The following is a 144,179-nucleotide window of genomic DNA, read 5'->3' as shown; positions in this document are numbered from 1 at the left end:
TGATTATAAGCCTTCGAGATATTAACTAATAAAAATAACAGCTACATTCATCTATATAAATTTTAAAATTTTCTGTAAAAAATTTGAAAAGCATAGACAAACAACGAACCCTTCCTCAAATATCTAAAATCAGTGTACCCTATCGGACTGTGGTCACAAAGACCATTTTATCGAGGTCTCTTGAAATGTAAAGCATTTCTCTTTAGTAGTGCTATTTGAATACTGGTGATAGACGAGTGGAGGGCTCAGAGATACTGGTCTAGGTTCAATGTATTTGTCTTTAGGCCGTGTACGTACCTGAGACAGGAAATTAGGTTTCGGTGTTTGAATGTGGTGCGCCACGTATCTATTGAACGGCTGTATGCGTCAGGTATCAAATATTAGACTTTATTCTTTAGATTTCAACCAGATCTATTAAATAATTTGTTAAGTAATGAAAGCTGTTGGTGATAATTTATATGTTGCAAATATTCACCTTTTTTATAAATAAAAATAATTACAAAATTAATAAAAAGAAAATTAAAACAAATTTAAAAAGTTTAGTCCCTGTGGCGTCTCTGTATTGCGATATTTATTAGTTGAGCGAGGAAAGCACCAGCTCTGGGGGCACCGGTACTATCTACCTGGCGCCAACTTAAATCTTTAATTAGCGCCTGTGCACTTGAACCCCACGGCCCAAGAGTCTCAACTCCAAAGGGAACAAAATCGAAGTTGGAGGAAGAACTGAGCTGTATAATTAATGTTTAGCATAATATTTATTATTATTATGTATGTATAATATTTGATTGTTATGATTACTTATAAACAAAATCCCTTTCACGTCACGTCACGTCACATTTATTGCGATTAATTTGATCATGTTTTTAATTGAGTAAAATCGATTGTTTTTTAGGAACAGTAATTCCATTGTCTGTTTTTACAAACTTTATTATTAGTGCAACCATCGTATACTTTGTGGCTCATCATTTTATAGAACATTAACCCTTTTATAGTCTGTGACTGTATCCAGGGTAATTAAAAAAAATCACTAATTTCATCAAATGTATGCTCCATACAATTTTATATAAAGGTTAAGAATATTGTAAATACTTTATAATGATGAGCGTTGAGCGGGAATTTTTACCCCTAAGGAATTGTCGCTTGTTGCACTACAGCATACAGCCATTCTCTATATATTCGGTCATCGTCTTTTCATACACAGTGGTTTTCCCGAGATAAGCGCAGACGCTAACAGAAACCAATGGAATGTTTGATGTGATAGAAAGGGGTCGGTTTGAGCTATACGTAAACACAATAATTTCCTCACATATATTTAATTATTAAAAATCGAGTTGATTTCTTGTTTTTGATGTTTTTTACAGCTTTTGACGTTATTTATATTGAAGTCTAAATATGCATATATTTTATCCGCATTATTGTAAGAAAATGTCAAAGATCGTCGTGTCAGCCTGTTACGTCCACAGCTGGACATAGGCCTTTCCCTTAATTTCCAGTACGACTGCTTCCGCGCTTTGTAACCGCCTTCCACCCACCCTCATCAGGTCATCTCTGTCCTTCCAACGCTTCGCCGACTGGTCCTCCGCCTACAAAGGTACACATGCCTTTGCACAAAAAATACTTAAAAAAAATCTAATACCATTTTAATTTTTCACGCCTCTGAAATAATTTCTTAATTATAACTACTTAGTCTTATTAATATCTTACCGACAACACCCGTAATATGTTTCCAGTATTGTCTTCCTTTGACGGCTTCCGTGAGTCAGCATTAATATTGTTCTGATGTGTTATTCAGTGTAATTAATAGGTGCTAAATGATTTCATAATTTCACGCATTTTAGGAAATCATTAAGATTAAAAAAGCCTTATGGCAGTGTGTCTATGGGCGGTGATACCAGCCTCTTACCCCAATCATTTATTAAAAATTCAGGTTTTTTTTTAATAGTTCGATTGAAGTATGGTTTTCATAAAAATAATGTTTTTGAAGTTATACTTCTTTAGGCGCGTTATGAAAAATTGATGAGAGTGAAATTATACGATGCGCGCGCACCGTGACGCAAAATTAACAGAATGAAGTTGCCCACGGAAGATGCTACGGCATTGGATATAATTTAAATACAACATTCGAATAATAATAGAATGTATGTTACACTTAATGTAATAGAGTATTAATAAATATTTATTTATTTTTACTCGGTCACAGGTCACAGTCACAGACTATAAAAGGGGCTTATATATTATATAATGATCAGCCACAGAGTATATGATGGTTGCACAAAGAATAATATTTGTAAAAACAGACAGTTAAATTACTGTTGCAAAACAAGTGAATTTAATTAAAATCATCAATAATCATATTTAATCAAATCTTCATGTCTGTTAATGTTCTAATACAAATGGTTTTTAATTATTTTTAACTTATTGGAAGAGTTAATGACATCTTAAACTGGCAACACTTTAGTATAGGTTTTTTTCGATAAATGACACCCTGCACTCATGCTTTGCCACGATCTATAATCTCTATAGAATTTTAAATATGGAATTATAGCTAGTGATGTCCACATCAGCGTGAAGTGACGCTCGTCGACAATCAGTGTCTCCGCGGGGCGTCCCACGTGGCTACCGCGTACCGGGGCGCGCATCGACGCGAGAAAGTCGAATGATTGACAACCAACTATATTCGTTCTGAAATCAACTTTATTGCAATAGCTACAAAATCTAAAATTCATCGTTTAAGGTAAATGTTTTGAACACAGACGGATAGAGATCCTGAGTTTTCCGCTAATTATGATGCTAATATGGTTTCATTGCACACGCTCAGTGATTTTTAATTTAAGAGGCTCATCTCGACCAACAGATTTTAAAGCTTGCTTAATTCAAATAAATTATATCGTATTAAGAATTTTATTACCAAATTATAATATTTATAAAAGTCATACAAGCAACGAGACAGGTTTCATAAGAACAGGTCCGTTTGTCGATCAGACAGTGCATTAATGATATGACAAAATCAAAGCACAATGCCATTGTTTCGATTACTAGGCGGTACACAGTAGATACAGAGTGCTCAATCATTCATAGCAACGTCTACATGAAGTGGAACAAAAGTATTTGCAAGTAATGCACCTAATAAACTAACTGATTACTATTTTCCTTTCACAAAGCGAAATAATCTACAAGAATAGAAGGGGCCAAAGAATGCTATTAACGGTACAATAATAGGATATAAAAGCCTGCCGATACAACAGGAGCAATCGAGATAATTCTAATTACACACAGTTCTATTCGTTGTAGTCGATCGATTCTGTAGCATTATGCATAGCGACGGGCGGTCTCGATTGTGACTGGCGCATCACTACCGAGCGGTGCGCGCTAAAATTCAAATGTCATCGTTCCAATTCGAAATTCAATTAGGTGTAATTAATGCACGGAACCGGAGGTGTTTGAAAACAATGATGGCGGCTGCTCAAAGTGCTCGCCCGGAATGCAACTCACGATTTTTTCTTTCTTTTTTTGATTTGTTTCAATGATTGCGAACGGAATATTACTAATAATATTATCACATTAAATAAGTAACATTGTTATTTTTAAAAGTAGATAATATATAGAATAGAAAAACCTTCATTATTTAGTTAACAATGTCGTAATAATTAACTATTTCAAATGTTAACTATATACTATATAGCGTTATCCACTTTCGCTTTAAAAACGCTCTCATGGATACTAGTGAGATTGCAGTTAGTCGTTTGTTCTTTACAACCGTCGATATAAGGTATCTATTGTTTCGTAATTAATTTTTATTTTTTTATTAATTACGCCTAACTTAAGACTAATGAGTAATTTAAAACTAACCTAATTAACTAAAAAGGATTCTAAGAAAGTGTCCTAACACTACTTACAGTCTCTATTAAGGGAATACACTCTGTTCTTATGTTATATCTTGTTGGATAAATTAGATTATTTTTTTAAAGTTGTCAAAAATTCTTAAATATAGAAGCTATATTTGAATCTCCCGGAAGAACATACGTTTTATCAGTTCCTAGCAATAAAATATATAAACAAGAAAACTATTACTGTTACGCAACAAATATTGGAAACAATGTTTCATTGTGTAAAACAAAAGACACACACATTACACGACACGATATTGTTTAGACAGAAATAGGATATCTGAAGGAAAGACTGAATTTCAAAATAATATTAATTCTTCATAAAAGCAGTAAATGACGAACTTGTATTTAAAAGAAACATTTTGTTATTTTCTTTTGCGGGTATTTGCAATCAGCCCTAAGGCTATGGGCGAATCTGTTCTGTAGTGCTTTCATGTGGAGTGGCATCCCATTGGAAGCATCAACTCATATGCTGCCTAGAGCTACTTCCGGTCTTCTAGCTCTAGAATAGGGTGACGTTTTAGTCGACTCACATACTGTTCTATGGTGAGTTGGCGAGCCAGTTCGTTCGGGTGAAAGATTAACCCCTGATTTTCTCCCTTCCTAAAATTAAACTAGTTACTTAAGGTACCAGGGCATCTGAGGTATGTCAGACTAACTATGTATAACACAAAGTTTGTAAACAATATCTTACCACCCTTCTAATATTGAAATAACAATATTTGTTTAAATTTCCATTTATAACCCGTTTATAAATGATGACTTCGATACGATTTAACGAAGAAATTATCGTACGGTTTAAAATCAAAGTAGCCAGTAGCCAAAGTAAGCATACGTAATTAGTTCGTGGGCGACTTATTATGCCTGACAATGTGAGGGCGGGGCCTCAGCATCCGTCGGTGTTCAGGTGTTAGAACCATTGTTCGAACGTTTTTTTGGTCAATATTATAATGAAAACAACGTTTGAGTGGGTTAAAGCCTCCTGAGTCGCTCTTTGTTTTAAACTGCATTCCAAGCGTGAATAAGAAAAATCATACATTTTTCGCAAAAGCTTTTCTACAATGGTATCTGAACTTTGTAGGTAACAAGTAAGGTTATCCAAGAACCATTGTTGGTCGAATTAAAAAAAATATAAGTATGTGGGTAGGTAAATAAACTGCGAAAGCGAACACAATTTTGTAAAAAGTCCACCTATTAAAAGAATCTTAATTATGCGGCGTACTTGAAGTCAGCGATGACAGATCCCATAGAAGTGAGAAATCGATATGAAAAAGGCTTGTTCCGCACAACGGGTCGCAAGCAAACATTCACGCTTCTGAATCGCTTAAGCCCTCAAAGACGGCTTTAGGTACAAAGCATCTCAGCGTTCAACATCACACCTACCTTGAAAGTGCCTTATTAACAGCTATGTAGTGTGGCTTATCAAGCCCAAAGGCTTTTTTGAAAAACTTCAAAGGTTGCTGGGAAATGTTTTGAGCCGGGTTTTCGCCTTTTTTCAATGGCAATTAGTTAGCGTTTCTGCCGACGCCTGCTCTTACGCGTTATGCAATTATGCTGTCGAGTAGTTGGGACCACGATCTGTGTTACTTAGAGGTGGCAAATACTATTTAGGGATTTCAAGCAAAACTTTATGTCGCTTGTAACAAGGACTCAAAAAAGGTTGTTGCACCACTAGTTGTAGTTATAAATATGGCACGCAGAGAGGTATAAAAATGTAAGATAAATATTTAATTTAGATAAAGCTATCTCTAAGCTTATTAAAAATACAAATTTGTTACTTAATTAAGATTTTTTTTAATTCTAGAAAAACATCTAGATTTATAACAATGTCACAACTAGCAAATATTGAGGTCACATATTACATGAACAAAATTTTGGTATTTTTCTTTAATTTAATTTATATTCCTAATTATATTAGTTAAAATCGAATTGTATTATACAATTTCATCGGTCGTCGAGGAGGAATACGAAATTCCACCCGTATCTTGCCGTCCATAGGTTCCGCAACTGAGCGTTTCTAAAGGCAGTTTTGCTGCCTATATGTGAATTCTAGAAATCTGCAAACTGAAGTATTTTCGAACCAATTCGACTTATGGTCCTTTTAGAAAAGATCGAACTAATTCTTAAAAGGCCGGCAACGCACTCGCGACTGTATCACTTAACATCAGGGGTGCCTCCTACCCGTTTGCCCCCTGTTCTATAAAAAAATATGTAATAAAAAGTCGTCCGAGAAAAAGCAATACAAATTACTCCATCAGAACATCCAATTCCATGTTTCGTAGCTACCTGTTATGAGTGAGGGTGTCTTAAACTAAAAATATTGATATAGAGGTCGTGTTAATTAAGCTTTTCACTCATTTAATTTTTTACTCAGTTGACTTTAACCTTTGGTTAGTGCCAATTTATTCAGCAATTAATTAGCAATCGCCGGTTAGATCGTCCAAGCGGCAGAGTATTGTGGCCGATTTCAATGTTATGAAATTAGTCTACACCTGGACGGTTACAACATTGAACCATTTTGATTAAGTATTAAACGCTGACTATACACATTTTAAGCGTTAAAATATTGTGGTGTATCGTTGCGAGAAAGACAAAAATATACACCGATTGAAACTGTATGTACGTAGGGTATTGAAACTTATTACTTGATGTATTATATATAACATAGAAAGAAATATTTGATAATTAAAAACATTTTATTGGACTAATTTTGCCTAAGTTATTGAATGTTAGTTATAACACAGGCTCCGGCTCGAAGGACCAAAATCCACGGTCCCTGGTTCATTGCGGTAGTTTAAATATTAGAGGATTTTTTTACTATATATTAACGACTCGCGTACAACAATAGAATAAATGAGAAATAATGAAATGTTAATTGCTATGCAATGTATGAATTCAATAAAACTGTTGACGAGAGTGCCTGTGTCGGGCTATACTCTCGGGGCGTAACTCCGACGATTTAGGAAATCGCCACGCTTATAATAACTAAGAAAGCCTGAGCAAAATGTACAGCCTTGGCTCGTATAGTGGAACTAAATAAAAAGAACTGTTTATTATTAATTATTTGTGGTATGAATACTGTTTGTTTGACTTATTATTTAAGGCGGGTCTACCCACCTTCTGTAGATACTGACCAAAAACAATTATTCATTCGCCGGGAATCGAACCTAACGTCCAGCTATAACGTATTGAATAACATAAGCTCGATAAACTGAATCAAGGCGATAGTCTGATGCAGAATTGATAACTTTTCTGAAATTTCCACGTAACCATCGATTTTGCTACCAGTACGCGAAAATATGAAAGTTAAAATATAACTCTTCAAATTAATTGCTAGTAAAATGAAACAATTTATACTCACACTAACTCAGTTGAAACTTGCAATAATTAATACGTTTTTAAATATACAATCGAATCTCATTATTAGGAAGTTGAAGGTGTTTAAATATGTTTCGGATGACTCTGTCCAGCGTCTGATCTCATGATGATATCGTCGAGTCGACTTCCAGACGTCCAGAGCGCATATGCTATAAATCTTGCGTACATGGCAAGTCAAGGAGTTATTATAACATTATTGTTTAAACATAAAACCATTTTGCAATTTGAACCCACACTAGCAACATTCCTGTATGAAAGGTATCTTTATAGAACAAACTAGCAGACCGGCCAAGCGTTGCTGTGGCTAAGGTTTTAGTTATATTACATAGTAGTAACCTATTCAAGGGAAAGGGTAGGAGAACACCAGTCATGGGGACCACTATGCTTTTTTGGTGGTAATGCCATTAAATTGTAGCTTATTTGAAACGTTGGTACCTTCAACACAGCGCCATCTATTAGAATTATGACTATCAAATAATAAACAAATATTTTGCAATAAAATAATATTGCGGGTATAAATTGAGATGTAAGCTATCCTATCTTTTAAGTTAGATCAAACTGCACACGGTATGCAAATTTGATTGAAATCGGAAATCGGTAGTTTAGGAGTCCATAACGGACCAACAACGTGACACGTAATTTATATATCTATCTATATATATCTTTATATATATATAATGAAAATGGTCTTCGTTTGAGGCTCAATCACGCCTAAACCACTGATCGTATCGACATGAAACTACCACCATTCGATGCGAAATTTTTCCTAGATGGAAATGGGGATGGTTTATGGCTATTTATTTATTAAATTCCAACGTTCCTTCATTTTTTTATTGCTGTTTTACTTTTATGAAAATTTATCCATACGGACTTCACCGCGGAAGCATTCGGGGAGGCTTCCTAGAACCTCTAAACGTCAACATCTGTTAAAAACTCGATTTTCGAAATATGTCAATTTTCTTAGCGGGAAGTTAAAAAGAAGAATAATAAAAATATGAAAAAAAATAAAATAATGAAACATAAAATTTATTTTAATTCGTCCAGCAAAGCGGGCGCGAAACGGCTAGTATTAAGATATAACGATAGAGAATTAGTATATATTTTCTATTTGATAAGATCTAAAGTCATGGTAACAACTAGAATTAGAGGCTCTCGAAAAAATAACAGATTTAAATGATACTTACAATTTAAGTGAGCATAAATGGTACCAAAAAAATACCGCAAAGTATTATGATATCAAAAGAGAATCTCCAAAACCTTGTCAACACCTACAAAGTAATTAAAACACCAAAAGGTTTACATCAATTAAGTCTTTATGGAACAACGCCCCTAAAGTCCTCATTAAAATTGTACAAACTAACCATGAACTAATCGGTAAAGCACAAAATACATTGAAACAGTATTCAATTCTAATTAATTTTATTCATCTCGCAGCTTTCAGGCAATTATGGTAGCTTTGTCGATGGCTTAAGGGACAGTATTGTGTAATTCAATTTAGCTATGTATGATGGAATATGGATATTATGGAAGTTGATAGCTGTTTATAGCTAGAGCAGGAGACTCACCTTATGTTAAGTAAAATGAATCAGTGGCGTTACAACCTCTTTAGATCTTGGCCTCAGATTTCTGAATCTGTTTCATGCTGAAGCGCCAAAAGGCACACCGAACTTAGGGATCTCTTGTAACCCTACGTTTAGGAATAAAAGGTTATTATTATATTATTATTATTTCCGTGTCCATAACATGATTTCGAAATTATGATTCATGTGTCCTGTTGAACTTGTATATATTATATACATTCTCCTATCTCCTTAAATTTTACTTTACTTTTAAAGTACTTTATAAGGCCATGTTATAACATAATGTAATATGATTTTTGAAACAAAGTGTTAAATTAAATAATTTCCTTTTAAATAAGCTTTGTGTGAGACAATAAAACATTTGAAGTCATAATTGAGTCCTTTTAGGGAATCATTACAAACTCTTATATAAGTTATAATCCTTGATAAACAAAGCATTATTTGAAAGCAAACACTTCAAACAGAGACGAAATTTTGTTTTAAACTTGCGTAATAACGAGTAAGAAGTAACAAACAAATAAATGGAAAAGTTTCATAAAAAAGTTTAAATATTACACAATGCAATGATTACATTTTTCGCGAATATTGAAAGGTGAAGAAACCTTATGACTTTTAAAATACCCAATTTTATTAACTTTCTTAAAAATTTCAGATATTTTATTAATTGTAGGTATTACACAAAAGTGAGATGAATATACATGGATTATTTCTGGGTCCATAGAACATCAGACTAGTCAGAACTAGTGGGTCCATAGAAAATGCAGACATCATGTAGGTACATACGTTGAATGTTAAATTTGTTGTTGTCAAAGTTGTCAAACACAGCTCGAGACGAGAAGGACTTTTTTTACTTATAAGAAGGTAAAAAAGAAAGAAGAAGGTAAAATCAGTCTGTTTTAAAAGATCCGTATATTTATGATATTTGTTTCTTTGATATCTTCCTCAGTTTTTTTAGGAATAAGTTGTACAAGATCTGAGTTAAATTTAACTCGATTTATTGTTATGGTTTAATCTATATAATTAATTTTAAGTTCTTATGATATTAGATTTATTTTAGGTTTTTAAAGTCAAGTTATGAGAGGAATCTGGCGGATCTTATAGGTACCCAGATGGTGACACAAATCGTCGCGCCTCATAGGCTCAAAGCAGTTTGGAGACAAACCTGTAATTCTAGTAGTGCCTTAATGCACAGCGAGAGAAACCGGTAAAAACCACTTCACGCTGTCATCAGTGCATTAGATAGTACAAAAGCAAAAACGTCTCCAGATTTGAATGCTGGTGAGCCTGCCTTTTCTGATGCGCCTTCGATTCAAATTTAAATTCAAAATCATTTATGTAACGCAATGTGAAACTTATGAACATCAGAAAAGAAATATATATGCTACTAATTTTACATTTGCTGCCAGTTCTCAAATCAAGGGCGTAGAACGATCGAGAACTGGCAATAAACTCTCCGCCACTCTTTTTAATCGCCAAGTTTTTTGTTTTACGAAATATTTGTAACAACACCATGTTCCACATGACATCTTAAGTAATTAATAATAATAGAAAAGTGTAGTGCCGGTACCCTTGTAATGTATTCGCTATATTGTGACAGAGCAAGCTTACCATGAAGCTTTATTAGCATTTTTGATTTAATTAACGACTTGTGTTAAAGAGGGAGTTACTTATTTTAAAGAGTAGTGCTACTGGTATTTATAAACTATAAATTCCAAGATTCTTAGATTTAATTAAAGTTTTAATGATACTGTGATTGCAGACATGTTCGGTGTTAGTAACTAATTACACAATATGCATAATTTAAAATGATTATAATGAGCATGTCATTTCACAGCCTCTCTCAACAATGCCTTCAAAATACCATGTCAACGAAAAACATTTTGTACGACAAGATTAACGGATAACTTAGAGGTTAAATTCGATTTCATAATGCTCAATTCACTAAATTTATTTTAAAAACATGAATAGACACATCATTTGGCATTTCGCAGCGTGAGTAAGCTACTAGAAATGAGCTATACTTTCAAGTTTATAAACCTCTATAGAACACCAATGATTTATGACTGCGCGGACACAACAAAAACGAATGAATGGGAGATGTAAACGAATGTTACAATACTTGTAATTGTTTAGACAATGGATATATCACAATAATGTACTAACTAACATTGACGAAGTTATCGATAATGAAGCATAAAATACAGTTGACTTCATCATTGTCTTTGACATATTCAAATTTATTACTAATGGACGCGTTGTCATCCTTCACCGTCAAAGACGCCGCCAAGTTAATTTCTATGACAGCTTAACAATTGACATTTAAGGAGAAAGGACATTCTATAGTTCCTAATACTATTATTCTAACTGTTGTCTTAAAAACAAAATCTATTGAATTTCATACGGTCACGCGTTTATGACCCGGCCATATTTATATTATTTCTACCATTGTGTCCGCACAATGGCTGTTTGTGGACATTTTTAATTGTTTAACTGTAGTTTTGTAAAAGTATAACGCAATGCCAAATGATAATGGTCCGTAGGTTAGAGCCAAAAATAATATTTTGTGTTTCTGAGTCACGCTGTTTCGGAACCACACTAATGATGCGCTTTGAAACTGAAGGTGCTATTTGGTTCTTAGATAAATACAATACTTGCAAGTTACTTAGAAGCCATAACTGAATCGAGAAACCGACCGTTAAGTTGGACATTGACAAGTTTATTAACAGTATTTGCCGCCAAGGGTTTACTTTATTAAAAATCATCATAGTATTGTCTTTGATTTACATAACCTTTACACATTTAAAGAAAAAACTTTTTAACTGGATTGAAGTTATGTATTATTATAAATTTACAACTATTTAACATTATTTTTAATTTATCCGACGTTTCGCGTGCTTTACAGCGTGTGTGGTCACGGTGACTGAAGACAAAAGATGTTGGATGTCAAAAAGTACCACAGCTGTAGAGAAAGTTGCCTTATCTGTATTTATTTCCCCGGAGTTGGTATCGACTAAAAGATGGAGGGTTTTGGCAAAAATGGCTCACGGTGTCCTCTATTTTCGCGGATTGTTTTTCTTGAGATTTTATTTTGGATATTGTTGTTGCGAATTTAACATTCCCTCGTATGGTGAAGGAAAATGATGGAAGGATGTTTGCTTGCCTTAGACCCAAAAAGGCGACGGCGTGTGTCAGGAAACAGGAAGCTCATGATCATGAAACTCATTCAATTAAACAGTTTGTAGCGCCACAGATTTTTTTAATTTGATAGGAACGTATCTAAAATAATAAATCATTAAGAAAATAGACTTTAGTTATTGCTTATAGAAGCTGAAACTAATAAGTGACTATATTTGTCCAATGTCTTCGACTGACGTAACCAAGAATGGTTTAAAAAAACTATTATAGAACTTCAATTAGTATTGAGACGCCTCCCGAAGCAGTTGATACCCCAATCAAAACTTGGGAAAAGTTCGATGAGTCGATTTTAAACCGAGATCGGAAAATAAAAAACAATCAATTAGGAAAACTGTCAACGACAGGCGAGGGAGACCTTCGGAGGGATTGGAACGGTTCAAGATCTGATTAGAGAGAAATTATGCTCAAGTATTGTAAAGAGATTGTCAAAGATGAGTACAAATATGACAGGGATTACGTAATGCATACATATTGTTTGTTGGGCTTAAAAGTACTTTTTAGGTGGGATGCTTTTACGTTACTTGCAATTTAACTATATCGGCAGTTAGATCTAATTAATGCTTTCCAAAAAAGTATTAGTGTGGAAAAAACTGTCGTACAACGGGCTGTTGTACACACAGTTTCTGGGAACATTTTGACGCAAATAACACTTTGACATTGCCAACACCTCGATGTTGCCGTACCTACCTAATAATGCGGCTGTCTAAAATCCTAATTAATGCAAAAGCCACTTCATTTTTCGCGTATCTTTCTGTCAAAATGTGCATACGCAGAGAGAAGAGAGAGATGAGATTACTTTAAAATCGGTTTTGTAAATCAACATATTATTACGCTCTTTCTCTTTAATCGGCAGCTCATGTCTGAAGGTCGTGTTCAGCAAGAAAGCGTCTGGAGCGGACTATCTGTTTTCACCGGTTTCGGTCCAGCGCGTCTCTTATGACATGTACGTTTTGAGGACGATGAGTCTTTCACTTGATCGATCCTGCTGTATTTTAATGGATGATAAAAGATGCCTTGATTGTAAATCGAGGGTAGTTTTGCTAGTTGTTTTCAATGTTTCAGATACCAATCACAAACTTAATAAAGCCAACAAAACATTAGATCTGGATTCACACCCTAATCTTTAGAGCTAATTGCACAAAAAGCGCCCTCGGTTTGTTACAAAACAAACATACAAACACAAAAGACAGATTAGGGAAGATCCTGATCGTATTTAAGATAAATATATCTTGCTAAGTGTACGGCCGGCTTTAGATCGACTGATAAGGGGCAGCTGTGACGTCATTGATACGGAAGGTAATCCTCCTTTTTTTGAAGGCGGATTGAATTGAACGTTTGGTGGTTTTGTTAACAATACTGAATGTAAACGTTTATACTGTTCTTTTGATAATTAGTTAAAACTAAACTACTAAAGCTACCGTTAAACATTAACTGTGCTTTTTTTTATATATTTAAGTAATGCTTCTATATATTTGACTGACTACGCTAGACGCAATATGCAGGCAGACAATAAATTAAATAGGCTGCTTAATATCTACCCTCTCACCGTCCACTGAACTGGTTTCTGAAGTCTGAACACACCTTACCCAGAGTTGGAGATGCTCCTGAGATCTAACTGAAATGTGTAACTAAATACACATTTCTCTCCCTCACTCACATGCTCCCACACACTTACGCGTGTTGTAAAGTTTAAAAAAAGTGTTATGGAATTTACTATTAAGTGTCTTATGGAAGAGTCCCACCTGACACAGGTATTTTTAACTTAATAGAGTTCCCAAACTTTACACATTATTTATTTATACGTTCGAACACAATGTGTATACCTAAAAAGTACAAGAAAATATGACATCACAAACTTAACACACGTACACATACTTACACATCAATTACATTAGAATATATGCCTATATTCTAATGTAATCTATCAAAAGAAAAAAATAAACAAACAACCAAAAAATAAAAATAAAATAAAACAAAAAATAATAACTAAAAATTAAATTGAATGATAACTAAAACTAAAAAGATAAAAAAATAACAATAATAATTATAATGAATATTTTTATTATTTATTCATTACGTCTGTATACTGTAAATGCAGTTACATTACTTAGTTTTCTTAGATTTTCTATAGTATAATAAACTTTTGGAAAACACAAGTTTTAATTTACACAAACAGAACTGTGAGTATGAATATTATAAATGGCCCGTGCTATTTTACATTCAAAGGTGAGTACATATTTTTCATAAGTCCTTTAATATGCCATGTGTGCCACAAAAAATGACCCAATTTATATCATAATGTCCGAACAATAAATTCAAACGTTTTATTATAGAAGTTCAACAATACGTAGAGGATTAAGCTCTACCTTCGTCGCTTAATTGCTGACAATGGGCGGCCATTTTGGATTATAATGTTCGATATTTAAAATTTACACGAGGTATTAATGTATGGCAAGCAACTTCAATAGAAAAATAGTACACACTACTTATGGCAAATTTATGTTTATATATGTAAAAATACAGAATTGTACGCTTGGTTATCACTCTCTTCATCGTCGGTAGCTCATGTCTGAGAGTCGTGGTCAGCAAGGAAACATGTGGAGCAGAGCTGTTTCCACCAGCTTCTATCCAGTGGCTCTCTTGTCCTCAGTTTCGGGGACAATGAGTCTTTCACTTGATTGGTCCATCTGGTTGGTGAAAGGCCACGTGATGTTTTGCCTTCTGTGTTACCAACCACGTCGGCTTCTCCAAGTTCTCATCGCCTCTGCGCATTCTCATAAGGCCGAAATATGACATATGTAGTTCGTTGTCGGCATGTAGACAGGCGAGTCTGTATGCGCTGTTGGGTCATTCGCCTTTTTATCTCGGGGTCAGTACGGACTTCGTTAAGTATATATGTATATCACACACACAGTAAAAGAAAATAAAAATATTATAAATTATATTTTGTAGCGCCATCTACAATCTGCGCTAACAAATCAATGCGATGTCGTAACCTGAAACTCGCTATCGAAGTATTTCTCGCTAAGGATATAAAGAACTTCTTGATCTAAGCCACTAGATGAGCTGTCAAGGCCCTAAAGGCCAACAGCGAGATCCCTTTCAAAAAAAAAAAAAGACACTAGGTCCTTCTGGCCGTGGATCTGATCTGACAGTGGATAGATTGGTAGGAGGATCCTCCGTTTAGGTTGGAGGAACAGTACAACTTCCTTTGAACAAATTTCTTTAGATTTGCATAGTAACACATACAAACAGCGCACACAATACATTAGTGAAAATATAAAAAATATTAATCAATGATTCTTAAATAACTTCTTTCGTATAAAACCATATTCGAAAGTCTTAAACATACTCATCCCCCTCTCGCATCACCTCTCTCTCACTCACCTTTGTATTTTTAGTTATTATGATCGCACACACGTTGTGAGATTATCCAACATGAATACAAAATGGGTATTATGTACAGCTGTAACAAACAATGGAGCGTTCGCGAATCGACTGGCTTTTAATAAGTTGTAAATCGTATTGATGCTGCATTAATTTGCGTTTTCATCGTTTGTATTTATAGATATTGGATAATATCTGTGAACAAAAGACTCAGTGTTAAGTCCGTCTCTCGTTCGTCAAAAATGTATTCGATTGTGACATTCGGGAGTTCTAGTTCGCGCTAAGTTTTTTCTATCTTCCCCTGTGTGAGCAGCGTAGTAAAAAGAAGAGAGAATAATAATTTAACAATTGCAATGAATGTACTAAATATAATTAAAAATTAGTTTTTGAAGTGAAACTTCTTTATCGGGGTTGGAAAAAAATTTAGTGTAACATTTTTTCGTTACGCGTCACATTTTTCCGTTACGTGCCATCTTTTGAAGTGAAACTTCTTTATCGACGTATGGGAGAAATTTTGTAGCAGGTTACGCGCCATGTTGCTTTTTGAAGTCAAACTTCTTTATCGGCGTTGGAAAAAAATTTACACACATTTGTCACATTTTTCGGTTACGCGCCATCTTTTTCTTGTCCCTACCACGGTTGATCCGAAGAGATTCGAAGCCATTAGTAACAAAAATATATAATAACGATAACAATGATAGTAATACTAATAATTCTATTACAATTAATGAAATTCTGTAATAATCTTAGTAGGTACTACATAGTAGTACAGTAATAAGTTAAAAGGAAATAATTGTATTTGTATTCATGTCTATGATAATAAAAGCCTTTTGTTAAACTTTATCTAATTTAACTTTATTTAACCAATTTCTGTAAAGTTGCATATAGTAGATCATTTTTCGAAAAATAAGGTCATAAGTTTCACTTCTTACGTGTGTAACACCTAGTACACGCACACATTTTTTTTTAATTTTTATCAATAATAGCAGTGTTGGCCTAGTGGCTTCTGCGTCCGACTCTGATGTCGTAGGGTGGACCAATGGACTGTTCTGTCTATGTGCGCATGTAACACGTATGGTTAAGGAAAACATCGTGAGGAAATTTTAGCTTAGACGCAAAAAGAAAGCGTGTGTCAGGCACAAAGCTGATTACCTACTTACCTATTAGTAAAAGAAAACACGAAACAGATATCTGAAGACAAAACTAAGTGTAGCGCCATTGGGATTTTACCACAAAGAGCTTCACGTGTAACAAATTGACTTGATAATGTTCTTTTTTATAAATAAAGACTAGACACTTGATTAGTAAATTTGCGTTGGTGGCTTTTAGAGTCCTTTTTAGCGGCGAAAGTATTTTATTCGTCTATTTATGTATTGTATTGTAAATTGTCTCACAATCAATGTATACACGTACTGTTCCCTTTCTCTCAGAACCATAAAACCATACAATAGCAAATTAAACGTTAACCCGCACAAATATATAAAAAATATACGCTCATCCATAAATCATAGTTGACAAGACTTTTTTAAATAAAATTCAAACCAATATCACCCTTTCAAGCCTTAAAATAAGGTGTGTTTTACCAGTTATGTTTAAAATAAGGTTGTCAAAATACCGCCCCGTCGTTCGGCATCTGGTTTAGTGAAAATTATGGGACATGGGGAAACAATAGAAAAAAGCTTCATTCGCTAATGGATATTTTCAAATATTAATTTGGGGTACTTGAAACACGATGTGGCAACCCTAAATACTAATTTTAATGAGCGGATAATGTGAGATTTTGTTGCAGTTATTGTGTTAACATTATCATTTAATCATGATTATATAAACTGTGGTATAAATTGAACTTCATCATGAAAATGTTTATCATTATAAAACAATGGAAATATTTAAGAATTTAAATTGTTTTTTGTAATGTGCCCTTCAAAAATAGCCTTCTGGCGATGTGAGTAACCATGGGTCTCACTTAACATCAGGTCCTCCTGATACATAAAAAAAACTTCTTGTTAGTAAAGTAATATAATATTATTGTAATGAATATCCACTCGGTGGACTGAGAAATTTTGACCAATTTGTGTTCTAATCAAATAAATGTATGTATTTTTTATATATAAATAATAACAATCGCGCTTTTACATTAATTATATGTTTAATCTAAATCTATCAAATGCATTTAATATAATTTTTATAGAATTATCTAGTTTCAAGATTTTTTTTACTTTTAAAGGTTCCTAGCAACGCAAGCTAGGGGTGCAAAATCAGCGACTAGGGTGAAGTGTCATTGTCTAACCCCATTCAACTTTCTAATTTATTAACTAAAGGGTTTGTGTCGTAAAATATTGTATTATTCTTAACGACGTTTCGGCCTACGTGATAACAATTACTGTCTTATAAATATAATTTTTAAACTACCAGCATACTTTGAGCTCTGTAATCGAACTAATTCCTCGTTTACGAACCTTCATAAACTGGTCGGAGTCAAGTGCTTCTTGTAATAAATTTTTATGTACTGTTAAAGGTTGTAGTGAGACAAAAGAACCTGTTTTCTTCAATTAGAAATGATTTAATGTAATGGGAATCGTGATTTTAAACAGTGTTGCCAGAACAATAAATTTTATAACGTTTTATATTTTTTGTGGTTACTCCGAGGTGGGATCAAAGGTTGCTAAAAATTTAAACAGATAGCTAAACTGTATATAGAATAAATATAGATAAATTATATAACCTAATACTAGAGTTCAATATCTTCCACTAGAGCCTTCGGGCCAGCCTGTCCGAGGTTAGACTGGTCGACGATTCTCCCTAGACCGGTGGAATTCTACACTTTCTGCAAGCATCAACTATGAAATTTCTTCTAGGATTCTTTAGCTGTACAGTAACCATGGAATATCTAAACATGTACTGAGATATACACTTAGACAAAATACAAAGCCAAAACAGATTACAATGTAAGATAACAGAAAACATAAGTACCTACATCAATAGACAAAAAAGAAAACTGAAATTAAACCCTAAACAAACGACAATTAATACTTAATATTTATTAATAGAAAAACTAAATTGTTAAACAAAGTCAAAGTCTTCCCTTCAAGTATTTCCTCACATCCTCTTTGGTAAGATGGAAAATATCAACATCACAACATAATGTGTCTCATAGCTTAAACCTTAAATATTCACGAATCACGCAGATTCGTGTTCGTACGAGGCATATGGAACAACAATTAAATAAATAAGTGGCGCTACAACTTTTTTAGGTCTGGGCCTTAGATTTCTGTATCCGATTCATGATCATTTGTAAATCTAATAAGCAAGTAGGTGATCAGTCTCCTGTGCCTACACACGTCGTCGACGGTCTAAAGCGAGTCGGTTTCCTCACGATGTTTTCTTTCATCGTTCAAGCGATTGTTAAATGCGCACATAGAAATGAAGTCCATTGGTGCACAGCTGGGGATCGAACCTACGACCTCAGGGATGAGAGTCGCACGCTGAAGGCACTAGGCCAACACTGCTCATAACAACATCTAACACGCTTAAAAAAATCGTTAAAATAACTTCAATAAATAAAACTCACACAATAGTACGAATCGACCTACCCCTTCAAGGAATAACAATATATAACTTTTCCGCAGTGAATGGATGTCGGGAAGTTTGGTAAACTAAATTTTACTTGGTATTCAAATGCGGTGTATTATAAGAGGGGAAAACATTATCGAAATCGCGACAGCTCTCCACGGAGGCCGTGTGTTGATTCTATCAAAAATCTACTTGAAATGGTAGCAGTTATTGTTAGGACAACGGATTTGATACCGATGTTTTGACATTAGAACCGTAAGCAAGTAGAAAAATATATGAAAAATACTATCAAAACTACTACTATTAATAAAATACAGCTTACACATTTTTAGTTCATAATTCTTACATAGTAATAACAATTAAAAATTGATAAAATATTGAAAATCAAAACAAATTTAAAAAGTTTGGTCCCTAATACTTATTCGTTGAGCGAGGAAAGCACCAGCTCTAGGGTCACCGGTACCGGTGATAAAGATTTGAGTTTGAGTACCTACTATCTACCAGGCCTCAACTTAAACCTTTAATTAGCGCCAAGAGTCTCGACTCCACTTGGAATAAAGAAGTTTATTATTTTTCGCCTGCTCTGCGGCCGGCTTTTAATAATTCTTCATTCATAAATATTTACTTACGAACAATGTCATTAGAACTATTATCAACATTTACTGAATCGAAATCTATTTTGCAATTGTTTGTCTTTGACTATTGCATTTGTCTGTGACGATTATATTCATAAATGCATAATTTATATGAAAGATTTCCTTAGTAAAAGTCTAAATATTTCAACAAATGCGTAATCATTAACAGGAATATCGGTTTATAAGCCCTGAACGTTCTCGTCTTGAAAAAGGTCAGGATACAGGTCTCAGGGTGGTTGTGGGGATATTTTTTATGTCGATAAATATTGAGCTCGTGGACATTTACATTTGGCGAATTTAATTGAATAATCAACCTTTTTCTGGTGACAAGGTAATGTAAACATTATAGTTTTACTTTAAACTTTCCGTTTAAATAACTCAATATTAAATAATTAAAACACAAAATTACCTATCTAAAATGCAATATGGTTTTTTTCTAAATACTGAGAAAAAAAGTCCCAAAAGAAATGTTATTAAAAACCTGCATTTGATGAGATTTGAAAATAGATTATTATATATAAATTGTATTTATAATGACAGTCCAAAATGTTCTAGTTATAACTAGTCGCTTTGTGACAATACAAATGTAGAAAACAAGACATTCCAAGAACAATTAGGCACAGTGGACAGGCACAAAGACGAGAATTTATTGTACACCACAAATGTTTCACGCACAATATACTTAAAACACTAAAATTTACAATACAAAACCCTTATTCAATGCCTTTACCGGCCCGAGTTCCCGCTAAACTCTCCCGAAGCGCCCGCAGTGTCACCAAATGCGTGAAATTATCCAACAATACACGGTAATGATCCTTCACGGTTCAAAAATAAAAATAAATACATGAAACATCGCCACAAACTTAAAGTGGACTTCGTCACACCATTCTGAACCTTAATCGTTCCTGTTAGCTGTATGTGCAGCATTAAATCGAGTGCACCAAATAATTTCCGAGTAACAAACTTGTTTAACCAGTCAGTAAATATTTTTTATGAGCTGTGACAGAAATATAAGAGTACCAAAATCGGCATTGGAAAGGAAACACCTTTACCGGAACCGTGGGGGGCTTAGTGTCTGGTTGTTTAAATTTTTGGGATATGCTCAAATTCGTGCATTGTATAAAAATCTTACCTATTATCACATACAAAAGGATTGCTTCTGCTAAGTTGCATTGTTAATAAAAAGCGTAAAAGTGCGGGCGTGCTTGCGGGCGCAATTTTTGGACACGCATTATTCCTTTGTTACATTATTGGCACTTTTGTTAAAAACAAAGCGTTGTAATTCTCTTAAAACTAACGGAATGGTTTTCTGACAATTGAAAGAATGGACGTTTAGCGTTTTATTTACAGTCCTGTTGGTGTTTTGTTTGTGGTACGAAGTGTGATTTATGTTTGATCATAAATCCAGCTATTTTAAATAGAATCGCATGCATATCGCAGGCTTAACGTCGTCGTGTTGAGATTAGAATAATTATGCACGTAAATGCATATTTATGCGCTGGTTAAACATCATTTGATGTACTCCTACGAGTTCAATGAACATAAGCTATCACCGTGCTCGACAGGATTTTAATATTTAATTCAATTATGAAGTATTCTTGTTAAATAAATCATGACGGTGGTATCTTATACGAGAATGATCGTTCGAAGGATTGCTCCTAGTAGCTGTAGATTGAAATTGTATTGTATTTATGTGAGTGCCATTTAAAAGAAATTTCACCCACACAACTTACAATCAATTAAATTGAAAGGCATCTAACATAGGCTTAGTCTAAATAATACATCAGAGGCGGTAAAAGTACAGAGGAATTCAAAATGTCCATCCAAATACCTGAATGAAACACATGACGGTATAAATAAAAAACACCTAAATATTAATCAATAGAATCCCGGCGACGTCCCGTCTGCCCCGACCGCTCTGGAATGCGGTCCTATCAGGTACCAAGCTCGTATCACGACGTCTCTTCGATACTATCTACATCGATGGTATTGTATAAGAAAACTTAAATCGTTTATAGAGTAGGCCGCAATGTATGGCGAGGGTGTTCCTAATATCAGCTATAAGGATTTTAATATACTTATTTGAATATCAGTAAAATGCAATTGTGATTCAAGATTCGGAGGTTTTAAACGAATGTTGGAATTTGTTTTGATGTAACATATATGAGAGATGGAAATTAGATTTTTAATTGAAGTCGATTTAACGCAATAAAACAGTTATAACTAATTTAAAGTCAATATTCGTTTGCAAAATCGTATTAGCATAAGTTAATATTCATGAATTGAATAATCAAGTCGCAAATCATCACTTTCATGTAGACTAAACTAATAACTATGATAATTTAATTATTTAGTTATAAAGTAATGTGTCTTGCATTAATTATCTTATAATTCATAAATAAATTATAAATCGAATTCTAGGCGTCAGTTTTTCCGTTTTGATTTAATTTTTAATCAAAAATATCTTATACACTAATATTGTTGCGTTCGAAGTTCGAGTGAGTTTATCCCAAAATAAACAGTCCGCAATAACATTACCTTCATAGCTTAGTTGGTCATTCATATACCTTATAATTTGAAGAGGTATTAACTCCAAGTCAAAGAATGCGTGCTTACCTATTTACAAAAATTATGCAACGCAGAAATTTATCAGTCCTATATCTTATATGTTCATAAGTGTATCAATTGAAAAATTCTTTAACACTTATGTAAACACATTACTTTGGATTAGGCACAGTTGGCTTGACAGTTACTAAGAAAACAATTTTATGCTTACTTCTTTACACAGAATAGGCTGTGATCATCCCACACACTGCACTCAAATGTCATTATTAAAGTACTATAATATAACAATCGTATTCATTAAGATTAAAAATTAAAATAGCTTCTCTGACTTTTATAATAAGAGTCACTGAACTGGAAGTCAACGGTATAAATGTTTGTGTATTAAAATATATTTTTAAGCGTCTTTGTCGTTTGATCACCATTCAAAGAGTTACAATGAACCATCGAATGCCTATAACACATAGATTTATATAACATCCTGTCACGGAAAGAAATGCTTCCAATTATTTGAGTCGGTGTCGATTGTGAGTCGGGCTTTATTGTGACAATTGCATTTAAGTGCTGCATTCATACTGAAAATATTAAAGGCAGTGATGGCCTAGTGCCTTCAGCGTGCGACTCTCACGACTGATGTCGTAGGTTCGATCCCCGGCTGTGGATTATTGGACTTTCTAAACGCGTACCTACTTAATATTCGCTAGAACGGTGAAGGAAATAATCGTGAGGAAACCGGCTAGCCTTAGTCAAGTCAACTGCGCTTGTTGGGAACAGGATCATGAAACAGATGATTTGAAATAGATTTTTTGAAAAATAAACCAATTTCCGTTTCTGTTCGAAGACAATATTATTAATTTACTGATTTGTCTAGTGGTTGGTATCTTAGGTACATATTCAAAGTTTAATGTTTGGCTAAATATCTATAAGAACTTTTCATTTTAAATAGACATAAAGAAACCTCAAATTCTTCGCTCTTATTGTCTTCTTTTAACATGTAAGAATGGTGAAATTTCAAACACAATAACAACGCTATATCGAAAAAGATTCATACAAAGCGTGATATTTCACGCCGGTCATCAGATAATAGTAAATTACTCAAAAAGCCGAGATAACATCGTTCGGGCAAAGTTTGTCAATAAAGCTTAGTGGGCATTGTCTTGCTTTGCTATCGAAACATCTCACGACTCGTGAAATTTAAAGAGATCTATATAGATGTATTTTTTTATATTGAAGTATTTTTTAGTAATATGTTGTCCACGTGTATGCGTAACATAAAAAAAAGGGTACGCGCACCCTTTTTTTTACCCACTTATGTACGCGCGTAAGAAGTTATACTTCTTTGGCATTATTAAAAATAGTTTTTGATTGCATGCAAATAATTAATTACAGGTTCCCAACAACAGTATATAAATGTATTATTTAGCTTAAAAAATAACGTACCAACTGTACATATTCGTGCCTGGTTCGATCGATTGCCTTGTGTAATCGATCACTTTTGACCGAGCCCGTTGTAATTTCCATTTAAAACTTATTCATACCAACATATGGAACATTTTTTTATGCCATCTCGTAGTTTTCAGTTCTACTGTATTTGTTGTGTAGATACTGTCCGCTGAAATTTTTCAAATAGAGAAAAACCTTCCTCAGAGTTCAAGGAATTAAAAGGAAAAATTACACGAATTGGTCCAAACGTCTAGTCTTGTACTTGGCGATAAATTTTTATTTATTTGGATTGTATGTGTTGCTGATAATTGGTATGTATTATGAGTGTAAATTAAATAATATATGTGAAATTAACTTAGTAGTGCCAAGTATGATTACATAATACACAATTTATCTGAATTATATACACCAATGGCGCTACAACCTCTTTAGGTCTTGGCCTCAGATTTCTGTATCTGTTCCCTGATTACATCTAGTAGGCAAGTAGGTGATAAACCATCCGTGCCTGACATCGTCGACTTTTAGAGTCTAAAGCATGCCATTTTCAAGATTTTTTCCTTCACCGTACGAGCGAGTGTTAAATGCGCACATAGAAAGTCCATTGGTGCACAGCCGGGAATCAAACCTATGACCCCAGGGATGAGAGTCACACGTTAAAGCCACTCAACAGCTGAAGCAGTCTTAACACAATAAAGTCTTAGTAATTTTATTTTATATCACCGACTAAACAAAAAATATTAAATAATGTAAGCATTCCGTCTTTTCGGATAAAAGGACAGTGTGTCAGAGATAGAACAGCAGATTTATTATAAAAAGAGAATAATATTGGATATATGAACATCAATAGGACCGCACCTTAAGTTGATAAGTTAAACTCAAGATTCAGTTATTGTTCGAGGCCGCTCTTGAGATGCACCGATAAACTTGATGTTGACAAAGGGACTGCGGCCGCAGACGTCATATTTTGGAGATCGCGCGATATTTATTTTATAAATCGAATGTCAGAAAACAACAATCATAATGTTATTGCGAAAGTGAATAGGCGAATTTCGGAAAACTTTTTATAATAATTACCCGGGAACAACTAAGCGGCATACTAATTAATGATACTATAAATAAAATTTAAAAATGTTTTGTTACTTCCATAGTGGGTGGGCATGGCGGCCATATGTTAAATTTTTGGCGAAATTATTATTTCTGATTAACCAATTGCCTAGCTATCAATATAAACACACAGCTGTATGCTTGGAATTCAAACAACGACAAATAACTTCTTGGTATTTTTTTTTCATGACTGAATCTTTTTACATTTAATTATTATGCTTAATAAATGTTATCAAAGATGTCCTAATAATTTGTTGCAGCTCCTGTGATATTAACAGTTGTTGTAATAGTTTGTTGACACGCGAAACAATTGAATATTATATAAATACCTCATAAGGTCATCTTGACGAAGATTTTAGAGGTGTCACTCAGTCAGCATTAATAGCCGTGTCATTAAAGAACCCTTTTCAGAGTTAATCCGTAACCAAAACAAACCGATTCCGTGAACTAAAATAAATAATATTTATAACCGTCTTCAGTATGCAACGATTTTATATTCATCTTTGTTGATAGAAATTTAAGTAACCAACCAGTTCCAAATCTAAGGTCAAAACAGTATTGGACATTAAGTAAATACCTACTATGGGTGTTAAATTTCTGTCCTCAAACTCCTTATATATCGCAAAAATTGGTAAAATAAAAATGTGTGTGTCTCAGGACGCTCGACAGAAGTGATAACTTAAACTAATCCAAGTTATACTATATAATGCTGTAATGTTCCTGTTGCTTTGACGATTATCTTCTGCTTCATTCATCATATTTTTTTTTATACATCACTGGGTAGAGATGGGGGAAAGCGTCTGTTCGAAATACGGCTAGTGCTGCGGGTTAGAGTGAGAGAGGAGGAGCCTGCCTACCGCTACCGTATGCGTGAGAGAAAGGGTAGCTAGACAGACTGGCGCCGTAACGCGTTACGTAACGAAGCGGTTTACCCTCCCATAAAAAGTTATCACTTGAAAAAATTAAAATAATCAATATTCGGGTACCTAGGTACTATAATTAGGATTACATTAAGTTTGTGTATTTATATTTAATATTAATACACGACCTCCGTCGGAGGGAAGGCCTCCTCTAAATTCTTCTACGTGTCTCTTATCTTCGCTACTATTTTCCAATCTTTCCCTGATATCTCTTTTATTTCATCTTCCTAGGTTTCTGCTGGGAATCCTCTCTTTTTTCTTCCCTATGGATCAATTTCAAATACCACAACATTTTAATATGAATCTATACAATTTATAACAATATTTAAACGGTTATTAAATGAATAAAGGTGTCACTCTGGTATGTGGGAGACGTCCGTTTTTTGTTTCACCTTAGATTAGTCATCTGTGATTTGAAGAACGCCGCCGTACATCTTTACACGGCTTTGTTTATGAGATAAATTATTTATTTGCATTCCTTTGAGATAACAAATAAAAAAAATTTATATTGTGGAAAATATATGGAAAATTAAACTAAAATCAATATAAACAAAACATAAAACCTAAACCTTTTTATAAATAATGCAAATCTTGTGAATTCAGCCTGTGTACAACTAAATATATCCGTCTCACATGCAATAATAGTCAGGGTCAATCATATATATCATTTTTTGGTGTCGTTGGTGTTGAACTGAATACACGAATGGAGTACAGTAGAACTCCAATTATTCGAACTCCGACTATCCGAATCGCCGATTATCCGAAGTGCGCTATTATTCTTCCGCAAAGAAGACCGCAAAACAGCTTACATTGACGGAGATGTTTAAAATACAATGATTTTTATTTTTAAACTTGTACATAAGTACATTTTATTTATATTTAAAACATGTGAAAATTTCATGTTTCTTTCATTTAATTCAATAAAAAAATAGTGCAATATCAAAACGTAGCTTTTATTCTCTCCAATGGCAATATTTTTTTTAAAAATCCGACTATCCGAATATTTGATTATCCGAATGGGTCCCGGTCCCCATTAATTCGGATAATTGGAGTTCTACTGTAGTATTCTCTTTATTAATTTTCAAATTCAAAAATCATTTATTCATATAGGTAACAAAATGTACGTGTTATGAACGTCAAAAAATAAATACATATATTATATATGAAATGCCTCAAATTTTACGGAACGGAAGAGAAGAACTGGCAATAAACTCTCCGCCACTCTTTTTATAAATCTGTAATTACTGTGCAATACCTTTCTATAGCAATGTCTTGCTAGTAATTTCTTTCTTTAGATTTTAAATAGGCGAAATCACCAGTGGTATACAATAATTGTAAAACTGTGCACATGAGAAGGAAGACTATAGTAAAACCAATAAAGTAATACAAGTTTAGTGTCAGTGAGATATAGAAGTAACTCGCACGCAGCTTATTGTGCTAATTGGAACAAGAAAGGGCTCGTAAATTTCCCGCGGCGATCCGATGATGTGGTTCGAGCCTTAATTAAAAACCGTTTACGATGCTGTAAACGTGTCTAAGAGATCCATAGAATTAAAAAGTCTAGACACGAATACAAAATATGAAATTAAACACACATCTCTGTATTTATTTATTCAAGTTTACCACATCATACATAATTTAATAGTATCTATATGTTACAAACGCTTTTATATAAACATAAATGTTACAAACAAAATACAATGAAAATACCAGAATGTTTTGTTTAGCAGAAATTACCAGCAAAACAACGGGTTAGGTACGAGATAGGCACTTAACAATTCCTCCTTTAAAATTAAGCCCACTACCGAATACATCTTATACATCCAGCTCTGGATAAGTAGGTACCTACTGTTTAATCAGTTATAATCGCGAAGAACTCGAAAGAGAGGTGCCTAAACTCCTAGGTAGGGTTTAGAAGACGGAATTTGGAAAATTTTGCTGATTTTTGACCTTGGGAATGAGAATCGTTTACTTAGCGCAATAATTTTATACTAAATACAATAATAAACAAAGCTAATAGCGCTGGTACCACTAACTCGTAATAGTGGCAACCAATGTCAAGTGATATTTGACATGTCAACCAATCCGTGATCCAGTCAATGTAGCCTGTGTTAAACTGAACGCATCCACTTAATATTATGTAGTCTGTATCTGTCAATGTAATCTGTATCTGTCAATGTAGTCTGTTATAATAAATATATCGCCCCTGTCTTTTCCAAGTAATTGAGCGGTTCGCACCATTGTCTAACTCAGCTGTTTTATTTATTTCTCTTTACTAAATTCCTACTCTAAAGTCTAAAATAGTTTGTAACAGGTTATGGGCCCAGACGCCCGGATAGAAATAGGGAAGTAGGATTTATAAAGTGATAGGCATCACGTTGATGCAAATTGATTTCGTGATACGTCGCGACGTCATTAACTTTTCAGCTTACAATGGCGGACCCCCGTTTTGCTCAAATTGATCGTTTGGCGGGCCGTGATAATTATCCTACATGGAGTTTCGCGGTGAAAACCTTTTTAGAGCATGAAGATTTGTGGAAATGTGTCGAGACATCGGGCATGGCTTTTACGAAGACCGAAGATACGAAGGCAAGGTCAAAAATAGTCCTTCTAGTTGACCCTATGAACTATGTTCATATCCAGGATGCCACCACGGCTAAGGAGGTATGGGATAACCTGAGAAAGGCTTTTGATGACTCCGGCTTGTTGAGGAAGGTAGGTCTTCTGCGAGAACTAATTACAACAGATCTGGAAAGTTGTGGTAGTGTTGAGAACTATGTCAACAAAATCATCACATGTGCACACAAGCTTCGTAATATAAAATTCATTGTAGATGATGAGTGGCTCGGCACATTATTATTAGCCGGGTTACCAGAGTCATATAGTCCTATGATTATGGCTATGGAAAGCTCAGGTGTGTCCATCACTGCTGATTTAGTTAAAACAAAGATTTTACAGGATGTAAAGTCTCCGGACAACTCATCTGTTTTTTTTTTCAAATTTCCACAAAGGCAAGGCAAAGAATAGTAAATGTTCAGGTTCTAAAGCAAATAGTAAAGGTCCCAGGTGCTTTAGGTGCAATAGGCATGGTCATTTAGCCAAATTTTGTGCCTCAAACAGCTCAAATCAAAAGAATAAGTCTGAAACTATTAATACTTCTTCTAGCTATGTTGCAGCGTTTCCAGCCTCACCAGGCCTAGAGAGTGGATGCTGGTACATTGATTCAGGAGCTGCAATGCACATGACAAACAAGAGAGATTGGCTTTATGACTACGGACCTGCTTTAGTAACAAACATTAAAGTTGCAGACAACAAAATATTAACAGTAAAAGGCTGTGGTAAAGTAAATATAGAAACATATGATGGTAAAAGTGAATTAAAAATTGGTACAATACAAGTAAAAAATGTTTTATATGTGCCAGATTTGGCTGTTAATCTTCTGTCAGTCCGCCAAATGACACAGAATAACTGTCAAGTAAAATTTAGTAAGAATACATGTAATGTTTATAAAGAGTCTAAATTAATTCTCACTGGATATATCTTATATGTGGTTCATAATGAAACTTATGCTTTGATGTCATCTGTACATCTATGGCATCAAAGGATGGGTCATCTAAATTATAATGATCTTCAGAAACTTAATGAGTTTACAGAAGGAGCAGATATAGAATCAAGTAGAGAGGAGCATGTGGTATGTAATACTTGCTTAAAAGGTAAGCAAACAAGGCAACCATTCAAACATGCTGGCACAAGGGCTTCCGCCCTCCTGGAGTTGGTGCATTCAGACGTATGTGGGCCAATGGAGGAAAAGTCTCTCGGTGGTGCCAGATATTATGTCACTTTTGTCGACGATTGGTCTAGAAAGGTATTTGTTTACTTTATCAGCTCTAAATCACAAGTACTCGAAAAGTTTAAAGATTTTAAGCTACTAGTAGAGAATCAATTAAATGCTAAAATTAAAACACTAAGATCTGACAATGGAAAGGAGTATGTCAATGAAGCATTTGATAAGGTTTGTAGGGATTCTGGTATCAAACGTCAACTCACTATACCCTATACCCCCGAACAGAACGGCATGAGTGAGAGGATGAACCGAACTTTAACAGAACGTGCTAAATGTATGCTTATTAATTCTGGCCTACCTAAGAAGTTTTGGGCTGAGGCAGTAGCCACCGCTGCATATGTTATCAATCGCTCACCAACAAAGTCTTTACAATATAAAACTCCTGAGGAATTATGGTCCGGCATTAAACCTAATATCAGTAACATTAAAGTGTTTGGTTGCAGAGCTATGATGCATGTGCCAAAGGAGAAGAGGTTAAAATGGGACTGTAAGTCAAAAGAGGTTATATTTGTAGGTTATTGTTTAGAGTCCAAGGGTTATAGATTGTTTGACAAAACTGAAGGAAAAGTAATGAGAAGCAGAGATGTAATGTTCCTAGAAGAAAGTGTAAATAAAGATTTTGCTTTTCTACCACTTACTGAATCGCAAGTAGTTATAAATGAAGATAATTTAGATGATACTACTGACATGACTTTAAAGGAAATTGATAGTGCAGTCTGTGCAAGTGATGATGATTATGTCCCGGAGCATTCTATATCCAGGAGTGAATCACCTATAAACAGAATTAATTTAAGGCCTAGAAAACACAGATCTATGCCTACCTTCCTCTGTCAGAATGAAATTGAGAAATCTATTGAGCCAGATCCTGAAACATTGGAGCAAGCCTTGCAATGTGAAAACTCACAAAAATGGATAAGTGCCATGGATGATGAATACAATTCATTATTGGAAAATAATACATGGACTCTGTCAAAACTCCCTTATGGAAGGGTTGCTATTCCCTGCAGATGGGTATTTAAAACTAAAATAGATGGCGATGGAAACGTCACAAGATATAAGGCGAGGTTGGTTATAAAAGGTTATCAGCAGAAACAATATATAGATTACAATGAAGTCTACGCACCTGTTGTGAGATTAAGTTCCATTAGATACCTGCTTGCAATAGCAGCTAAATATCAGCTCAAGATAGAACAGCTGGATGCTGTCACAGCATTTTTACAGGGTGACATAGATGTGGAGCTATACATGTCACAACCATCCAGATATGATAATGGGACAAAAGAAGTTTGCAAATTGAATAAATCAATATATGGTTTGAAGCAAGCCAGTAGAACTTGGAACAAAAAGCTTGATAATTTTTTGAGTAGTATTGGATTTTCAAAATCGAATGTAGATCCTTGTGTCTACTATAAATATGAAAATGAACATGTTATGTTTATAACTATATATGTTGATGACATTTTGTTGTTTCACAACTGTCAGGAGTCAGCAAACAATATAAAAATAAAAATGAAGAATAATTTCAAAATGAATGAGCTTGGAATTGCTTATTGTTATATTGGACTTTGTATTTCATACAGTTCAGAAGGAATAGCCATTAATCAAACTAGGTACATAGAAAATACATTAAGACGTTTTGGTATGGAACAATGTAACTCAGTAGGAACTCCAATGGAACCGAATATAAAGTTTTCAAGTTCTGAAAAATTTGAAAGTATACCTTACCAGGAAGCCACTGGCTGCTTATTATACATCTCACAAGGAACAAGGCCAGATATATGCTATGCAGTGCATACATTATGTCGATATAATAGTTCTCATACAGAAGAGCATTGGAATGCTGTTAAGAGGTTATTTCGATACTTACAAGGTACAAAGTATCTACAGCTTGTATACAAAAGTAATGTTGATGAAGAAATCACTAGATACTCAGACTCTGATTGGGCTTCCTGTACTGAAGACAGAAAATCATGTACTGGATACATTTTTAATTTCCAGGGTGCAGCGATATCTTGGAATTCAAAAAGGCAGCAAACTGTTGCCTTGTCTACTACTGAGGCAGAGTATATGGCGCTCTCAGCTGCTACTCAAGAAGCTATGTGGCTGAGACAGTTGCACTGTGAACTGTGGCCTTCTTTAAAGGTTACACCTATTACTTTGTACTGTGATAATCAAAGTGCTATTAAACTTACAGGTACTTACAGTTATCATGCTAGGAGTAAACACATTGATGTTCGTCACCACTATCTGAGGAACAAAGTTGAATGTGGTGATGTCAAGATTGAATATGTGGGCACTGATTCGATGGTTGCTGACTGCCTCACCAAAGCCCTACCGAAGCCCAAACACCAGCACTTCCTCATCGCTATGGGTTTGCGTTCAAGGGAGGATGTTAAACTGAACGCATCCACTTAATATTATGTAGTCTGTATCTGTCAATGTAATCTGTATCTGTCAATGTAGTCTGTTATAATAAATATATCGCCCCTGTCTTTTCAAGTAATTGAGCGGTTCGCACCATTGTCTAACTCAGCTGTTTTATTTATTTCTCTTTACTAAATTCCTACTCTAAAGTCTAAAATAGTTTGTAACAGCCTGTGATATAAGTATGTCTGTATCTATGTTATATATATTATTACTTTCAAAAAATTTAAAAAAAGGTCAATTAATCTGTAACACGTCATTCATTAACTTATTTTTAATGTTTGGTGCTAAGCTATATCGCTGCCCACAGACACTCACATTGGCAGTAGGGTAGCAAGTGCGCTGCCGGGCTTTTCTTGAAGGAATTTCAAATTGGTTCGGAGTTTTTTTTATAGAAATGGGCGCAAACGGGCAGGAGGCTTATTTGATATTAAGTGATACCGCCGCCCAAGGACACTCTCAATGCCAGAGGGCTCACGAGTGCGTTGCTGGCCTTTTAAAATTGGTACGCTCTTTTCTTGAAGGACCCTGAGTCGAATTGGTTCGGAAATACCTCAGCGGGCAGCTGGTTCCACATAGTGGTTAATTAATGTTGCTATTTCACTATATAATTAAATGGATTTTTATTCACTTCTAAGATGAGATTTATAAAAATGAATTCCAAACATTCATAAGTCTACGGTCGGCAGTCAGTAGCTCGTCATTAGGGCTGCAAACTTACGACACCGGTATAATTGGCCCCATATATCATACTGGCCACTTTATTGTGCCACAGTAGCTGCTATAAAATTGGGAAATGGAAATTATTCTATCTGTATTTTACCAATTGGTATCGCTTATATGTGATTACATGCAAAACAGGTTTTAGTTTTAATTAAAGCATTTTCTATAAATATATGTAATATTTTATATAAGCTACGCCCAACAATTCTTTGTTCAACGTGTTTCACATGCCTTCTTAGCAACCGCTTTCGTAGTGGGTAACGGGTTCGATTTCTGCTGATAATATTTACTTCGATTAAGCAGGTAGAAAAGTCTGTAATAATTTTTATGCTCTGTATTCTGCCTTAACGGCTGTTGTTTGAAGTACCAATTGGTATTCAAACAACAGCCGTTATTAAATTGGTACCAGTAATGGGACCAATTTACTTTACCAATCCGAGCCTTCACACGTCGTGGGCCAAATGCCAGTTTCCTCACGATGGTGGATGCCAGATGGTGGAGAAACCACGTTCCAATTCCAGTTTCAGTTCAGAGGATCTAAATTAAAACCTAGACGTACCACTCACATAAATTATATCGATTTTATTATTTTGCGAAACCGCAACCGAATTTAAAATTACAAAGCCACAGTTTTAACAAATCGATTATTTAAAACATCGCTTTAGAATCGAATAAAGTGACCGGCGAACAACAAAAGACAAATATTCATATCTTACCGGATACAAGTGACATGATAAAACCCTTTTTCGAGTGTTAATACCGTGACAAATGTTGAATTTATACGATCTGGTGGCTCTCAGCTCTCCCGCTGTGGCGCTCCTGACCTTTGGGGAAACAAACATACACCGAGACTTTTAATATTTCTAGGTTTACAAGACATTTTTTCGACTTAGTCTTAGTTTGAACCCATTCGAGGCGGATCTAGAATTGACGTCAGCGACTGGGAAAGGGCAAATTGATTATGACTGTATAGTGTATACCTACTAACAAAAGCTATTTTGTAGTAGGTAATATCAATAAGGTATTTAAAAAATGTGATACAGCGACATTTCACTCCAGGCCTCTGCTCTCATGATACTGCGATTGTGTCGGATATTTCATGAGAGTATTAGAGTAATGGAAATAGTGCGAATGAGTCTAATCGAATATGTAGGTAGGTACTACATACATACATATATCTCCTGTGTATTTGGCAATTTACCGCCGTGGCGGATTAGACCCGGAGAAAATAATATAGTTAGTAGTTACAGTAAAAATGTGGTCTTATAAAAAAAAAATTGTAAATTGTTTTATTTCTGAATATTCTGTTCTGTTTTCTTATGGAAAATTATTACGCAGTACAGAAAATCGAGCCTTCGATCAGACTCAAAAAGCGCTTTGGAATTAATTAAATGCAAAACTTTAATCAAGTGACGTCCGAACGAAATAGATAAATGACTGTAAACTCCGAATCTGCGGGAGATTTTCTTGTTAACTTTACAAATGAAACAAAACTAACGTTGACACATTGAATTGTTTCTAATACCACCTAAAATGCGTCTTAATACATTGACATAAAGTATGTTTTTGTACAGAAAGTTTAGCATATAAATTTGTTTTCCAATCCAGTGGCCGAGTTTTTTATTGGCAATTCTTTAATTTAATTTGTTCAGAATCTTTTGATTAATAAAGAAACCAAAGGAATTTTTATTCAAATGCAGAAAAGGTGTCAAGATGATTTATATTTTCATTAATTATGTCAACTCTTTTAGCGTGTTTCGCGTGGTTTTATGTTTGTTTTGTGTTAACATTTCCTTCAACTTAAATATAATAGTTATATGGCACATTAATTTAGCTGTCAAACAACTTCTGGTAACCAATCTTTATACCTTGAAACAATAAAATTTGTTGCTTTACGTTTAATAGATTTGTACATTCCTCTTTTAATCTTGGAAATATTATTTTGTCATAACAATGAAAAGGAATGTCAGCCAGGGTAAAGAATAGACCAGATGGTTTTGACTCTGAGGTCGCGCGTTCGGACATTGGCTCCAACTATAATATTTGTGCGCAATTAATACTTTCTCGGTAAAGAATAAGATCATCAGAAAATGGCGTTTTAAACCTCAGAAATGCTGAACTGTGTTTTGATGTTAACGTTCACCAAAGTGACGTTAAATGAAGTTTACACTATATGTCAGATCAGTTTACTAAACGGAAATCGAAGGGAAGGAATGCTATAGTACTTAGGGAAGAAAGTAAGGAAAAATATCAAGAGTCAAAGACATAACACAAATGTTATATAGCTAAGATTATAAACATAGATTGACTTGACAATCGCAAACTAAACAATCTAATTTAATATAATTTGTTTTTCTTGTGAGATACATTGTGTTTTCATGTGATGACCAAGTCAATGTATTGATTTAAAACATAAAAGATTTTTAATATTGATATTGTTAAGTTAGCTAAACATAATACAGATGGTCTCTAAACACTGGACTGTCTGGAACGAAGTGAATAATTAATTCACCAACATGGATCTCACGATTTTTACGGTAGAACTGAGCTGCGGGGTTTTTTTACAAGTTATGTTTTGATGGCATAAGTATGACCGAACTTGTAATATGTATAAATTACTTTCTAAACTCCAAAACAGTAAGCAACAAAACAAATCCGGTAGCAACAAACGGACACAATGACTCATTTATAGATAGAGATCTATTCAATTAAAATTCCATATCCGATGCTCTACCAAATGTCAGCCTTATCTTGAATCTGGAGCATTGTTTTTGATACAGTTGTTCAGCGGTTAGTGATTTGGATTATACCGAAATTCTGCAGTGCGTCAAGTAGGATCGAGACCCGAACTGACGGTTCTATGCTATCATTCGGAAAAGGATATCCTTGCATCGTAGGTTCACCAATGGTATCCTGAATGTGTTTACAAAGAACACGCTTATCTTAAAACGGTATATACCTACTCCATTATGGGACAATTTTGTTTTGTTTACTTACCAATACTACCTAACATAGCCACCAAGACCGAATTTGTGAACTTTAACATATGAATATAATCTGTAATATAGAAGTTATTATTATTTTAAACTATAGAGTCACTCGAAGACATGTCATCATAATTTTTTAATGTTCTTACGTAATGCACATTAAACAGTGATATCATTTGTAATCAAAACAAAGGTATATTTATGTATATTTTTTAATCGAGTTAACTGTAGGTTCTCTGAATAGATTTTAATATATCAATTCGTTAAGCAAGGTTTTAAGTTTGGATGTAAGTGAAAATTTTACATTTTCGATATACAAGCTTTCCCACGAATTATTATGTAAATTGACCACGTTTTTTTCGTTCCACAACTGAGCGTTCTTTAGGCAGTTTTTGCCGCGCAATGTGGAACCAGCTGCCCACTGAAGTATTTCCGAACCAATTCAACTTAGGGTCCTTCTAGAAAAGAGCGTACCAATTCTTAAAAGGCCAGCAATGCAGTCCATCACTTAGTATCAGACGAGCCTACTGCCCGTTTGCCTCCTGCTCTATATAAAAAAAACGTGTTCTGGAGATGACTCACTGACCACTGCACAAGAATCGTCCGAGAAAACAACCAGTTCGTTGGGCTATCATCATTTGGTACATATTTCAGTTTCCAATAATTTGATTCTATAGAAAACCAGTATCACAATTAACTTATGTTTTGAAACACAATAACATCGCAACAAAAAACGATTTGTTCCATTATAAACACAGATAGACAGTAATATGATTTATTTACTATTATTAACCATTAACAAAGCTAATGAAACTTCCACACGAACAAACATACATTGTAGCGAAATGAATAAAATGGTGTTAAAAATAGTATAAAAGCCATCGTTTTGAGTAAAACTATTGTTCATTTCGATACACTAAATGGGGCGGAAACCGTTTGCGAATACTGCCTAATGACTTAGAAAACATATAGATTATCAACCATATTGCGTATGTATTAAAGGCGTTTTTGATACGATTTATACATATTTTCGAGCTTTTTCGGATCCATAGATCTTTGCGTAAATCAAATCATGCGCATATAAGTGGCATAATTTGGATTTATTGAATTTAATGTTATGATATGGGATTTCCGTTTCGGCTCCTTTTATTTTGTTGTATTTCCTATTTTTTTACCATCGGCATTGATTTGAAGCTATGAAGAAACGTTCAAGTATGATCAACATAATTTAATAGCAGTCATACGAATAAAAATGATTATTTTATTGAAATAGTGGGTTTTGAGAGAATAGAAATAGGAAATGTAAAACACTTCAATTTCTATGTAGGCAAGTATTAACGTAAGGACGGAATGTTCGAAGGAAACCAATATATTTAATAACATTAAAAATCTACTAAATGTGTTTAAGTCTGACGACAATTAAATTTTGAGGCGGTAATATTGAAGAGACTAATAAAATCAAAAACATTATCAGACAAGATCGCTTTTATTAACATTCAATCGGGATCTTACTAAAATAAAAACAAAATAGTGTTAAAACAGATGTAAAATCCATTCCAAGTCTACGTAAGATGTTAAATGAAATGTTACTTTAGTGGAAAGTAATTAAGAGTCAATTTTAAATACAAAGTAAAGAAGTAACACCTGTTTGGTAGTGTACATTCTTTAGTGGATACAAATTAATAATTTTTGTGGTGTCTTATGTGATATATTTGTGTTTGATATTAAATCTAAATAGAATAACTAAATATATGTACATAGATGACATTTAAATAGTTTTAATGATAATAAAATTATCTTGTTCATTAAAAAATATATGTTAATGAAGGACATGTGCCTATTACACAAGTAAGTACAAGGATTGAATAAAAGTCGTAGTATTCTTAAAATATAATTAATTTTATTCCAACCACAATAACACTGTACCGGTGTGAAGGGGACGGTCGGCGTCGCTGTGTCTGCCGAGGACAGATAAAAAGTGATCCTCATATTGTATTTCATTTTACCCTCGTTTAATTGGATGCATCACAAAAATATCTTCTATTGTTATAAAAGGATTGAAAAAGGTTTTATATAAATATTTTGTACTCAGTACACTAATGAGAAATATATCTTGCTATTACGAATAAACGATTCGCATTAGTATCTCTAGTCCTTATTTTTTTTAATGTGTAACATGGATCTGATACAAAGTCTATGTTTCCAGAAGGGTGATTCAAGAAACCACTAAACTAAGGAGAGACCTGTATCCAGCAGTGGACGTTAACAGGCTGATTGTGCTATACATTTGTTGCATTGTTTTTTGGTTAGTATTGGTATGTATTGTGTTATACCCTTTCGATCTATGGATTTATTTTTTTAGGAGGTTAAACGAGGCTACTGGATCTCTGTGGACATCTATTTTAGTAGGTGCGATGCCGATCTTTGAGGGAGAAATATGCTCTCTTTTCTCTCTCTTCCCAGATAAGACATTCACCGGGAGTCGATTCCACAGTTTGCTAGTTTGCAAAAGAAAACAGAATCCCATCAACTGCCTCTTTAATTAATACATGTATGCTTTATTTGTCTTGAAAGTGGAAATTGGATCATATTACAATCGATGAATGAAATAAACAGGACAATTGGACATATCTAACTAGCAAAAGAAATTAATAGTTTATGGTCATATTCTATGTTAGTATCTCAAAATTTATAATATAAGAATCACATAGAAGCACCTTTGCATTAAAAAAATAATGTTACATTGGTAGTATTTATGCTTGTAGATAGATTTACCTCTTACACTACTAAGCTTGCGCAAGCGATTTACAAAACACACACTTAACAAACAATCATCCACGTGTAATTACTTAGAATGAATACGAACAACTGCTCCGAGGTCGACAATTTATCTGACAAACTTTAACCGTCAAATTTAAATAACGATTCTTTTATAGTATCTCAAACAATATTAGCCCAAGCAGTCACCAAAGAACTTATAATCAAAGCGATAAAGGCTGTTATCGTCCAATACAATGATATAGAAAAATATGTTAAAGTCAAAACTGAGACCATTAAAATGTAATGAGTGGCCGATAAAGTGGTCCTTTACAACCACGTGCCAGTCACCAAATGTGAATACAAAGAAACAAACTACCGTACAAATGTAACAAAAGACGAAGAAATAATTGTACAATTAATGTCTCAAATCATAATGGCACTTGAAACAGACGAGTAATTGGAAGTCAAGATTCTTAAGAAACTGCTTTTCTAATTGCTACTTCAATAAGTCAATAACTTTTCAAAGTTCAATGTTACTAATACAATACACTGCTATGTAATGGTTATATTGGCGTATTACTTTTATATTTCGTTAATAAGCTCACAAAAACAGCGAAAGATTATAATTTACCATAAAAATAATAATTTGTGATCTTATACATTTAAATAATAATAATAAAGCCACTTTAACTAAGTAAGGTGTATGTGTAACAGTGGTATTTGTTGTATTTAATTAAATTGACGATCCTACTCCTTCCGCTAAATGTGTTAAAACTAAGTTTCATGCTCGGTAGTTAAAAATTGTATAGGATATAATAATAATGTAATAGTAATTCTATATTTGTATCAAAATAATTCCAAAGGAATTAAAATCTAATTCATCTTTCTTTGTTATCTGACCACAATCGCGAAAGACAAGGGGCAGTTATACTAAAAAAGCAAAGGGTGGTATTTATACCTTATTCAAAGCTTCATTTGCCATTTTGGCTCTTATTACGGGTCAATAAGTATCATTCATTATCATGGTATGTAAACGGAAAATAAATCCAAGATATCGCATGAGTTAATTTTTCCATTCTAATGCCTCTATTGAATAGAATGCTCTAATTATAAGGGCGACAATCTGCTAGATCTTCTCACGTTTTTATAATTCCTTACTAGAAATAACACCTCAATTGACAAATGTATTGTTGACAATTGAAAACGAAAGATTTTTGTAACAAACAGTTACTAGATAGATCTTTAATAATTTAAATGAACCAATATTGATCGTGATAAAATATATTTAGCTATAGACAGAGAGAGACATGAAACGGTGAAGCACAAATATGATATATGTAAAGCTAAAAGCAATTGTACACATGAACTAAGAACTAGTCCAACAACAGACACGTTCATAATTGCTGATGTTTGTATAACAGGAGCCATTCAACACACAGAAGCCGAAAAGAGATTTAAAAATACAAACCTTAGAAATTCGTCTTTACTTGTCTCAGCAAACAAAAGCGTTGCTTTTCAAGTGGGCGAACCGACCAGTGACAAAGAGCAGGTTACGAGGAAACCAAATATTATCACGCACAAGAAGCTAACTGTGCTCAACAATGTGGTGAATGAATTACTGGACATTCTTGCTGCTGTTTGTTCTGAACTCGTTTTTTCATTTTTCAGTAAGCAAATGGTCGTTCGCTCATTATTGACGTAGATTATTGGTCTATTAACTTTTGTTGTCGTAAAGTGTGTAACTGTTATTAGACAATAGTAAAGTATATTAAATAGTTATAGTGATTCATGTTTTCAATTTAAAAGTTATGGACATTATGTATATTATATACCTTCAGATAATAATACAAATTACCATCAAATAGATATATTTATTATAACTAAAAATGTTTAAAAAATAATATAAAAAACTTATTTACAGGTATCATTCATTATTATTTACCTATATTAAATAAATCATGAATTATTATAAAAAAAGATTAGGTATAAATATCTATATCAGGGAATAGGGAATACATGTATGTGTATTTAATTTTTTTGTATAAATAAGTAAAAATTGTTAACTGTGCTTTATGTTTATGTTTAAATGTGTATTTCGTTTTTGGCTTTTGTGTATAATGTAATTGTTTGGATTTTGTTTAACGAGTATCTGTAGAAATACCGATGAGCAAATAAATAAAATATCTTTTTACATATTTCTTTAATTATATACATTTATATTGAAACAACGTGGATAATTTATAAATCCAAATAAATTTTCTATGCGAGCGATAGTTTAATTTTTCTCTCGATCCAAATCCTTGGGGAAGAGATTGTCAGCACGGGCCTTGAGACAATTCCAGTTTTGAGAATTCACTAGCATCACAACAATGAGGTATTGTCATAAATGGCCAATAGCGAAAATGACGGGTTATCTTTGTGAGGAGTTAGCTATTATTCTTTTTCTCATTGTTAACCGTATCCTCGGGGAATTCAAGACGTGATCAACAATGCCACCGTGAAATGTATTTATAAACGTTATGATATGATAATATGCGAGACGGTATTGTCTGGACATTGTGCGCAAATCACAACCTTGTACAATTCGGGAATTAGCTTGTTTTGAAATTAAAAGCCTTTTGATAAATCCTAAAGAGCACAAGCGTTGGTAAAAGAGCTTATTGAGAATGAGGCTTTGTTGGTGAACAGTCGAAAACATTATTTGTGACAAGATAAAAGTATATATATATATCTCTCTGTATATTGTGGCCAGCAGAAGAACTGCATTTCTACCAGTTTTCTTTTATTTTTATTTGAAGATGGCATGATTGGTCTATTTCTTTATTAAACAAGCTATTCAACAGTGTTGGCCTAGTGGCTTCAGCGTGCGACTCTCATACCTGAGGTCGTAGGTTCGATCCCCGGCTGTGCACCAATGGACTTTCTTTCTATGTGCGCATTTAACCTTTGCTCGAACGGTGAAGGAAAACATCGTGAGGAAATCGACATATCTTAGACCCAAAAAGTCGACGGCGTGTGTCAGGTACCTACTGGAGGCTGATCACATACTTGCCTATTAGATTTAAAAATGATCATGAAAAAGATTCAGAAACCTGAGGCCAAGACCTAAAGAGGTTGTAGCGCCACTGATTTATTTTTTATTTATTAGTTATTCAGTACTAATCGAAACATATTATGATACCTAAATGGTCTTAATAATCTGATACACACAAACTTTGTAACAATAAAAATAATTGAACGAATATCTTTTAACCACAGCCGGCCATTGTGATCTCGTATAAAAGCGAAAGATAAAGGAAACAAAAAAGATTGTCTCGTTTTTCTGTTTGAACAATGCGCCGTGTCACAGCCATGTTGCGAGCTGGGCCAATGGCGGAATAGAAAATCGAAATTGGTCCGCTCTTTGACGCTCCAATTTTGAATGGATGATTAAAATCTGGTTATATGAGATTTCTAATGACTTCGAAACGCATGTTTCTATAAAATTTAGTTTTTTCTCAGTATCATTAGAAAGTGTCGATGTATTTTGTTGAACAAAACAGCTGGTTTTAATAGTGGATATTTTCAATCGAAAATTAAAAGTCATGATAATAAACGGCTCATATATTAGAGTTTCCACCAACTTTGATTTTGTTCCCTTTGGAGTAGATAATCTTGGACCGTGGGTTCATGCACTTGAATAATAAAAGATTAAAATGGGCACCTGGTAAATGGTGCCGGTGACCCCAGAGCTGGTGCTTTCCTCTCTCAACGAATAAGTTTCGCAATATCGAAATTCTGCCAGCATTAAAGCTACATAGATAGCCACAGAGACCAAACCTTTTAAATTTGTTTTAATTTTCTATTTATAATTTTTTTACTATTATTACTACAAATATTCATTATTAATACAATTTATGAAAACATTACATAGCTAATTAAGTGATAAATAAATCGCAATTTTTTAATCAAATTACAAGTAGGTACCTACCAGAATTAAGCGACCCAGAGTGTGGTTTGATATTTATGATGCATAAATGTTAGATAAATCAAATTTCTTTATGATCGAACCATTTTTATTAATCAAGCTTTTATGCAATCCTTTAGAAAACAAAAGAAAATCGAACCAACTTTCCACTGAAGACTGTGGGAAAGTATATATTACGTATATATTCAATTAAAAAAAGCGGTTGTTATCATAAGTAGAGAAAATTAATCGACTTTGCAGTAAGCCTAAAATAACAAAATTCCATTGTCAACGATATTGGATACGATATCAATGGTTATTTTTTGTCACTTGCGACTTGATACGCTGACGGATATCTTTTGAAACGCTTTTTGACACCTGAATCTAAGTGCGGGGTATAATCGGGACTTTTGTAGTCCACCGGACGTCTATAGGTGAAAAGGTGTGTAAAGTCAATTATTTTGAATTTATCATTGCAAGGTTAACCCGGGATTCATTGAATTATGGGATGCTAAACATATTGAATGGGGTAACAAATATATGCTGTATTACCATACAAATACAAAATTATAGCTAAAATTTTATAACATGTTTGGATCACGATTTGTTTAGTCCTAAGCTCCTTTCTCTGTAAAAAGACAGTAAATATATTATATTTAAGTCTCTTATTAAATTAAAATAATTGTCGTGTTACCTTCTAATACGATAAAGTATAATAATACCCCAATCAAGGGATCAATTTCTAAAACAAATTGAAGTTGCTCAAACTTTCGTCTCCCACTAAAACAGACACAATTCTGTGTCGTTTCCATATTTAATTTGTAATACTAAAATAAAGTGTTGCGTTGAAGGCCATTTTTTTCTCTTTATTTGGGTATCTTTTTTATAACTAAGTATTTAATTTTAAAAGGGCTTTATTACCTACGTAGTCAATAACTTAGTAATAGATATAAGACACTATTTTTCTAAATTAAATAAACCAATATTAAACAATTCTTAAAGTAATTAATAATACTTAAACACCCTGAGAAGTAGCAATGTTTAACAATAAATTAATACGCCGGGTCCACCTTCGCTCCGGGAGGTCTGGTTAGGCGGACCTGTCCTGCTGAGGGCACGCCCTCTAGGCCACTGAGGGAATGCAAACGTTCACACGATTGCGAATAATATCACAGTAATGTTTTGTATTTAAATTTAATTATAATAAATAAGGTGTTCAGGTGTAATGTTTGCTGTATCAATCAACGAACGTTTTTATGTAAAAATTTAACCGTCGTTAAAAAAGAGAAAGAGGAAGTTATTAAAAGCATAGTTCTACCGTCCTTTGACCGATCGGGATGATCGAGGTGTCAATTAATTTGTATTTTCAGCAAATAAGTCACATTAGCAAAATTGTAATCAGACTGATAGTTTTCAGGATATTAACTGAAAGGTCTCATAAAAAATCTCGCGTCGTGATTAAATCAAAAAAGCCGGTTAAATGAAAAACTGAGTCTATTGAACCTCTATGAATTTAACTCAAAACCTTCAATTTAATTACTGGTCCAATCAAGATATACCGATTACACATATCTCACATACATAAGGAAACCTCCCTCAAACCGTCTTGTAGTAAGCCCGTCGTCGAGCAAAGTCGGGTAAAGTTAGTCCTTAAACAATAGAACAAATGTGATATTTAAAAAATAGCATTCCCATACAAAAATTTTCAATTTAGTTCTAAATTCCCATACTATCGAAATCTCCGCCCATATTTCTCAAACTAAATCTTCAATCATCGCAGCATGGGCTACCGCCCATCCGCGACTAAGGCGGCGTCCTACGGCTTGTACGAAGTCGCAATATAATGTTCATTATTAGTTGAATACAAATTTAATATGTCTAGTGTGAATTCTTTATAATTTAAACTAAGTCTGTTCACACATTCTGTTAACATTGTATTTTTATTGCAATACATTATGTATGGTTTAATAACGATTTTTTTAAGTCCAAGATTAACATAACGTTTTAAAATGGTGGTTATTTTGTCCTAGTGGCTTCAGCGTGCGACTCTCATCCCTGAGGTAGTAGATTCGATCGCCGGTTGTGTACAAATGGACTTTATTTCTATGTTCGAATTTAACATTCGCTCGAACGGTGAATGTGAACGTGTGTAAGCACAGGAGGCTGATAATATTCTTGCCTATTAGATTGACAAATGATGATGAAACAGATACATAAATCTGAGGTAAACTGTAGCTGTTAATTTCAAATTGGATACAGTGTACTCTCAGAAATGTACTACTATTTAAACAAACTACTATTTAACAATATACTATTTTAACAATATATTTATTTACAACAACGACAATATTGTCTAAATCAACAAGAATGCATTTTAAAACTAACTCACGAAATAAAACATAATAAATTAATTAGGAATAATATTATGTGCCCTATACAGAAGGTTATCACGACCTATTATAGGTTTTGGCCACCATTATTAACCTTTGGTTAATAATTCCAGTGAAGAATTAATGTTGGTGGAAGGAAAAAAGTCATGTTCAAAGTTGGGGAGTGGATGAGTTTTGTCTGGATTATACTTATTTTTTTTAGATGCGCAAAAAATTTTCATTTGATTTTACTAATACACGCGTAAACGCAAAATCCTTAAGGTACGTAGAAACCTATAATATTAATTTAACTATTATAAAAAGAAAGTTATCAAACAGTAATGAATGACATCCAAAAAATATCGCCCCCTCCGAGGCGATATCTGTATGACCAAATAGAAAGTAATTCTGTCTCTCCTAACTAACAATTATGTGTGATAATCGAAAAAATATTAATGGACATTAACTCCAGAACATATTTGTGCTTGTAGATAATCGTTAAAACTTTAACTTAACGACTACTCGTGTTAATACAAACACGGAGTACCTAGAGTATTTTTTTTGTAACTGAATTTTCACAGAAGTAGAGTTCAAAAATAAAATTATTACTTAGGAGGCTATAAAATTGTATTTTAAGAATTTTCTCATGCCATATTAATTATACATTCATACACAATGTAAACAGGGCTTTGTCCCACTTATGGTACGCTTCTATTTGTCCAAAACCCAAAGGCAAAGTACGGAATAATAGCTAATATGTAGATTTAATGTATAATTTTAGAAGTCTCCACTGTCTCTTATGAGAATTTGAATGAGATTAACGTCGGAGTGTGAAGAATGTTGTACTTTTAATTTATTATGCGTGTGTGGAGACGAAGGGTGCAACGAGATTTTTGGAGTTGCGATGATTTAGTGAGTGAAACAATTGTCCATATCTTTACTTTGTATGAAAGAACGCAGTCAGTTGTATGTTCTGTTGCTGTGTGTAATGTTCACTGCAATCCATTAAATAAATATAAAGTCGACTCTCGATAATTTGATATTGTTGATTTGAATTGTTATTAAAAAAAGCGGTCCCTTTAAAAATACTCGATAAATTGAATAAAATCAATGTTAATCGGTAACATATCGGTTATAATTTGAAGTGATTTGTGCATAATTCATTCAATCGTCGTATTATGGTCAGCGTGGTAGTAGTGTACAGACCAACCCATCTTTTATCAACCCCTATCAATGTGACTACATCACCGTTTGCTTCAAAATTTTACTAAGTTCCTATTTACCGTATTAAGCAAGATACGAAAAGTAGTATGTGAAGAATGAATAATAAATACAGCGAGGAGGACCAAACATTTTAAATTTGTTTTAATTTTCTATTTATCAATTTTAATTAATTTTAACTCTATTCTGTGTAAATTTGTGTGTTATTTGTTAAATTACATTCTTCTCTTTATTATTAATTGTTGTCATTGCTTTGATTTTTTTATCTTGTTTCCAATGTAAAATGTGTCCAGGCCTGGTAGCAATTAGCATTCTGTTTCTTGTCTCTTGTTTTTTTTAGCATTGTACCTAATATACTATACAGTTAATTAATAAGCGTAATATATGATTTTATTAGTATATTTTCTCATGTAAGTGAATGTTGTAATGTTCTTAAAGATAAATAAATATCTTAAACCGTATTTGATTATGTAAATTCATTGTTTATTTTAAATACCATAAACTCTGTTATATATTAATTTTTATTTCCACCTGGCAACAAAAATAAGTCGGCTAGTAAATACTACTGAGCACTAAGTTTATTGATTAACACGAACAGCTTCACGGCTTTCAGCTCAAGAAACGGCGCAACAAAATACTGAATTATGTTCAATAGCCAAAGAGTCAAACACTTGACTTCGAAATTTTATTGAAATTTATTCAATTATACAAATCTCGTATAATTTACGTGGTTTAAAGACTGGTTTTTATCGTTTTGAAAGTCTTAATATTTTTTTAACAGATTTAGACAAACATTTGGTGCGATACGAATATTAAAAGCTTTTCTAAGTTAAAACTGCTGACATATCTATAATGAAAGCCGATTTAAGTTTTAGTTATTTACTGTATATAATATATTATACAGTATTATATAATTTCTATATTAAATGGTTAATCCATAAAAATATGTGAAATTCCTCTCTTAGACTAGTAATGTTACAATGTGCAATCAATAACAATTTGAGTACGAAGCGATTCTGATTTGTTGTCGTACGTTTGTCGCGACATGGCAACATTGCCAGCTCTATACGCCCCAAGATTAATTGCCTATGCGAAAAATTCAATTATACTTAATATTATTTATTCATTTGAGTCATCGCATTCTGTGTGTCAGAATTTTAATTATCGTTTAACATTTTTGAGGAATATCGGCCTAGTGGTTCAGCGTGCGATCTCTGAGTCATAGGTTTGAACCTCGGCTGTTCACGAATTGACTATTGTATGTGCAACATTCGCTCGTACAGAACCATATGTGTAAGGAATTAAGCAAGCCTTCTTTAGCGTGTGGCAGGCAAAGAAGAATGATCATCTACTTGGCGCTTAGAAAAAAACAATCACGATCACGAAACATACCCTAGGTCTGTCTACTCTAGGTGCTAAGATGGTGATGGAAGGTAGAGAACCTGCAGTACTAATCAAATTAATTTAAATCAAAATTTATCAATTACAACTACGTACCTATATGAACGTTATTTCATGCTCGACTCTATCTAGAAGGTGTACCACTCTTTTGTTGTAGAAATCCAAAGGTGCGGCACTGCGCGAGTATATTCTACTCAAAACAAAAAGAAGTAGACCATGGTCCACTGCTATTTAAACGTACGAGTGCATATACATCTCTTTGCCAGTCTTGGCTTCCATAAGCCTACAGCGTGTTGTAAGTACGGTGTTAATTAACTTCTTTTAATTTTCTTAATTCGGCACTAGCTTTTTATGACTTTTTTATGGAAGCCTCCCCTTTGTTTGCACTCCAGGGCCGTTGAGCTACCGGGGCAGTTCTCCTCTTCATCATTATTTGTTTGTAATCTATTAAATGTTCCGCCCATTTGTTCACGTTAATTAAATATTGTAATTCGGGTTCTTTTTTACGTTTCCTTTATTTTGCATCACCGCATCTGTCGCGACCTACTATGACACATGCCACCTAGAAGTCCTTGGCTACCTTACATATAAGCAAGCATTACCAAAACAAATAAACGTAACAAATACACGTACATTCATTTTATAGTGATATGGTGGCGGATTTTCTGTATAAATTACATTCAAACGAGTCTCGGGCTGAGGATAATCCTGATTTACAGCGCAACCCGCGGCGCGGGCGCTTGCGTGAGGAATGTCGCCTAATTGGGGAAATAACTTGTAAATATTGTACCTGCTTCACAAGGACACGTATACTAGTTATGTCAAATACTAGCGATATTTTTCATATAAATAACGTTTTAACACGAGATTGGTGTTAATATTTTTCTACAAGTCGTCCGTTGAAATGTAATTTTTTCAGCCAATTAATTTTTTCTGTACGATTTTCACTGTAGATAGTGTTTAGATGATTGTATGATTGATATTTTTAAATTGGATGAAATAAAAGAAATATTTTATTTTAAAAAGGCACAATAACTTTTCGGCTAGCACAGTTGAAAATGTCCGATAAATTGGTAACTACATAATTTAAGAAAGCGTAGGTACTTCAGTGAAATTTTTATTAGTTTTCCTTTAATTATTTCTCTTTTAATTTATGTCTTATGATCCTTGAAAAAGTTTAATGTTATTATAAAAGTCTTGACGGTCAGAATAGTATTTAATTTAGAAACAAATCAATAGAAGATTTATCACACGTCTGTCGCACAAGCACCCGAATGGAGAAGAGAGCAAGGTGTTAGGACGCCAATGTTTTGGAAACCTTTCTGTCTTCATTTGTTTGCTATTATTGTAATTTTCTTTATTCCTATATAATTGCTTCCTTAACGAATTGAGATTCGAATCTACGGAGGCGTATCTTTGAGGTTCCAAAAAACTAACAGAGACACAGAGCACGATTATAAAAACTACACCCTCAAATGCATGCGCATACAAATCCAACATTAGTACCTGCTTCATACATCGTCTCAAAAGTATTTTCCACAATAAACGCTATAAAAAAAATTGTTCAAAGTCAAAAATTTGTACAAAGATAAACACAAACGAATTTACGCTAATTTTATTTGTAAAACTGATAATAATCCTTTGCTTCTGCTATGAATAATTTAAATTCAATTTCAGAGATTGAAAGCAAGTCGCCTGAAGGGAAAATTAAGTTGATAAAGAAAACAGATGGTGTAACAAATAGTAACAAAACCCCCTATTGTTTATTATGTTTGCAAATTACAATAAATATCACAAAGCGTTGGGGAAGGCCGTAGTTCACTAGCGGAAGCGGTTGAAAGAACCATTTCAGAATATAATATAGCAACCGTATTTAAAGAACTATAAGATATGAGTTAGGCAATCAAAATTACGATTTTATTTTTAATTATACTGAAAAAGGATATAGTTTAGAATTCGAGTTTTCTCACGGAGATAGATATGATATGCAGCGCAAGTGTTCTCAGTGTAACATGATAAAGCAGCTTAGTTTGTTTCTAGCACAAAAACAACCAAAACCCTACTTTTCAAAACTAAAAAAAGTACTTTGTGGCAAGCCAAATTTACAACTCTTACAATTCGGCGTGGAATCTTGGATGCTGACAGAGACTATGTCCAAAAAAACTGGAAGCCTTCGAGATCTGGGCTTATAGATGTATCCTTACAATATGTTAGACGGTTCCGCACCACAAAGCACCAAGTACAGAAGGACGACATCCAAAATTAAAGCAGCCATGATGATCGTCAACCTTCGAAAGGAGATGGCAGAAAATGAACTCTACCTATATACACCGTTCTTGATCTTAAATTACCATTCCAATCGGCCAATACTATATCTGTCCCGCCTCAGCCTTCAAGTTACGCCCCATGCCCCGAAGCACTACACATGGCTTTTTAAACGTTTTACAGACAATCGGTTTTTAAGTTATTGTTGAAATTAGCGTTAATGTATTGTGAGGGGAGACAAAGGATATACTTCCTCTTTGGTGACAAAACATAGGGAAAGTGTCTTTCAGGGTTTGAAGGTCAGGGCAGGTGGACATATACGTTATAGAGTTAACGCCACATTAAACAATGTAAGATAAAACAGGATTCTTCTTAATTATTCAGTTACGGGAAAAATTATTCTAATCTCCAAAACTTTGATGTAACTAACAATATAAAAATTGGGATCGGAATCACATTTGTGAGATTTGTGAGTTAAGTGTAACGGTGCCGTTTCATATAATTTCTTCCTTTTTTTGTGACTGAGACGCGAACTAGCTGCTTTGGTCTATGGCAGGATGACCAGCGCTGTGGAACATTCTGCTCCTCAGCTGAGCCAGGGCCAATTAAAGCCACAGCACACACGCAGTACACACTTGAAACGAACCGAATGGGAAATGGGAAAACAATTTTTTTTTGATATCTCTCATTATATTTTTTATTTTATTTTTAATTCATTCAAAGGCGTAAAACGAAGAGAAATGGAATCGACCTCCCTAGTAGATATAACCTCTAAATGTTTTAAAAAGAGAGCATATTTGTCCCTCAATGGCCGTCTGACTAAAATGGCTGTCCGTGGTCAGCGATGCCCATTTTGGGCGTCCTGTAGGCTCGTTTTCCCCTCTTATATATAAAAAAAACTCTTGGACGTTAGCAGAAGTCAAAACAAAACAAAAGGCCAGAAGAAGTACAGAAAATAGTGTTAATATTTGTTTTTTTTAAAGTAAAGCCCATATTGGGTTAGAGCCTCCTTCATTACAATAATTGTATTTACGCAATTTACAAAGCTATTGATAACCACATTTTGGACATCTTCGTTGAACACCGGACGCAATCCTTCTGAGCACAAAGCGACATCTATTGTAAAGAATAGTCTTGAATTACACAATTTAGCAGAATCCGAGGTAACAATGAACTTTTATTTCATGCAGGCCGGATGCGTTTGTCTAATACCAGAACACAATAAATGTGGAGACAGTATTCCAATAAATTGTGATCGTGGGTGGAACAGAGATTGCGTGGAGATGAAATGTTTAGTTGCAGTTTTACTTGAATAAAGTCTTCGAATTAAGTATATAACTTTATTAGGAAGATTTAAATGTTAAAAAAGTTAATTATTAATTAAATACAAATCACATTTGGTATAAAAGAAGCTGTTAAATGAAAGGACTGTCATAATAATGTCCCTACACGACCATACGTGAATCCAATAAAAATTATAATAAAAAAATAATTTAAAAAACCTTCAAGGCCTCAAATTTCTGTTAGGTGATCATTTGTAATAGGGAAGTAGGTGATCAGCCTTCTTCGGTTTTCTACCGTTTACCTTGACAGTGAGTGTTGCGTATATAGAAAGTCCGTTGGTACACAGCCAGTAGTCGAAGATAAGACTTTAGGTGTGAGAATTGTTCCTTCTAGCCATATTTTTAAATTTCGTCATCTCCATGTGTTTTTATTCTAACACGTAATGCGCGGAAGACGTTTATAATTTCATAATATTAAAATGTTTCGCATTGATCCGTCCAACAATAGTGAACAATTACAACAATAGGTGTATATAACAATGATTCTATGGCAAACATGTGAAATGTCATTGGTACCAATGATTTGTTAACGTTGTAAGTTCCACGCAGCGTTCGGGGGATTTTATTCTTTATTTTCATATGTAAAGGGGCGGTTATAGTATGTCAAGAAAAATTTTTGGTAGTCTGTTCGTGGCTCAGGTGCTAAAAATTGTTAGTTAGCGAAGAATGCGGACAAAGGCAGCTAAGGATGGGCGATTGTAGGCATTGTGTAGGGTGTGTGTGCACAATGGATCACGTTTAGAATTTTTGGACAATTTTTGGCTTTTTGCAACGGGTTGCACCTTGATACCAGGGCCGAATCATAAACGATTTTTGGGGGGTTTTGTCTAAGAAATTGCATAACGCAATTTACGCTTATAAGAGTCTTTTGAATTATAAATTCAATTATAAGTTTCTTATACTTCTACTCATTAAAGTTTCAAGTGTTTAATCATGAGGTGATAAAGTTGGAACAGAAAAATTAAGATATATTATGACGTATGTTGCCAATTAAGAAATAATTTTTATATAACTGTGACTTTTGTATCTATATATTACTAATATACTTATTACAAAAAGTGGCCTAGTGAGACGATTGAAAAGGATAAAATCATTCGAATAAGTGAATCACGGTGAGTGTACGTTAGTGCTAAACTGTGGTAAGTGGAAAAAATACAACACAAGAACAGAGTGAGAGATTCCCTTTACCGTAAGTAGTGTTATTGGACACTTTCTTTTGTTAAATATCCTTTTTAGACTTAAGTTACTAATTAGCCTTAAGTTAGGCCAGATCGTAAATGTTCTATAATGACTGATTGCAAAGACAATTTATTTTATTTAAAGTGACAATAACTATAGTCCGGCCCTGGACAAATTAGCGAAACACCAGGGTGGCATACTTTTGGAAACTACTTGTCGTTCCACAATGGGACAGTTGTCGAGCCTGGACATAAAACGGGGGCAGACACGCGAAAAATGGACCATTCGACAGAATAGAGACTCATAGAAATTATTTTATTTTTAAACTAATGTTCAAAAGTGGTTCTAAAACTATAAATCACGACAATATTTGTTTAAAGTATTAAAATATGTCTTTATTACGAAACATGTAACATACATTTTATAAACAAGAATATTGTAAATACTATTTTTGTGTTGAAAATAACTAAGCACTGAGGCATAGCTTTTATTTAGAAGATAATAAGTAAATGTTTTCTTTTAGCACTTACTTATTTTCTTCTATTGTATATTATGACAATGACCTGATTGTACGTGTTCCGGTCCGGTGGTGGAGAGGCTGGCTATCTGTTACTCAGGTCTCCTGTTATAGAGACCAGTCTCTCACATACACATCTAATGTTATCATCTTAGTTTAATCATAATAATTGTTACCAAGATAATATACCTATGTATATTTCAGCATATGCTTAGTGTCCTAAAACCCCTGGATGGGGCAGAGGGCGTCAACAGTGAGTCTCCATCGCGTTCAGTCTTGAGCCTCGTATTTCACCTCGCTCCAAGTCTTTCCGGCTCTCTTTGCCTCATCTGTAACTGCACGACGCCAGGTTTTCCTGGGACGGCCAGGGCCAAAGCGGAAGCACTTTCCTTGCGGGTTCCAATCTATTTCCTGCTTGGGAATATGATTGGGATACCTTCAGAGTGTATCCATTCCCATTTGTGTCGCCATGCACTGGCTAATCGGTGCTTCTCGGTAGAATATATTTCAGCAAATAGAAACTTAGAATTAATATATTAAAAGTATGGTCTTTCATTCACTCGAGTAGTACATTGGACCGCTCAAGTAAAGGCTCTTACAGCTCTTACCAACACCGAGACGCAGAGGCTTGTCAAAGACATTGTAATGTGTAGGAAGTTGTTCAGCGCCCTCAGAAATGAAGAACGCGATTGAAGAAGAACGAACAGCACACGATGGCGTATACTATAACATTAATAATATATCATTTCATGTGCAATGTGCATATTGTGCCGTGTGCGTACTAAACCTAAAATTCTTTTATTTTCTCTTCAATTAATTTTTAAAGGTATTAATTTTTATTTTCGCCTTTATCCTCCCAGGCTGGGAGGGAATTTAGACCATAAGTTTTGACAACAATTATAATTAACTGTTATTATTATAACGACATCATGATAAATAATATGACATTTGCATGCCTATTTTTATATTGCTGATTGTGCGGTTATTTTCTAACTAATCAATCTGAATGCACTATTTTCTTTGCAAATAAACGATTTATTTATTGAATTTATATCTATATACCATCTGTATCTATCTCTAGGGCCAATTGAAGAATTTCTTTTGCTATTAACAAGAAATGACAATCGTGTAGCACGACTCTTGGAGATTTTAACAACGAAAGAATACAGCGTTCTTCTAGGCAGGAAGACAGTACCAAGTTGTACAGTTCTAAGGAATATTGACCGTAGACTATAGAAAACTGCGCTTAAATGTAGGCTCTTAATTTGTATGAAAGTAACGTCTTATCCCAGTTTCATTCACAAATATTTACAACGGGCTAAGCCGTCAAATACGCCGATTTCATTGAAAACTATTGTTGAATTTGCAGCCTCTCACAATCATTGTTCTGTGTATTCTATAAAATACCATTGTTAGAAAGAATAGATATTTTTATACAAAATAACGTGAAAGTGACGGCCTAATTAATATCGCTAGTTTGTGCGTTCGTTTCTTAACCCTATCAATGATATTTCTTTATAAAAACTTGTGAAATGATAACGTCGTAAGACCTAAGTTCTATATTCAAAATACTGGTCGTTAAAAAATAATCAAAATAAGTAGTCCGTTATTTACTGTATAAACCAAGCACACTACACTGAAAGATTCCTCGTTAAAATTGGAATAGGATTTTCAAAAGCTAATTCATTAAAAACATCATATCTATGTTATTTCAATTAGTAAATTCTAACTGGAGATTTAAAACTATTATTCTGATAAGATGTTTATTTATTATTGTAATGGAATAAATTTTCTTTTGTATCTTTACTTCTTTATAGGTAAAAAGATTAGTTACCCTAGTACCTTGAGCTTGCTACTTTGATCCCTGTCGTAGGCTGTAATAATCACTCGCATATACGGTGAAGGAAAACATCGTTAGGAAACCATCATGGCTACTAAACGGGGCTGCTCTACATGCCTATTAGAAAAATAAGGCTCGAAACAGACAACGATATCCGAGACAAGATCAAGGTGCAGAGCCACTGGTTTTTATAGTTGATACCAGATGTAGAAAATAAATGTTTCGATTAACATTTATTGCACTTACAACAAATGATTAATGACACGTTATAAACCGCTTCAAGAGTCTTCTAGGCCAACAACTTTAGAGTAATTTATAAAATACAGGAAGAGCAAAATATTAAAAACAATATTCGTATATTGTTAACAGAAGACAAGCGCGAATATTTATTGAACAAAGTTATAAAGTTGACATTGTTGAATTTTTTTTAATTTTAGGTCTTGGCCTCAGATCTGTTTCGTGACTTGTCAATCTAATATGCAAGTAGGTGATCAGCCTCCTGTGCCTGACACACGCCGTCGACTTTTTGGGACTAAGGCAAGCCGGTTTCTCAATATTCTCCTTCAGTGTTCGAGCGAATGTTAAATGCGCACATAGAAAGTCCATTGGTGCACAGCCAGGAATCGAACTTACGACCTCAAGGATGAGAGTCACACGCTGAAGGCACTAGGCCACTGCATAAATTTTTTGATATGGTAACATTAAAATTGGTTAATTTCGATTTATAGTTTTTATATTTGAAATATCCCTTAGCAGCCTAACCCTAACTACAATAGCATAATCATTACACCATTCATTTCCACTTCATCCACTACGTTTCCACTTAACTTCATTTACACTCATTCAAATTAAATATTCTATCAATATACAATACATATATTATTTAGTTCGCCCATTCACAAAACACCTTACAGAGCCTTAAGCCGGAAAGATCGACAACTGACTTATAACATAGTAATGCTTTGAAACGAACCGACTTTGGTATTAACAATTTTGTATAAGGGTTTTTGAAGACGAGTCGATAAACGCGTCGTTACTGACGTTGTTATGTTTTTAACTGTTTAATTTTTTAATTGCCAATTATCATGTAAGTGATACAAATGTTGTAGATTATGATAAATGTATACATTTTTTCGTATTTACCTGCAACAGTCGAAAAGAAAAGAATTCATCCGTACCTCAATAAATAAAAATTTGATTATATATAAATATATATATATATATGGCACGGTTGAATATATATATATATGTATTCAACGAAAGGTTATGTTACACTTTAAAATTACTTTTCTCTGTGATTAATCCAGGTTTTAACGTTACTCTAATTGCTTAGTCCCGTCCCTATTCCCTTAGCTCCTGCTCTATCTTCCTTTAAATCTCTACTGTACAAACATTACCATTTACATGTTACGATGTGGACAACATCGTAACCCTAACTTAGTAACTAACGTTACGTAGTAACTGATGTGAAACTGATCTAAAATTATCGTGATTTCTGTTTTACATTTTTTTAATATTGTCCTCATCACTGTTTAGTGTTTATTTACATTTTAATTGCTTTGTTTTGTTCCATTAGTTTTATCTAAATAACTATATGTCTTACCTATGTATTTTTGCAGTTATCGCTTATTTTTTATAATTTTTTATCTCGCTGTGGTTGCCTGGAAGAGATCGTTCGAAAGCGATAAGTACAGCCCTCCTTTTCATTTAATTATGTCAATTGCGACGAAGTGGTTATAAATAAGTTTCAAATTGATTTCTGATAAAGACAATTTATCTCATATTTATTAGTAAAAAAATACTTTATAGATTTATATTTGGAGTTTTATTATAACGCTCGTGTATAACTAGACTTAGTTATAACCGGCAGACAGTAAGGCACCGAGATTAACATTGATCGAGCATTTCATTAACCAGTCTGACATTGTTAGCATTTTTAGAGGATTCATTGTTATTTGAAAACGCTTTAAGTGGGATTATCTCGGTGAAAAGCTACCGATGGTCATTGTATCTTAGTATGAATGAAATTTCTATGTATTTACTAAATAAAATAGTTATTTTTTGTTGTGTCGTAAGGTTTCATTCAAGTTTCAAACGATATTTGTTGTATAATATAACTTGTAGTGCAAGATATTATATGATAGTCGAAGACAGAAGTAATTTAATATTATACATTTAGTATTTTTATACTTTTTTTAGACTAGCGTAAAGTCTAAAGCTCTAAGCTTATTTAATTTTTTACGATTTTGAATATTCCATATCCAAGTTCGTCTATAATCTGATAACTAATTTAACTTCATATATATTTGAGCCGAAGAAATGTTCCTCAACACAGACACATAAATTGTTAGTTGTTGTTGGTAGTTGATAGAGATTGTTATAGGTACAATTTATGAAAATTTGTTCAGGCTTTCCAAGTCTTTTAATAGGCTGGGGTAGAAATCAAACACGCGAAATTGGTACTTAATATATACATGTTTGGAACACCTTCGCTTGTACCACTGAGCTACTCTGATGAATGAACTCGAAAGTTGTCCCCACGTGACATTTTAAATTTTATACTACGGTAGCTAAAAAAACTTTAATCAACCAAATTATATATCGAAGTGTTATTTTTAATAGCTATACCTATATTTTATCGACAATTTAATACGAAATCGAAATATTTTATTGTGATGTGAAGCGTAAAACAGGAATTATTTCTCTAACACAAAGCCTATTTCACACATGAGATGATGTCAAAGAGTATCAAAGCTGGGATTATCTGACGCTACCAATTCACTGCATGAGACTGAACATTTATAGTAATTAAAACAACCAATTTCATCAAAAAGGGTTTCGAGTTTAGATTTAAAATCAATTTTGTTCAAAGCTCCATCCGTTTCACCTCGACGTCTGTCGTTCCACAACTGAGCGTTTCTTAAGGCAGATTTTGCCGGCAATGAAGGATTGCCAACAATTCGACTTAGGGTCAAGAAAAAAAAAATAAAAGACCGGCAACGAACTTGCGAGCCTTCTGGCAGTGAGTGTGCCGTAACTCCTGTCCGTTCGCCACATAAAAAAATCCTTAAAGTCAGTCAAATTGGTTATGCTAAAATTATTTAAGTTTATGTATCTCTTAATAACGCAGTAATTAATAACATGTTTTTTTTATATAATAGGGGGGCAAACGAGCTTGCAGGACTACCAAAAAGGGCAGTCTACGCAGCCCATAGACACCCATTTTTAGTGGGTGCGTTGCCTTTGAGGAAGGAGTAGACTCGTTTTTTGATCATTTGGAGGTCGTATCTCTGAGGGAAGACCCCCCAGGGAGCCGATTCCACAGTTCGCTAGTTCGCAAAAGAAAATGCCTTGTGAAACGGACTGTGGAAGACCTCCAACCATCAAGATGATGCTGGTGAAATTTAGAGGTCGTTCGGCTAGTACGGTGTTGAAAAGAGGCAGGAGGGATCAACCCAAACAATTCTTCTGAACACTCTCCGTAGTAAACTTTGTAAATAACGCAAAGAGACGCAATGTCTCTGCGTAGCGAGAGAGAATCAAGCCGATCAGTAAGACAGAAGCGAGCAGTATTCCATATGAGGTCGTACTTGAGCTTTGTAGAGCTGCATACGTTGCACCTCAGTGAAATACTGCTTAGCCCTACCCAAAACACCCAGCTTTTTGGAAGCCAGTTTGGCTTTTTCTTCCAGATGACTGCGGAATTGGACTTCTTTCGAAATGCCCCCAAGGATTCTGAGGCTGTGTGACGAACTAAGGAGAGCGCCTTCAAATTAATTATAATAAAACATACTATAACCAAACCTCGAAAACTTGTCAACACTTAAATAATATTATACCTTCTTATTTTCCGGTAACGCTGGAAAAAAAGAAGGCCTGGTTATATCAAAAATTACTGAACGAAAAGTATCTTTAACTTTAGGAGAAAATTGTGAACACACAACCACTTATGAAATAGATCCGCCAATATTAATTTATTTCAAAGACATACATACATCTTAAAATAACACCCGAGAATTGCAAGGGTACTTTTTTAACCTGGGATTTACAAATATAAGATAGATTAAATATAATATATGAGGTATAAAAATATTAATTCTCAAATCAAGGGCGTAGATCGGAAGAGAAGAACTGGCAAGCAACTCTCCGCTACTCTTTATTTTTTAAGCAATAATAATATAAAAAAGGCATTAATCTTTCAGAAATAATACAAAAATATATGCTTTCAATTAATTTATTTAATACATCAATCCACAATAGGCAGTACTGGAGCTACTAACATCGAATTGAGGCAGTTGTTGCCTCTCTGGATTCGGATAAAGCCGTCTTCACCCCAATAACGACCCCAAGAATTTTTCACGATCCAGTACGGAATACCATTTTCTAGAAAGTTTCAATATATTAGCCTTGACTTGTTTAAGCTATCGCGGAATATGGTTTAAATGAGTATTAAGAATATCCATAGCGTTGAATAACCTGCATCATGAGCACACCCACACACCTTCACGTACATACCCTCACTTTTACACCATCACACAACATAGCCAAATTAGGTATTAGTTTAATTTATTGCATAAATTTTATTGTTTTTTTTTTCCTTTGTAAATGTTTGAACCTTTTTGTCGGTAAATATTATGGATTCCATCTCAGGCCATATTTTTAGTGATTACGAAATAAATAAATATTATATTTATGATTAAAACAGCCGTATTTTGAGCTTAAATTAAATCATACATACAAGCTGGTTTTCCACTAGTACCTAGAGCATTATAAAAACTTTTAAAGCCTTCCAAACCGTTACCTTATTGGCTTTTTCTGGTTTTTATTCGCCCTACTCGATACTTAGAGAGAGATAAATTATGGTAATATACAAAAAAGTTGATAAAAACCTGATCCATATCCAACAAGAAGAACAGCGTGGTTAACAGTATTACTCTCACATTCTTTGAGGATTCCGCCTGTATGCTGCTTGAGTGGAATAGCATCGACTGCTGTTGAAAGACACAGGTTTATATTAATATTAATAATCCAGTGGCACCACGACCCTTTTTTTTTTGTGAAAGGAATCTCGCTCGAAAAATAACATATAACACATAGACAAGTCTATGTGTTATATGTTATTTCTTTCTTTCACATAGACAGACCGTTGGTGTACAGCCGGGGATCGCGTCAGTGAATGATGAAGTCGCAAGCCAATAGGCCAACACAGCTCTTGCTTATATTTTAACCTTCACGATTAGTTAATGAAAAAAAAAGCTGTAAAGTTTTTCTTTCCAGTTCTTCCATCATTCTATAACCTTGATTAGGCAGTAGGCAGTAAATTCTAATTAATAATTATTTTATTTTGTTTTATTTCAGACAAATTTATTTATATCGACAAATATTCTTTATACGTAATTTTTTGGGAGTTTGAGATAACATTTCATTAGCTTCTTCTTACCTTAAATCAATTTTATATTTTTTGTTTATTAGATTCAAAACTACCACTTATTATATTCACTTATATTCTATTGTAACTGATATTCGAACGACTATAAGTTTTTTATAGAACTAAGAAATTGTAATACAAATATAATTAAATTAATTTAACAAAAAATTTCGTAATTATATCTACTATTAAATAAAAATGATTACCAATCATTGTAGGGCCGTTTTGGTGTAATAAATTCTTTAACTTTTCCTCATCTTTACCAACGTTCAAATTTGTGCATCCCTTTACTGTAACTTTCACTTTCTCCTTCTCAAATCGACATTTATTGTCTGTCGATTCATATGGGTAGTCTTCTTCTGCCATTGCTCCATTTTCCATTAAATATCTTAAAAAGAAAATATATTTATACTATAATATAATCATTAATTTGTAATATTTTAAACACACTATTTCCTAACCATCTACAAATATTTGTAGCTATACAGTCTAAACAAACTCGGGCCTAAATGTCCTTTTTTTATAGAACAGGTTCACCCGATGTTAAGTGATATCGCTGCCCATGGACAGAAGGCCCGCAAGTGCCCAAAAACATTGGTACGTTCGATAAGTCAAATTGATTCGGAAATACTTGTCTTATAAACGCTAAGATGTGAAACGATGGACGTGAGAGGTGATAGAATTTCGTCAACGGCGATATCCGATTATAAAACTAACAACACCTAACCGAAGCTCTACATGGTACGCAGTGGAAGATGCAGAGAGACCCCCCATCTATGCCAGACCTAGGGATCAAGCTATTCATAAACCCCCCCGCAGAGAGGTAAGAACAGTACCTACTCCTTGTGGAGCTGAACTTGCCCTTCATAGAGGTGCAAGTGGTGGCGCGGAGTGAAGTACCGTCTCGCCTTGGTGAGCATACCAAGATTCTTCAGGATTAAAATTAGTAAGTATTAATTTACATATACCGTATGAGCACTAAGAATAAAGAAAATATACTATTTGGTTTTACTTATAATATTAGTTTAAATTAACTGAAGCCAAACTTACAATAATGGATTTTCTAAAGAACTTGTTCCATCACATCCCGAGGATCTCTGGTCACAATCGACCAGCTGCTGTTCGGACACCTCTTGGATTGTCTTGTGTTTTATTGCGTATTGACTCTCGACAGCACCTTTAATATTTAAGTTAATGACGTACGTCGGTAAACGATTTGTTTCAGTGATATAAAACTAAGAAGTTTCGCTTTCGGTATTTAATACATTAAATTTAATCAATCGATACGTAGCGAGAAAACAACAGAAGTTGAAATAGTAGTAAATTAGGACTTAACTGGCCCTTTTATTAGTAAAGTATATGCGAGATAATACGAATTATGTTCCGGGCGTTAGTATTTTTCAATACCTTAGATTTTGTATTAGTCTATATATATAAAAATAAAACCCGTTTTCCGTTATCACGACATAACGTGAAAACGGCTTGACCGATTTGTCTGATTTTTTTTTATAATATTCCTTGAAGTACGAGGATGGTTCTTACGGAGAAAAATTAAAAAATGAGTGAAAAAGTCTAAAAACAACACTTTTCTATATTCCCATACAATTTTAAGTAAAAGTCAATTTGAACTTTAATACCATAACATAAAGTTCAAATGTTAGTGGAGGGGTTCCGGGAAGGTAAATTTTTATTTTTTGACATAATTAATGTATTTGTTGTCTTATCAACTTTCTTTTTTTATCTTACTAGCTAGACCGGTGTCCCGAATAGCAGAATAAGTATTAAAAAAAAATAAAGAATCGACTGTTAGGCGGTACGATGTTCGCCAGGCCAGCTAGTTATATATAAAATATTAATTAAAAATAAATATTGCAATTTTACCAATAAAGCATTGTGATAACATTTATAATTTTTATTATAATAAACCAAGTCTTCTACTAGTAATGATATTTATTTTTCTACTTTACCTGTAGCTGCAAAAGCCCAACAGGAACCACATGTTTTCTGATCCTTGACTGGGCTGACAACGTTCTCCGACCTCCAGTCAAACGAATCAGGTGCTATTATTGAAGAGTTGACTTCGCTAATTGAAGCAGAGCATTTTGGTACACCCACACCATTCAGCCCCGTAGCATACTTGAGGAACTCTTCATTGGTCAAATCAGAAAACTGTGTTATACCTGAAAATACATTTAATATAAGTATTGTGCGGTCTAGCAAAAAAAAAATTTATTCTGTATTAAGTGATACAATTTGTCTCTGTGAATGTGAATTGTGTTTGTCTTTGATCGACTTGACATTGACATTTGACAGTGTTTGAATTTAGATTATTAATATTAACTTTTAAGATTCTCAGATATTTAAAATGCGTTATGTATTATTATATACGTGAACCTTTAATGAAATGGATTGAGTAGAACACACAGTTAAAAAGGTAGTTATAAAAGCAATAATCAAGAGTTTAATATGCATCACCAGAATATTTGATTTGACCTTCATACAAACAACTAATTGAAAAAAAACAAACAAAATGCACCGAACAGCTAGAAAATATATTGCAGATTTTGATGTAAAAATATAAAGACAATACCATAAACAGCGTGTGTACTCTCTGCATTCTTCCGATTAATTTCCTTAAGGTTTTCAGAGAAAATCAGGAATCGTGTAAATTTTTCCCTTTCATTTACGTACTGCTTATTATGAGTGATAATAAACTCGTTAAAATAACTCTCGGCCTCTGCGAGGTCATAATAGTTACTCTCAACGAGTAAGAAATTAACAAACAGTAAACAAATAAAGAACATTATTAGCAACAGAAATCGTTTCCTTGCTTATATATATTCGATTCGCAAACATTCCTAATAAATATGTATTTGTGATATTTTGAGAATTTTTACATTTATCGTAAATAGAATAACTTAGATGTCATAAATTTTATTGCACATCGTTGAGGTGTTTGGTGAAAATGTTTAACAATCTCGTGTTTTATTACTTGTTGCTAAAAACCACTTATAATTTAATTCTTATCTATTTACACTTCGTTACCTTATACAAAAACTTACATATTAAAAAAGCAGGTTACATAAGTTATTAGGCAACGGGCGGCCTTATCGCTAACAAGCGATTTCTTCCAGGCAACCCTAGTATGGAACAATAAAAAAAACACCTACAGAGGGTATGTACAAGAAGTGCATAGATAATTAACAAAAAAAAACTCAAAATAACATGTAACTATAACTTAAATAAAATAAAGTAAAACCTGAAGAAAAAATAAAAATAATAATATGTATAAACAAAAATGTAAAATCTAATCCAAAGGTTATCCATTCTTCTTCTTCAGTCGCGTAGGCTCTTCAATACTGAAGGTCGTGTTAGTGGCTCCCCACAACGTCCTCCACTCTCCCCTATCTTTGGCAAGCCACTGCACCTGGCTGATGGTAAGGCCTGTACTGGATTGGTCTAGCGAGTCCTCGAGGTCTGGAGCCCTCCACTCTGCCAGTCACGCTAAGTTTTTCTAAACTGTCTGGATCCCTATGTCCAAAATAACTAATGATGCTTTGGTAACAAAGTGTCGATAATTGTATTCATTCATGTCAAATTATTGTGATTTTGGGCCTTTGATCGGCATTCTTTAGGACTTCTGTTAATCTTCTATGAGTCCCAATATTCAAACCGAACTTGATCTATAATAGTTTAATGATCGTCGTGATGTAATGTCGGCTTTCTTGTAAAATAACCAGATCTTTTTAGATTATATTGTGTCAATACGTAGGTTTATTAAAAAGAATTCCACGTTCTCATTTCTTAAAGGTTACACAAGATTTGTTGCTAATTTAAATCCAACTTAAAACGAATTCTAAGTTTAATTTCACATGAAAATACCTATTCATCGAGTCGCCATTATATCGAGAATTGTCCAAAGAATGTCTTTGTGAATTTCATTTGATATTTCCATTAAATTTCAATTCCCGAACTCATCACAACCACAATGAAGCCTCTCACAATAGCAACTCTCTATACCGTTACTTCTATATTTTATAATTGTCTCATTTTAATATTCTGTTTTAGCTTTTATTGATATCCACCGCCACTGTTGTTCGAGAAATAAATTCAGTTTTGAGATTTAACCCACATTTACTAACTAAAATCTAATTTAATTAAATTTTTATATAAATTTAAGGCTTTATACTCTGCTCTGAAGTGAAGTGCTTAGTGGCTAAGTTAAGTGTAAGTAAGATATCGATATTTTTTGTTAAAATATTTGCCATATTGAAAAGAATAACTAGGAAATTCGTTTTTATATATCTCTATAAAATTCTCGTGTCACAATGTTCGTTCCCATACTCCTCTGAAACGGCTCAACCGATTGTTATGAAATTTTTATGCATGTTCAGTAAGTCGGAGAATCGGCTACTGCTTATCTTTCAAACCCCTAAGTGATAAGGGGAGTCCACTCTAAAAAAAAATATGTATGTATGGAGATGTTAAAATAAAACTCTTTTGAAACTAGTTAACAACTCACTTTAATAATTTAAAATATGAGCAACTATCACAAAATTACGATGCTAAAACAAACTTGGCTTATCTAAGGGTTAATAAATCTAAATGACACTTATGTTATTGGACATTATCGGAGACGAGAATGTTAAAATACAATTTAAAAGTGTGGTAAAAACTATAGGGCTCATTATTGGCTTCAAGTGTACGATTTTTTTAAGTTTGGTTTACGCTTTTAATTATTAGGTATTTATAGAAAAATGATCACCTTGTCCATCAATGAAAAAGACGCAGAATTCTATTTAAGGTTCTAATTGCATTTGTCAATTTACCGGGCGTGAATGCAATTGTTTATCTGTACCACGGTTCACTGGAGTTATACTTTATATCTAAATATAATCTATACCAAAGCTTAATAATTTGCCCAAAACCTTCAAAGTTTGAGTTTAACCAAACATACTTTCGGCTTTTCGAAATTAGAACCTTTTTTCCATTTGTTACCAAACCATGAATGGGGAGTATTCATATTGTCCGGCACTAGACAAGATGGAACCATTCATTCAAGGTATTATTTATGCTCGCGTGTTCAATATTAAAATAGGGACAAGCATTGTTGAAAGATAGAGTTTGTGGTAATTTATATCTGGTATACAAAGGATGATGAAAAAACTGTCAAAGGCAAAGGTGTTCGAAGAAGTATCGGGGGCTTACGTTTGTGTCGTAACGTAGAGGTTTAACATATCAATTATTTTATTTATTACGGAAAACTTATATTTAATAGGCTAAATAATTATTAATGTGTGTTAACTAGATCGCTGCTTATGGAAGCGTAGATGTAGCGATGTTTTGATGCCAACAAAGTTCGACATAGCTAGTTATTGTACCTATGTTACCTATTAAACTTTACTCAGTCGCTTTGTTGGTTGTCCAAATGTATAAGAATCGAATATGCATTAAGTTCTGAGTTTTATTTCTGATTTAATTATTATTTTGTTATTACAATAGTCACCTACCGATATCAGAAATAAGAATGTGAATTTGAATCCTTCATCAAAGAGCGTACCAATTCTTAAAAGGCCGGCACCGCACTTGCAAGCCCTTTGGCAATGCGTGTCTTAAATTAAGTAAATTAAAATAAATTGCTTAAATCGCTTAACATTAGGTGAGCATTCAAAGCCTGCCGGAGATTGCGTCATACATGATACAGCTGATAACGAAATCAATTGTTGAATATTTTATTAATATTATAAAATTAATTTATTAAAATAAGTGTTAGATAAGTTTAAAAACTTTTTCCTGAGTTAAAGATATGCTATTCAGTCATTACATTTGAATTAAAAACAATTATTTTTACCTTTAGTAAAATTATTCATAACACGAAAATATTAGGCTCGATTTATAAGCTCAAAAGAATGTTATAAAGAACATAAATATTCATGTTGCAATTAAAATCTTACTTAAAAGGTGGTATAGTTATCGTGTGTTTTTATCGCCCCCTGTATATGCGTTGGTGCGTGACGAACTAAAACTAGTTTATACCTATCCCCTTTTACCACAGTAGGGATAGACAAGGATAAATATAGCGGGAACACGTTTGAATGTTGTCTAACAACTGGTATGTGGGTGAACTTTTTATACGATTGTAAAACGCCCATGAGTTTTTATGGTGGCCAGGTCCTTTGACTATTCGAAAAATTTTATATATTCTTATCGGATTTTTATTCATATAAGAAATATATGAAGCTAATATGTAAAGAGAAATTATCGTTTATGTAGTAGGAGGCAAACGGGCAGGAGGCTCCTCTGATGTTAAGTGATACCGCTACCCGCTCACATTGTCAGAAGGCTCGCAAGTGCGTTGCCGGCCTTTCAAGAATTGGTACGCTCTTTTCTTGAAGGACTCTAAGTCGATTGGTTCGAAAATACTTCAATGGGCAGCTGGTTGCACGTCATCGTTATTTTGCCACAAAGGTTACTAACATGGCCATAGCTGATAGAGCTTGGAGGATATTAAACGTGAATACAATTAAAATTATACTAAATACTCTTTGTTTTGTATAAACATTAAAAATAAATCAGTGGCGCTACAATCTTTTTAGGTCTGGGCAATAGATTTCTGTATCTCTTTCATGATAATTTGTCTAATAGGCAAGTAGGTGATCGTAGACATATAAATAACATTTATCACTAACAAAACACACACACAAAATAAAAAAAAATAAAAAAAAACAATTTGTTTTTCTTATTAAGATCAAGGTACGTTGTAAGTCTGCGTATGCGCGTGTGCTGTGCTTGTAATTGGCCCTGGCTCAGCATTATGCTGAGGAGCAGACTGTTTCACATTGATCAGTCTCCGGACGTCGAGATTTTGGGTCTAAGGTAAGCCAGTTTCCTCACGATTTGTACAAAAGCATACTTATTCTAGAGCGTATTGTTTACACATCACCTGGATCAGATTCCCATATATACAAGACACAGTGCGAATTTTCTCACCTTAAATAAAGGAATCCTAAACTGGTCAATCGCATCACTTTAGATTAAGATCTTATTTAGAAATATATTCTGAAAGCTGAAATCAAAGAGCACAATTGAGCTATTAACATGTATCGCCAGTCATAAAACCAATTGGCTAGTCAAAGCGAGTTGAGTAGCCACTTACCTTTGATCTGGTAAATCAGGATTTTTGGAACAACCTCCCCTTTTATCAGATGAGGGCTCTTGACTCGGATTTCGCTCGGTCAAAGGGATGTTTATGCTCAAAGTAACGTTATTTTATAATATATAGCGAAGGGAACAAGGATTCGGAAAGACGTTCGATCTGAAGGAGAACATATGTGAATGATAATCTAGAATATAAAACGGGAAATCTGACTTTTCAGTGCCAGTATTATCCCAATAGATTGCGACCCCGACTTCAATACTGCGTTTTTATGACGCGATCACAACATTTTGCATAGTAACGTCTTGATTGATATCGGTATTCCTATTTGGAAGTTACAGATCCAGAACTGTTGAAATAGGACAACCAAACGTAACCATTCTTCTACTGTAACACTGTAGCACAAATAGACGAATATATATACGTCGAAAAGTAAATTTAAATATACAAAAAACTTAGAAGAATATATTTAAATCGAATCATAGATTAAAAAATATAATAAATCACTATGAAGTAGTTTCGTCATGCTTTTTAATTCATAATAATTATGAAACTTTAATACACAACTTCGTCGGACGTGGAGGCAGAATAAAAAATCCACTATGTGGAATCGAACGGGCAGGAGGCTCACCTGATGTTAAGTGATATGCCCATGGACACTCAATGCCAGAGGGCACGTGAGCGCGTAGCCGAAGAATTGGTACGATCTTTTCTTATAGGACCCTAAGTCGACTTGGTTCGGAAATACTTCAGTGGGCAGCTGGTTCCACATACCTGGTGGTGGTGCGCGGCAGAAATGTCCTTAAGAATCGCTCAGTTGATCACTCAATCACTCAGTCAGATTTCTTATATACCTTTTTTTCTCTTGTAACTCGACATCCTAACTTCCTAACATCGGAATCCCTTCACGGGTAACGGCCTCCTCTAGCTTTTTCTAAATATATCCATGACTTTCTTTCTCCATTCCTGCTAACGCTTCTATATCTTCAATCCACCTATATTAGGGCGCCTTCCTTTTTCCCCTTGATTATTCAAGTAAGCTACATATGTCAAAGTAATATTCTAATATATTGACTCAGGTGCCAGTAATTTGAAACGTTTCTAATAATGGACGACAAACAGACATATGGGGATGTCACCGTGTCAAGTGTAATCGTCCGGATATAATTTGATTTTCATAGAGCAATATGTTCGGTTGACCGTACTTCCGACTTAAGCGTTTATAATGCATAATTGAGATACAACCTGTCCCTTGAATATCTTTAAATGATTTAGTAAATAATGGACATTTTAAATTAATAACTTGTAATCGAGTTTGTAGATTATTTTACCGTATAGAAGGGTTCGGTACTAATATTAACAGGTACGTGTATCATTTACATTCCACAGATAACAGATAGACTGCCAAGGCATTGGCTGGAGGAAAAAAGCGGGTGGCTGAAAAGTGGGAACACTACAAAAGCGATGGGCTCAGAAATGGTTGTAGGAAACAAAACAGATCCAAATGAAAAGTTCAGGAGGAGGCCAAAAGTTACCCAAAAGGGATTCATACTACAGATAATAGAGTAGGTAATGGAAATAACAATAACTAAGTATACTAAGTGTATAATAACAAAAATAATATATTATTTAATACATATACGGTCTTACTAATAAAGATTTATGCTCATCGTATAAGCCTGTTATAAGAAAAATGTTACTAATAATTCCTGAATTGACAAGGTTGATGTATACTGCTGTTATAACAAGTGTCTGGTTTGTATGAAGACTTGTACAATGCTTATACAACGCAGAGGCCTAGTTTAACGGGTGTATAAGACAAAAATTGCGTAATTTTATCTGATTTCGCGTTTGACAGCATTTTTTTACTGTTTAGTTCAAGGAAAGATTTAAGTTAGTAGGTATTTGTGTTTGTTGAAAATAGATTTTATAGATCAAATGGAAGATTTAGATAATATTGATATGCAGCTAATACATACGATTGAAGATTTGCCGCCTCCAAGGAAAGTCTAAACATACCAAACTCGGTGCAATCCGTTATTACTTTCGCATGGCGATTTCAAAACAAAATACCGCTTTTCAAAGAAGTATGTTATGAAAATCTGTGACATAGTGCGAGCTGATGTCGAAAAGAGTAATAAAGGTGGAGGGTTTCCCATTTAGGTGTCTTCTTCATGGCTTCTCAGTGTCATTAGAAAATGCCAAATTATATATAGTAGCACTGGCAATCCTCCACAATATTGCTATTGATATCAAAGAAGACCTGGATGTTACGTATGATGACACTGAGAATTCTCCAGAACTGGCTGAACAAGCTGCTAGAGCTGCTTTTATTGAAACATATTTTTAAGGCTGTTTTATTTACATAGGTGTGGATAGTCAAGGACTTAAAATAAATAAAAAGTTATATTTCATTTAAAACAGGGGTTTTATTTTTTTTATAAGTATATAATTATTATTCATTTAATTGCTGCTGTAACAATTTGAGCCTTAGAAGATGCTCCTGTCTAGCCCTTTCGTGAGCTTCGGCAAGTTGCTTCTGTTTGAGCTCATGTGTTTCAGCCATCTGCCTTTGTTTTGTTTCGTGCTCTTCCTGGAAACACTGGAACACTACTGTGTTGCGGAGTTTGGCACTTTCCACTATTTGAGATGCCTAAAAAATTTAAGTATGATCGTTGAGGGGTTTTGAATGAAATAGTCCTTTCTCTATCACATTGATACTAACCTCTTCTAACTTTTGTACTGCAGAACGCGGCTTTTTATGTAAAATTCTAGTCCTCTTTGTCTGAGGTTTTGGAGTTTCTATTAGCTGCAAATAATAAAATGTTATTAGTATATTAAGTAAATGTGTATATAATTGCTTTGGTTGATAAAATAAATACAACTTACATTAGAATTATGAGTTGTATCAGAATTATTAAATCAAACGTCAATCAAACACGGCGGGTTGCCAGGGTAACAATAAATAGGCGTCGTTTTGTTATTCAACCAATACACATCGATTATTGGTCAAAGTGGTGTTTATGCCCTGTACAAGCTCTATTCACTGAATTACTATCACCTTGTCATAACGCATGCATAGTGATTTTTTATTAGTAAGACCGATTTAATATAAGCTTGTTGCTTTCCATACACATTAAGCCCCAAGTACTTTTTCGTGTGGTTAAATTTATATGTAAGGAATTAATAAATGAAAAAACAAACCGGATTATTTAATCCTTTAGCACAGTAGAAAGATACAGTAGCAAGTTTAAAGTTTACCTACCTACAGGAGGTATCCGATTTAATTGAGACTATTGCTTGACAATGACATTGGCAAAGTAGAACCTTAGTTAAAATGAATGAAACTCTTTCTTTAAAAGCTTTAACAGGTAACATTTTTTTCAATTCATAAGGACAATCAAAAAAGCATCGCTTAAATACCACAAATGGTGCCTATCTGTCTGGAGATACCAGACACTCTGGCACCTACCTGGCACCTGTCTCTTTCTCAAAGCTACCGATCACACAAGAAAGAAAGAGAGGACCATCAAATACCTTTTCCCTTTGAATGAAAAAAGATGGCGCGTACGATGTTTGTTCTAGCCGCTGACCCACGCCACATCATTAAAGTGTGTTATCTTCGATACGTTTTTTTACTTTTATAAGTGTTAGGAATGATATTTTTAAATATATGATAGTACAGGCACAAAACAGATAAAGCAAATCAATTACCTAGTTGACTAAAAATGCTTTGACCAAACTCTAAAACTAGAAAAATAAACGGCTCAATAAGAGGCTTCCAACTTCGATTTTGTTCCCTTTAGAGTACGGACTCTTGGGCTATGGAGTTCACGTGCACAGGCGCTAATTAAAGTTTTAAGTTGGCGCCTGGTAGATAGTACCAGTGACTCCAGAGCTGGTGCTTTCCTCGTTCAACGAATAAGTATCGCAATACAGCGAAGAAGTAGCAACAAAGCAACAAAGTGACTACCATGGCCTGTAAGCTTAAGTTTTGTTTCCATGGTAATATAAATTTAAAATGTGTTTATTCATTATACACAATGTATTATGTATAAAATTTGAGAACCCTTTTAAGCGAAAAATACCTGTGTGTCAGGGTTTCCAGCTCGTCCATACTCAAAAGTAAAATATAATCATACTCCATACTCGTCCATACTTAAATTGATAAAGTGACGCGCCTGAAAGCTTAAAAGTGAATGATTTTCTTTAAAGCATCTGGCTTGTTTTATCTGACACATAATGGGATACTAACCTGCGCCCGCGCAATGCGATCAGGCTTCTTTATTAAGGGTTTTATAACGCAGAGTGGTTCGAAGGCGTTTTTATTCGCTCCTGCATTGTCGTGGGAACGAACACAGTGACGTATCGAAATTTTCTATGTGTGAGCGGGTTTTATTTATTCTCGACTCGATTCATTATTTTTACTTATCTTGAATGTTGCAGAGCAGTGTTGGCCTAGTGGTTTCAACGTGCGACTCTCATCCTGGGGTCGTAGTTTCGAACCTTGACTGTGCAATGGACTTTCTGTCCATGTGCGCATTTAATACTCGCTCGAACGTTGAAGGAAAACATTGTTATAAAACCGGCCTTAGACCCAAAAAGTCGGCGGTGTGTGTCAGGCACAGAAGGTGGATGTACTTACCTATTAGAAAGTATCACGGAACAGTTCTTGTGTGTCTTGGATTTAGGTTTGGTGGCTGTCGTTGACTTATATGATAGGGAATTCAAAATATAAAACTACTCGCCTGTAACGGAAAATAATGTGCGAGACAGATTTTAAGACTCTTACTAAATAAATTTCTTTATATATTCTTATGGTATAATTATGTATTAAATATCAAAATTTAACAGATTACAGAACAAAACACGATAGGAAATGTTACCATTAAAAAACTATGATAATTATTATTTTAAGTAAATATAAGTGTCTAGTTACAGTAATTTTCTTCATAAAAACTAAGGTTTATGGCAACATTTAGTAAGCATTAAGATTTTGATATAACAAGCAAATTGTCGTCTGACGAACGGTACCACACAATATACCATAACGTCTAAAGGTATTTTGAAAGGAGCTTTCCACGACTTAAATTCAGCAAAAAAATACCAATATACAATTTTAGGTATATAGGGGAAGATCGTTACCCTTCGTACGCGGGGCACATTCATACAGTCAAAATAAAACTTGAACGAAACAAAGTACAGTCTTGCTTTTGTATGTGCGCATGAGTCGAGGTACCAACTATACATCAACGAAGTTTCGTGAAATTCGCACCGATGAGAGTGAAGTTACAGGCATCGACGTGTTTTCGCGCTCGGTAAGTAATTTTTTGATCTTTGTTTTTATCTCTTGTTACCGTAGATAAAATAAGTTTTCGTGTAGAGTATTCTATCAGTAACTAGCAAAATATACTTAAGATACGTCTCCAATACTTAATTTATGACGTTTTCCTATTAATATTAAAATAAGTTATATTTTGTCGTTTTTCAGTTAGTGGGGTACTTTCGGACAGCACTAGATGGGGCACATTTGAACGAATTGTACAACTAAATTTGTATGAAAATTTGTCGACGCGAACTGTCATTTTCATACAAATTAAGTTCTACATACACTACTGTTAAGGCATCTTGACTAAACCCTCTGGTAGGTAGGTACGATTGTGTCAGTGTGCTAATTGCTAATTTTTGAAAATGTTAATCCGCACCAAAGATTAAGAAATGTGATTCTAAATTTAAGTAACTAATTAAATTTTGTTTTACATAAGAAAAGCTATGTAATTTTTGTTCACTATAAGAAAAGTATTTTATTTTTGTTTAATAGAAGTTAAATCTTTATTTTTGTGTTTAATTTCATTGCTAATAAATGAATTTTGAACTACCCCGCAGCGTAAGAAGGTACCCCTAACACTGTACGAAGGTGCCCCGTTGATGGGGCAGATTCGTACGTATTCCGGATTTAGTTTATATCATAATTATGGCTGAAACATCGGATGAAATCATTTGTCATTTTTTTATATGAATCTCAGATAGTTAGACTATAAATTTAAGCTATCAGGTTATTGATTCATGGAAAAAGAAAAAATTAAAAAAATTAAATGTGAAAACCGTACGAAGGGTCCCCACCTTCCCCTATATATATATCCGATCCAAATGTAATCAATACTAAACATTTTTCGGATTTGTATTGCGTTTTGATTTCGTTTTCGTAAAAGAAAAATTATAGTTTTAATTATTACATTTTGGATATAATGAAGTTCTTTATTGCAAAAGTAACCAAAGATTGGTTTAACAAATAGAAAAAAAAATATTGCGTTCATCGGCTCTCTCTCGACAGATCTATTCAGGAAACAGAATAAATGTTTATACCTTCAGAATCAAGTACTTAATATACTTAATAAAAAACCAGTGCGAACCGGTTGGCACCGCGTCGAACCGGCACCTGCACCACAGTTCCCATAAAAAGAGATTTAAAACACGCATCATAAATAATGTTTACTTATTGTCGCATTGTATGAAGCGATTTAATTAGGCATGGTTTGTGTCCGCCTTAAGCTGGGGACCACTGGACGTGCCCCTAATATATTCATATTGTGCGCTATTGAAAGAAATTAAGTAGAAGTAGAAACCATATATATAAATACATACATATATAAACCAGTGGCACTACAACCTTTGCAGGTTTGGGCCTCAGATTTCTGAATCTGTTTCATGATCAATTGTCTGATAGGCAAGTAGGTGATCAGCCCGCTGTACCTGACAGACGCCGGCGACTTTTTGGCTCTAAGGCAAGACGGTTTCCTCACGATGTTTTCATTCAACGTTCGAGCGAATGTTAGATGCGCACATAGTAAGACAGTACTCTGGGATGAGAGTCGCATGCTTAAGTCACTAGGCCAACACTGCTCTCACTGCTGAATAGCTGAATACGTTATATTATTTAATTAGTCAATAAATAGTGTTGTATACAACAATGTTATGGTAAGGACACGAAAGGGAATGCTAAGCCGGTTAGGCCATGTATGCCACGTAGGTATAGGCATAGCCATGGTAGGATATAGGCAATCCGTGGATGGTGACGTTAAGTCGGGTAGGCCTTGATCTGGACCAAATCTAGGACTACAGAAGGCACTAAAGCAACCGATGCCCTATCCCAGGTTTGGAAACTAAAATGGCAATGGGCTGGACATGTAACACGATTCATAGACAACAGTTGAACATTACAACACAATGGAAGGGACGATCCGAGAATAGAAGGGTAGGCCAAAAAGAAGGTGGGCTGGTGACTTGATAGAAATAGCGGGAAAAGAGTGGTAAGCTATTGGATAGAGGTACATCTGGACACCAGTAAACGGTTGAAAGGCTTCACCCAAGAGGGGTCAATGCACTGGCCACTAACAATACTACTAACAATTAGGTAAAAGTTCACTAACTACACTAATACTATTTGAAATTGAAATGAAAGATATGGAAATAAAAAAATACTTTATTATTATTAATAATACCAATAACAAAATGGGCTTCGATTTTAATGCTTAATATTAATGATATAAAATCAATTTCTTTTTACATTTGAACATAAATAACGACACTTCCTCCCAACAAATGGAAATAAAAGCTAATATTTGTAGTCTTCCAAGTAATTTGTTAAATCTGACGTGCAACGCCCACTTTCCCCTAATATTATCACATCTTAACCATTAACTTCTTCACCCTTTCCACATCTCTTTCCCTACGATATAAATAAAAGAAATGACATCCCTATTTATGTATTTGTTATTGCGAAATTATACAGATTTCGTATTTATTGCTAACTCTAATGTTTCGTTAGTATTATATTATTTTTAAATGAGACAGTCTAGGTATTGTGTTCATTAACTAAATGACTAGATCAGTTAGATAAAGTCTTTAAAATGATTTTTTAGACATATATAAAAGAAGAACCAGTGATGCAGTAACAATAATATTGCGGGCACATACAGCTGATCCATATTCAGTATGTATTCAAGCTAAACTTCACCGTGGACCGATCTGTATGATGGAGTCAAATGATTGGGAAGCATAATACTCCAAGTACTTTCTAGTGCATTTTGGAGTCGGCTATATATTTTAAAGGAATGTATTATTTTTTGGTTCGAGCTTTTACGAACAGTGAATAAACGACCCTTTTCAGATAACTTACTTATAATTATTAAATGTTGAAAAAGGATATATCTAACAATATTGGCCATTGACAAGTTAAAAGTACCAAGTAATAGTGAAAGTGAATCAAGCGAGAGTCTCTACCTACCCCTTCGGGAAAAAGGAGTATTAAGAATATCCATAGCGCTAAATCACCTGCATCATGAACATACACATACACATACACACCTTCACGTATATAGCCTCACTTTCACACCATCACACAAAACAGCCGAATTTGGTATTACTTAGTTAAATGCTTTTAATATTTTTTTCCTTTTGTAAATGTTTGAACCATTTTATATATATCATGTATTTCATCTTTGGCTATATTTTTAGCATAATTGTTTTTAGTTATATATAATTTATGTAGATATATAAATAACAATTCAATATTATCAAATATAAATTAAAAATAAACCAGGAAACGCACACTTCAAAGCATAAAAGCAATTCATTTGCTTTTCTAAAGCGAAATTATCAATGAGACAAAAAAATGCAATCCGTCACCAAACGTCTGCGAACAATCGCCAAAAAGTGCAGAAATTCTGGCGATTGTCTCTCATTCAACCCCAATGGCAGCTATATTAAATTTAAAAACCCTTTAAATACAATTGTATGATATTTATTGGATTTTTTTGTCGATCGATTCATACCGTGTAATGCTATTGACAATTGGAGAATCGTATAGGGTGCGATTGTAACTTGAGGTCATACTCACACCCCTGTACTTCCTGATTGCAATTGCTGAGGGCTGTCACGAAATACATCTTACGATATGGCTGTGAGACGTAGATTTTCTGTACATAGTGAAATTCTATAGAAATAACATCAAATAACCACTGTGATTTAGTTATTATAGAAGTCTCTTCTAAATTTTAGTAGGTCATCCAGTTAGTCAACACGTTTCAATATGTAATCTTTGGAATAATTTAAAATTAACGTAAAACATACTTTTTCATTAAAAGTTACTCAAAAATCCATACTTTATATGTAACTATATGTATCCAATCATATAACAATATTATCATAGGAAATATTATACCTCTGAATGACACAATTTTGAACTTGCGCCAACCCTAGGCGACGTAAAATCTTCATATGACAGGTCATAGTACAAATAAGTTCCGTGAGAACAACTATCGGACAGCTGACGAACTACTTGCTGACAGTCGGTTATATTCTTGTCTTTAATAAGCGTGCGAGAGAAAAAATAATACTATGACGGTAGATGTTAAAATCAATATCTAGCAGCAACAACGCGAAACAGATCGCATGGGTCGCTCAGAATGTTATGTCTTTGATCCACGACCTTCATTTGTGGCGTGTGGGTGAGATTGTAAAAGACAAATGCCTACGAAGGAAAAGAGAAAAGTTCACAATATAGTTGGCCATGTTTGTTGTACGGGTGTCGGACCTGGGCATTGACAGAACAACTGGGAAATAAAATAAAAATTGTCTTTTATTGACATAACCTTTACACATTTAAAGAAAACACTTTTTAACCGGAAAATAGAGGACACCGTGAGCCATTTCTGCCAAAACCCTCTATCTTTTAGTCGATACTAACACCGGGGAAACAAATACAGATAATAGAACTTTTTCTACAGCTGTGATACTTTTTGACATTCAACACCTTTTGTCTTCAGTCACCGTGACCACGCACGCTGTAAAGCACGCGAAGCGTCGGTTAAATTTAAAATTATGTAAAATAATTGTAAATAAACAATAACTTCAATCCGGTTAAAAAGTGTTTTCTTTAAAAATAAAAATTGTCAAAACAGCCTTGCGATTCTGTAACTGACTTTAAGGTCCCTCCTTGTAGTTTATTGTTTATCAGAATGCCAAATCATAAAATGACTGCTTCATGACTGATTTGAGCGCGACCGCCACTGCGAAAACCGGTGTGTGAGTTCGAAAAGTGAGTTACAGAATCGCAAGGCAGTATGGAAAGAAGTACAACAAGAGTGAAAAGAACTAAGTTTAATGACGCATACAACATACCGACAACTAAAGTGGAGATGGACGAATAATATGATGAGAGAAAAGAAGCAAAAATGGAACAGAATCGTAACGGAGTACCCAAGGAAGTGTGAACCGAAAGAGAGATAGGCAGATAAGATGGGAGGATGACATAAAAAAGGTGGATTCGAACTGCTAGGTTAAGATTGGAAAAATTTAGAGGAGGCCTTTGTCGAAGGACTCGCTGTTAATAAATAACCATAATAGATAGATAGGGACTAAATATTACATTATATTTAGCATGTAAGCATTAATGGATTTTGATTTTTTTAGACACTGCTTAAATGTATCTTATAACTTATTACTCGCACTATTGGAGAATATAAGCAAAAAATACGTTAAAACATAAATATAAATGATCACAAAGAGACCACTTGACCCTTAACGGTATTGTACAGTTTTACTCTGACGATTAATATGTTAGACATATTGTAAGTCATATTTTTTATTTATTTGATAATTATGACCTTGGGCGAACGTGTCGCCGCCAACGGTCTACATGGTGACAGTGTTAAGGTCTAAAGTGTATTTAACTTAAATTAAAAATGTATTTCTTACTTACAGAAATAATGGTTCAAGATGTACATAATATGTAAAATATATATCTAATATGAAGTTAAAATATGCAAAAATATATTTTTCTTCTTCAGCAGTTCGAAATAAATTAAAATAGCCACTGGTGGCTTCGGAAAACTAATAATAAAATTATTAAAACCCTACTTTTATCATAACTACTAAAAAACTGTCTTTTACTCTATAAGTACATATATTACTCTATAGTATATATTATCGACGTCTATAGGAATAGATGAAAACCTTAACTACCTCAAAACGTTTAGAAGTAATTGACTATTATAAAATACCATTATGTAACGATTTCACCACAAAAACCGCTTTACGAACTAATCTGTACATACAGACGACATATTCTTAATTTATTACAATTAACTATACTTAATTGGACAATGTGGTGCTTAAACTTCAAAAGAACACCTTTTCCAGTATTCATCATTCGAAAACATTTCCGTTCGGAATTCAATGATACTTAGTAACAATCAATGTACTTTACAAATAGACAACTTATGGGAACCAGACTAATAATCCTCTTTATTTATTAAACAAACTACGCACAGATGAAAAAAGAATCCCGCCTTTTTTTAAATTGACAAAAGCAACCACATTACTTGTCTATGCCACAGAATCTGCATTTCTGATTGTTATCTTCGTTAATACGACTTAAATGGCCAGTATTTTTTTTTATATCCGGTTGGCTATTTTTTCAAATAAAACCTTATTTCTTACCAATAAGGTTGAAAATTATAGTCTGTTTCTTGAGTAAGTGATACAATGTTTATTGTGTCGCGACAAAACCACTTAAACGGAAGAAAGTGTGATTCTGTCCAGTGATAGCATTTTTTTTTAATGAAGTGTGTTTAAGTGTATTGAAAATTTACAGACTGTGGATTAAATTGCATAAAGGATAACAGTAAATGGGAATTATTGGATTTCGAATTGAAGGATTACGGTACATACTTAACAGATGTCTAGGCTAGGCATGTGTAAAATTAACGGTTTATTGCGCGAGTCTGAGTATATAAACTTTATTCACATAATAAATATATTATTTCTCATAAAAAATTATATTGTAGTTAATTTGTTATTATAATATTATCTTATTTTATCACTAGGCTACCACAAATAAGGACAATTTTTTCTTGATTGGGGCTCCCGAAATCAGTTGTTCTTCTCCACTATATTTTTATTACGTCGTTATATATATAGGGCCTCTTTGGTGTTTTACACGTACCAAATGCTCGTACACGTTACTAGCCAGTAACGAGTAACTGCCATTCTCGAGGTCTTCAGGGAGCTTAAGGCATTCTATCCACGGGGTCTAGGCACCCTACTGGCCAGAGAATTCCTGCACGCAATTATCTTCTTTAGTCTCCTACATTTGACCTATCAGTATCCTTTCAGAATATAATAGCAATAGAATTTTCATCGTATTCGCAATATACCTATAGGGTTGACAATTCGTTGGAGTAATCAAAAAATAAATGCAGAGTCATTAAAATTCAGTTTTAACATCTACACCTAATTCTTATTAGATATTTGATAATTCGACATTTTTTATTCAAACTAAAGCATATATCTTGTTAAAAGAAATCATTTTTAAATTTTGAAGATTTTTTTTTTATTTCATCAGCGCGATTGGTAAGATGAAAATTAATCTAACGAAACACTTCAGCTGTTTTAAATAAATAATCCACGCCAGTTATATATTTTTATGATAAAAAATTTAACACTAACAAGTATTTTCTATTAAAACAAATGCAATTGAGACCTTTAATTTTAATAGCTTATTTGTATATACTACGACCAAACAAATAATTGACGACGATTTTTTGGCCGCACAGTAGCTTTATGGCGAATTTATTTCGCACAAAGACGAGATAATACCATGATATCATTGCACCTAAACAAATAAATTAGATTCAAGCAAAAGTACAGCTTATTACGTGCAGATAAGGTTTCCAATTATATTTTCGCAAATATTGTAAGACTTCATTACTGGCTCCTTCACGGTTACGTCAGTTCATAGGTTGTAGCGATTTGATTTATATTTTTAAAGGCTTTCAAATAAATTTGGGTTAACTTTTGAAGATAAACTTTCGTTGAGTAGGTTTTATAATTTATGTATCCATTAATTTAGTAACATAAATAATGTATACAATAATAATCACATTAATATGGACAACAAATAAATAACATAGAGTATTTTTTTCTATATAATTTTTTAACACACGTACATATGAATATATTATGTATTATTATAACATATGTATATAAATAGAAAAGTTTCTATACATTTCTATAATAAAAAATAAATCAGTGGCTACAACCTCTTTAGGTCTTGGCCTTAGATTTCTGAATCTGTTTCATGATCATTTTTAAATCTAATAGGCAAGTAGGTGGTCAGCCTTCAGTGCCTGACATACGCCGACTTTTTGGGTCTGGTGACATGGTGGTTTCCTCATGATGTTTTCCTTCACTGTTCAAGCAAATGTTAAAAATGCGCTCATAGAAAGAAACTCCATTGGTGCACAGCCGGGGATCGAACCTACGGCCTCAGGTATGAGAGTCGCACGCTGAAGCCACTAGGCCAACACTGCACTATTTCTGTAATAACCCGACGTTTCAATTTTACAAAAGTCACGGCCAACGCGATACAATGAATTTGCGTTTAAATGAGAAAATTTATTTTAAAAGTTGCTATATAAAACGCTCCGTTACAGTAACTTAATCCACCAAATAAAATCCCCAAATGATCAAGGTGGATTAAACGACGCTTCTTACGCTCTATCGACGATCAAAAGGTACCAACCCAGGGGTATTAACAGACATATGAATATTTGTGGTAATGTTTTTTACTTATAATTGTATTTGTATGGCTTCTAATAGCACATACATACGGGATTAAGCTATTTTGGGATGAAAAGCTCTCGTTATTTTTTATATTATCCATTTGATGATATTAGAATTAAATAATATTAAACACAAACACGAAACACAATTTTCATGAACATAATAATTTTAGTCTAAAATACAGGTTTATTTTTTTTACTATTGTGGAACTCAGTTTCCGAACTTAGACGCCCATTTGGTTAGGGATGTCTTTTTTTATAGAATACGTGGCAAACGGGCAGGAGGTTTACCTGATGTTAAGAGATACCGTCCTCTCTTGTCCAGAAGCTTCCTCATCTCGCAGGCTTCACGCCCTCACTGCTGTGATAGTCGGGGACACTAGCACGTATACGTACAATGTAAACACTGAGTTTGAGACATACGCGCAACGAACATATTAATGGGTTAATAATATAATAATAATAAAAGCCTTTATTCATTAACTAAATAAATATGTTTGGATAACTTTTAACCTAAGCGATAACACACATTATAACTATAGGTACAGCAGCCAGTTGGTCAGGTTGTCTTCCGACGCAGGTCTCTCTTGTTTTCTCCATTCGTTTCTTTCACGAGCTGCTTTCTCTATCCTTCCGGAAAATCGTTTCCCATCTCTTTATTTGACGGGCTCTTTTCTTTCTTCCATCTCTGGGATTCCATTCCAAGACGATACGGAGAACATACGGAGACGGATATTCCCGTCCATTTCCCGTTGACAAACTGTAAGTCTCTAATAGCAATAGTCTTACTTTAAGTATTTCTTTAAAGTACCTTTTCCAGGTCTAGCTAATCCTTCTATCTCTACGAAATTGGGTTGCCTTATCATAAATATTTGAAAGAAAGCTGTGTTGCTGATCTCCAATCAAAACCTACTATTATAAAAAGAAAAGCGCTTGCATACAGCATTCGTAAACGATACTTATCGTAGTCTATAGAAAAAAATAAACGTTGAGTCATAATCTCTAGTTTCTCATAAAAAGCGCATCTATTGTCTCTTGTTTCCAGACTTGATTGAATTGCATCGATTAATCTTCAAATTTCCCAACTAAACACAGATAAGTAACTTAACAAAGCATACAACATATCAGAGACAGACACACTCGATGTCAAATGCGAGCACTCGATACTTGATAATCGATAATTGCATTCACTTAGGAGAAATGTCAATAAAGTACCCTAATTTTTGGCAATTTATCCATTGGTTAGAATTTGGATAAAATGAGAAATTTTAAGTACCTACTAAATAGGAAATTTAAAATTCCTCAATTCAGTGCTATACCTACCTACCTATACAAATGCTTTTGGAATTTTAATTTTTTATTTTTTATTTTACGGCCCAATGGGTAGCGTCTTATATCTAGGAAGCTATGTGATCTTATTAGAAGGTGTAAAATTCTATTTACCCCTCCCCTTTAATAGGTACATATAATTCTAACCTAGGACCTATATAGGAAGAGAGCTATAGAGATGTGTGAGTGAGGTCACTCTGCATCTTCTACCGCATTTACCACGGAGAGTATTCAGAGGAGATGTTTTGATTAATATCTGCGGCTGAGTTTCATCATCGGACGTCGACGCAAAATACGAAATTCCACCCATATCACTTCAACGTCCAGCGTTCCACAACTGAACGTTTTTTAAGCCGCGCACCACCAGTATGTGGAACTAGCTTTTCACTGAATTACCTATTTCCGAACCAATTCGAATTAGGGTCCTTGATGCAAAAAGCGTACCAATTATTAAAAGGCTGGCGACGCACTTGTGAGCGCTCTGGCATTAAGAGTGTCCATGGCCGGTATCACTTAACATCAGGTAAATCTCCTGCCCGTTTGGCACCTGTTCTATATAAAAAAAGACTTCCCTAAGATTGATCTAAACTCAGGTTACAAGGGGTTTACTTTTAAATAATATAATGTATACATGTTGTACCTATGTGGTAGGTATACCTATATGTTATAAGAGAAGGCATATAGCTTAATGAAAGGTTACTTTAAGCAAAACGACATTTTATTTAAACAGTAGATATTTATGAGTAAAATAAGGATAGAAAGGCATGTATACAACACTCAAATAAAACATAAATCCTGTAAATACAATATTACACAGGCAATTAACTTTATAAGTGCTATATTTTAACGCCTCATTAACGGTACAAGAATCGTAATTTTATTTATAACGAAATTATTTTTTTATTGCCAACGTTCTGATGCAAATTTATTGATTTTATCAATAAACGAATATGTAACGGTCTGTTAAGTTCCCTTGTTAATTTAACAATTGGTTTAACTACCTGCCTACAAATCTGCATGTGTATGGGATTATTGGGTTGTCATATGCAAAAATCATTTAGCGATATTTAAATTTCTATTATAGCCGCGCATGTACGGGTAACGAATCGATGAATGGCATATGAATGGATATTTTTTTATTGGCAATAAAAATTCAATGGATACACAGTTAATTTGCGTATGGCGCATAGTAGACCGCACTTTGTGCATTGTTGGCGACACCTAGGGGGCGAGTTGCCCTCGCGCAATTGTCAATTTTTACGGTAGCCATGTGGAATATCGTTTTCAAATTTGCATGAATTTTAAATTGGATCATATGGATGATAGACATATGTTAATATTTCACTTGGATTACAATGTAAACCGTTAGCAATCGAAGGAATCGATTGAAAGATGTTTTTCTTTAATAACCGTTCGATTATACTCATTCATGTATTTGAATAGTGACTTCTTAAAATATTTTAGTGTTATGCAAAGTGTGACGAATCAATCGTTTATTGAATAAGAATATTTTTACAATGAAATTGTTTTTTTAACACAATTGTATGTTCCCTTAGAAATGTTATTGTAGTGTAACTGACACCGAGGGACCGAAAATATGATCGTGGAAACGCTAAGATTCAGACATAGCAGTAGGTATGTTATTTATAAGTCCTAAAACAACATGTATGCAATATACAAGAAAATATGACTTCACCAATTTTACACATACACATACATTATTATTATTACTAAGCCTTTATTACTGACACCCAGAATAATATATATAAACACTTGTTTAAGTTACATAACCTAACTTAATGTAATTCACCAGATGTGTCGGTTTAGGTGATCAGCGCGTACCTATAGGCCTCTTCCAGATGCTTTCATTATTTTCTATTGTTAGCTCTTCTCGTCCAATTTGTTCTCTTAATCTCTTTATATCGTCTGCCCATCTCTCTTTATGTCTTCCTTTTTTCATTCTCTGTCTCTGTGCAATACTTGAATAGGCAGCTAGACTACTATACAAATTTTACGCTTAAATTTAATGCAAATGTAGGTAGATACCTATATAATCTAACCTATAAGGTTTAATGAGTAAAGTCAAAGTCAAAAAACTAGAAATAATACTTGACTGGAGTATTATTTCTAGTTACTAGTTTACTGGAGCGCATGTTGCAGTCCAGACCGACGTCAATATGCGGTCGCCGCACGGCGATCTGCAGTTTTCATACTAAATTCATATTCGCAAAACACGGACCGCTCGAGCAGTTCCTGAGGAAACCGCATATTGCAGTCGGTCTTGATTGCAAATGCAGTCTGTCTATGGCCCGCTTAAAGATGTTAAATTGATTCTAAATATAAATTTTCTACCAGTTCGCAAGTCAAGGGCGTAGAGCAGGCAAGAAACTCTCCGCCACTCTTTTTAATTACACACATACCACCACCACTCCTACCACAGCACCTATATTGCTGATTTTATACATTATTTGTGCGCTGAGCGACAATATTTTTACCGCTACCATACACTTAGGGCTAATCAGCTCTGACGGTTACAATCTGCTAAATACAATTAGGCTTAAGCTGGTCACCTCTGGAACTATGCTTCAACAGATCATAATATGTGCTAACTGGTAAATAACTAAAATTTATAATTTTAAGTTAAGTTATAAGTACTAAGGGAAAGTTTAGTGGCAAAAAGACTCGTAAGTCTTTTAAATTTTATGTTTCAATTTAAAACTACTAGTGGCCCAGTGGGAAGAAGAAACAGAGGACGCCCACCAGAAACTTGGAAAGATGGATTAAAAGGGTAAGCGGGGCAGAATCGGAAAATTATCACGAGGTATAGAGACAAGGGGAAGAATTTGGAGTAGTCTTTCAATCCGTCGGAGGTCGACTACTACTGTACCTACATAATGACATCGACTTAGTGTAGTAGGTACTTGAATAAAGGCTATTTTTATTTTATTTTATTATATCTATTAAAACAATTCTCCTAACTTTATTTATCTCTAATATATTTCGTTACCTCATATTAATGAAATTTCTAATTTAATGTATCCCATTCAGTTAAAAATACTTGAAGTTATCTAACCTATCATGAAATATTGTATTTTTAATTAATTCTATTCAATGTCAACCATTATCTTCAATCTTTACATACAGGTGTTGCATTTATACCCTTTGAAAAGGTAATTATAACTGTCATATCAACCAAAATAATCTTCAGTTACAACTTACAAACAAAAGCAAAAACAGTGCATACCACACAGCGCGCAACCAATTTGCATTGTGACTGGGCTGGTAAACGCTTAAATTCTTATGAATTTCGAGGCTCTTCTGCATAATAACATCCGTAAGGTAATGGCAGTTGCTTGGCCAATGAGAAATCGCAGCCAGCTTTCGTGGGCGTAATGCCGCGCCCTGATTCGCCGAGAGCTCTGAGTTTTATCACTCGATTTGTGTCGACGCATGCCGCGCTCGCCGCATTATTTGTCGCCATTGTAAGCCACGGCAGGCGCTCGACGGTCGCGATTCGTGTTATTTGAGTATCTTAACGTTTTTCGATTGTTTTCGCTGTGTTGTGTTGTGTTTTGGCGAGTAAACGAAGGTCACACTGGATCTTGAGCTACACCACCGTGCCAGCGGTCACCTAATGAGGTAATGGGAAAGATACGTCCTTGAACAATGCGGTGTCAGCGAACCTGTCACCAATTGATTCGCTATGGGGCTGTGTTTTTCTATTTTGCTTTTAGAATTTTCCTTGTGGGTTTGATCTCATTTGTCTAACCGTGTTTAATGAAGCGCGGGCGATTATACAATTGTTAATCTTGAAATGTAATCAGCTGATTTATCTGTAAACAATAAGGTATGTCTAAAAGGAGGATTTGCTATTGTTTTTTCGAACCCGTAGAAATCCGATTATGTTTTATATAATATTTCGAGACAATATTGAAGATATGCAATCTATGTTAAATTATTAATTCTCTGTAAAATGTTTTAGCACTGCTAAGAGCAATTGCAATTATCCAGTAAACTATTTACCTAGAGGAAAATAATAATTTGATATATTTAAATGTTTTTCTTAAAGGTAAGAATCGATATAAAGTATTTTATATATTCTTATAAGACAACACTTTATGTCGGTAACGAAAACATATGTTACTTCTTTTTATTCTTACGTTAGAGATGTTTTATCTCGGCGGTTTTTTGGCCTGCAAGTCCACCTCTAGAAACCAGGAGAGCCAGGTGTTTGCGAGTTTTTTATTGTTCTTAATATTAAGAACCATACAACCGTAAAAAATAAAATTTCCGTTTCTATGAAGGCGCGTGGACCATTATATTTTGCAATAAACAATCATACCCTCAATATAACCCTATTTTTTTTTAAATATAAAACAATATTTAATCAATAGCACTATTTTAAAAATTCACTGTCTCTGTTCATCTAAACTCGATTTCACAGAAATTTGAGATATTTACACTACTTTGAATTCACTCCTAATATTAAACTTATAATTAAGTACCTACATATGAAGTACATAATAAAACAACAACTTTTTATGTATATCAGAAAACGGGTGTTGGCTTTGTAGTCACACGTTTTTTAAGTGTGAATCCCGGTAAAACTATCATTTTAGGCACAAGAAATAGGTATATGACACAGTCTTTTCCTTATTGGGGGTAGGTAACTAAATGTAAATCAGACAAATGTATGGAATTTACAGATGACTAAAATAAAATACCATAATAAGCGGGATTATATTTTAAACTTTATAAAAGAAACTTGACCATTGTTGACCACGCAAATCCGACGGTACCATTTGATAAAATAAAAATAAATCTGTGGCACTACAACCTTTTTTTAGTGCTGGGCCTCAGATTTCTGGATCTGTTTCATAATCATTTGTCAATCTAATAGACAAGAAAGTTATCACGACATTTTCCTTCACCGTTCGAGCGAATGTTAAAATGCGCATACCTATAGAAAGTCCATTGGTGCATAACTGGGGATCGAACCTACGACCTTTGGGATAAGAGCAGCGGTAGCATTTGATAGCCATACATTATGTACGTCCTATGCACTGCTTTGTAGTTATTAGTGGATATTAATTATAATGAAAAAAATTGCAATACTTTTTATAATCATAGCGCTTTAAATTAACAAATTTTGTGATTCTTACGTGTTGTTGCAGTTAGGCTTACAAAATATTTTAGCTGTTAAAATAAATTACCTATATATACTCGCGTTTGTTTACTGTAAAAGTAATTAATTAATCAATTGTTTACTTATTTCGTAAATACAATACAAATTATACTTGACAAGACCTGACATTAGGTTACAGATTAAATAAGTTTAAAAATTAAACTAAATAAAATACAATCATATTAGGTACTGTTGTACTTTAATTATAAACCTACAAGATAAATATAACAAGAAAACAGTACAACTAGAAAAATAAATAAAAAAACACCATCTAGGTAGCTAGTGATTTCTTCCAGGCAACCCGTAGATATTTCTATTATTCCTTCATACAGATTTATCACGCGCATTATTCCGTGGTAATTAGGCGATATCGTTATGTTAACGCGTTTTTAATATAAATAAGCCTATACATGCAAATATATATTTCCGCAATCTTCGTGCGATAGTTCAAGGGTCCTATTACCCAACAATTTGGTTACAAGAACCTCTCAATGATCCCAATTGGCAAACATCTCAATTAGTGCGAAGGCCCAATAAAGCCCTTTATAACTATAATAAAATTTATACACTTTTACAATAGCGGCTTGCCTTTGATGGATATTTTGTTTGGTCGTTTAGGGTTTAATTATTAAAAAGGCTATTATTTAAAAGTAATTTTATGTTTCTGAAGATATTGATGTATTACAGGATATTAATTTTACAAGTCCCAAATGAAAGTTGATCGTTTGGTTTTGATTTAAACGGTCTTAGATTCAAGTTTTTTAGTGGCGTTATCAAATTTGATAAAGTTGTACATTTATATAAAAAAAAAAAAACATAATTAGTGCGAAGTGTTTGCGCCCATTATTGAATAAGCAATTAGCAATCAATTTAGGAATTATAATAATGTATGAGAGAGCAGTGTTGGCCTAGTGGCTTTAGCGTGGTCGTAGGTTCGATCCCTGGCTATGCACCAATGGACTTTTTTCTATGTGTGCATTTAACATTCGCTCGAACGGTGAAGGATAACATTGTGAGGAAACCGGCCTGCCTTAGATCGAAAACGTCGATGGCGTGTCAGGCACAGGAGGCTGATCGCATACTTTCCTATTAGATTGACAAATGATCATAGAACAGATACATAAATCTGAGACATAAAAAGGTTGCAGCGGTACATATTTATTTTATTTTATAATAATGTATGCTTTAGATATATAAGAATGATACTACTTTAATCTGTCTCACGACATACCAAAACATATCAAATCACCGTTATTTTGTAAATTACTTATACGTTCTTTTGTTTAGTATAAATATACCCTATATAGTATATATTCCTAGATTTCTCAATGCATGGCAACGTGGAGAAAGAAATTGAAAATGATCTTTATAATAGAAGATGTCTAAGAAGAATCTTATAGGCATATTTTTAAAAGGGAAATATTTCCGGTACGAAATATAACACATGGTAAAACTATTTTACAATTACAGTATATTGTATAAATAATTTATTTGCTTCGAAAGTTATTACGTTTGCCATACGCGGTGGCAAAGTTTATACTCAAGTTAATAATCTCGACGTCATTTTCTAGTTATTTATTTTTGATACACGCATACAAATACCAATTACGATTTCCAGAGATAATTGACAGTATAGTAGTAGTAGTTGGTGTTTTTTTTTAAAGAATATTTACTATAAATTAATTAAGACACATTATAATATGTTTTTTTTTAAATGTAACCCTTTAATTAAATTAAATTAATGTTTTACAGTTACTTTTTAGTTTGCACAATATTCACGTTAAAATTTATTAGTGTGTAGACGGCTTGAAACAATCCGCCCTTTGGAAGATGCCGACGCAAACAGACGATGATGTGCGTGTGCGCAGCTAGTTAGCGATGCCTTCACTAGAACTTCACTTGACGTTGTCAATAGTCGGTTTTTAACGTTTCATGTTGTCGTACTTTGAATTATGTGTTTCGTTCACTGTACTTAAAGTTTTTTCGGAATGCAGAGATGCATTATTGCTTTAAATTAAATTCTTTTATACACCCGCACACATAGTCATACACTTACAACCACTCACGCTTTAGTTTTATTTAGTTTAGTCATAGTATGTAGTCATGTTTTCGTATATTTCCTGTGCGCGATGGAAGGTTGGTGACCTGTTACCAGACTCCTACCTATAGTATTTTTAATACCTGCAGAAGAGTTTCATCATTGGACGTCAAGTCAGAATACAAAATACCATCTGTATCACTTTGACGTCCGTTGTTCCACAACTGAGCGTTTCTAAGCAATTTCTGCCGCGCACCACCATTATGTGGAATCAGCTGCCCACTGAAGTATTTCCGAACTAATTTGAATTAGGGTCCTTCAAGAAAAGAGCGTACCAAATCCTAAAAGGCCGGCAGCCTTCTGGCAGTTCGAGCGTCAATGGACGGCGGGGCGGTGTCACTTAACATCAGGTGAGCCTCCTGTAACATAAAAAAAAAGAAAAAAGAAGTCCTCTAATAGGCACCAGATTCTCACAAAGATGGTTACAGATATATGTAACTTGTAAACCCGTAAAATGCAATATTGTAAAGAGGCAAATAAACTTCATTATTATTATAGTTGTAAACCGAGTGTACCAGAAGGTGCCAAATACATTACAGTAAGAATCCGATTAAAACAAATCTAATTGGTATATTTATTTAATTCACATTAAAATATTTGAGAGGCTAACATTTTACTACACCTATTGTGGGAGGGTCTTCTTGCATAAGGAAAATATAAAAGTATTTATCTACATTCAAGTGGGTAATGTTAGAACAAATATTTCTGTTCGACTGTTTCGGTTGACGTGTGCTAATGATTTTAGTAAAGTCGGTGAGTGGTTTACAGTAGTTTATCTTATGTTCTAGAATAAGATATTTCATGAGAGCGTCATGGTCAGCAAGGAAACATCTGGAGCCGACAATCTGTTTCCACCGGCTTCTGTCTAGTGCCTCTCTTATGACAGTGTATGGTTTTAAGGACGAGTCTTTCATATGACCGGTCCATCTGGTTGGTGAACGGCCACGTTATCTTTTTCCTTCTGTGTTACCGACCACGATCAGTTTCTCCAAGTTCCTCTGCGCATTGAATGGCGGAAAAAATAGATAATTCGCTGTCGGCATATGGTAGATAGGCTAGTCCGTATGAGTAAGTTTTTTTTAGCCTATAGAAAAATAAACAAAGTTTTTTAAAAGTATGTATGTATATAGACAAAAAACTAAAGCAACCGATGCCTTATGACAACCTTGGAAACTTAAGATCACCTCTTGTATATTGTAATCATGGTGTAATGGTTGCAGCTTCTTACAAGTATCTTATAAGCCAGAGAGCTTTCTACTTAAAAGAGTAGAAAAGGGTTTCTTGCCAGTTATTCTTGGCATATATCAAAATTATGTTACGATGTAAAAAAAAGTAATTTTATTTGATTTGATATGACTTTACAAATTTTAGTCCATTTCCTAGCTAACAATTTTTAAATCGATCGATATTTGAACAGAAAGTTGACATGCCACTGTGAAGTTGTTACGCCTGTCAAAAAACACAGAAATTCGAAGTATTTCTAACCTTTTTTAAGCAAACACGAAACTATTTTCACTTTGTTATTTATGTTGATTCCGTAAAAACTCCTCGATATCTTTATAACACACTTTGAGGTACTCAGATGTTTTTAATATACTTAGTTATACATACTTCTAACACATTACCGTTTTATTCTACTAAGTAACACTTACCTATCTCATTTTAACTCTTATTTTGTGTAATAAACTTATATTTTTATTTACAATAGTATTTTATCAAATAGCAGAGTGTTATGTAACGATGTAATATAATTTTTAATTTAACACACTAAGATTTAGTAGATACTAACAGATGTCTGTGCCTGAAAGACGATGTCGTCTTTTTGAGCCTGTAACTGAAAGCATGTTTTAAATACGCACGTAGAAATACATAGAAAGAAAAAGCAATTGGTGAACAGCCGAATGGGGTTCGAACCTACGACCTCAGGGATGAGAGTGTCTCATGCCAATACACTTATCTATGTACATACGAAGTGAATGTTATGTCTATTTTACTGTTCTCGCTTATGTCTTCCGTCGGTTTTCTTTTTCCCTGAGATATTTATATTTTTTTTATATAACTCGCTGGCTTTTGAATACTATATACTTATATATATATTGCTTATTTTAACCAAAGCCTAATTGCGTAATTAACGCGTGATTAAACTTGATCAATTTCGCGAATAGATTCAACGAAATGACACTAAAAATACGATGGTCCAACCTTCATTTTCTCTATCTATTATGTTTAAGGCTGCTAATAGCGTATTCTCGTGAAGGCTACCTTGTTAGAATTGCACAGGCGGCGACAAATATTGACTCAGCCACCCTTCAAAGCCTTTTTGACCCAAATATAATATTCTCGGAAACAAATCCGGGAGCAACGTGAGTTGGAAAACTTGTTTGTTGTCGGGTTTCATTAAAAGGAATTTTGGTAAAAATATAAATTAGAAACTCGTGACAAAAATAGGTAGCGTTAGTTAGTTGTTACTTATTAAGTTAAGTTAATTACTTATTTAATTTTCTTTTTAACATTTATAAATCAATTAGGATTAGGATTGATTGTTTTCATTGTAGGCTTTTTGTATTTAGTATCTATACTTTTAGTCAAGTTTTAATGTTTTGTTGAAGCTTAAACTTTACAACTAGTATTTTGAATATATTTTAAAGTTATTTTAAATAATATGAACTTCAACTTATTAAATATTATTTAATACCTTCGCATATTTATTTAACACTTTATAATTTACTGTAGCTGTTTTAAATAAGAAATTGGCGGCGTACTTGTGGAAAAAAGATTACGATTTTTGACATATTACTGCGAATTACTTGCCATGGCATGACATAAATTTTGTATAATTAAAATGCCTTTAACTGTATACGCTAAAAAGACAGCTAATAAGTATACACATATACAAAGATGTATGTATGACAGTTGTATGTATGTATGTATGTATAGGAAAAATTTGGAACAAAATCTTAGTTACGTTATACACCCTGTTGTGATTTCTAAACAAACTTTTTCTTTAAGAAAATATTGTTTATTTATGTCAATTTTGTATGTTTATTCCTGCTGTATTTCCTGTAAGAAAGTTTCTTTGGGACACAGTATTTATTTACTTATTGTATGCAAACATTGTTGGTGATATCGAAGTACTCCGCAATTACAAACGCAGAGTATATTATACACACAAAAATTACATGGAAATTATTTCTAATATTATGTGATCGCTGCAAATGCAAAATAAAATAGATTAGAAGGTTTGTCTTGGAGATACTTCCTCCAACTGTTTAAAAAGCATACTCCTCCAACAAAGGTCGGCAACGCACCCCTTAAAATGGTGTCTATGGGCTGCTATGACTGCCCATTTTGGGCGTTCCGTCGGCTCATTTACCTATACTATAAAAAAATTAAAGATATCACAAAGTAAGGAAGTAATATAACAAAATAAAATACACAAACTTACAAAAATACCAACACAGATAGTTGTTATAGGCGCTATTATTGGAAATTCATTCACCAATTAAAGAAAAATGTCACCGCATATGCTATATAGTTTTCACGTGAATATATAAATATTTTTATTCATAAACTCTAATAAGAGGTAAGCCCCAATAGGTGAATTGTGTACCACGTGTCTAATATCGTTGCGACAATTATTGCGACTACGGGAGCGGAAAATATGAGAGGGACTCAAATTGGCTGCTTATGACACGACACTTGTTCCCCTTTTTAATGATGTATTAAAGTATTTTAAGATTTCTCTGTAATTGGTTGGAAACTGGAGTTATATAATCTTTAAGATTAAGATCTTTAGCTTTATGCTAAGTGTTTCGGATAAATCTTGGTAAATTGTAAATATACCTTGATTTTTAAAACTGCTATCCTCCAGAGCATTGTTGGCCTAGTGGCTTCTGGTACTAACTTGAACGGTGAAGTAAAACATCGTGAGGAAACTTGCCTTAGACTCAAAAAGTCAACAGCGTGTGTAAGGCACAGGAGGCTGATCGCCTACTTGCCTATTAGATAGACAAATGATCATGAAACAGATATAGAAATCTGAAGCCCAGACCTAAAAGGGTTGTAGAGCCACTGATTTACGATCCTTAAAAATCGCTTTAACATTACATAAATCTACATTAATTCCTAAGTTCGATTTCCCGCGGTAATAACAATTATTTCGGGTTTGAAGACAAAAGTCGAAATATATTTATACAAGTACGTAACTCAATTTAGAAAAAAACCACAGACACATAAATCACAGTAATATGTATCAATTATTTATTAATTTAACTGTCCCGTCGTATAGGTACCTATATAGGTACTACGAGTACATAACGACCTATAAATAATACAATAGTCTCGTCACATTTAGTAACCTCACTATACTAACAGATTCAATTGAAAGATCAAACTCTCTCTTTCCCTCTTATTAATTAAAATTAATAACCATTTATACCCCACAATTAATTACTCAACAAATTCTCTCTCAGGGGATTACAAAATATTTTGTCACCCCAACCCCAAGTCATGCAACTTCAGGCCTTATGCTCTTTAATTTTGTTATCAATATTAAATATTACAAAATCAAATATTAAAAAATGAATTATGACAAAGAGGAAATAATTATTGTACACTTGTAACTGACTGAATCGATTTTCAAATTAAAAACAAAACACTGTTACTCTTTGTAAATTGTTTGTGGATTGTCTATGCTCAGATCTTTAAACTATAGTCCTTTTCATGAAAGAAGTCCCCCAGACGCGGCGCTGCAATCGCATGACGTAATGTTGCCATTTATGAGTAAAAAATTTACCTATTTTATTTCCATTTAGCAGATGTAATTTATCAAATAATATTATTTTCTGCATACTTCGATGAAACAATATTTCTGTCATGTAAAAAGTATATTTTTATTTACTTATATTAGCGGTGTTTCACCTACTTACAGGGAAAAGATGAGAAAATAGGGTAAAGAAAAGCAATACAATTTTTTATTCAGAGTTTTATTGCATAATTGTTGGGTTACAATTTTTTTCGAAGTACACGCCGCTGTTATACCTTCGTTTCTAATTCTTGTTACAGTTTTCTCTGACACACCTGCAATTAAATTATGAACAATTAAAAATAATAATAACTTTAAGTTTATAATGCTTATGTTATATATGTTTTAATGTCAGTTACCTAGTTCCATCACGTTATGTATTTGTTCAATTATGTCGCAAAAACGAATTTATATCATAAAAGTCCCATCAATACAGCAAAAAATTATTAAATGGCAACTCTAAAAAGTACCTGTTATGGCGGCAACTCTTTTCCGAACATTGTTTAGTGGTATTAAAACACCTTGATTCTTATGTTCCGCTTCACAGAACTCTTTCACCTTTAATATCATTTCTCGAGCCGAACTTTTTACAACTTTCGGCATTGTAATTAATCGTTAAAATGCACTAAGCTAGTTAAAAATTCACAAAAATCTACCACAACAAACGAACTTGATAACATCGACGAATGACAACATTACCGACCTGTCAAATTTAGTTCCAAAAATCACCGCGGGACTTCTTTCATGAAAAGCACTATAGTTTACTATAACCATTTTTTCATTCGAAAAAATTGAATGTGTTTTAATATTGCAATTCAAAATCTATTGAGATTTTTTAAATAAAAATAAAACTGTACTGTGTGTATGTACTGTTACTCTTTCTAAGTATATTGTTTATCGATTGTCTATGCTCATATCTATAAGTTATAACATTACAATTTTGTCGTTCCGAAAAAACTAAAACACTTAATTTTTTAATTAAAAATTATCTTTGAAATTTTGTAGAAGGTAGTGCATAATTTTGGACATTGGCGGTAGACACGTTACATTTCCAATTCTCTTTCGCTTTGTTGAGTCGTTTAGACATTCTTGTAGTAATTATTTTCGTGTTTGCCAATGTGAATTTATTATTCTTAAATTATAAATAATGTCATATTATTTCGTGACTGTTTTGTGTGTGCTTTAAACTATTTGTTTGTACTGAAAGGCAACGTATTTATAATATTATCAGTCTAACCTTTCCCATTGTTCCTGTATTCATTGTTCCCTTATCCTATATCGTTTAATTGAGTTAAATCAAGCGTAAATAGAGGTATGTACTCAGTGCTTAATATTTATTGTTAAACATGTACCAACAACCACCAACCCTAAGCATCATGTTTATAATAGATTTGCATCGTGCAATTCAAATTTAGAAAAAAGCTTGATACACTTTTATTGTGTACCTCAGAATCGTTAATTAATAGCTGTAACCAAAGCTGCTAAGAAGTTGTTAATTTATCGGGCGTTTACCGTGGTAGTTTTATTTCACCATTCTTTATAAATTACTAGTCTAAAGATATTTAATAAACGACCCTGCTTCGTATAGACGTTTTATTTGTAATCCACGATTGTTTTGTGATTGATTTCCACAGTTATCAGTGCTAGTTATATCTATGATTTTATCTTTAATTGACTTTTTTTTTAATATTTATACCTGAAATATAAACTCCAAAGCGGACCTTCAACTATAGTGATATCAATGATTGTTAATGAGTTAAAGAAAGAAAATTCGGATACAATTATTAACTCTGGCATAACTTTAGTTGATTCATTTGGGCCATGATTGTCTTTTATTCCCCGCTGGGAAGGTATCGGCAGGCGTATTACAGTTGCACACAAATAATACTCGCCATTGCGCGTCTTTCATCTTATTCTCGGGATCGGAATTTATAATAATACCTTAGATATTTGACCAGTCCAGAATTGAAATAGTGATGTAGCTCTTTCTTGACGTCAGCAGGCAGCAGGAGACTAGCATGTCTAAGACGGAAAATGTATGATATCAGTCAGTTACAGGACAGCCGCCTCAAAGAAATTATTTCTTTATTTAATATGTCCTAATACCTAATCAAAAATATAGATATATATGAAGTAATCCGTGGTTATTGATAGGTTGTATTATTGAGTAGTTTATGATTTGCTGTAACAATATTTATAAAAATGAGTAACTTAAATAATTCGTAAATATTTCATTGAAACATTTAGAATTATATACAAAACTACATATTTTTATACATTTTTCGATGCTGCACCTGATGAGACATAGCTTTCTCGTAACTCCATACTTTTGTGGAGAATTACAATATACATTTATATATAATTCACAATTGAAGTTATACTGAACCTAACGACACTTTAAGTTTAGCCTTGAACTTAATCTTAAATTCTCGGTTCGTTGACCTGTGAAATACGCACGATTCACAATGACCAAATTAAAATAATATTTTTGTTCTTGAAATAGACTTATTGTATTTAATTTTACGAGCAGTGTTGTCCTAGTGGCTTCCGCATACGACTCTCATCCCTCAGGTCGTAGGATCGATCCCCGGCTGTGCACCAATGGACTTTCTTTCTATGTGCGCATTTAACATTCGCTCGAACGGTGAAGGAAAACCTCGTGAGAAAATCGGCTTGCCTTAGACCCTAAAAGTCGACGGTGTGTGAATTACCTACACATTGGTACTTATACCCAACTATTTCATTGTTTTCAGTGCCGCTGGTGCAATGTGCGACAGGGGCTACAGCGTGAGCCACTTTCCCATGGCGCCTATGTCCATGAGCATTGGCAGCATGGAGGCTGTCATGAGCAAGAAGGGTCAGGAGGAGCATATCAAGCGACCTATGAACGCGTTCATGGTCTGGTCGAGGCTCCAAAGGCGGAAAATTGCCCAGGATAACCCCAAGATGCACAATTCGGAGATCTCTAAGCGATTAGGTAAGATATTATACCTTAAAATGTAAATCAGACTCAAAACTTGCTTTGAAATCTGTCGCAAGCCACTTAACCTAATAAAACACCTATAATCTTAACGAAATCTGAATCTAACTATGGAAAGCGCAAATCATGTTTTATGAGTAAAGTCATTATTAGTAACTTGTTGCTGAATTGTTGAGTAGGTAAGTAGGTACTTAAATGTAAAGGTTTTAGTATGGGCTAAGTTAATTTCGATTATAAAAAAATAAAATAAACCAGTGGCGCTACAACCTTTTTAAGTCTAGGCCTCAGATTTGTCAAGAGAATAGTCAAGTTGATCAGCCTCCTGTGCTTGACACACGCTGTCGACGCGCTCCAGTTCCTTCAACGTTTCAGCTAATGTTAAAGCGCGTGTAGACAGAAAGTCCATTGGTCCATTGGTGAAAGTCCGGGGATCGAAACTACAATCTCTGAGATGAGAGTCGCTAAAGCCAACTAACATTGCTATCAGGCTGCTTCGATTATAAAGCCTGTATATATACATTAATTATATATGTATAAGCTGTGCCATAATATGTGCCATAATTACTAAGTGATCTATCGGACAGCAATTCCAATCCGTACCAGAATTCCTGAGATTAACGCGCTTAACTAAACGACACACTCATTAACTGTCCATAAAAAGTGTTTCAGACTTTCCTCTTATTAGACCGAAATACAGCAAAAATCCTTGACAATTTAAACGCCTCAGTGATTCTTAATCAAAACATGAATCACATAAAATTGAAGCGCGGTGTTTTTGGTAAAAAATCGCTTTAAAAAGGTTGCCAAAAAGTTGTGTCCTTTAAAAAAACAGTCCCGCAATCAAGCGACGGGGCTTCGCAGCGGGTGTCCTGCCACCGAATTAATCAACGGACGTAAGCAAACGCCAGCCGAGATTTTAAAGCTATGTGTTGCTGTATAATATTTTAAACAAGAAAAATCTAATACAGTAATACTTCTATAAAATGGTAGATTAGTTCCGCGTTGTAGGAGTATTTACGTGGGAGTATTTACACATAACGCGCTTGTATGACCCCATATAACGCGTTATGTACAAATGATTCCCGTTTAACTTTTCTCGACTCGGTGTTTAAATCGAATATTAAGATAGCACTATGTTATGAACAAAATAAGTGCGTACAAATCATTATAAATTTAAACAATTATAACTTGTAATCCCCGCGTGATATAGGGGGAATATCCGTGTTATACGAAGGACGAAAATCGCGTAATATCAAAATGCGTTTTAAGACCTACCGTGTTATAAAAGAATGAAAACTGTTTGCGTATTCCGTTATACTTACGGAAACGGTTATGTGACGGAATGGTTATATATCCTTTAATGTTGACCCACTCTAACCTTTATAGTAAATATCATACATATATTTCAGTTTATTTCTATATCTTAAGAAATAAAATAACGCATTAAAATGATGAACGACATCGCGTATAATCTGCATAGTGGTTCTCAAATAATCTCCTGACGTGAATTATAAATCTTGACATCGCCCCTTCAAAATCCTTTTTACCACTTGCTCGTATAAAGAAAACATCGTCCAGACAAAACGACGGATATATAGGACTGATCGCCTTCCTCTTATAAGAAGAATTATCAAAGAAGCATGGAATCTTGGCTCCTGATTTAACTGACAAGTACGTAGGTCAGCCTTTGGTGTCTGGCATATTACTTTTATTAAGTCTAAGACGTACCAGTTATCTCGTTAAACTGACCTTCAACATAACAATTGCACAGATCATGTCAATTGGTGCATAGAGTTGCAGAACAGAAAGTAAAATTTCTTTCAAAATATCCTGCAATTTATGTTAATAAATTTCAGAACCCCTAAACCCTCTGAAAACGAGACACGAAGCTCGTAAGAGTAACAAAACCTGCGCCATTCTGCCTGTGACGCGGAGGAAGCGCCATTTTCTATTTTTCCCGCCCATTTTTCGCGCTGCGGCTCTATAAATGCTTCAGTTTAGAGCTTAGCTCTTTGTTAGCGATCTATTGTCTAACTTTTCTAAATTAAAATTGTTCTGTCTTGTTATTTTTAGATCTTTTGTTAGTTGTGTGTGGCATAGTGCAATTGTATAGGTTGATACAATATATTTACTTTGGAATACTATTTTTATTTAAGATTATTTTTTTGTATTGTATGTAATACGAACTGTGCGCGTGTCAAGGTTATCACTCACACACACACACACTCGCACTCTTATCACACTTGCGAAACTGAATATATAGATGGTGACACTTTTTTGCTATTAGGAGCTTTTCTGTCATAACAAGCTGCTTTAAATAACTAATTCCTGCTGTTGTCATTCATTAATTTAGTCCAAATATTAATTAAATATAGGTGAAACACTTACTCAGTTAGAATTGTTGGTAAATATTACTATCATATAATAAATTATATTTTAAAACGTACATACAGTTTTGAAATTGTATAACTTGAACAAAATTAAAAATTCTATATTACTAGCGCAGTCGCAGCAAAATCTAATTGATTGCATCGTGACAGTTGTCAGCCATTGTGCCGTAAACAATGAACAAACAAACGTACCTGTCGATAATTGAGGTGGCTGCTTTGTTTAAATGCATTAATAAATCGACAACAAAACGACAGTTGACAATCTGTTGTGCGACAAATGCGTGACTCGGCGCGCTTTTGAATTAAGCTCCGTGTTATGTAGGCTTTGGTTATCGGAAATAGGTAATTCAATTTTAATAGATTTACTTTCGCCCAATTTAGTATTATTAATAATGACAACATTTGAAAAGACGTTAATTAATAGTATCTATCTAAAAAATCTACAAAACCTACGCACTAACGTAGACTATATCTCGTTTAAAAATAGTTACCATCGCGATCTAAATCAAGAAAAAAAAATAACTAAAAAATAATGAAACAATTAAATTAATTATATTTGCTTTAATTCTCTCCTTTGGTAAGCTTTTCGTTGTTTACATTAATAAAAGGTGTTTATTGATTTTTTTATTATAAAATAAATTCTTACACACTTCTTCACAATTATTTTTTTTTATTATTTGATTTAGGGTTGAGATCGTTGTAGCGGCCTATCGTTGCATAATGAAATAGTTTTACCATTATATTTAATGAATACAATCTTTATTACTATAGTTAGAAATATAATATATGTTTATTATATGCTAAGCGTTTTAGTTTGCAGTGCGTGGGCAAAAGTAGGTTTAGATATAAAAAATTTTTTTGATAGGATTTGATTTGATTATTCGAGAGCGATACAACCATTATAGCGGTCATACAATTTTCGATACCATTTTAATAGTACGATTTGTCTTTAGCCTCAAAATAGGCGATAACCTTTTCATCAGCGCATTCTCTTGAGGTCTGAGAACAGGAAAAAGTCGCCGGGGGCCAAATCTGGAGAATACGGAAGCAATGTTATAAGAAACCTTTCATTAGCACCATTTGTATCAAAAATGAGTTGACGGAACACATTATATAGACATTTAAATAGTTTTATGGTTTTCTAATGTATGAATCATGAATTGATTATATTATTATGTTTAATAAATAATTTTTGAACATAATAATTTTCGAAGACTAATATAAAAGTCAGTATATAACCAACTTATAATTATATATAAAACCATATAGAAATCTATGGTAACATATCATAAATATAATCGTTCGTAAAACTACTGTATGTTAATGTTTATTTTGAGGCACCCTCCAAGTGTCGGGGGCGGCGCTAGTCCGCTTAATATTAATTAAGACGGGGCGGGCATTGTACACGGTTTGATTGCTTTCTCTTATCAAACCTGCTACGTCTTAAAACTTTAGCATTTTGGTATCGCTTTATGCTCCTATTAAAACCATACTACAAATAGTAATATAGTTTCTTCTTAACTAAAAATTAAAAACTACAACGTGTTTGCTACCATTTCGTGAATTTTCGGAAGAGTTTTTCCGACCTCTTAAACAGCGATCGTTATTTTTTCCAAGTCCGAATAATGTTTATCAAGCCAAACCTTGGCTTCAATAGTATTTTACGCCTAAAAGCAATGATTTATTAACACACGAAATTCCTTTTTTAGGCAGTTTTTTAAACAAACAGTCAAGGAACTTTTCCTTCACTCAAAATACTATATCTCACAAACTAATCGTACGAAAGTCTTGGCCAATGCGATAGAGTCAATAAGAAAAGTACGTACTACGCAGAGCATTGCTGCGAACTCGCTCCTAGAACATATTTTTTGGGAATATATCCTAAACGTATTACCGCGCCACGAAAGCGGTCAAAAGTGTGGCATCATTTAAAATATAAGGAAGGTTTTCAAAAGTACACCGAAAAACACATTAATCATCGAACTAATTGTCTTATTGTAACGAATTCTATATATTCCAAATCATATACAGTGTCCACCCTCACACAAAATCAATTAACCGTTTTCGATTCCCTCCCGACATATGCTAGATTCTAATTTAAACCGATTTTCCTCGCTCGCCTTATGTACCTTTTTGTATCATTTTTTGTTCGGTAATTAAACCTCCTATTGGGTAATCCAAGGGGCAACTGATACGTTTTTTATTCAAAATAAGTAGCCATGACTCGGTTCAGTTAAAGAAGGCTTTGTGAGCCATTTTTAAATGATCTTTTATTTACTGAAACGGAATCTTGTTTTTGTGGCGAAGGCTTTTTATATGGCTTACAATAATCTACACAATGATGCTCTATTAGGAAAAGATAACTTAAAAATGTAACCGACATTAAAGTATTATATTAGTTAATTAAATGTTAATTTATTTCCAACCCAAATATACAGTATTTACAATATTCTTAATCTACATAGTAATAATAAAAAAAAATTGATAAATCGAAAATTAAAACAAATTGAAAAGTTTGGTCACTGTGGCAGTGTATCTTTAATTCTGGCAGCATTACCTCGCTGTAATTAATTACTTATATGTACAATGAAGTATTTACTTTAAATACATGCATAGAATACCAATAAACCCATATGCTTGGAATTATATGTCGACCTTTCGATGCGTTTTTGTTATATATTATACATCGGTTGAATGCTGAAAGAAACGATGGGGTGTTGTCGATATACGATATTCCTCGGGAGCTTCAACTCTTATAGCCCCATGGGACGGACTGATAGGAGTGGGACCAGGCAAGGCTGACAGTATTACATGTAGATCCGGCACAGGTGTATTCAACACGTCCAGCTTTCTCGTTAGAATCACCATAGAGAATATTCTTATTAGTACAATGCTGGCGCCCTCCAGTATTCGAACCCTGGTCATGAGTCATAAACTCAACCATTGAAAGTCAGAGGAATGTATCAAAAAGGAATATAATATATTGTATAGGTTTGTACACCGCTTATCGCAGCCAGCCAGTTCTGTCAGGGGCACACAAAAATACTGTTGTTTTGTTGTTCTATTGTAGTTGTTGTTATACCTTGTCGTCTGTTGTCGAAGGGCCCATTCGTTGTTTAATTACTACAGCCTTTTGTGCCTTTCAGTTACAAAGTTTTTTTTCATATTTTACGCTCGGGTGTGTTCGGGCTATGCGTTTTGTTGGCCGATCAGTTGCCCGATTTGTCGTGGTTTCTAATTAGATTTGTTGTGTCCAAAAATATTATGATATCTCAATATACAATAGAAGTTAGACTATTTAAATGGCATGTAATTAAACATTTATTGTGGATCGTGGATCAAACAAATGTTTAAAAGGAACTTTTGTAATTTTTTTTAAAATTATGTTTCTTTCTTAAGATTACTACACGTTTCATTAATTTAAATAGAGTAAGATAGCACCAGGACCCCAGAGCTGGTGCTTTACTTACTCAACGAATAAGTATCGCAATACAGCGAAATAATGCTGCTAGCAGAAACTCAGCCACAGAGACCTATAAATTTGTTTTAATTTTCTATGTAACAATTCTTAATATTTATTATTATTAATACTATGGAGGGTAAGAAAAATCTAAATACTGTATATTTGTGTGTTGGAAATAAATCTCTATGAATAAAAGTTCCAAACCCAATGACATGAAAAATTAATTTTAATAACTAAAAGACGTTTAAGCATTCTTCATTTCTCATAATAATGAAAATAAGGAAACCCGCTGCGTTTTACATTAGCTTTATACTTAAAGCTCCTAGAAGCTTCATGTTCTCATATAAATTATTATAAAGCTAAAACAATATCTCTTCGGAGCATTCTTTCCATAAATTGTACTTGTTTTAAGTTGTTTATTGTTCAGAGCTTATGAGAGAACATAATAACATGTTGAAGAATAAAATTGTTGTATATACTTTATTAATTGTGATTGTGTTACATAACCTAACGCTCAATGGACACGAGAATTGAGTGTATACAATTCTGGGACCATTTTTACAATTTAGATTAATATAATATACTCGAATGTTTCGTCAGGGTGACGGATCGCCGCGATATCTTTTGTTTATATTTGTGTTTTTAATGTTATATATAGTTTTAAGACTTGGAATACCTAAAGGGTTTACAAATTTCGTCATAGTCGTAGAATAGTGAACTTTACAAGGCAGCCATTTCAAAATAATATAATGATGTTAGTTTTTGTCGTAACTATTTTAATTCATAATCTGTTATTATGAAAATTGCCATACAAGCGAACAAAAGGGTTTGTTTTAAAATAAAATAAAAGTAATAACATTAAATTACACAGTTTTCTAGGAAAATCACATGCTTCTATGAGCGTCTATTAAATCCGTCACTTTACCGACTGATTAATTTGAAATTTAAAACACCTGGATTTTTTTTATGTAGCCGTAAATATTTAGTCAATGGAGTATTCAATTCTGATAAAAAGGGGATTTTGGATTTTTTTCAAATCCCACATTGTTCTACGATCATGACGATTTGAGAGAATGGAAAATTTAGACTTAGATTTGAGACCTACCTATACAAAACGCTTATACAAGTAATATTTATTTATGTTATTGATTACATTAGATCATAAGATCTAATGTAATCAATGATGGTAATGCAATATAGTCCAAACCTTCTGACCTCAAAACGCCTTAGTAGAACAATAGTAGGTACCCAAATATCGAAAAGCCAAAAGATACTATTAAAATTTAATAAAATCGTGACCCAAATAGCATCTTGGCATTTCAATTTTCCGGACGAAAGGGTGGGCTCCTTCGGCTTTGTGAGCGCGCCCCCCTCCCCCCATTGTCGCGCAGGCTTTCAGAGTAATGAAGAGCATTTTCGTCCGATTTCGAGTACAATGCACGTTTTAATACAAGGCAGAGAGGAAACTCTTTGTCGCTCGCGCGTTACATACGACTCTTGTGAGCTTTGTCTATCGTTTTTGTTCAACGATTGTTCCACAAAGCTGTGTAGAGCATTGTGTATTAACAATTTTGTTAATTGGAACATGTTGGGATGATTTTTGAAGTTAACCCTGTCAACGCCATTGATAAATTGGTATTGCAACACCGATTCAGTGTTGCTCGCTACTTGGCCAATTTCATTTTGTATTTTAGTATATCTATTTATGTACAATGTTAAGAAAAGATTTGGGGCCGATAGCTTTTGCGGCATAATAAATTATACATGATATTTATAGTAAATGTTACAAAAAATTAAAAGTAAAAATAACAAAAATTACACTTCCAATTTTTTATTTTACTTAAGAAAAAAGTTACTAATATAATATAACTAATATAGTATAAAAGTATAATACATAGGCCCTTAATATTGATTTTTTTTAAATTATTATGAGCTACTATATAAAATGTATCAAGTAGTAACATTTTTCTGTCTATATTCAGTATTTTTCAACAATATTTAGTAAATTGGTGAAAAATTGCATACAAACGTATTAGTACCTTATACGTTTCACTTTGTTCTCTTCAAGTACCTAAGTGTTTCATAGTAGGAGCCGCGTGCGATCATTATTCAATGTTGCCATTGTTCTCACTAGCTACAGGAAATAATTACTGTATGTCGTGTTGGCAACACTGAAGACACGTGCGCGATTGTTAATTAAAATCGTATCAATGGTTTAATTTGTTGGCATTTTTATGATTATTTAATTATTTTATTTGAAATACGAGGTAATTTTTTATATTAAGAAAATCGTAGGAGTTGCACACGGTAAGGTTCGCGAATGCATTGCCGGCCTTTTAAGAATTGGTACGCTCTTTTCTTGAAGGACTCTAAGTCAAATTGATTCCAAAATACTTCAGTTAAAAAACGCTCAGTTGTGGAACGACGGACGTCGAGATGGAATTTCGTATTCTGCCTCGACGTCCGATGATGAAACGAGTATTGAAAAAAGAGGTTTTTTTTTTAATGAAAAACTCGACTACAGCATTCAAGACATGCCAACAATGCAGGCTATATAAATTTTACCACGACAAGTAATAGATGTTACAGATAAACAGACAATTGTTGCATTTCGTAAACGTCGTACAAATTAGCAACTTAACACCACTAAAAACAATGAGTAATTTATTCGAGAAAACGTATTTATTATGCAAATGCATGCATTAATAGCATCCAATGTCATTAAGATTCTGTATTTACATTACAATTGTAAGAGTCTTTGTTGTGAGACACAAAAGACGGGGAAAAATTTCTTAGTCGCAAACCGAGTATTGTCATGAAAGAATATTAGTTAGAAAATGCTTTTTACGAGATAAATAGACATTTCTCAACTTTGTATAAGACTTTTATTTCAATTAATTGCTATCAAAGCATTTTAAAACTTTAAAACGTATCTACAGACTCACAAAACGTATCTATTAAAATCGTTATACTTAGTTATCGTTATCGTCCTTAATAGCTTGTGAACCAGTAAACCGGTTTCGCCACAGATCGTTGTAACAAAAATTTTTGAATTCCTTGCGAACGCAAAAGGTAGAACATAATTTAAATTGAAAATCGTTGTATATAAAATTAAATAAAATACATGAAAACTTTCGATCATACAGGAAATAAGCAAGGTATACGGACTCGATTTTGACATAACAGTAGCAAAATACGATTCTTATCGAAACGCGTCGACAAAAGACGAAATACCCTCCCAAGTATCAGCAATAATGAGGAACCGGGAAAAACTTCTGTAGCGGAATGAAAAGCGCAAATTCGTCATTAGGCGTCGCTTTCCGCCATTGTTGTCGCCGTCTCGCTTACACTTGCGTGCGGTCGCGTGGGACGGAACAAGAGAGCGGATGGTCCTTCGACGGGATTGTTCCTTTCTATGTCGGCGACATTGTTTTCGCTTTATACCCGCCTGAATCAGAATTGTCTTGTCTGTTTCAATGGCCGGTCCCCTCCACGGTATCAATACAGCCTCCTATAAATGGGGGGACACAAAGGGTTGGTTCTCTTGAATCGAGTTGGGAGACAGGTCGTTCGATTATTGTATCGATTCAAAGGCATTGTTGCTGCAATGGAGAATGGTTAGCGCAAATTACTTTTCTCATTTTGTCGTTGTTATAGTTTGAAATGAGAATTTATACTGCCTTTTGTTTGACTCGATGGATTAGTTTAATACTTGTTGCTGTATGATATAAAGAATAGTATGTTGAATCAATGTAACATATAGATTTGCTTTGTCTGTTATCATATAGTAACTTGAACCATGTGTTGTTTTTCAGGCTTACAGCTATTTCATAAACATTATTTTCTCTAACAACATATTTAAATTAAAATGAATTATCATAGACATTTTCCACCTTAACAAAGATTGAGGAAATATTTTGGTAATCGGGAAGATTTCGACTTTATTTTGCAGTTGTATATTGCCTAGTGTTTTCTTTTATAATATGTATATGTGTAGCTGATTACCTACCTATAAACAAATAAATAAACTTTAAAACGTATATAATAGCAAATGTATTACATAATTTGGACTCAACGTATCGAATGATTTGAATCAAATTATTAGTTGTAATATAAATTAAATGAATTAATTAATATTTTATATCCTAGGAGCGGAATGGAAGTTACTCACAGAGGACGAGAAAAGACCGTTTATAGATGAGGCAAAGAGGCTAAGAGCGATTCACATGAAAGAACACCCTGACTACAAATACAGACCACGTAGAAAACCCAAGACTTTAAGAAAGGAGGGCTACCCATACTCGATACCATACCCCAGTGTGCCTATGGATGCGCTTAGAGCTGGTGAGTTGTATTACTTGTCTGTTCTAGAAATTATTTAATGTATTTATTTCGTATTCCTACAGCTTACATAAATTATAGAGAACAAAAAACAAATTTACTAAACATAAAGCCAAAGATGGAATAACATATACAAAAAGTAAGTAATATCTAATTTGGCTGTGTTGTGTGATGGTGTGATAGTGAGAGTATGTACGTGTATATTCTTCATTCTCCTTGTAAGCATATTCCGCGATAGCTTAAACAAGTCAAGGCTTGTATTAAAATAACAAAGTCAAGTATTAAAAGAAAATTTTATAAAATCCTTGCATTGGCCCGAGTGCTTTCATGTGAAGTATAAAATTGATATTAAAACATTCACAACTTAACGCTTAAAATAACTACAACATTTTTAAACTCTATTTTAAACTAACCGTTGATGAGACTAAAAAACTTGAGGATTTTATAGTTGGTATAAATATACATTGACAGTAACAGCGGCCATCTTTGTTTAGAACGGTAATTTGGCGGTAATCGTCCGATCGACTGTCATTACGCGTTGTAAACCCACAGCTAATATTAGCGAATGACTAAAGATAATAGAGTATCGAGACAACAATGTAGGTTTTATTGCGGTACGTACATTGTTGCCGAATAAGTTATTTAATTTTCATAGCGTTTATAAGCCCGGTATGAAATTGTATGTAGTTAGATATACTTGGTCTTGCCAGTATCTAAATTTTCCTTAATAATGCAACTTAAGGGTTACATTTAAAACTAGAATATTAATACAAAATAGACAAATATATTTTTCATTATACATACATACACTTCATATTATAATTCTTTAAATAATTTGTTCTGTTACACACTTAAAATATTCTATAATCTGCATACAAGTGCCATTCGGCTGCAATTCATGATTCGCAGACCGTCTTACTCAATAAATGTCATCGATTTTTGTCCAGCCATACTATTGGGATTGCATAATCTGACGGAGCTCCGTTTAACATAAATATATTACTTGCGTAAGCTACTGGCAAACCTACATTTTTAGCTACAATTTTATAAAGTAAGGAAATAAACTGTTGAACTATGAAAGTGATTTTTATAAATTTTTCACACTAGAAGATTATTAGTAGGTAATGATAATTAAACTGACGTATTTTTTCGTGATTTAAATTGACGTCAAGGTAGAATACAAAATACCATCCGCATCACCTTGACGACCGTCGTTCCACAACTAAGCGTTTCTTCAGGCAATTTTTGCCGCGCACCACCACTATGTGAAACCAGTTGCCCATTGAAGTATTTCCGAACCAATCCGACATAGGATCCTTCAAGAAAGAGCGTACCAATTCTTAAAAGGCCAGCAGCGCGCTTCCGAGCCTTCTGGCTCTGTGTTAGTGTCCTGGTTAGCGGTATCACTTAACATCAGGTGAGCCTCCTGCCCGTTTCTCCTGATACAATTTTTTTTTAAGATGTATTGAAAATATTATTCGTGAAAAGTGCACTTAAATGTTTTGTTAAAAGATCTAGGCAATACCTGTTACTTAGATGCATCAAGATAGGTACTCATATTGCAAGAATAATAAATTCGTCGTCATATCTTTCTTAGTAAACAGCACAAACAGGCGAAGCTCCATATACATATACAAAGCGACTTTGATCAGTCATATAGTCTATGGACAATAGACGCATTTGAAAATGGAAAACATAAAATCCTAATGGAATTGTACAATAATCGATAGTTCACACACACAATGAAAATAGTGCACACAAAAGATCCCAAATATGAAAAGCGTTTGAAAATGGAACGCATAGTTTAAACCGTCTTGGCTGCTTTTGACAGTTGACAGTTTTCACTGTCAAAGGTGACAATGGGGTTTAGGGGTGCGTCAAACTTAGGGGTTATTACATGCGATTGTGGCTATTGAAGGATGTAAAGGGTATATGTTATTGAATTTTTCGCTTCGGACTCTGTTATTATGTTAATGGTGCTTTATAACACTTTTTACTCACGAAAAAATATGGCTTCTTTAGTCGATTTATTTAGTACTAATATATTATAACGATCACTGAACAATTCATTGTGAACTGTATTTTACTATAGCTTGTGTGTCTCTTAAACAATAGACAGTGGCAGATGTACCAGCAGGCTGAGTAGCCTGGTGCCTAGGGCGGCAGATTTTTGGCGCAAATTTGGGAAGCGAAATAATGGATTTTGGATGTTTTACAGATATAAGTCTGCAACAAATTTTGCCAAAACTTTACCCTCTCACTTGTAAATTTGTAATAGCAAACTTCCATATTCTAGAGTAGACTGAGAGGAGGCTGCGAACTGGACGGTTTGCGTATCAAAAATCCAACCCATTAACATTATATTACGTGCAATTTCAACGAAATTGTTGGATTGTAAAAATAATCTTGGACATGACAATTGTAGAGGCAATATATAAAATAGGCTATACCTTGAATATTGTAAAATCACCACTGACAATAGATGCGTAAATCAAATTTAGTATGTAAAGAAACAGCAATTAAAATCGTCAGGACTTTTGGTTGAAGCGTCAGTTAAACAAGCATCTCTTGGACAGGCGTACCCTTCAATAGGCCACATCTCACTTACATCAGGTGGAATTCTTCTCAAGTCTGTCAAAAAAAACTAAAGTGTACGATATAATGTTGGGGTTTTTTAAATTATTATTATTATTATTAACTAAGCTTCAAAAACAGAACATTAAAAAATCTATGTCCAATCTTTTGTGTATTTTCTCATATAAATGAGATTTATAATAGTGATTAGTCAAAGTGCGGTTCTGCGGTGGGCGTTGCCGACACGTGTGTCGACGCCCTTAGCTAAGGGTCGCGACACACTAAAGTAGCTTTCAAGTTAATTGCATGCCTGGGGTGGTTTATTGAGATTACGTAATGGGTTTATGTAAATTGCTGGTAGATGTCATCGGTACAATATAGTCGTCAATACAAAATATTTTAATTACTAAATACTCAAAATGTTTATCAATCCAATTGATCTATTCTTGGTTAAACATTAACTAAAAAGTTAATTATTATAACGTCTCATATTCGCTTTTAAATAAAAGGTTAATTCTTCTTAAATGCGTGAACATCTGGAAGCGTTTGAGATCTGAGCTGGTTCGACGTATGCTTAAAATATCATGGACAGACCGCATACGAAATACAACCGTGCTGGACAGTATGCAGAAGAACAAAGAAGTGCTTATGACGGATAAGAAAAGAGAACTTGAATACTTCGAACACGTCTTACGTAATACAAAAATTACGCAGTGGCTGGTAGAATGAGACAATGGTTTGGTCAAAGCACCAGCTTTGTCAAGAAAGTCATTCTTCAGAAGCGCAGCATCCAACATTATAGTAGCCATAATGATCACCAACCTTCGAAACGAGATGACACTATAAGACGAAGAATTCTTATATGCTGCGTGTTCTACGTATATAATAATGGGGTATGGAGGAGACAATTTTATGACTCTTTTATTCATCAAAGGATATTAGCAGCCTTTCGTGTCTAATATTTTTGGATGTAATAAAGCTTGTCTGACTTTCAGTATAGGAACAAATATTGATTGCGCAAGAAGTATCTACTGGTATTGCACAGCTGTGTCTAAGAATTGTCTACTTGACAACTGCTAATTAGAACTAAATAAGTTCTGAATACAGTTCTTTGATCGTCATCAAAGTTAAAAATAATCAATACATTCTTTATGTAAATCAGTTAAAAGCTCAGTTAAGAGTAATGACACACGACGCCACGTGTCACTAGGGTGGAAACACACTTGGCCTCTTGGGGTGATTTGACCGAAATTAATATGTTTTCGCCACTAATTTGCGTAACGGCACTTGTAAACAAAATGGCGCTGTGGTTATTTTAACTCTCAGTTAAAAAGGTTTTAATTATTCGTTTATTTAAAATTCTACTTTTCTCAAAACAGTATTTAGTTACTGTCATTTAAGACTTAGGAAATAGCCTTCTTCATCGGTCTACCAAAACTTATTAGAAAGAGAATCACACTTTTAAGAAACTGCGGTACAGAGATAGTTCAGAGGAGTTGTTCAGTCTAATACCAGCAGCTGAGTTACATTATCGGACGTCTAGGCAGAATGCAAAATACCATCCGCATCACCTCGACGTCCGTCGTTCCACAACTGAGTGTTTTTAAGGCAGTTTATGCTGCGCACCACCCTTATGTGGAACCAGCTGCCCACTGAAGTATTTCTGAACCAATTCAACTAGGGTCCTTCAAGGAAAGAGCGTACCAATTCTTAAAATTCCGGCAGCGCGCTTAACATCAGGTAAGCGTCATGCCCGTTTGCCGTCTATTACATAAAAAGAAAAGATTGAACCATGGATGAAGGCTATTTACTACTGTAGGTACTATACTAATATTTTTTGTAATACATTGTCTCTTCAATGTGACATCATGGAACATTATGATCTAGCCTAACTTAAGAATAATAAGTAATTTAAGTCTTATTTACTAATTATGATATTTAACATAGAAATGTCCAATAACACTTCTTACAGTCTCTATTACTAAAACATAGTAAGCCACTCTGTTCTTGTGTTCAATATTTTCACTGACCACGAAATTCACCGCCGTTTTAAGGCGATGAAATACCAATATGAATAAAAAAAGCTTTGCAAATACTCGTAATATACTCTTAAGCCAAACCATATAAATTAGAAAAACTTTATTGATTTTTTAATAACAAACATTAATATTATATATTGCGACATATATTCTCATTTTTATGCTAATTATATCATTAATAAACGTTGCTTACACAACACAAAGGCTTGAAGTATGTTTCATTATGTTTGACCGTCCCAAATATTTGATGAATTCCTTTAGTTTCATTAGAAAAAAAATGATCAATTAAAATATAATTTTTAATTGAAAATTTTTTTTTGACAATTCATAACAATCTTAAATTTTTTTCTACTACTGAGTATTGTTATAATAATCAATGGTACTACCACCTTTTAACCGTGATCCCAGATTGCATCTCTTTATTTAATTATTTATTTTATTAAGATAGCCATAGCTTTTAAAAAAATATGAAACCAAATGTATAGTAATAATAGCATTGAACTATACCTTCCCTAGTAAAATTACTTAGGTATACTTATAAATATAGGTGTGTCTGTGCGTGTTTGTGTGTGTGTGAGAGATTTTGTTTATAATTTTTGCCTGTGCTTGACACACGCTGTCGACTTTTTGGGTCTAAGGCAAGCCGGTTTCCTCACGATGTTTTCCTTCACCGTTCGAGCGAATGTTAAATGCGCACATAGAAAGAAAGTCCATTGGTGCACAGCCGGGGATCGAACCTACGACCTCAAGGATGAGAGTCGCACGCTGAAGCCAATAGGCCAACACTGCTCTTTACTTTGCCCACTTAGGCTTAATCAAGACAAAATTTATGTATTTCATGATTATAGTTATTTAGTTTCATTAAACTTACGATCTTAGATTCGCAGATAACAACATAAATGTTTCCTATATATATGTTAGTATATATAATATATAGGCATGATAGCGCATTTTCCACGCTTCTAAATATCAATAAATCAAATAGATAATTTTTACATTACAAATTGGTAAAAATAAATCCTTTGTGATATTATTTGGGTATATACACATCGACTGTACTATGTGTTTTGCTATATTTGTATATGCACAGGTGTTATTAGAACGAAATAGACGTTTAGTTTGTATTGTTACACCTACGCAAATGATAGCCTCATTGTTCGGTTGACAATGCTAATTTAATAAAGTAAATGGCCATTTAATTCATCGTGTTACAATAAAAAGATAATAAATTTCATATTGAATTTCCTTCGTTTGTAAAATTTGTTGACAAATTTGTAAATAACTAAATGTTCGCAAACATTATGGGTAAAAATGTTTTGACATTTGGGAGTCATACTTAGAGCTGAATCTTAAACAACGGACTAGATTCAATTATGTTTTCTGTTGCCGTACACTTACGCTTGTATTCTCGTACAAGTATCAGACTAAAACTCTGTCAAATATGTTTACTATGACATTTTTGACAGCGCTCAAGACAAGTATGACTTGAGACAATTTATAATACGGGTCTTGGGCGTTTAACGCTTTTTCTCAACACAACGAAGCGCAAACAATACCTAGCATTGTAAAAATAAAGTTTTTTTCGGTATATACATTTCGCTATGAAATGGCTTTGTTTTTCACAAATTAAGTTATGAAAATCCGTGCCAAGCTACTGTTTTGATAAAATCAAACCTCAATTTTCGCAATCTAAAACTAGATTAACGTAATTCTTTCCGTGACAAAATTAAAACGTAAAAATGTTTTTTCTTCGTAAAAATTGCTGTATCATTAGCATAATGTCGGTAGAACGGAAGTGACCAATAGTATGCGTTACCGGATGCCCCACCCCGCGGCAAACTGCTGCCGGTCACGTGACGTCATTTATATGACAGATGACATCGTGCCGGCGTATAGATAGGACGTGCCGTTGTTTACGGAAATGAAATGCACTTTTAGTTTATGGGCTATTACATAACACTTTCGCTTACAATATAATATTAACAACAAGCTTAAAATGTCCTATAACAAAATAATCTGAAACTGTTTCAAATTAACAAGTATTTGTCAGTTCAAAAAAAGTTTTGAGCGATAAAAATCATCTAGATAACTAAAATCTTGATTAAGCATAAATCTTTACCCAAATCTTAGTAAAGGATACCGCTCTTTAGTAGCCTCTAAGTAGTTAGGGTAAACTATGATAGCGTGATTTGCAGAAGCATAGCTAATCTATCACTTTAAGCACGGTTTGTTAGTTTCGTCAGACGGGGTGCTTGTGTGAAATGGCTGAAATTTCGCACCGTCATTTTGTTGAGATGTTTTAGGCGTGGATAATCGAAATGGATTACGCAAAAGCTGGACGGTTACGGTATCCTAATATAGGTTTTTTACGATTACTTTATCATCAACGATAGCACGTTCTCTATGAATGCCTCCACAGAATGCGCAAGATATTCGCAATTATTGCATGTGCCTCGTACGAACACGAATTATCTGGGTAATTCGCCAATGTTTCGGGTTTTAGCTATGGCACAAATTATGAAGATGTTTATATTTACAATCTTACCAAAGAGGATGCAAGGAAATAATTTAAGAGGCGAAAAGACTTTGACTTTATTTCGCAGTTGTAACAATTTAGATTTTTATTTAAAATATTAAATTTTATTTCAGCTTCTTATTTGTCAATTAATGTACTTATGTTTTCTGTTTCATATATATGAAAATATTTTCTTTATGAAAGTAATCTGTTTTTGGTTTGTATATTGTCTAAGTGTTTTCTTTTAAAATATGGATATGTGCTAGCTGTAATAATTTTTGAAACCTCGCTAAAGAGTTATGAAACAATTTGTAATTGTATAAAACAAAATTATTATTTTCAATATTGTTTCCTCATTTCAAAGTAAAGTTCTTTTAATCTCAACGAAATCTTACACAAATGGTTGTCTCGTACTTGACCCTTTTATATCAAAGGGAAAGGGTAATTGGAGAAACCGTACAATATAAGGATACTTACTAAAAATATTCTAGCGTTATTTGACTTTGTGTAATTTCTTAATTATAGCCAATAATAGCAGAGAAAAACTTCGGTCACGTTTTTTTATGGGACACGAGGCAAACAATGTGGTTATTGAATTATAATAAAAGTTTGCCATGAACACTTACGGGTTTGTCGCCAGTCTTTAAGGTTATTCTTAAAGGCTTTTTACGAGTAATTATGAGTATTCGAAAAAATAGGAATGTTATAAAAAGACAATTATATAAATTATAGTAAACCCGCTACTCTACTTAAGTTAAGATTCAGAGGCTAAGCACGTATTTGACATTCAAGAGTCTTACTTAGCGCCCTCGACTCTATGGATACAGTCATTACATTAGATTTAAATCATTAATAAGTATTAAATCTAGTAAGTATACATCTAACTATGTATCCCGTGGGGTTCAAGTGCACAGGCGATCATTAAAGATTTAAGTTAGCGCTTAGTAGATAGTACCGGTGACCCCAGAGCTGGTGCTTTCCTGGCTCAACGAATAAGTATCGCAGCGAGGAAATGCTGCCAGCGTTAAAGGTACACTGCCACAGGGACCGAACTTTTTAATTTTCTATTTATACATTTTTAATTATTTTATTACTACTTTGTAGGTTAAGATAGTTGTAAATACTTTATGCTTGATGATTATTATAAATAAACTCGAACTTTAGTATGTATATATAACTAGTGGACCCCACAGACGTTGTCCTGCATGATATTTAAAGCGATTAGGATATTAAGCAAAGTATGAAAGTACCGACTGCAGTGCCATCTGCCGGGCTGATTTGTGAATCTAAACCATTCCCAGATCCCCTTGAACACACACAAAAAAATTCATCAAAATCGGTCCAGTCGTTTAGGAGGAGTTCAGTCACATACACACGCACACAAGAAATATATATATTAAGATATGTCTTAAATAAGTTCATCATAGATTTATTATTGCGCCTTTCACTGTTTACTGATGTTTTAATTGCTTAGCTTTGTTCCATTAGTTTTGTCTAAGTAATTTTATGTCTTATGTAGTTTTGCGTTGTGTTTGCAAACTTATATCTTAGATCATTACGTGTGCCTTTTTTACAAAGCAAATTTCCATTTGAACCTCACAAATCACCATAGCATAAAAAACACCTGACGGCTCAGAAAATGACCACTTTTCCGTGAAATTTAACACATTGAAGCCGGAAGCCCGGTGGAAATCCTTCGCGACCTTTTCCGAATCGATAAACGCGAACTATATTTACGTATTAACATATAGTAGGAAGCTGGTCATTATTGTACCTGAATGCGGCCGGCGAAAATGGACCCATTGTGTCCAAGTTGGGGGCCGAAATTGTTAGTGAGGGTGTATCGAATCTTGTGGGGTTTGCGTACTTTTTTGTTGGTAGTAATTGAAAATCTAATAGGTTTTACGGCAAGATTTTCTACGTATAAATTTGTAGTATTTATTTTTAAACCTAGTAAAGAATACTTCGAATACAAACATTTCTTGCTGTAAGCAAAGCAGGGGAACTAGCCACTTTAATATGGGTTCATTTAAGCAGCGGTTAAATAGGCATCTCATGTTCCAGGTGCATGGTAGACCATGTTAAATGCAACTTAACATTCCTTAATGGCACCATGTTATAATCAGATTTAATTTAATTAAAAATGTGCAATGCAATTTAATTTAATGCGGCACCTTAAGTTAAAGTATCTCACAAAGCACCAGATGGGATTGTTGCTAATCGTCTGTCCAGTTCTATGTAAAAAAAGAAAAAAAAAACATAATCGTAAAATGGTTGCAAAATTGTACTTTAAATACATGCAATCACCTCATAACTCATAATTCGATTTGACATCTGAATACGAAAATAAATCAAATATATTATTGACATCGGTTAATTAAATAAATTCAAATTCTAAATTAATAATACTCTTCGAGTTCGAGGAGATTTTCATCGTTATTCACGCCAATACCAGATGAAGACAGAATGGCGGATGACAACGAATTTAATTATAAAATATAATAAAAACGTCCCTTTTTATCGAGACCACAGCATTTTCCGCTTTATCCAGCTTATTTACGGACTATATTAGCGTTTGAGAATTATATTCAAGAGGGTGTAATATTTTAAAATTTTGGGAAGAGCGATAATGCGTAGTGGGACATTGATGTGTCATAGATGACAAGGCTTCATTTTCGAAGGTTTTTTATCAAAAACTCTGAATTGCTCTTAGACTACGTAAGTGATTTATTCGATTCTGTACTGTATTTATTTGATTTATTCTATACTGTATATATGATATAGCTAATGATTGGATTCTATCATTATTTCATTGTAATTTTTTAGGTACTTTAATATTTACAAAATATTCATCACGCATCAAAGTATAAAATAATATCTACTATTAATAAATTATTACATTTTTGCTCGGATATATTAATTTGTTTGTTTCATAAGCGAGCAAGACGGCCTAGTTGCAAGCAAAATGCTTAAAATCACATAAATTAATTGAAATATTTTATTTTATTATACTTTTATTTTTAAGTAATCGCATTACTAAATAGCGTATAGTTGTATAAAATTGGAAATGTAATCATTTTATTATTTTTACTTTTTAATTTTTTATTGTCATGTCATGCTAACATATATACTGTAGATATAACATAATAAATGATGTGTTGGACTTTCATACAATACTTAAGTCGTAACAATATTGTTTAATCCAAACAATATCCTCCCATAACAAGTTAATTAAACCCTTCTCTACACTATCAAACCCTGAACTGTGTTTAATAAACACCCAAGGAACTGGCCGTTAATCGCACTCGAGGGTCCAGTTCACAATGAAATAATTAATTGGTGCTCAAATCTGAGGTCTCGCCTTACTATTGTGGCACTGAATGCCTCTGTCCATAAGCTGTCTTGGCAAACAACACGGTGAATGGACTTCGGAATGGATTGCATTTTGAATAAGATTTAAACTGGAATTGTTTTGAGAAATTATCCTGGTTTAATTGTGTAGCGATTGATTTGATTTCATTGAATTAGTGCACACATTTCAGCATGTTTGATTGATTTCCTTACAGACATTTAGGTATCTTATAGTTAACACACATCCATATTATATAAGAATACACTTAAGCAATTTACAAAGCCAAAACATATTATATTGATAAACCAAATTTATGAAACAAAAAACATAAGAACATTAATAGACAAAAAAAGGAAACTGAAATTAAACAAACGACAATTAATAATTACTAAATTGTTACTGCTAAATAAAGTCACATTTCTTCCTGCTTTTATATGTTGGTTTTGGGTTCAAGACATGATTCCTATATTTTACATAATTATAAGGAAATATTCATAAGTGCAGTTATATATGTTTATAGTAGAGTTTTCTTCCATAAGATTATAAAAAATATATTACAAATAAGTCTTTTTTTGCAATAGGTATGGCAAGTGGAGGTATGAGCCAAGCGATGTCAGGGTACTACGGGGCGGCATATGGTCCTCTGGGAGCCAGCATGGCGGCGGCAGCAGCTGCAGCCGCGCAGCAAAATGCCATATCAGCAGCACTCCAACCCAATACACAGGTAATTTCCTTGTTTTTTAATTATATAATAGAACAAACAAAATATTAAAACACAATTTCATCTTATGCGTAGGCCATTGTTTTATTTAATTTATGGCTAATCATAGCTAATAGAGTGACCCCCACGATATTTAAGTGAATTTAATTGTCTTTGGCACCTATTATTTTCGAGATTAAAATGAGATAGATAAACTGCAGGGCTTATATTCTTATAAAACCAATGTTTATAACTTGAGGAATTTATTCAATATATCGTTTATTAAAACCTAAACATTACAAATTTCTTAACCTACTTACTAATAATAAAAATAATCGAAAATTAATGAAAAGGAAATTAAAACAAATTTAAAAAGTTGCAACCCTGTGGCAGTGACCCTTTAACGCTCCCCCCCAAGGTCCAAGCCTTGACGTGGCGGGGGGGCTCTAGTACTTGGAGTGCAAGCCAGCACTTTAGGGAAGCCGATTGGACCGATGGGAAGGTTCTCAGTAGGCTTCTTTAAATAGAAGAAACTTGATGAACAACAGGCGCGTGAAGCACGTAGAAGTAGTGTTCTTTGAGGGAAGGTGTGCGTCATCTATTTTCGCACGTGGGATGGCCGGCTTGCAAAGCCAGCGTTTTTGGTGTATCATGTTATCTGGGGTGTAAGCCAGCACCTTGGGGAAATGTATGGACCGAACTTTTGTAGTAGCCTTTAAAGGCCAGCTCGTATAACTGGCGTTTGTGAATATCAAGAGCATTGCTCTTGGCACACTGTATTTGAAACTTGTGGAGTTGCCAGACTTCCATAGATCACGACCCCAGGTGGCGAATAGGGGTCCTCGCACTCGCCCGCGGGGGTACCGGTTGGACTTCCGACATCCAACTGGCGTGGACCAAAACTGGTGGGCTCAGGGCGTGCCCCCGGTTCAATTTTTGAATCGGTAACGACCGGTGTTGAGCGCATATTTTTGCGTTGAGTTGATGAAGAGCTTGCGTGTCTTTTTACATTTGTAATGCTCAGTAGCTTCTGCATATTGTAGATGACCTTCTAGGTCAATGGCGCGACGGATCTGGTGACTGCGATAAGCAGTTTCTGGGTGGGTTTCGACTCTCCGTCGGGCAACCTGTTACCTCCGGCGTGTGTCGTTGTCATGTCTAGCGGCATGCTTGTGGCCAGGGGGGCTTGCCTTTATTGGCCGGCCCTGAGAGAAAGGAAAATCTCAATAAAAAACCCTTAAATTCCCGACATTGGGGCGCCTTGTAGGTTTTGTGCGGTGTCGGTTACCTGTATTTACAGGTGGCTGGTGAGTAAAGTCAGTCGCTAGCGGCCAGCCCTCGGATACCACCCGTCCTCCGAGTGGTATAAGGGTTACCTAGGTGCAGGGGGCACCACCTGGGTGGACTGTGTATTTCCCCCATGGAAAATAATTTATGAAATGACAACAATAAATAATCTAATAAACAAAAAAACCAAATCAAAAGAAGATGTTAGTGTGGAGATGCCGTGTGATGCGGCTCAGCAGGAGGCTGGAGTGGCAACGGCGGGCGATCAGTTTGTTTTGCCAGCGCCCCCCAGTGATATTATGTTGGAGTGCCCTGAGATGTCGGATTCTTCCACATACTCAGGTGTTGAAGCAAGGGAGTCTTTGACAGTTTCATCGCGGTTTTGGAGCTCCCGGAAGCGTTTCAGAGAAGTCGCTGACACTGATTCAGATATCGCTAGAGAGGCGACTTCAAAGATAACGCGGCGTAAAGGCAGAGGTCGGCCATCCACTAAGGGCGAGAATGTGGATCCGGTTCCTGCTAATAAATCTGCCAAGTTGAAAGAAACTAGAGCTGAGAAAAAGGCTCGCGAGGAAGAAGAGCTTTTGGCCTTGGAAATTAAAGCTCGAGAAACACAATGTACTCTATCTTCTGTCTTGGTGTCGGAACAGGGCGAGGATATGTCATTGGATTTAGTAAAGAGGATTGAGGCTAGCCTGGGAGTTGTTGAAAAGGTCGCCACAAAATCGTCCAATATCAAAGGACAATGGGTCCATATGGCTAAAAATGCCATTGCGGACATGCGGAAGGATATTGGGGTGCTTGCTAAACGTTCAGTTTCTGAGGAAACTCGATCTCTGCGTGAAGACAACGAGCGCCTCAAAAAGCAAATTGAGATACTCCAGCAGGATATGACGGATCTTCGGAAACATGTTGGAGTTAATTCAAAGGAGCCACCGCTCACTCCTTCTCTCCTCGAGGAGTTTGAGGCAAATCTGATGCGCCGTATCGGGGATAGATTAAATGCACGGTTTGAGAGTCTAGAGCCTAGGCTTAATCCTGCACCTGTATTAAGACCTTCTCTAGCCGCGGACCGACGCAAGGTCGTTGGGCCCCCTAGATTTGAGTCAGGTCAATCCCAGGATAATAGACAGGTGAATAGTAGAAGCTTGGTGCAAGCAGCATCTACTGCTTTGCCCCAAGGACCATCCTCTATTTCAAAAAAGAAGAATAATAAAAGAATTGCAGGAGAGGAAATATTGGCCATTGGAAAGGTATCTGCTATTACTCAGCCCTCGCCTCTGCAATCGGCTTCCAACCTTTCTAAGGAACATTGGTTGATTGTTGGGAAAAGAAAGAAAAGGAAAAGGAAGAAAAGGGAAAGGTCAGGTGCTGTGTTAGCTCAACCAACTGTAACAGGTTTTCAGGCACCAGTTAAAAAGCCAAGACTGCGTACTCCCCGAACAGCTGCTGTTGTTGTAACTGTCCCGGCGGAAATTCAGAAAAAAGGCGTAACATATGCGGAGGCTATTAAAGAAGCGAAAGGCCAGATTAGGCTAGAAGAGTTGGGAATTGAAGCAGTTAGGTTTAGACGTGCCGCAACTGGTGCTGCCATTATACAAGTCACTGGTGAAGGTGGAGGAGATAAAGCAGATGTTTTGGCTAAAAAATTAAGGGAGTTGTATGGTACGAAGGGCATCCTTGTATCGAGGCCTGTTAAATCTGTTGAGGTAAGAGTATCAGGCTTAGACGATTCTGTTACTGCTGACGAAGTAAAATTCGCTGTGTGTAAAAAAGGGGAGTGCTCATCCGATCATGTTAGAGTTGGCGAAGTTCGTCAGGATAAGTCGGGTCTCTTTGCGGTGTGGGTGAAATGCCCGGTGGAAGCTGCAAAGAAATTGTCTGAAGGTCGTCTGCTTGTAGGCTGGACTTCAGCTAGGGTGACGGTGCTGCAACAACGAGAACTTAGGTGCTTCCGCTGTTTGCAAGCTGGTCATGTTGCAGCTCGTTGTACGGCGGAAATAGACCGTAGTAAGTCTTGTTACCGGTGTGGCCAGCCAGGCCATCGTGCTTCTGTTTGTTCATCCAAACCACAATGTCCTCTGTGTATTGCGGCAGGTAAAACAGCTGATCATCGACTGGGGGGGAAAGCTTGTACGGCTCCCAGTCAAAAGATGCCGAGAAGATTCAACACGAAGGTTTCAGTAGAACCAACCTTAAGCGGTGACATAATGGAGACCCAAGAAATTGTAATAAGTTAGAATGGATCTACGCTTTATTCAATCTAACCTGAACCACTGTGCAAGTGCTCAAGACCTTTTAATTCAGAGTTTGACACAGTGGATCGTTAATATAGGGATTGTTTCAGAACCATACATGGTTCCAGATAAAAACAACTGGGTCGGTGACCGTGATGGTCTTGTTGCGGTTTTTATAAATGATGTCAACTTGCTGTCAGTTGCTTCTACAATGCAGGGTAGAGGTTGCGTTGCTTTAAAAATTGGCAGAATTGCAGTTATTGGTGTTTATTTTTCCCCAAATAAAACGCTTGCTGAATTTGAAACGTTTTTGTCCGAACTGGGCTGTCTGGTTTCATGGTGTCGACCCCTCGATCTTATAGTCGCTGGAGATTTCAATGCTAAATCTACAGTGTGGGGGTCTCCAGTATCTGACGAACGTGGTGACGCTTTGTTGGATTGGCTAGCAACTCAAAATTTAGTGTCACTGAATCGGGGTAATGTTCAGACTTGTGTACGTATGAATGGTGGCTCTATTGTGGACGTTACTTTTTCAAGTCCTGCTCTTGCAAGTCGTGTTTATGGATGGAGGGTGTTGTCAGAAGTTGAAACTTTATCGGACCACAAGTACATTCGTTTTGATATCCTCGATTCCACTGTAAGCTTACCGGGTCCTGCTCCATCTGAGATAGGTCCTAGATGGTCCCGAAAATATCTAGACAAAGATGCGCTTACCGAGGTATCCTTAGTAGAAGCTTGGAATCCCAAACCTTCAAATTTTACAATTGATTCTGAGGTAGAATGGTTTAGGGACTCACTGATTCGTATCAGTAACGTTGCTATGCCCCGGATCGGTCCCATCTCACCCAAGCAAAGCGTCTATTGGTGGTCATCTGAACTAGCCCGACTACGAATGGAGTGTGTTAAGGCGCGTCGCCGTTACACGCGTTTTAGAAGAAGGCATCTCAGTTATCGTGATCCGGACGAAGAGGCAAGTTTATATACTTCTTATCAAGAAGCAAAAAGGGCTCTTCGGTTGGAAATAGCTGAAGCAAAGGATAGGGCATGGAAGGAGCTCCTGAACTCTTTGGATCGTGATCCTTGGGGGCGACCGTACAATATTGTCATGAGTAAACTCCGTCCCTGGAGGCCGCCGCTAACATCCACAATGGAGCCGACGTTTCTGGGGATGGTTGTTACATCGTTGTTTCCTTGTGATTCTACTCCTTTTATTAATGTTGACTTCGATCATTCAGAAGATATTCCTGAGGTGTCAGAGGGTGAGTTAGGGGCTGGTGTTTTTAAAATTCAAAACACAAAAACCGCTCCTGGTCCAGATGGATTGCATGGAACGGTTTGGGCGCAATCTCTTAATAATGGTTTATTTAACAGATTTCGAGATCTCCTTTCTGATCTTTTGAGGAAAGGCATATTCCCTAATAGCTGGAAAGTTGGACAATTGCTTCTTCTTAGGAAGTTCGGGAAACCGGTAGATTCACCTTCGGCCTATCGACCTATTGTTTTACTTCCTGAGGTGGGCAAACTGTTTGAGCGAATAATTGTCTCGCGCCTCGAGAAGCATCTTCAGATTATTGGTCCAAATCTGTCTGATACTCAATTCGGTTTTCGGCGTGGTCGCTCTACAATTGACGCTTTAGCTAAGTTAAGGGACTTGTGCGAAGAAACTGTCTCTGGGGGTGGGGTTGTGTTGGCGGTTTCGCTAGATATTGCGAATGCGTTCAATACTATTCCCTGGAGAGCGATTATGGATGGTCTCCTTTATCATGGTGTGCCTGTGTACTTACGTCATGTAGTAGGAACTTATCTCTCTGATCGATCGATCATTTATCCAAGTCGGGAAGGTTGGAGATGCTATCAGGTTCGATGTGGAGTTCCACAGGGGTCTGTTCTTGGGCCCCTTTTGTGGAACATTGGATTTGATGCAGTCCTTCGAGGTAGACTGATGCCAGGAGTAGGTTTAATATGTTATGCGGATGATACACTTGTGACGGCCAAGGGATGTAATTATCAGGAGGCGAGTTTGTTAGTTACTGCTGGAGTGGAAGAAGTAGTGACTCGTATAAGACAACTTGGTCTTCGAGTCGCTCTACAAAAATCAGATGTCATATGTTTCGCTAGGAGGTCACCACCTAGAGGCGCTGAGATAATAGTGGATGGTGTTCATATGGCATTAAAGTCGACGTTGAAATACCTCGGGTTGGTTCTTGATGCCCGATGGACTTTCAAGGCTCATTTTGCTGCCCTGGAACCCAAGCTTGATTCAACTGCAATGGCATTGGGTCGTATAATGCCAAATATCGGTGGGCCAGGCGGGGGTTGTAGGCTCCTTTATGCTGGAGTGGTGCGTGCAAAGGCGCTTTATGGGTGTCCGATATGGGCAGATAAGTTGTCTTTTTACAACAAGGCTTTACTGAGACGGTCACAGCGTAAAGTTGCTATAAGAATTGCTAGGGCATACCGTACCGTATCCTGTGACGCGGCATGTGTCATAGCCGCCACTCCGCCTTGGCATTTGGAAGCTTTGGCTTTGGGTGAAATTTTTTGGAGACGAGCTGAAGCCAGGAGTGGTGGTTTTGACCCACCTCTGGAGGTAGTCAAGGTCTGGAAGGAGGAGTATCGCCGCCTAATTTTGCTAGAATGGAGGGATGAGTTAAGTGAATGTCGGTTTGGTTTACAAACCGTTGATCTTATTCGTCCCTTCTTGAAACACTGGGTGGACCGACGGTGGGGATCGCTTTCCTATCGGCTCGTTCAGGTTCTCTCTGGGCATGGATGCTTTGGGAGTTACCTGCATCGAATCGTTGGGAGAGAGGCGACACCTGCTTGTCATCATTGTGACTGTAGAGAGGATACGGTGAGGCACACTGTTGAGGAGTGTCCGGCTTGGGACGGCTTTCGCTCGGTCCTTGCTGATAGCATTGTTGGCAATCTGTCGCTTCCACTAATAATCCAAAGAATGGTGGAAGCTGACAATGACGGCCCATGGAATGCCTTCAAGGCTTTTTGTGAGGCCGTCATGACTGAGAAAGAGAATGCGGAGCGTCAGCGCGAAAACAATTCTGATGCTCCGCCGGTAAGAAAACGACGACTGGGGCAGCGACGCCGTGCTTTCGCACGTCTGCCCTAAGTTAAGATGCTGATGATTTGTTCGTGGGAGGAGTCACGTTGATATTGTGGCATTCGCGTTTGGCGGGGGTAAGGATAGGGCACAGCTGTTACCTGCCTCCGCCCTTTGGCGAGCCGAAGGCATCCGTCAGGTTTTAGTGGGTAGGTGTGTAAATATTATATCTGAGTCCCACATAATCCCTGCTGGAGTAAAATTCTGCAGGGATATGCGTAAAAGCATTTCCTGACGTAAAAAAAAAAAAAAAAAAAAAAAAAAAAGTGACCCTTTAACGCTGGAAAAGTTTCTTATAATTCATTTAAAAACTTACTACGCTTTGTTAGTAACTTAGTACTAAAAGTAAATTGTTATAAATAATTTCGAACATACTTGATTAGTAGCTATACTATTAATAAAGTAGCGGCCCAGCTTGGAAAGGCTGGATATTTATGGCTCAGATTAAAAAAAATGTTGATTTAGATACAATTTTTGATTTAGTTCTTTAGAAATATATTACAAAAATACAACCTTTTTCTCTTAATAAATAATCTCGTAAGACACAGGAAAAAGAACTTTATAAAAATTTAAAAGAAATCGTATGGGTCGGAAAAAACCAAAGCGAAAAGCCTACCAGTATACCGCGTTACTAATTCGCATAATTTTTTAACGAATTGTAGCGCCTCTCTAATATAAAGAGTAAACTCATTCCCCGTTCATTACACGCTTTTTAGTTTTTTTTTCTATTTTTTTATCGACGCGAATCGGGTAAAATTAGATCACATGTTTTCGACGCTTCATTAAGTTAAAGTGCTGAGTCAACATGGTTTTACATCTTAAGTTACCTTTACGCTTTGTTATGATAACGAATCGTATTTCATTAGGCTTCTTATTTTCTATTTAACGATGGTACGAGTATATGATGTACCCACAGTACCTAACCTAACAATACTATAATGTTTTCGGTCAAAAAGATCTTACAGAATTAAGTTAATTTAATTACTTAAAGAGTAACCATGCCTATTTTATTTAAGTAGGTATAGTAGTTTTGTTTTATCCTAGGTCTTCACATATAATTATCAAATCAATGTATACAAAATATTGTAAAAACTATTTTAAAAGAGTAAGTATGGATTTTCTTGCCCATTCTTCTACATATGAAACTACCTTTTGGGGCAGCTAGATTAATTTTTTTTAATATTTTAACTTGTAATTTTGACTTTCAAAAGTGCCTTTTTAATAGGCCTAATTGAAGTAGATGATTTGACTTTTGTTTTTAAATGTGTACACTGTATAGGTAATGTTAGGCTTGATTACATGTGGGGGAACCCATTACAAATTAAATAAAAAATAAAAAATCAGCAAAACTTTAGACCTTTGCTGTTTTATTTATAATGTAATCCATTAACTATGGTAACGTTTACTTAACCATAGATAAAAATCATAAGATAACTGCAATTATTTCGAGTATATTTAGTAATAATTTTGATCGTCTCTTAATTAATGTTATGACCATATATTTTGAATAAAAATTCTTTAATACTGCAATTGGCATAACAATATGACCAATTAAGGCACGCTGTTACCAATTCGAGGTGTTAGAATAAACACTTGCTATAAGCCAGCCCTCGCGAATTTAAACGTAAATGTATTTTTTACCGTTAGCATTTCTTATTTTGACACAACTTTAATCAATTCCGAACCTCTTAAAATCAGTTTATAAAACTTCAAAGATCGGACATATCCAAAAAGGTTTTACTTTTAATCTACAAATTAATTTAATTCCAACATTTATATATTAACGAAAAATGTATAAATAAGAAATTAAAAATAATTTGGTCCCTGTGGCAATTATCCTATAATGCTGGCAGCTTTTATTCGCTGTATTGCAATAGGGTAGACCGAGGCGAATCGGATCACAGGGCGAATCGGATCAAAATTAGAAATGTGTTGATAATTCAAATATCACATTCACATAGAACGCACTCAACCGGCGTTTTGTGTCTCTCCATTTACTGAGCACCTCCCGACATAAGCAGTATTTCGATCGCGCTTGTGGATCAGTGGCAATGCCGCTCGTCAGCCACTCGGTTTTTTGTGTGTGTCGCAATTTGGCACTCATCTAAGGTTACGTACTTACGTTTTCTTTGTGTCATATGACGGATTTGTCTTAAAATTTAACTACTTTGGTTTATATTGCTAAGCAAGGTGTTAATATTGAAGAACCAATTCGCTTTTAAGTATAATCTTAGAGGTTAACGTCTAACATATTTATTTCAAAAGTCTTAATTATGGGGCTAATCGGATCATATCCTTAGGGGCGAATTGGATGACACTTTTAAACTGATTTATTAAATGTTTGAGGTTATTGATTCATATTTATTTCATGACCACCGGAGAATGGTGTCAAGAAAAAATGAAAGAGGCTGTAAATTAAGTCCAGAACAAAGAGTTGACCTTGCGTAAAGCTGCTAAGAGTTTTTCAGTACCGTTCACGAGCTAACAGAAAAAAAGGACCATAATATATATGTGAATTATGTGCCAATAATTAAAATTGATCTTATTATTATATATTTTTACTGATTCCAAAGTTATTTAACACTATACCTTAAAATTTTGTTATATTTTGTGCACGATCCGATTCACCCCGAGAGTTGGGGCGAATCGGATATTTTCCTTTTTTTAGTTTTTAATAGCTAATTAAGAGAATATATGTATGATTTAAGTTTTCAAATATTTATTTCATAGGTAATTGTTACTTCTTATGATTTTATCAATAAAAATAACATTATATAGCACTTTAGTATGATTTACTCAACCTCAAAGAAAAAGTGATCCGATTCGCCTCGGTCTACTATACTTATTCGTTAAATCACCAGCTCTGGGGTCACAAAGTCAGAGTCAAATAATTTATTCCAATTAGACCATCTAATGGCATTTTTGAACCTTAAATAAAATATAAAGATGATTCTAGTTGCCCCTTCCAAAAGGTAGTTTCGTGTGGAGAAGAATGGAAAAGAAACTCCACACTTAGGTACTCTTTTAAAATAGGTTTTGCAATATTTTGTATATACATATTAGTTAAATAATTATATGTGAAAACAATGTCCTCCTAGAATAAAACTACTATACTAAAATAGGCACAAAGTATTACTTACAAATTAAGCAATGCAGCAGAGCAGATAGGTCAATTATTGTATTGTTAGTATACATGTTCCTCACATATTTACAAATATGAAACCGTAGAATATTATACATTAAAGAGTAATAATACAATTTCAGTTTGTAGTATTATAAATAAAGTGTAGTATTATAATGAAAATAAATAAAAAAATAAACCGCCGGTACCTACTATCTACCAGGCGCCAACTTAAATCTTTAATTAGCGCCTGTGTACTTGAATCCCAAGGCCCAAGAGTCTACTCCAACCGTTTTATTTAGTTTTAGTATCAGCTATCCCATAAAACCGCTTCTTACTAATTTTACGATTTGCCCTTCTAACCTATTCTTATCAGGAATCAACGCATTTCACAAAACAACTTAGGGGCAGATTTAAATCAATTTAGATCGATGTTTTCACAATAATTAAACTCGAGTTGATGTTTTCACCCTCGCGAGGGCGCGAGATTATATGAGTGAGTGGATGCTGGATGGGGTCGAAAGATTAAAGTCAATCTGAGAGGAAAAACGGTTTACGCGTGAAAGTATAGTAAACAAATTTGCATTTATACACTTCTATACTACTATTTGTAATAGAACGTGTTAAACTAACTACAAAACCTAATTAACAGTCACTATATTCCACTTATACTCAACACTTTTTTGTTAGTGAATAATAATAATAATAATTTATTGCAACAATATGGTACAAAAATGTGTAAGGTTGTACAATCGTAAGTTCGCATATTCTGCCACACACAATGGCGCGCAAATTTGTCTTTAAAGGAATTTTACATTTTACATTATTAGTGATATGAATAAATCATTTCTTATATTATTTGTATCGTTCATATCATATCATACGTACGAAACAATATATATAGTCCAGCCATTCTCCTCAAATGATAGTTAAGCTGCGAATTAGTGATGAAAATGTATTGAAAAGAGTGTTAGCAATTTCCAACAGTGATTGCTTAAAATAATTCTTGTGATCACTTTAAATTAATGTTTAAAAAAATCTGGTTTAAATTATAACTAAACGTTAAGATTCCATCCGTATATCACAGTAGGTACTTATATTTATTATGCTATCAAAACATAACTTGTAAAAAGTCTAACAACGCAGTTCTTCTACTGTAAAAATTGAGATCCATGTAATACCAAGTCGGTTAATTGGTTCAATCTCTACTTAAGGGACCTTCTGTCTTATGCTACGTAATTAGCTAACCTAAAACATCTTATAGTGACCATATCAATATTAATAACCTTTTGTTTTAAATAAATAGATTGGCTTGGCAACCTCACTAAACAATCTAATTTAATAAAACATGTATTACTTGTGAAATATGTGTTTGTTGCCAAGTGTATTTAAAACGTATTTTTTTTTATATTGATATGGTCAGTATACGATGTTCTTATGTTAGCTAATTAATAATAATTTAATACTAAAGTTCCCTTAAGTAGGGACTGTATAAATTGACCGACTTGGTATTACATATATCTCATTTGTTACGGTATAAAACTGCGTTGCGAAACAAGCGAGAGTTTTTTTTATGCAGTTGATATCACAGACAAAACTAAATACGTCCATTGTCCTTCGGAGTTATTTACTTGATTAACACAAGGGTTGAGGTAATCAGTGGCAAACAATACTACTACATACTTTTGCTTTCATCGATTCATTAATACGAGTGAAAGTTTTAATTCGGTAGCCGTCTCTGGGGAGTTAGGGTTGTCATTCTCAATGTCACCCCTAGTTTTGTGTAATCAGGAGCTTGGGTATGTGAATTCCAACAAAAAAGTATCTTAAATGGAATCATCAGATGTCTGGCTCAAATAAATTTATAGATATGACACTAATTTGATTTTTTTTTAAATTCACACATTTATTGCACATTAATTATAAACAATAATAAACTTGAAAATAATTAAATGCTGCAACGGGCCTTATTAAAAATGTATATTAGTACTTAACTTCTTTCAGTAGTTATTAAATATTATTAACAATATTGTTAACAAACTAATAACATACATTTATTTCCAACACACAAATATACAGTATTTACAATATTCTTAACCTAAAAATAATAATTAAAAATACAAATTTAAAAAGTTTGCTGGCACCCTTAATGCTGGCATTTTCTCACTGTATTGCCATTGCATTGAGCGAGAAAAGCACCAGCTCTGGGGTCAGTATTAAATAGTTTCTAAAAAACAAACGCTAGCACCCCTAACTCCACTCCCCAACGCATTGTGCCGTCTTAATAGACTCGACTATCGAATGATCGATTTTTTTCGATTAACGTATCGAATCGTGCCCTAAACATCGAAAACAATATAATCAGCTACCATTGAGAGGATATTAAAAACGGTGATATTGCGTTTTAGCAGGTACCGGTAACGAACCATTGTAACTTTTGTTAATCGAATATATTGATCGATGCGTTTGGCTAAGTTTTCATGCTTAATTAGGGTGGTTATTGAATTTATTTTATTACGTTAATTGGAACGTTTCATTGATGCGCTAAAGATCTAATGTAAGACATATTCATAACATATTCCACAAGTATTTATAATAATCATGGTCATATTGTCTTAGTGGTTTCAGTAGCTTTAATGCGACTCTCATCCCTGAGGTCGTAGGTTCGATCCCCTTACACCAATTCTGTCTATGTGCACATTTCACTTTCGCGCAAACGGTAAAGGAAAACATCGTGAGGAAACCACGATATACTACGTAAAATATGTATAAAAAACTTGAGTATTTCTTTTTTAATTTTTCTATAGTGATAAGGCCGCCCGTTGCCTTCTGTAACCTGTTTTTTATATGTATATTTAAAGTACGACGTGTAAATAAATAAATAAATAAATAGTTTTGCATATCAAAATATTCCTATAAACAATTTTTACAATTCTATTGAACCTGTATAAGTTTAACTAAAAAATCTATAAAATGTATGAAATATGTGTCATATTGAATGCGGTAAGCACAGGGCAGTAAAGCCGACGTCTCGGTGTCTGACTAATCCTGATTTAACACCGACTCTCGACCATAGGTTATACCTTAACACGAAAGGACTCACGGGTATAAAGAATGGACAACAAAATGTTACGGGTTGTAAAATAAAGCTCATATATACGTTTTTGAACGTTATATGCGATTATAGTATCGCATTAGTACTTAAAATTGAAAAATAATAACATTGCCTCGAACGGTAAAGGAAAAAATGTGAGGAAACCGAATTTGCCTTAGACCCTAAAAGTGGACGGCGTGTGGCAGACACAGGAGGCTGTTCACCTACGCCTATTAGATTGACAAATGATCATGAAACAGATACATAAATCTGAGGCCCAGACCTAAAAAGGTAGCGCCAGTGATTTAATGATTGTACAGTAAATGAAGAGCATTTACAATATTATATTTTAAAGGTACAGACAGGGAAAAAAACTTTTTAAATTTGTTTCAGTTATCTTTTTTATGTAGGTGAAGAACGTTATCATACCTACTCTATTTTCTTTTTAAATAAATGTATTATATGTAAATATTTTTGACATAAAATCGTTTTTATTGCTTCCGTGATCATGATAAAAGTGTGCTCATTCATATTGCTAAATATGTCAATAACATAGTAAAATGGCTTTATTTGTCATATAAAGAAGTATTTTTTATAATAGTTCAATCCATTACAAACTTTATAACACTGTGTCACACAAACGGCTATTTACCTCACGATATTGTGCGGCTCACTTCATTAAAAAATTTAAAACTCGCAGCTTTATTCGAGCGCTTTGTTAACTGTGATTTGTTACACAATACAACATTTATCAAAGGATTTTCAATTCTATTCAATCTGTATAGAGCTTTATTTTAAATGAGATGTGTGAGAATGGTTTTTTTCCGTATTCGTTCATAGATTACAAACGATAATCCGCTTATGAAATTAATGTTAGGTGCTGATTTGTCAATATTTTGATTTCGTCTATAAAGACTAAATTATAATCATTAAATAGTGTGTGTTACCCGAACTATTTAGCAGTGTGTCAAAAATGTATAGTGAGCGAGACAAATTTATAAAATCGGAGGAATAATCGTACCTTGTAGTTAAAAATTTCTATTTTTTTATATAATACATATTACATATATAGATTTATACTGTTCTTAGTAAACGTATTTCTTCTGTATTATTTTTAAAATCGTTTAGCTAGATTGTTCTTATCATACTTGGTCTATATGATCAAAAAATTCTTAAAACGATAGGATTTGTTTAGAATTTGGTCCAAGTATTACAATTTGAATTATTGTTATAAAAACGATTTTTTTTAATACATTATCTCTTTACTGAGAACATTATGACACATGGAACATTACGATCTAGTCTAACTTAAGACTAATAAGTAATTTAAGTCTTATTTACTAAAAAGGATATTTAACATAAGAAAGTGTCCACTAACACTTCTTACAGTCTCTATTATGGGGAAGACACTCTGTTTACCGACTTCTAAAAAAAACAAAAGAGAGTTTATCGATTCGACGTGATATTTTTTTATTGTTGAAATGTATATTTGTTATATGATATGTGTAACACAATATGTAGTTATTAAAAATCTAAGTTATAAACGTTGAATTAAATTATCAAAGCCATCCAATTTATGCCTGATGCTCCGGATCATCAAAGTCAAATAGTAAACACACTGCGCCTACGCATATCGACATAACTATGGTAAACCGTAGGCTTAATCCATACTTTTATTTACATTTTTCTTATCAAAATAACTACTTGAGATAATGACGTTTTAACTATATTTTTATCAATCACATTTATGTGATAAATATAAAAAGCCCTATACAAAACCTCACGTGCATGCTTTGAAACTGAATTTTTATATCTATTACGCTAACTCACTCAATTTGTTCCCCCAATATCATATTCCATACAAACTAAGCCGGTACAATATTGTCGATATTTCTATTTTTTCGTGGTATAAATAATATATTTCCTTTCCTCCATTACAGGTGGGTAGTACGATGGACATGTCAAAATATTCAATAGAAGACAAATACAGAAGCTACAGCATGTACCCCGACCCTGCTAGAGGATACCTCGATTCCGCGGCCTTGTCTAAAGCCTACATGTACATGGATCAACAACAGCAACGGTATCCCATGGACATCAGCAAGATGTACTCAGAGGCGTCAGCTGCCGCGATGGCTGGGTTGAGCGTACCTCCTAGTATCTCTCCACGCTCTACTGAATCTCCTGACGTCACACCGAAGCACGATCGCCCAGAGGGCAGCTCCTCCACTGGGTCGAATCCCTCGCCGTCTCTGCCCTATTATCAGTCCCCTGGGCTTCTTATGCCGCAGTACCCGAGTCAGTACGCGCAGAGTACCCAAAGTGGAGAGTTTAGGAGACCACTCACTGTAATTTTCTGACCCGACAGCTAAGCTTGTAAATATGGATAGGACAATGGACAATCACGTTTGATGAGAATGTAAATAGATATTTATCATGCATTTTTAAGTATATATGTATATTGTATATATATATACCTTGCTTTATATGTGAGGATATTTTAAGTATTGCATTTATATTATGTTGTTTATTTGACGTTCCTCTATATTAATCTATTTTGATAGATGTATAAATTAGGTTTAGAAAGATATGCTATGCTATTTATTGAGTTTTTGTATCATAGTATTGTGTCTAGAAATTTTGCATAAAGCGTCAAAGATTTTAGACGTTTTGTGTTACAGTCAAAATCTGCTATAACGACATCGAAGGGAATACTCATATTTAGTCGTAAAAACCGACAATCATAACAGCCGATGTCGTTGTTATTAAATACCTAATACAATATAATTCAGCCGGGACCTTTGATTTTGTTCAATATAATCTGTATGTTGTTCTAAACGATGTCGTCGTTAACGGTTTTGACTGTATAATAAAACTCAAGAAATATCATACATTATTTTAATTGATTGTCCCTCTCACGCAACGAAATATATTGTAAATAATGTAGAAAATTAGACATAATTTATTATTAAAATTAATATAAGATCTTGAGGTATAATCTGTTATAATTGTTATTTTATTGTGCCACAACATAGTACAATTAATTATGGAATGAATTTGAACTTAAATTTGACAAATTCAAGCATAATTCTTTGGCTATGTATGAAACAATTGCATTTAATTTGTTGCCATACCACATTTATGACAGTGATGCACCAATAATTAAATAATATACCTAGATTCGTATATGTCTTAAAATATATACATTTTGAACTTGTCATTCCATAATTAAAAAGAAAATTATTTAAATAATGATTGCGTGTTACAGGCTGTACTTAAAACAAGCTAAAAAAATAAAGGGACACGATAAGTGCTGAGGGTCTTATCATAGAAGGATATTGCTGATGAAAATGTATCTTTGAGATAAAGAAAGTGGCGCTACCACCTTAGGTCGTGGTCCCAAGTTTCTGTATCTTATGATAATTTTTCTAATAATAAGGCATGATAGGCAAGGTGATCAGCCTTTTGCGTCTGGCACACGCCGTTAACTTCTTTGGGTGTAAGGCGTGCTAGTCTTTTACTAAGGCTTATTATTTATTAAGTTAATTGGTGCACAGCCGGGGATCGAACCTACGACCTCAGGGACGAGATTGGCACGCTGTAGCCTCCAACACTTCTATATATCTGTTGCAGGCCAGCAGGTGCCTTAATTTATATTAAAATCAAACTTTTTAAATTCATAATTTGTTGTTTGTTAGTTGTAATATTTTATGACATATCCGATAATTTCAGCGGAAACTTAACTAAATACGATACGGCCTGTGGCCTTTTGTTCTTAAATCTAAGTAAAATTTAAATGTATTTAAAATATTCTTTGTTTTATGCAAAAAATTATGGAAATAAACGCATACTAAATACGACGTCTTCAAGGCTTGCAGTAGTTTTGATCAGCGAATGTTTGTTTTTATTAAATGTATTTACACATATGGTCTGTCAGAATGAGCCTTTTAAATGGAATAGGGTAAAAAGGAAATTAAATTTTTACAGGATAGCTGGCAACTGAATTGGAAGAATATTGTAAGAAATTTAAATATTTTTAAGATTAATTGTATAGTTAAATCTAGTTTCGAAAGATATTACTCAAAATAAATCGTTAGAAAATTTCACAAAATATTTTATTTTGAAACCCTATTTTTGTATTTGTTATATACAATGATTGTTTGGTTAAATATATATTATTATTATACAATCTTATATATATCTTCTATATAGACTAGATTTATAGTTAGTTTGACCTGACATGTTCATCAATTCGTACTCAAAAGGTAAATAGGTACATACATCCCATGACTTTCATATTTTTTTGTTTAAAAATAAATAAATCATACATAGGGCCTCAGATTTACGTATCTGTTTTATGATCATTTTTCAATCTAATAGGCAAGTAGGAGACGGTTTCCTCACGATGTTTGCCTTCACCGTTGGAACGAATGTTAAATGCGCACATAGAAAGAAATTCCGATTCACAGGCGGGGATCGAACCTTCGACCTCAGGGATGAGAGTCACAAGCTGAAGCCACTTGGCCAACACTGCTCTTGTTATTTTACTTTTAAACTTGTAGATAATCAGCTATTTGTTGTCCAGGCTTACTACATATTGCAATATTATACAAACTTCACCATAATTCCGCCAGAAATCTTTTGTTTACCCATTAGAAATCACGACCCTTGTTAATAATTGCATTACACACTGATCTATTTGCTAGGTTCACAAATGCAACGATTTATTATTTCACCCCTCTACATTTGAAAATCTCTTAAAAAGGGTATCCAAAATAAACTTTTCAAATAAAACGCTATAATAACAAATGATAAAACATTATAACACTATGAACCCTTTATAAAAACAAATAATTTTTAATATTATGAGTGTGAAATAATACTGCAATTAATTTGGCATTCTACTCACGAACGTTTCATTAAATTGAGAATATATACGCCATGCTTCTTTATTTAATGCGATAAAAATATTAGTCGAGAACGTACAAAAAAGAGATTTTTATAATATTAATATTATTATAGGTATTGAAAACATCTAAGCCCGCAATAGGAAATGAATAGGCCTGAATACGGAATCTCAAACCAAACATAATTCTACTTTGACTTGACCCTATACACACACGTTACTTTCTGGAATATGGATTGTATCAGAAAGTTTTCAAACCATGGAACGCTCAAAATAAACCAGGGAACCTTTTTAGGTCTGGGCTATAGATCAGTTTCATGGTCATTTGTCAATCTGATAAGCAAGTATATGATCATCCTCCTGTGCCTGACACACGCCATCGACTTTTTGAGTCTAAGTCAAGCCGGTTTCCTCACGATGTTTTCTTTCACCGTTGAAAGAAAGTCCATTTGTGCACAGTCGGCTATTGAACCTTCGACCGCACGCTAAAGTCACTAGGCCAACACTGCTGAGAATGCTCAATTTATCTAAGTTTTTAAGCTACAAGAAATTAAGCTGTACCCACGAAGGTAGGCTTAGAATTGGAAGAACCTCGTTTTACACTCTCATGTATAGCACGCCTTACAGTAGCCCCCATACTCATTGAAATATGCAAGTTGATAGATATCACTGGCAGGGTAGTGATTTTGTAAGAAAACAAGCGGAATCATTGTGGGGCAAAATACGTTGAAATAACATAAACAATTGCGCGGGACCTCTTGTGTAGGTGAGCTTATACAGGCTGATCAATTTACATTAGAACATTACATTCACAAGAATTCCTTTTGCGGTTCAGTTATGTTGACTATTTTTTATAGAAAAGGGGGCACACTGCCAGTAGGCTCGCAAGTGCGCAGCCAGCATTTTAAGAATTGGAACGCTCTTATCTTAAAGGACCGTAAGTTGAATTGGTTCGGAAATAGGCATACTAAAGAGTAGGTAATTGTTGTGTCTGTCCACATACGCCACCGCCTGTCCTAGATGTTCCACACCTGCCTCTAGATCACCAGCTGCCAGCAATTCTTCTCCCAGTTGACTCTGTTGCAGGAAGAATCTCTGCATGGCTTCATGATCATTCATATCAGGCAGAGGACCACCCATTGTGCGTGATCTGCTTGAATTCTGTTGTGCATTTTGCCTACGCTACTTAAATTTTTTTGTACAGCGGGTCTTAACGACGTTGTGACAAAAAAAAATCATTTCAAACACTCAAATATAACATACTTACAGTATTTACAATATTCTTCACCTACATAGTAATAATAATATATCAACATTAATTTACGTTTATGATATAAGACGGCGTATAAATTACTAATTATGTTGTTAAAATAGAACAGCATGTATAATAAACACCTTCTCCCCTATCAATGCGCATTATTATGACAAAACGAGGCAAAATAAATACGAGCGTCGGATGCAGGATTGTTTTTTCTGCAAACACAATCAATACTAATAAATACACAACGGTGCGTATGACTGCATAACAATGGATTACTTTTATATGCCCTTTTTATAGTTATCTAACTCTATCTATGGTGTTGTCATTATACGAGTATTAAGAGCCTGAAACCCAGAAAATGTAATGCTTTGTTTATATATTTTTAATTATCCTCTATCTATATATGAATGTAAAAAAATGGTTACTACTTGGCTGAAGACGTTGAGTTATGATGAAACAGAAGATTTAATAACTGTTATTCTGTAACACACCCATTCAACCACACATATACACACACCCACGAACGCACACACACACTTAGAGAGAGAGTGACACACACACACACACATACACACACAAACACACACCAAATTTATTTTTACGACTCCGTTTGCAATGTTTTCTTTTAGCACTTAATACTTATTTTCTTCTATTGTATCTTATGACAACGACCTGATTGTACGTGTTCCGGTCCGGTGGTGGAGAGGCTGGCTATCTGTCACTCAGGTCTCCTGTTACAGAGACTAGTCTCTCACATACACTTCCTAATGTTATCATCTTAGTCTAATCATAATAACCTTGTATGTATATGTGAGAGAAGAAAATAAAGATTATTATTATTATTATTTTTATTTATAAGATAAAGGCAGACACAATTGACTGACAATTGACTGACAATTGTGCTTAATAAGCCAGATTAAGTTCTTTCATCTCTACAGCCCAACCAACCAACGGTGTAGTCTGCTCCGGAGACCACGAAAAGTCTGTTGTGCTCTTGACATACTCTAGAAATTATGCTGTTTTAGCCCATGTTCTAGAATCCTTAAGAAAATTTTTGACTATATGTATAGAGCATTGTTTATAAGAGATAATTATTTAAAAATTAATCTTTGAGTTGGCTGTATGTACATAATAAAAAATAACCATGATTTTAGAAATGATGAGACGTTTCGCCTGATGTAGTTTTTAATTTTATAAATCAGTAAAAATTCGTGATTTGTTGCCACTGTTTCATTCAATGAATGTTTTGAATAGTACAGTCAAAGTGTGTATTTAATACTTACATACAAAAACATAAAAAAATAAGAAGCCTAATATATATTCATTCGTAATAATGAAAAAGTAGCATACGTACGAAATTGCTATTGATGTTAAACATGTCTCCAATGTAGACTTCTGAAGCAATTAGCTCAAACTGTAATTACATTTAATAATCAAATTATCATAACGCTGCAAAGCCTTCATTCCTAGCACGTGCTGGTTCACATTTTATGCAACTGCAATTATGTTGTATTACAGACTATCAGTTATGTAGAAATGTGTAAACAATAATTAGACGGTAAGGAAAATTTACATAATTTCTTGTATCTTTAGCCGAGTTCATAGTATCTATAATATATGTATATGTTAACGTAAAATTGTAAACACCGTTAGATTGTAATCTATCTCGCGAGATTATAAACTGTCGAAAGATTGTGAACCTCAGCGTACTGCTTACAATTTAACGTATTATTATTCGGTAGACTGTACTACACTAACTTAGTTATCATTCAAACTTCTTTGGTCAATTACAGATTAATTTTACTTCCCAACAATTTCATATAACTACCGAATAATAATACGTTAATTTGTAAGCAGTTCGTTGAGGTTCACAATCTTTCGACAGTTTACAATATCGCGAGATAAATACAATCTAACGGTTTTTACAATTTTACGGTGACATATATATAGTTTAAATATATATTTAAATTAACTTTTAAAACAACGAGGTGCTTTATCACTTTTGTTACTAACTTTTAGTACTTATCATAGAACTAAACTCTACAGTGAAATTCATAACAAATTAAATAATAATTCTTGTCGTAACGCTATTATAATAATTGGATATCTTATATTAATAGTTCATATTAAATCAAGTAGTTCATACTAGCTACTAAGCAAGCCAACCCTAGGCAACCTTTAACCGAATACTACCGGAAATCTGCAGACCTATGCAATTATATTTTTATTGTGTTTAACACACTTGACCCCACGTTAAGGAAACAAAACGGTGACCGCCGTCCACGCTGTCAGAGTGACATTTGACACGTCAGCTGTCAAATGTCAGACGCCACGTGCCGCCGCGTGCGTTCTCAAATGAGTTTAAACTGTAATCGCGGTTGTGACAGCCATCTTTCAAACATTGTGGTTACGGATGTGAAGTTAAGGGCGAATGTTATTTTGAAATTGCATTTATAATATTTAAAACCACATCATATGCTTTTATTATAAATTGACTGTTGTAGTAACACCAAATCAGGCATATGGTAGGCATTTAGAAGTTTCCCTTATACATATTAAGTTTTTTTATTTAAGTTTCTATGTCCTACTCAATTAGTGATTCATAGATAATCAAACCTAATTATTGTTTTACATATAGAACTGTGTGTGGCCACGAATATTTCAGTTTATGACAAATTAAAAAACCTCTTTAGATATAAACTTGAATTGATCGTGGTCAGACATTGTCAAGTTGCCAGATATGATATTTATAATCTAGACTATTGAAATACATAAACAACAGACCAATCTAGTAACTATGAAAAACAGAATCAAAAGAATAAATACCTACATTAGAATCTCCTGCGAAATAACTGTTAAAGCTAAACAATATTTAACTAAGTAGAGGAAAAGCTTCGAAAAGTATTAGTGTACTTACTATGAAGACATTACGAAATGATCTATGACACTTGTTTCGATTTCTTTGAAGCCAAAGAGAAAAATACGTAGGTAACAAAATAACTAAATCAAAGTCAAAACTTCACAAAACAGACGCTAATAAATTATTAAACGTCGGAAAACTTCAAATTTCGCCTGAAAGTCAGTCCGAGTTTTGGAAAAACACATATTTTACTGTCAACAAGGGGATGTTTATATGAAAAACACCTATTGTACTCACCCCCAAGGAGTTTAGCCCCTCTAAGATTATACCCTCGGTAATATTGATTACTTATTGTCTGATCGACGTTTCTTTTGTCATTGAAAAGTTGGATTTAAAATGACGTTTATTTTTAAATTGTAATGACGTGATGTTGATGTATCTTGGCGAATATCAATTGGATCCTTTCGTAATAATATTAGTCATTTTCATATAGCTGTATGAACCTCTGGCAGATTTAATGAATTTGGTTTGTAAGGTGCATTGTAATTATTACTGCCATTATAAATGCTTTGCTTTGAAAGCTTAAAATATTATTTGCTTTACTTTATTCAATATTTTTGTTATTGAAAGTAAAATTAATAAAAAGGAATTCTAGACTGTTATTAAAGTCTAACTTTCGAATAATATTATTTTCACAGTTATTAATAATTATAGAGCTGTGTTGGGCTAGTGGCTTCAGCGTGCGACTCTCATTCCTGAGGTCGTAGGATCGATCCCCGGCTGTGGCAATGGAGTTTCTTTCTCTCTAGGTACGCATTTAACATAGGCTCGAACTGGCTCGAACATCGTGACGAAACCGGCTTGCCTTAGACTGAAAAAGTCGACGGCGTATGTCAGGCACAGAAGGCTGATCACGTATTTGCATATTAAATTGACAAATGATCTTGAAACAGATACAGATATCTGATGACCAGACCTAAAATGGTTGTAGCGCCATTGATTATTTTTTTATTTTAATTTAAAAAATATTATTTCTGGATTTCATCATTTAAATATAACTCATAAGAATTAATTTTATTGTTATACCTAATATTTATTTTTGTAATTTCTTTCCAAGCAAATAAAAATCATACCTCATTAAATAGGGAAATTCGGATTCAAATAAGACGAGAGGATATTACCTACATTTTCCATTATACGTGAGCACAGTGTTCACAAAATCCCCGTATTGTGCTCATACACGTACAGTATACACATATAGAAAACAACCATTCTTGTTACATATTCCTATTTGATATACGATGTATGCTCACGGATGTTTACTACTAGATATGACGATTATATTTATTAAATTCTTCACTTTTGCATTTTTTATGAGTTAGGCAAATGAGCAAGCGGTTTGCAAGTGTGTTATAGGCCTTTAAGGTAGTGGTACCCCTATCTTGAAGGTCTTTATTCGTAACAGAAATACCAGGAATGGCAGCTGGTCCCATAGTGGTGGTGGCTGGCAAGATATGGTGCCGCCCAAGTGCCAAGATTGTGTCAGATCTTTGTGGACATTTTCAGCAACTCCATGGAGACTGTTAAATATTATTATTTTCTTTATTCCTACAAAATTATGTATTTACACTATATTCGCGGATTCTTGGCGGACCCATGCCTTCTTCAATACAAAGAGTCCCCTGGTAATTTGTGTGCTGAGATATTGCGGGTGACTCGATTGTGAGGAAATTGCATGTATCTGGTTAGCGCAGCGCCTTTTTAAGGTCATGTTATATTTACTCAAGTATATCCTCTCTATTAAGGTAGACAAGATGGTAGATGGGAAGATGATATTAAAAAGGTGGCAGGGGCGACATGGCTGAGGAAAACAAGAGATAGATCTTTGTGGAGAACACTTGGGGATGCCTATGCTGAAAAGCAAGACGATCAAAAAACCGGTGTCTAATAGGAAATAATATGATAATAATTACATTTACTTTAACTAAATTTCGTTAATAACTAAGTAGAAATATGATAAAATATAACTAACAAGATTGGCAATAAAGGCTATATTTATACTTTTTATAAGATATATCCATTATCTGATTGTCCTCCTTGTAACGTTTGTGAATTTTAATTGCAGTAGGTATGTCTAAGATGTGTCTAAATCTAATAAGATATATGTATTTAGGGAAATTGTCAACTCACTGTCGATATTTAGATAGTAACCGAGAAACTTTCGCGGTGGACGGTTCTCTTACAATGTTTTTTTCCATACGAGTGTGTTTTATTTAGGAAAACGACAACACATATATGAATAACATTTTATTGAGCGCATCCAGTAATATTTATCTACGTAAAGCTATAGAGAGAATGTGACAGTTTGAAAACGTATCTGTAATGGTCGTATTGTGTATTGTATTAACTACTGTTTGTTTTGTTGTAGTAATGTCTGCAAGATTCATTTCAGATTAAGCTTCATATTTGATAAGCTTTTCATTTCTACAATTGTGTTTGATTTTATGACAATTCATACACATACGCTTACGTGGCTTATACTCCATGGAATTATATGTATTCATAATCCAGTGACACTCCAATCTTTCATTTGTTTCTTTGTAAATTTTTAGATATTGACAAGACGCGTTCAGCATTCCTGCCTGCCATGCCATTTGTGTCAAATCATCAAAAAATCATCGTGTCTACCTCAGACACAACGGTTCTTATGTTATTTACCATACTAACAAGTCTTAATTCCGCATATAGAACCAAATAGTTCTTCTCTTCTCTTCTTCTCATCTTAAGATGCTACAGCCATTGTTCCGTCACCAATAACAATTGCAAAGAAGAAATATATAATAAATTGATAAATTGCATATTTGATTTCATACAAACAACTACTACTCAACAATTTCATACAAACAACATCAAATACAAACGTATTTCTTAATCTAGTTTATTATCATTTACTTTTATTATTTGTTTTATATTTTATGAATGAAATGTTTTCATGTTGTTATTGGAGAGTTTCTTATGTTTGTTATCCTTATTAGTAGATAAATTAGATTTAAATGAGTTATTAGTCTTAAGTTAGGCAAGATCATAATGCCCAGTCAATAGTCATGTCTCAGTGAAGAGACCATTTATATAAAATAACAAAATTAAAACAAAGGTATGTAAAGGTATATTTCTATCTATAATATAATTTGTGTTAAATGAAACTATGTCTAGAATTTAATAATTAACAATAGAATTCTAATTAATCTAAGTTTAAATAGTTCGTTTAGAAAAAATGCAATTCAAAATAGCTTGAACACTTTTTTGATTAAGGCTAAATGTGGTTGAACAAGGTGGCAAACATAATAAAACACGATTTACCTTACTTCCGCAGTCAATTAAATATTTCAAACGCCTCTAAATTACGATTTTAATTCATGAATAAATTAACACCGAAGCCTCACTCGGAAATGTAATTATTATGTTAATCTCAATGTAATAGTTTCATTTCATTTTATTGAATATATTTATAAAATGAATTTCATAAAATGATTGTATAATAAATTTGTAATTGACTACTTTCATTACATTTATGTATGTCTTCGAAAGCTAGGTTTGGTTGTGTGTGTATCAAAAAGAATAATCACCACCACTATGAGGAACCAGCTGCCCACTGAAGTATTTCCGAATCAATTAGACATAGATATAGACATATCCATAACATTTATGACTAACATAAACACACAAATAACAATAATCAAAGAAAAAAATAAAATGAGAGATATAACCTTTTCCCATTCGGTTCGTTTCAAGTGTGTAATGCGTGTGTGCTGTGGCGCTAAATGGCCCTGGCT

The 144,179-nt window shown here is 34.1% G+C and overlaps 2 protein-coding genes and 2 long non-coding RNA genes across 4 annotated transcripts; 2 read left to right on the top strand and 2 right to left on the bottom strand.

Moving 5' to 3' along the window:
* The first annotated feature begins 27,779 nt into the window (after nucleotides 1-27,779).
* LOC125056166 lies at nucleotides 27,780-29,204 on the top strand. Its single transcript, XR_007118013.1, has 2 exons — nucleotides 27,780-28,379; nucleotides 28,830-29,204. It is a non-coding gene; the product is annotated as an uncharacterized LOC125056166 (long non-coding RNA).
* Nucleotides 29,205-58,701: 29,497 nt separating this feature from the next.
* LOC125056272 (procathepsin L-like) lies at nucleotides 58,702-67,946 on the bottom strand. Its single transcript, XM_047659302.1, has 7 exons — nucleotides 67,922-67,946; nucleotides 62,502-62,741; nucleotides 61,879-62,091; nucleotides 60,962-61,088; nucleotides 60,118-60,299; nucleotides 59,373-59,474; nucleotides 58,702-58,866 (listed from the first exon to the last, which is right to left on the bottom strand). The coding sequence occupies exons 1-7, from the start codon at nucleotides 67,944-67,946 to the stop codon at nucleotides 58,730-58,732; spliced, it is 1,026 nt and encodes a 341-aa protein (XP_047515258.1). The 3' UTR covers nucleotides 58,702-58,729.
* A 1,536-nt stretch (nucleotides 67,947-69,482) lies between these two features.
* Nucleotides 69,483-70,053, bottom strand: LOC125056298. The gene is made up of 3 exons (XR_007118038.1): nucleotides 69,957-70,053; nucleotides 69,793-69,876; nucleotides 69,483-69,720 (listed from the first exon to the last, which is right to left on the bottom strand). It is a non-coding gene; the product is annotated as an uncharacterized LOC125056298 (long non-coding RNA).
* A 15,433-nt stretch (nucleotides 70,054-85,486) lies between these two features.
* Nucleotides 85,487-134,197, top strand: LOC125056051 (transcription factor SOX-21-like). Its single transcript, XM_047658913.1, has 5 exons — nucleotides 85,487-85,660; nucleotides 96,862-97,085; nucleotides 107,091-107,285; nucleotides 118,344-118,486; nucleotides 133,260-134,197. Exons 1-5 carry the CDS (start codon nucleotides 85,656-85,658, stop codon nucleotides 133,677-133,679), a joined length of 987 nt encoding a protein of 328 aa, XP_047514869.1. The 5' UTR covers nucleotides 85,487-85,655; the 3' UTR covers nucleotides 133,680-134,197.
* Nucleotides 134,198-144,179: the final 9,982 nt, after the last annotated feature.

This window comes from Pieris napi, chromosome 14 (assembly GCF_905475465.1).
Source record: "Pieris napi chromosome 14, ilPieNapi1.2, whole genome shotgun sequence".
NCBI classification, from domain to species: domain Eukaryota; kingdom Metazoa; phylum Arthropoda; class Insecta; order Lepidoptera; family Pieridae; genus Pieris; species Pieris napi.
This window is presented reverse-complemented; position numbering and strand designations above follow the sequence as displayed.

Bases quoted from the DNA above. Each gene is read 5' to 3' on its own strand.
- LOC125056272 (XM_047659302.1), bottom strand. From the start codon at position 67,946: ATGTCGAGTTACAAGAGAAAAAAAG. The intron at 61,089-61,878 runs GTAAAGTAGAAA...TAAATATTAAAG, and splicing joins TTGGGCTTTTGCAGCTACAG to GTGCTGTCGAGAGTCAATAC. The intron at 59,475-60,117 runs GTAATCATTTTT...GTCTTTCAACAG, and splicing joins AAACGGCCCTACAATGATTG to CAGTCGATGCTATTCCACTC.
- LOC125056051 (XM_047658913.1), top strand. The intron at 97,086-107,090 runs GTAAGATATTAT...TTTATATCCTAG, and splicing joins GGAGATCTCTAAGCGATTAG to GAGCGGAATGGAAGTTACTC. The intron at 107,286-118,343 runs GTGAGTTGTATT...TTTTTGCAATAG, and splicing joins TATGGATGCGCTTAGAGCTG to GTATGGCAAGTGGAGGTATG.